Source organism: Heliconius melpomene, chromosome 19 (assembly GCF_056956725.1).
Source record: "Heliconius melpomene rosina isolate 202511_hmr_F chromosome 19, ASM5695672v1, whole genome shotgun sequence".
Classification (NCBI taxonomy): domain Eukaryota; kingdom Metazoa; phylum Arthropoda; class Insecta; order Lepidoptera; family Nymphalidae; genus Heliconius; species Heliconius melpomene.
Window position 1 is genome coordinate 1,118,911 of NC_140407.1, and position 115,321 is coordinate 1,234,231.

Here is a 115,321-nt window from a genome sequence, read left to right on the forward strand (position 1 = left end):
GTTTTTAGCTAAAACTTTTTTCTCTTTCTGAATACTGTTGCACACTGTCTTATTCTGATAAGAGTGAAAGTAACATGAAAGCAGATGGGACCTACTGTTAAACAATTTTCGAGACAATAAACGACTAGACGATTAGCAGAACTGAACGCAGAGCTATGTCTTGTTACCAGAACAAGGAAATGAAAATAATTCACTTCTTCGAGTGAGAATGGAACCCACAAGTATTGCCTTACAAGAGACAGCGAGGTATCGATTTCCATGACACTAAGTAATGTCCCAAAAGTTAGGCCATGCGTGGGGAACGGAGTGTCTGCACATTTGACACTAGGTTCTCTCTGCTTACCCTGCTATATGCGAAATACATGGTGAATCTAGATAAAAATTACCTTAATATTATTCTTCTTTTTATATGAATGTGCACAGGTAAGAATTCTAGGACCTTTTACATTAAAGCATTAGTTTTAATAATCCAACAAGCAAATATTATCCTTATTTTATGCTCTATTAAAACTAAAATCGTTTGCTTGTCAATAGTAAATGCAAAATCTCGCCATTATATTTTTCACTCTATTTACACATCTATACGGTTTATATTAGATTGCATTTCTTAAATTGTATGTAATACACGCGTAAACTATATTGTTGCCCACTTAAGACAACATTAACTTTTATAGTGAAGTCGTGCCGAAGTTATTTCTTATTTTTAATGAGCAAGGGATGGTTCTAATAATGTGTTTTTGCTATAGTTTAATATAATATTGTTTTTTTATAATTTCTTTATATGGGTGCGAAAGCGCTCTGTTCCCATTAAGACACTTCTCTTACCCCTTTCCGATGAATTCTGAAGGCACTGCATATTATATGGGGAAACACAACGCCGCATTTTGCCTCGTTACCAGAGCGAAAAAATGAAAATATTAAATATTTGATTTCCTCGAGTGGATATCGCACTCACAATCTGTCACTTTTACAGTTGCACACCTCGGGCCCCTGTGTCATAACAGGCGTCAAATATAGTTGTCCATATATATTTAACTAGCGGCTCGCTCGCGGTATCACCCGCGTGAACTATGTTATTATTAATTTCTGTCTCCATGGCTACGTCCTAGTGACGTCTATGCAAAATTTGACACTCCTAGCATTTAGTAACGAATGACAAAGACAAATGTCATTAGTAACGAAGTGTCATACAAACTTTCAACCCCAAAAACAACCCCTTGGAAGTCGAATATTACAAATTCCCGTCTTAGCGAGCACCTACGTCCTATAAGTAACTCCTATGCAAAATTTCAGATTCCTAGCACATGTAGTTTCTGAGATTTTGTGATGAGTGAGTGACCTTTCGATTTTATATATATACTAGCGGACGCGCGCAGCTTCGCTTGCGTAATTAGGGGCGAATTCTAATAAACCACGAAACATGTGTTCAATGAAATATTTTTAAGAGTCTAAATTAAAAATTTTATAATAATCGGTGGCGTTTTAAAGATTTTTCCATTCAAACTTTCAACCCCGTATTTGCACCCTTAGGGGAAGAATTCTAGAAAACGATGAAACACGTGTTCAATTAAATACTTTTAAAAATCTAAATTTCAAATTTTATAAAAATCGGTGCAGATTTAATTTTTTTTCCATACAAACTTTGAACCCCTATTTCACCCCTTTAGGGTAAAAATTTTTCAAAATCCCTTCTTAGTGGATGTCCAGATTACTAAAGGAAACATCTGTCCAAATTTGACGTTTCTACCATCAGCGGTTACAGCTGTGCGTGCGTCTTACCTCAGTCAGTGAGGACAAGTCCTTTTTTATATATATAGATAGATTAACACATTTTATCGCGAAAATAAAAGAACGAACTATTTACAAGTAGTTTAGGAGTCCCGAAACCGTTTTACCTTTATTGTATTAACGAAATCTTTGCTAACTTAGTTTGCTCTTCGCATTATGGAACTTGACGTGAGCCTATAAATAAGTACCACAAGCATTCATATGCTTCTTAGTTTTTGATATTTTTTCTGTAATATTTTTTTTTAAATGTAGGTACTAAACGTCGCCATAAAGTTGTTAGGACTTATTACGCAAAATAAATCAACTTCAACTTCTGTCCAATTTTACATGAGTACAGGAAAAAAAAAATTCCAATTATAAGTCATAAAGCAAACGAAGTTGCGGGCGACTACAAGTATTTCACTATGTTTTCAGAATTCAATATGAACATATTATAATATATAACAGGTTCAAGGTATCAGGTTGAGAGGTGTAGCGACGACCCCCGAAGGCATATTTACTAACTTCATTTGTCAAAATCATAATAGAACATGCAAACTACCAAAACTGGAAGCTGGAGGAACTACAATTTACATGAAATATTACCGGTGCCTATTTTAGTACCTACCTAAGTATTTTTACTTTCCAATTTGTAAAATTTAATAAGGCCGGTGTGGCCTAAGTTAATTTAATTTTGTAAGAACAATACTCGGCGTTCAGCTCCGCCAACCACACGCCATATCTCAAATTCCGGCGGAAAATGAAGGTCGACGTATCATTAGAGTCCTGTCTGCCTAATTTCCTACAAACGAAATTAAATCTGAAGCTAAAAAAACATATTAACCTACGAAAATATACAGGTATAGAGCTAACATATCGCACGTCAGAGGAGTGAGGGAAATTAATTTATCATTTACCTGGAGTCACCGGGGAACGTGTCACCTGGACGTGAATCGTATTGTATTTGTAATCTTCTTTTTGCTATCTTTTTATTCAATTACTAGAAAAATGGTGTCAAAGATTACCTGATTTAATATACATATATTGTAAAATTCTAAAATAATGATTTGCCTTTTTAAACATTACAAAGCGCGAGTTCTGGTACGCAACACGCAATGCCTCTAGAATTTGGCAGAGAATGGAGAACGGAGTGCCTTACCACTAGGTTCCCTCTACCCTGCTGTGTGCGGGACAGAGTGTGAAGCTTTTTGAACATTGTTTCATCGAATCATTTATTAGTTTTTTTTGTGTAAAAAAGCAGAAGCAGTTTCTCATTTTTATTTTCATAAAGCACCGTATAAACTAGCTTAGCAGGACCGTTCTGATCAAATCAAAATATAATATTTATTTCCAATGTTTCGGGAGTTCCCCTCCGCCCTTTGTTCAGTTGATTGCTTTGTTTCTTTTTACTTGTTTTTTTGTGTTTTGTTCGTAGTACGTGTTTTATCGTTAAGCCTAATATTATATTTACTTTCAAACTCCTGGAATATTTGCATACAATATTAGCTTCTTTTTTTTTAGCTGTATCGATATTTTGCCTACATATTATGTATATACGGTATATCATAAACCGACTGAGGCTGTCATGACAGAGCAGTGCAAAATCAGAAAGTAATCACAGCGGTTCAAGACAAAGTGCGGCGTAGAGTTTCACCACTCAACACGTGCTGTCTCGAAAATTAGGAAACGCAGCGTAGGTACCGGGTTGGTAGATCGAACCTAATTACATGCTTAATGGGAAATATAGCATGATGCAAAAAAGTATTTTATAAAATTACCCACATTAACGAAAACATTTTGTAATATATAAAAAAATTACAGAGTAGATTCGAACCTGCGCTCCTTGGATACCGTCCAAGCACTTTAAATAGTATGTAAATAGCATATGTTTATGTTTTTTTTTATTGGGCTAGGTCGAAACTTTTATACGTTTATTATAACTTATGTTGTTAGGTCTTTAGGGAGAATTTTTACTAATTTACTAGAGCACGGCTAGGTGGTAGACGGTCGGGTTCTGCTACGCTCTAATTTTTATACCTTTCTAAATATATTTATTTCTTTAAGATGATTTTTATTTGTATCCAAATTTTTCTAAGGATAAAATAGAAATCCTTGTAATAAATTGACACCGTATTCAACCAGATCCAATGTCAAGCTCACTCATCTATTAAAGGATTTGTTTATTCAATGTAGTCTCCTGTCCTTGACTTGAAATCACTCGTGAATTTGACAGTTTTATTGTTTCTTTTAAAATTAAGATCTTAATATGTAAAATGAAAAGTCAAATTTTGAATAATTCCCTGTTTTTTTATTTTTTTTTCTCTTGGTGCGGGATACAGCGTGAAAGTAAAAAAAAACATCTGCAATATGTGTATGTGACACATATTGCAGATGTATGAATGTACGGTATGGACGTAGGTGACAGCCAACAGGTGAGCCAATCATGAATATCAATTAACTCAGCTTAACTATAATTGTCTCACTGATTGTTAATATGCAGGTAATGAATTGTTAATTTAAACTTGTAATTAAGCCTTCGTGGCGCAGGGGCACAAGAGTACGACTTCAAATGCGACGGTTGTTGGTTCAATCCCCACTCGGGAGAAACTAGGCAAAAGTGCGGCGTTGAGTTCCGCCATTCAACACTGGTAAAGCAAACGGTAAAATTACAAAAGATTGATTAATTATTTAGAGGCCAGTCATGGCGCCAGGGCGCGAAACGCGTGTAACTGTAAACGCGTAGGTTGTAGATTCGAATCCCACTTGAGTGAATGAAATATTTATATGCGGGATACTACGTGAAGCTGAAAAAAAAATTAGTTATTTCCATTTCACCACAAGGGGAAGCCTCGGGAAAATAATACTTTAGATCCGTAACGCTTAAACGTAAACTCATACATTTAAATTTAATTCTCATTTCACACAAGCAACAACGTATAAGTAAGTATAAACAAACATCTCTAATTACTCTTACGGTTATCTTTGACGTCGTTTAGCTTGTTTATATTAAATCTTCTAAGGAGGATAAGGGTTTATACTGAATTTGGGTGAAAACTATAAGACGATGAAGAGACCTTCCACTGATAATTTTGTTATATCTATGTGTTGCTAAGGAAATATAAAAAGGATATAAGCATTTTTGGAAAAATTGTGAAGGGCGTGCTGAGTAATAGAAGTATGTGATGTTTTTTTCAGCATCACACTTTCGTCGTGGCGTTGAACTCCGTTACTCAACATGCAATGCCTCGAGAATTCGGAGGAAAGTGTGATATGGAAGTGTCTTAATGAGCGTAACTCAACTCAACGCCGCACTTTGCTTCATTACTAGTGTCCACCAGTGTGTGCCAGTAGGAGGACACTACCTCCAGTGGAAATCGAACCCACAACCTATCGTGCTTACAGTTATATAGTACAGTTAGTGCGTTATTTTCTCAGTATATGAGAAAATTTAGAGAGGAATTATTTTTTTCATATGTGTCTCATATAAAATTGATAGGATAAATATAATGTAAACAATGATAAAAAAATATAAAATGTTATTAAAATTATACAAAGAAACTCGACGAGACGATAATATTAAACTCTTGACCTTGGAGTTTTATTGGATTTTATTTTTATTGTATTAGAATTGATAATTGTTAATTTGCCTTATTTATTTCTTTGTAGCTTCACGCTGTATTTCGCACATAGCAGAGTAAGTAGAGGGAACCTGAGAACCTAGGTCTCCGTTCCCATTAAGACACTTCTGTTCTACATTTTCTGGCAAATTTTGAAGGCATTGCGTATTGAGTGGCCGAAATGGTACGCCTCTCCATAAAAATGACGGTTGCGAATTCCATTACGTGAGAAATGTAGTGTCTTAGCACTGAATTGTTACCTACAATGCTATATTCAGAATAAAGTGCGTAACTATAAAAAAAAATATTTATAAATGTTTAACTGTGAAAATGAAAAATAACGAAATGGTCAAAATTTCGCAGGCAATTCGGACTAGGCAGAGAGTCGAGAGCAAAACACTAGTATTAAATATAGTTTGGCCACCAAAGTGCTATGAAACGTTGCCAGCTAATAGCTTGGTTCGTAAGTTAAATCAAATAGACCTTACATAACTGACGATATAATTCACTTTGCCTTCGTTTGAAAACGTAATACGTATTGCTATGAAAGGTTAATGGACATTGATGTGGTTTAATAGTAACTTGGGCACGGTAGTTGGGGATTGAAATCACGTTAAGGGGAATTGATGGGATTAATTAATGATAAAAATCACCATCAACGGCTCAGAATGCCGTTTTGCTGAGGAGACCTAGGCAAAACTCAACAGGTACTCTTTTCAACGTTGTTATCACAATTTAATTGCTATATAGGTATATACTGACAGCTATTACTGCATGAAATTTTGTTGAAATTAAATTCAGCGCATACAGCAGGATATGCAGAGGGAGCCTGGTGTCAAGGCACTCTGCTCCTCACTTTCCTCCGAATTCTTATGGCTTTGCGTGTTGAGTAGTGGAGCTCAAACTCACGCTTTGTTTCGACACGGAGTGAAGAAATTAAAGTACTAAATGTTGAAATCGCTTGTTTCTCTACGCCATGCCTTAGCAAGTCATACGAGTATATGTGTGTATGCGTGAAGTATCAAAACAGAATTATCTCTAAGATTATATTGGAAAAGAGAAACCATTTATAGAGAGGATTATACGGGTATCGGTCATTAGAAGGTATTTATTTATTAATACTCCCAGCAAAGTAGGCTTTGTCTTTGTTTTCACTTTTCACAGATCTATTAAACTTTTGGTTGACATTGACAGTCCAGCTAAAGGTACCGAGTTCAATTTCCATGGTAGATTGATCCCTTTTTTAGAAAAGTCTATTATACATAAAAATGGGCAATTGTAACTGCTAAGACGCTAAAAATATTTTTAATCATTACTTAACTAAATTTTCGATAGAACTAAATCTACATTATACTATTAGCATAGATATACTCGTAAATCATAGATATACTCGTAAATACGACGACGATATTTTGTTTCAATTCTTCTAGAATATTAATAACCTTAACAGAAAATAATACATAAAAAACAGCCTCAAGCTTTTTCCCCTACAATGGGACAGAGGGAACCTAGTGTTAAGATACTCGGTTCCCCTCTCTCCGTTTTCGGTGCTTTTCGTGTTTATTCATTGATTGGTGGAACTTAATTTTGTTTACCAGAGCGAGGTAATTAAAATATATAAATCTGTATATATCCCGCACACAGTAGAGTAGGCAACCGGAACCTGGGAACCTAGGAAGTGAAGACACTCCTTTCGCATTTCCGTTCCGAATGTCTTCCGAACTTTATAAATATAATTAATTCCCTCAATTCGTGATCGAACCGACAACCATCATAACTATAGATGGTGTCCCATTGCGCTACAACGACCTCAAAAAATTAAATTAATATATTTTTCCATAAACTCTGAAAGAATTTTACTACTTATATATTACAGTTAGTGATTGCTTTGTAATTGTAATACAGCATTAACGGGCTCGCCATTATTACTAAGAACTGGTCGAGGCTGAAGTTATTGTGTGAAGGCTAAATTCCCTATGCCTACCCCGCTATATGCGGGATACGGCGTGAAATTAAAAAAATACAAAATTATGAAATATATTTTGGATATTATAGTACTTATATTCCAATTTTAGAAGAAAATTAATCCAACCGCAAACCCCTATTGACCTTGTATTTAGCGTTTGACATTTAGAATTTGAGCGTGCGGTCACTAATACACATCACACACCTAGATTTAAAGGAAGTTCACTCAAAAATCCATTTTTTTTATTTTATTATATGCACCAAAAATATTTATTAGCTTTTAAAATATACATGTTATTAGACTGATTTATAACAAAAAACTTCATTTTAATTGCATCTAAGTTGGTGGTACAGCGAAAAAGTTTGAGTCCCACACGAGGAAATGATTAAGAGTGATTTCTTCACTTTCTAGTAACAGGATCAAATATTAGAGGCCATCGTGGCACAGAGGCAAGACAAGCATGCGTTGAGTTTCGCCACTCAACATGCTATGACATGAAAATTCGGCAGAAAAGTCCTATCCTGCTATATTTCACATATATAGCGAAAATCTAAAAAAATACATATAATATTTATTTCACTGTATAAATAAGAATCATAAACCGTTTAGCCCTAAGTAATGTCCGGAATCATTAAAGATAGGTAAATGCTTGGACCTTTTCCTATATGCCTACATAAAAGCTATCTGAAATGACCTTTCGGTTGGCCACGAATGTATAATATGTAGTGAAGTAAACTAAATTAACATTAGTTAAGCTTTTATTGTCTCGTAGGATTACCTTGTTACATTTTTATTGACTTTTCTTCTTTGTAACTACTGGACGAGAATAAATAAAAGCCTTAGTATTTTTTTACGGAATTCTTGGAAAGGCAGGACACCTGGTGGACTTACCACCAGGTGATCACCGCCGCCCACGACTCTGAGCATCATCAGAGGAGCTACAGGTGCTTTGCCGGCCGCCAAGGTGGAGGTAGGTTTAAAGGTACCCATGTAGTATCAACCTGGACTCTATTTCGCAGATCGCCACAGTTGCGTGGTGCGTAGGAGGAAGTGGTGGGATCTGGACTAGACTTAATTGATGTTGAAGGCTAGCAGTGACGCTAAACGCAATGGTTATAGGTTCAGTTCTCCCTCGGTGTAATAAATTACTGTGAAGCTGCATATAAGGGCATTTAGGATAAAAATAAACTAACAATACGACATTTTATAATATTTTATTTCATCACCATTTATTTATTTACATTTACAAAATAAAGTAAAAATTTTGCACGTTACTAAACTAAATAAATAGTTTTTATATACAAAATATGTATGAGCTACGTATTTCTCTATAATATAATTTGTTCTATACTAACTTTTATTATAATTATACTAATTTGTATTATATTTAAAATCAGAGTGACTGTACTCTATTTCTTTTTCTTTACATTTATTTCTGCCGTTCAATATGCATTGCCTCACGAATTCGGTGGAAAGTGCTGAACGGAAGGTCAGAATGGGGAACGTAGTGCCTTAACACTAGGTTTCCTCTGTTTACTCTGCTCAGTGTGGGAAACAGCGTGGTTAAAAAACTAGAGAAATAATTAATATACTATTAATAACAAGCGTACCTATGCTTCCTCATTTACATACATGAATAAAAATTACACTAATAATATTTTTATTTTATACATACATACGTTGTACCTACTATAAACTATAATTACATTTTACTATTGACATTTATAGTATGAAATACGAGTAAATATAGAAAAATATGTAGGTATATAATATATAGGTACTATATCGGCCCGCCGTTTCACTACGGTTGAAGATTCGATTTCCATTCGGGGAACTGAATTACTTCTGTTTCCTTGCTCTGGTAACAAGACAAAGCGATGCGTTGAGTTACGCCATTCAACACGAAATTTTCATATTACATTACATAGACAAAATTTATATTACAGTAAGATATCGTTTAGGTATACCAGTATATAAACGTCATATTTAAAAAATACGTAAAACTAGGATTAAATAACTGCCATACAACTAACTATAATAGGTATAAAATGTACAATGATATACATTCTCGAGCAAAGTTTATAGTCTTCCATAAAATATTATACCTCGTTACCAGAGAGAAAATTAAATTAATAAATATTCTATTTCCTCGAGTGGGAATCGAACGCACGACCTGTCGTTTACAGTCACACGCTTGTGCCCTTATGCTACGATTGGCCTCTAAATAATTAATAAATCTTTTATAATTTTACCCTTTACTTTATCATTCTAAAAGATTAAAAAGTTTTACAGATTTCCATTTAAGACACAAGTGCATTTCGCTATATTCGTATGAGAATTACTGGAAAATAACTTCACAAATATTCAGAGGAAAACAGTTGAGAAAGGAAACGTGTGCATGTAGGAAAATGTGCACCCCATTTTGATATTTCAAAGCAGATTTTAGATTCTGTAAAATATTTCAATACAAACGTTCATATGATTGGAATTGTTTCTTGATGCCAGTCGTGGCAGGGACACAAGCATGCGACTGTAAGCGTGACACGTTGTGAGTTCGATTTCCACTCGAGAAAATTAAATATTCAATATCCCTCGCTATCGTAACGAAGCAAAGCGCGGCGTTGAGTTCCTCCACTAAACATACAATGCAGTGCGAAAGTAGGGAACGGAGAACAACACAAAAACACTCAAATAATGTAATGTAATGAATAATAATTCATTTCCCCGAGTAGGAATTGAACCCACAACTTAAATATAACGCGCGTTACAGGCAAACGTTTGTGCCCTTGTTCCGACGGCCCCAATGTTCGTTTCATATTAATTCCATACCTTTTTTTTGGCTTTATATTAAACGGATGTAAAACTTTAAAAATGTCCTCTGCACGGGTGAAATATTTTATTTAAGACAAAAATTTAATCATTCCGTTTTCTAAAATATTGCTTACAGAGTTTAACATTGCACTTTGTCCAATTCTTATAATATGCTTAATATAACACTTTATTTTCTATATTAATTATAAATATATGGCACGTCTTCCAATGATATATTTACACTGAGTTCATTGTACTTTTAGTAACATTTAGATATGTGAAACCTAACCTAATCTAATTAAGACATGTTTTTTAATTTACATCGTAACTTAAATACTAAGGAAAATAATAGATTGAGAAAATTATGGAATTTAAAAGAGGGATTTGAACCCGCACCTCTTGTAATCCATCCAAGCGCTCTAACCAATTTAGCCTCGATAGGCATGTATTAAATTAAAAAATTGTAACCTTAACTATGTATGTAACCTACCTCCTTAACCTTAACTATTTTCAATTTTTCTTTTAGCAAAGTGACTCCCCAATTCTTATTTACACAAAAATATATATACATAACTTAAAGTCTCCAAAATTTGTTTGTGTCTTAAAACATCAACAAATATCTATTGAAAAATCAGTATAAAAATACCAAATAACATTAAAGATTTCGATATCGATTTCTATATTTATTAAAATTTTTACTCTAAATAGTATTAGAATTATTTTTTTTTTTTCTATAAAACTACAAATTATCAAGTAGTTAGCTAAAACCTTACGATAACGAGTATTACAAGAAATATATTTTACATATCGCAACGTTTGTGGGTTTGATTATCACTCGGGAATGGATTATTTTCATTTACTCGCCCTGATAACAAGAAAAAGTGCGATGTTGAGTTACGCGTCTCAACACGCTATGTCCAAAATGCGACAAGAAATATATAAATAAAAAAAGTATATACTTATTTACAGGATTCCTGTATTTGTAGGTGGCAAATACTTGACATCTGTACTCTATTAAAATACACAAAAGTTATTTATAATTAGTTCATATTAATTTATATATTATTTATGTACAAGGGATTTTCGCTTCGCTCGTCAACTTCTGTCTGCTTCGCTGGCTGTAACGAAAAAATATTTGTATTTTTTTAGTATTATAATAATTCTCCGATATTCTTAATTTCCCACTTGAAGCTATTTTATTTAAAAATAAAGGATATAATACAAATTTAAGGCTTGGGACAACGAGTGTAAAAGCGAGGGTGAGGGGTTCGATTCCCACTCAGGGGAACGAAATATTTAATTAGATTTCTTCGTTCTGGTAACGAAGCAAAGTGTGGCGTTGAGCTCCGTCACTCGACACACATTGTCTCGGGAATTCGGCGGACAGTGGGAAATGGAAAAGTCTTAATGGGAACGGAAGTGTTTTATTGCTAGGTTCCCAGGTTTCCTCCACACAGCGTAAAGCTATAAAAACATAAATAAACCTATTCAAATATTTTCATAGTGTAATAACTAAAATATTTAGACAACCTCAAGTTGTTTGAACAGCGAAATTAATTTCTTACGAAGACTGCCTCTAATATTGACTTGTCTCTTTAACATTGAAGAACTTCCATTTCATAATAGCAAGCAAAAACAAAGAGTTTTTTTATAATATCCTGGTGATTATTTTATTTTTATAGAAGCTACATTCCGTTTCCCATTTCTCAACTCATTTCAAGATACTAAGTGACGGAACCAAATCAATCCTATTATAAGAAAACCTATAAATGTATGGGTCAAAACCCTTCAGCGGTTTTCAAGAGACGCGGGATCGAAACCGTCCGAGTGTTTATTCAATTTTTTATACGTTCTGTAAAACATTTTTCTCCCTCGAGTATAAAATAACATTTTAAAACATATTTAAAATAATCGAATTCCTCTCCTCGTTGTGGTAAGGAGGCATAGCGCAGAGTTCCGCTACTCAACGTTCCAAGAATCGTAATGACTCCAGAATTCGGAATTTCGGAATTCGGCTGAAAGTGAGGGGCAGAATCGTCAGTATAGTAATGGGAACAGAGCGTCGTAACACTAGGAACCTATGTTCAATTTGCCATATTGGTGACGTGACACTAAATAAACTATACTAACATTACTCCGAATGGCAATTAAACTCACAACCCTCGTGCTCACAGTCAGGTGCCGTCCCGGTACTGCCTCAAATAAATGAATTTGAATAAGCGAATTTCAATATAAATAAAGGCCAGGTATATTAGATAACCACACCGCGTCGCTATTTCCGTAAATACGATAGGAATCTTCATAATGCCGTTCCATCCGCTAAATATTTATTCAGCTATTTTCAAATAATAGCTGGAAATATTTCCTTAGTTTCGATCATTTAATAGGTATACAATTTCTTTATTTAGCTTCACGCTGTATCCCGCATACAGCAGGGTAGGCAGAGGGAAGCTACTATTGTCTGTCAGACTGTCCATTCCCCACTTTCTCTTGAAATTTCAAACATCACGGATTGCGTGATAGAACCAAACGTCGTGTTTTGTGAAATGAACTGAAGCAATGGAAATAAAAACATTAAATAATTCTTTCCCCTCAGTGGGCTTCGAACCGACAACATTGCGCTTACAGTCTCCAGCTCGTTTACTTAGATTGTCTAGATAATTAATATAAATGCAATAATGTCAGTACTACACTATTGATCCGCCTCGAAGGGCCGTTTCAAGGACTTCTTGTATCAATCAGCAGGGGTTGTTTTATTATGCATCTTAAGAAGCATCAATAGGGCCATTCGAGAAATTATATATTTTTTCATTTATTTTCATTTCTTCGCTTTGTTCACGAGATAAATCACGGCGTTAAGTTTCGCCATTCAACATGCGATGCCTCCAGAATTCAGCGGACTGTGGGTATCGATAGTATCTTAATGGAAATAGAGTGTTTTAACACTAGGCTCCCAGATTCAATTTGGCACCCTGATTTGTCCCCACAAATGCACACACAAGGTACAGCGTGAAGCAAAAAATCTAAGCTTATTTTCATACAAAAGTACAACTTTTGCTTGTATTGTATATTAAGTGTGTTCTTTGTTTAGGCACGCGTGACAACGTTACATAAACACGGATGGTAATGGCGTTACATAAAAGTTGATTGAAATATAAATTTTCAATGTGGTTCTTTATATTTAGTTTTTGTGTATATTTTAATATTTTTATTCCTATTTTCCATGTTCGTAGTTATATTGGAAAGAGCTAGTTTTTGTTTAAGAAAGTGCTAGATAGATGTAGCCTAGTGTTAAAACAATCAGCTCCCAACTTTCCGGTGAATTCTGGAGATATTGCGTGTTGAGTGGCGGAACTAAACGCTGCGCCTTGCTTTGTTACTAGAGCGAATAAATGAAACTAATAATTTATAATAATTCATATTCCTGAGTAGGAAATGTTAAAGTGTGAAAAAATATAAAATTATAAAGGCCACACTCGTTCATAATAATTATAGATTATATAAAATTTATTTCATGATTTTACAATGCATGCAGTATATGAGTAACGTGTAGTTTACGCCACGCTCCATTCGTTAAATATAAGCAGTTTAATTATGGCTAAAATATTTCCTTGAAAAATGTAACAATAGTATGTCCTCCGAGTGGGAATTGAACCCACAATCGTTGTGCCCTTGCTCCACGATGCACACAAACAACAATTAACCCATAATCTTAATTAAAATACAATTAGTAACTGAGCAACAAGGACTTTAGTAAATTAAACTGAACCTAATATTTTAAGTCAGTACTTAAAGAGTATTCAGTATTATCTTTCATCTACGCTCCAGCTCTGTTGCCTTTAGAAAAAATGTAAGCGCTACGTGAGATAACACTGTCGAGTGAAATATTTAATTTAGAATTTATTTCGTGTAAAAAATTACTTAATTAATGTCAGTTGGGTGATAAAAAAAACACTTAATTAATGTCCGTGACGCGAAGATACAGGTGTCTGATTGTAAACGCGACGGTTGTGAATTCGACTCCTAATCGGGGGAATGAAGTATTTAATATTTTCACTTCTTCTTTCTGGTAATAACTCATATTGAGTTCCGCCACTATTCATGCCTCTAGCGGTGGAAAGTCGGAAACGGAGTGTCTTAACACTAGATTCCCAGGATACCCTACCCTCTGCCTACCCTATAATACAGCGAGAAACAGAAAAAGAAAAAAAATATATATTATATTTACATATATTCAAAGAAATCACAACTCTCAAACTTTTAATATTTAATATCATATAATTTTCGGTGACACGCGAGAAGCTGTTTAACACGCGACTTATAAATTTCTCTAACGGTTAAATCGATACGGTAGGTATATATGTACATATAATATTATGAAAGTCTATGTTTCGAAATAATAGTTACTTAATTACAATTTAATTGTTCTTTAGTGTTTTTTTTATTTTTAAAAGAAATTTGAATAGTGATAATATCAATACAATTATTTGAAGATTAGTAGATTTTCCTGCGTAAACTAATATTATATATGCAATGGAAGGGCCAGTCGTGGCGCTGGACTACAAGTACTGTAAATACGAGAAGTTTCAGGTTGGATTCCCACTCGGGTAAATGGAATATGGATATGTAACTAAACGAATGGTAACGAGGCAAAGGGTGGCGTTAAGTTCCACCACTCAACACGCAACACGAACAGAAGTGTTACACTTAATACCAGGTTCCCAGGTTCCCTGCGCCTACCCTGTTAAGTGCGAGAAACACTCCATGCGAACATAGTTGCGAACGATGACTAGTTATCTATAAATCACTATAGAATTTCTTTTCTATATTTATATTTTGTCATTAATTGCATTTTTTCTAAAAGGAATGTTATTCGGCAGTTGAATATTCAATTGAGAAATCGATTACCTCAAACCTTAATGAGAAGATGGTGCGAAAGGAAAAGTAACTTTAGTGACTTGAATTACAGTTTATTATTTTATGGCAACGAACTAAAAGACTTTGATACTCGTTAAAATTCCGTGGTAAAGGTAATCTTCCATAGGTTCTTTTTTATGTATCTGAAGAAATAATGACGTAATTTAGCTGCCAGTGAGGATTAGTTAGGAGTCTCTACTAATCAAAAATATCAATTAGGTATTCTTGTATTTATAATTGACGCACGTTTAGTGGCAAAAGACAATCCAATGAAAAAAAAAATCCCTCACACGGGAATTGAACTAGTTAAACAGAATTCCACTGCATTACTAAAATCTTTATATACTCGTATTCTTATCAACATTTCATGGACAACAAGAAATCAAGTTGCATTGTCAGTGATAAGAACAAAAGATCCAATAGATAGAGCCGACTGGGGGTAAAATCAATCTATTCTTACCAACGTTTTCTTAGAGTGTCCACTTCAGAGGCATTTTGCGGGAACTTTAGTCTTGTATGGCCGATATTTATTTTTACTTATTTCTTTATTTAGTAGTCTACGTTGTTTATTAAGTATACGATTTTGTGTTAGTTTTGTCTGTTAGAGACATTATGTGTTATAGTATTTATGCTGGATTTGTCAGTCTGTATATTTGTTAAGTTTAAGTATTCGTATGTTTGTAGGTAAATACAAGCAACACTTTTATATTAAAAATAACTACAGAAACTACAGAGAATTATAATTTAAATAAACAAGTGAATAACTGCGTTAAATTCTACGTAGATATTCGTATAATATTAAGTAAAAAGTTAAATATTGGTAGCAAGTTAAATTAAAATTTTTATTAGTTACTTTATACAAATTATGAATCACGAGCATGAGCAGCAGGATAGGCAAAGGGAGCCCGGGAACCTAGTCATAAGATTCTGCATTCCCATTAAGATAATTAATATAATGGATGAATTTAGAATTTATAAGTTCTCTAAAAACTTGAATAAAATATGTCACCCTAGTAAAGCACTCAGCTACGTAATTCTAAGGTTTATATTCAATAAATAATCCATCAAACTGTTTCTTTAGTTTAAGCGAGCAATAAATATTTTTATTAAACTAAATAAGTGCTTGAGGCCGTAATTAGATTAGCTTTACGCCATATCCTGCATATGGCAGAGAAGGCAGAGGGAACCTAATGTTAAGGCACTCCGTTTTCCACACACCGCCCAATTTTCAAGACGCACTTTGTCTTGTAACAGAGCAGGAAAGAATAAAATTTTATTTCTCCGAGAGGAAATCGAATCTATAACTGTCATTTTAACACCAAGCCACGACGGCTATATTGAAAAATAAATGTTTTCAATTATATCTAATATGCTCGTAAAATATAATAAGATCTTTATTCTTATAAAATTAGAAGCATATTATTTAAATATTTTAGTAACTAAACACTTAAGGTTGCTTCGAAATCTTAAAATTTAAGAAATAAAATGTATCTTTAATTTTTTTTTGTTCTGTGTCTGTGTATTGAGACTCTCCGTTCCTCGCTTTTCAATAAACGTGCAATATTGCGAAAAGTAGACTTTCGAGACATTGTGTTTTTAGAGGTGGGACTCAACCTCGCAACCAACTGACAGGAAAATTGAAATTTCCAAAATGGCACCTATTAATTTTATATTCCACAAATAATTTTGGTTATAATATTAGAATACGACAAACTTTTGATGAGTTCTACTAACGTTAATAGGTTTCATTTAAAGTAATTTTCAAAGTTAAATTATAAGTCGCGTTTGTATTTAATTAATTAGTTTATAATTACATTTTCATCTCAACTCGAGTGGCAAATTTGATTGCGGGGGCTCTGTGGCTAACAACGTAAGGTATAGGTCACCGGTGCACATCAAATGCCACACAGAAAACCGAAATAAATGGTATTTTTTTGATTTTTTGTCAAAAAAATTCACCGAAACGGCTTAACCAATTTAAATACAGTTTTATAAATATTGTCTTTAGAGGGACAATGTCATTGTCATTATCAAGAACGTGGAAGTACTTTAGATAAGTAAATCAATAATTGTTGTTCAAGCGGGCGAAGCCGTGAGTGGTTGCTAGTATTAAATATTTTCGTATAAAAAAATACATTACAATAATATATGTAAGTAAGTATTTGCTGTGAACTCGCAATCAGTCGTGCGGAAGATATAATCATATGAAAAATTTCCAACCACTGAGTACAGAGTACAAACACAAACAGTAATTGGTACAAATGTAATGAATATTAAACTAAATATACGAGTTTTACATGTATATGCTACTTAATAAATGGAATTAATCCAGAGGATGTCCTGACTAATATCTGTCCGATATTTGTTTGTGGGCATACGGGTACGCGACCCCGGATCCTCGAGCCGCCACTCTTACATCCTCATCCAGTCCGTAAGAATGGTGTCCTAACTCCCCCCCTCCTTCCCTTAGCTCCCTCCTTCTACCTATCCTACCCCTCTATTTTCCTCTCCCTTCCTCGGTTTTTCCCCACAAAGGGGTTTTGGAGGTCAGACGGCAGTCGCTCCATTTAAAAACCGCCAACCGCCACTTATATGGACCGACAAAACAACAGACTGGGTACGGCTAGGGCGTCGCCGCAAAACGACGCGCAGGCACATCGCCCTACACCTGCGACAAGTGGGCAAGGGCTACCGTGTCATGTACGGGCACGGCTAAAGACGCTAGTACCCAGAAGGAAACTCCGCTTTGCAACGTGGAATATTGGCTCTCTGACCGGACGATGCAGGGAACTCGCAGATGTACTCATGAGACGTCGGGTCCAGTGTGCCTTCCTCCAGGAAACACGCTGGAAGGGCAATAAGTCCCGTAACATCGGACAGGGTTACCGGCTTATATACACTGGGTCACCTTCGGGTAGAAACGGTGTAGCGGTAGTGCTTTCTGAAGAGCTTCAGAATGGGCTCCTTGAAGTTGACCGTCGCTCCGACCGCTTGATGCGAGTGAGGGTACTGATTGAGGGCGTCATCACAAACTTAATCAGTGCCTATGCTCCCCAGGCGGGATGTAGCGCGGCCGAAAAGGAGACATTCTGGGAGCAGTATGAAGGGGTGCTACTTGCTGTGCCGTGTACCGAAGTGGTCTTAGTTGGGGGGGACTTGAACGGGCACGTCGGTAGGGCTGCTGAACCGTATGAGCGTGTTCACGGGGGTTTTGGGCATGGTCTTCGCAATGCAGAGGGAGAAAACATTCTAAGAACCTGTATTGCGTCTGATCTGGCCGTCGTGAATACGTTCTTCCAAAAGAATTCTCAGCACCTTATCACGTATAAGTGCGGGTCCCACTCAACTCAAATAGACTACTTATTGACCAGACGGTGTCATATGGGCAGGGTAACTAACTGTAAGGTCATTCCAGGCGAAAGCCTAACAGCCCAACATCGTCTTCTTGTCATGGACTTTAACGTCACTCCGAAGAAGAAAGTAGCCGAGAAACGTAGGCCTCGGATCAAGTGGTGGTTGCTGAATGGACCGATGCAGACCGACTTCCTGGCAGAGGTGAAAAGTCATAATCTTTCGACTAACACCGAGACTGCTCAGGACGCTTGGGATCGGGCTCAGTCGGCAATCATTGCGGCAGGCAGGCGAGTTCTTGGTGTTTCTAGGGGAGGACGTGTCATCGACAAGGAGACATGGTGGTGGAATGACGAGGTCCAGGAGGCGACTCGTGAAAAGAAGGCTGCCTTTAAGAAGTGGCAGGAATCCAACTCTCCTGAAGACAGACTGGAGTACACAGTAGCTAAACGTGCCAGTAAAAGAGCTGTAGCCAGAGCCCGCAGTGAGAGTTTGTCACCATTGTATGATAAACTTGAAACTGTGGAGGGGCAGAAGCTCATTTACAAACTGGCACGTTCCCGGGATAAAGTGACGCAAGATATTGCAAAATGTCTTTGCGTCAGAGATTCCCAGGGCACGCTGCTCTGTAATCATGACTCTGTGAAGGAGAGATGGAGAAGCTACTTCCAGGAGTTGCTGAATACTCAGCACCCATGCAGTCTTCATCACGACCCACCGCCCAACCTCGGACTTATTGCCCCAATAACCCTTGACGAAACACGTAATTGCCTTCGACGCATGAAGAACGGAAAAGCGGTGGGACCTGACGACATCCCGATCGAAGCGTGGAAATCGTTGGGCTCTCTTGGTGTGCTCATGCTTACTGACCTTTTTAACCATATCTTGAACACTGGTAAGATGCCGCATCAGTGGCGGCTTAGCTTTATTACCCCTATTTACAAGGGAAGGGGCAGTGTTCAAGATTGTGGTAGTTATAGGGGCATTAAGCTTATGAGTCATACCATGAAGCTCTTCGAGCGCATGATCGACCTCAGGCTCCGCCGAGAGTGTACTGTCTCTGAGTCTCAATATGGATTTCAGCCAGGATCGGGCACCATGGACGCCATTTTCGCCCTCAGAACTTTGATGGAGGCATACAGGGAAAAAAGGAGAGCTCTGCACGTGGCTTTTTTAGATCTGCAGAAGGCCTTTGACTGTGTGCCTCGTCAGTGTATCTGGTGGGCATTGCGATCCAAAGGGATCCCTGAGGCCTATATTGAGATTATCAGAGGCATGTACCACGATTCCGCTTCTATGGTTAGGACTGCTGTTGGCGACACTAGACCCTTCCCGATTACAGTGGGGGTTCACCAGGGCTCGGCTCTTAGTCCGTTCTTGTTCAATGTAGTGCTTGATACTGTCTCGGCTCACATCCAGGACCAGCCTCCATGGCTGATGATGTATGCCGACGACATAGCACTCATTGCCGAGAACCGACTGACGCTGGAGCGTAAAGTGAACCTCTGGAAGGGTACGCTTGAGAACGGCGGTCTTAAACTAAATGTGTCGAAGACAGAGTACATGGCCTGCGGGAGCCGGGACTCGAGCACCATCCTTATAGGTCCTGAGCCAGCCGTTAAGTCGGAGAAGTTCAGGTACCTTGGATCCGTTATGCACGAGTCTGGAGGCATCGACCACGATGTCCATGGCCGGATAAGCGCTGCCTGGGCCAAATGGCGGGAGGTCACTGGTGTGGTCTGCGACCGCAGAATACCGCCCAAGCTCAAGGGGCTGATATACAAGAGCGTCGTCCGACCGGTTCTTTTATACGGCAGCGAATGTTGGCCAGCACTATCTCGGCACACTCTGGAGCTTCACGTCACGGAAATGAAGATGCTGAGGTGGATGTGTGGCGTAACGCGGTCTGACCGCATACGCAACACATTCATTCGAGGTAGTCTTGGGGTCCGTGACGTAGCGGATAAGCTCCAAGAGCGTCGCTTGAGATGGTTTGGCCACGTTACGCGCCGGCCTAAGAACTATGTCGGACGCAAGTGCCTTGCTATACTAGTTCCTGGGGCGCGACCTCCCGGACGCCCAAGGAAGCGCTGGTTGGATGTCGTGATGCAGGACATGAGAGCCAATGGTCTAACCACCGAGGATGCAAAAGATTGTGCAAAGTGGAGTAGGGTAAGTAGGAAGGCAGACCCTGGTAATAGCCGGGATTAATGCCAGGAAGAAGAAGCTACTTAATAAATGGAAAAGCGCGGCGTTGAGTTTCGCAATGCCTATGAATCCGGCAGAACTAAAGTTTGGGCCAACGACTTGTGTGAAACTCTAGAAAACTGTAGAACATAACTTTTTTGTTTATAGATATGCATTTTTTAACTTTATGCTTAAAATTATACACGACAAATCCTTGAAATTCTGTTTTATTTATATGAAAACAAAAAAAAACGTAAAGAAAAAATATACATATAGATATAAGCTTAAAAAAAACTTACAACAATTCTTCAATAAAATAAATGGGCCATATTGAAAAAAAAAACTTGTAACACAAAAATTCTGAAACACATCGACATCTATAGAAAAAATCCGCGGAGTATTATAAAATCAACGGTAACGAACGCGACCTGACCTCAATACGAGCAGTGACACGATTTGTTTATATATACTCCTATTATAGACAAGCGACCAGCTCGCGGCTTCGCCCGCTTGCACATAATATTTATTTGCTAATCTAAATTTCTTAAGTCTCCTAATAACACCATAACTTAAGAAGCAATATTGGAACACTGGAAATTAAAATTTTAGTTGATTCAAAAAAAATATATACTCGTATGTATACTTTTGTCCAATAAAATACGTTAAATTGATATGTTTTTATTTATGAACTAATTGAAATCAAAACAATTGAAATATTAAGGGAAGTTTGTCAAAATAATAGTAAAGACTGCATTTAAATCGGTTAAGTTGTTTCTGAGATAAGCGTGCACAAACGCGCAGACAAACAGATAATCATTTCTAAAATCATAGTTTTTCGCGTATTATAATATATTTTATATACAGACATCGATCGGTTATTTTATACGTATGGATGTTCGACATACGTACGAAGTGTTATCATCGAGATCAATTAAAATTCGATAGCTTTGTATTTCTGTAGTTATTTTAATAAAGGCCTGTACGTTTTAAGTGATTTTTTAATTAAAATTTATATGAATATAGGCTCAGTGGTACAGTGTTTAAATGTACAGGTGTTTCTTAGTTTGATGGCTATTCGTGGAAATGATATGTTTCTCTTTAGGTTCACGCTCTATCCCGCATGGTACAGGATAGGTAGAGGGAAACTTTGTGTCTCATTTACTGCCCAATTTTCGAGACATTGTATTTTGAGTGGAAAAACTTAACGCCGCGCTTGGTCTACCAAAGCGGGGAAATAAAAATATTCCTTTGTATTATCGAGGATCGAATCCACAGTTTGTCACTTTTACAGTTAATCTCAAAAACGGCTCAACCGATTTAAATGCAGTTTTCACTACGGTATTTTAGTAAACTACAACATTTTGTGCTTTTTATTAATATTTTTTAAAAATTCTTACTTAAGCCCGCACAGTAATGTCCTCAGGCTTAGATGACGATGCCTGGTTCCTCAGTAAGTCAGCTGACGTTGATTTGATGCAGTTGTTCATGTGGATCTCAGATGACGCGTTTGAATGGTGTTCCCGTCGGTGTTGGTGGCAATAACGACGGCCGATGTTGCCACAGAGAGACCTGAAAGGAATATTGCTTTAATATTTATTTTTGCGGTTGTAGGTTCAATTGTCGAAGAAATGAATTATTTCCATTTTATGCGCGGCGTTGAGTTACACACGATACGCATTGTCTCGAAAATTGGGCGGTAAGTGGGAGTGTCTTTACCACAAGGTACACAACAGCGTAAAACTGATCGAAGGAATTCGAACCTAGGACCGTCGCATTTGCAGTCAAACTTTAACATTATATGTAAAATTAAATACATACAATAAGTATATATAGTCACCTGCAACAAGAATCCAAAGTTTTTCTAAACGCAGCTCTAAAATCCCTATTGAAATAGGCATAGATGAGGGGATTTAGAGCTGAATTGAAGTATCCCACCCAGAACACAGCCGCGACCACCGGCGGGGGCGACGGGCACGCTTCACCACAGAGAGCCGTTATGATGTACCTGTAGAGATGCAGAGATATGAATGTTAGACGATTGTGTTTTAAGTTTACTCTACTATTATTGTAAAATTTGTGAGTATGCATGGATGTTTGTTACACTTTCACGCAAGAACTACTGAACGGATTTAAATGAAACCTTACTGTAATATATTATTTATTATATACTGAAGTGAGGACCGAACAAATAACCATTTTGTATACAATTAAATAAAAAGAAATTGTATATATCATTATTATTATAAATTTTTGGTTTCTGGTTGAGTAGTTGTTTACTTTAGATAGCCAAAAAAAGTATAATTATAGTCTAATTTTACATACCACAAGAAGAAAGGCAACCAGCAAGCCAAGAATGCACTCATTATGATTCCAAGAGTCCTCGCCGCCTTCCTCTCTCTCTTCATCTTGCTGCTGGCCATCGGTTGCATCTGGATACTCTGACGTTCACGCATGACTTCTCCGACGGATATGCCGTTGATTTGCAGGTGTTTGTCCAAGAGGAGGGCTGCTACTTTGCTTCTGGTGAAGAAAAGATTATATATATATTTTTTAAGTATTTAAGTCATCAATACATCTTAATTTCATAATTTCACTGGTCTAGTGACTGAAAGCGTGGTGTTGAATTCCACCAATCACCACACAATGTCTCTAAAATTGGGCGGAAACTGAGGAACAAAGTGTCTTAGCACTAGGTTAAAGATAACCTAGTGCAAGACACTCCGCTTGTTTAGGAATACATAATAAAAAGACAAATTAAATTCGTGGCAAATTACCATTAAAACACCGTTTACAAGAATTTTCTTTAAAGAACTTAATATATCGAAGGAAAGCTTTATTACAAGAACTCGCGCACTTTTCATACTAACAACCAATCCGATAAGAAGTCTTCTCGAAAAAATAAAATGAAATATATCGTAGAAACACGCCAATATTCCGCTGTAGACTTTTAGAACTAATCGAATCACACCTAGTACTTAGTTACATGCTACGAACACGTGAAGGAAAAACTTTAGGCCGTCGTGGCGCAGTGGCACAAGCGTGTGACTCTAAATGCGACGGTTGTAGGTTCGATTCCCACTCGGGAAAATGATTTATTGAGTATTATTCTTTTCATTTTTCGTTCTGGTACAAGACAAGGCGTGGCGTTGAATTCCGGTACTGAACATGCAAGACCACGAAAGTTCGGTGGAAAGTGGGTAACGGGGTCTCTTAACACCAGGTTCCCTTTGTATCCTGTGCTGTATGCGGCATATAGAGTGAAATTAAAAAAAAAGATAAAGAAGTTAACAGAGAAGTTTTATACGAGTATATTATACAGATTATCATAGTTAAAGATGCAAGATGAAATACAAACACAAAATTATAGCGAGCAAATAAAAGCTTTAATAAGTTGCACTTGAATTAAATATTTGATAAAAAAAACTCATATTCTCATCCAATCGAAGCAGGACGTGCCGCCAGTAAATAAGCAAATTAAATAAGGAACCCTTTTCGGACCCCATGGCCGTTTTTACGAAATGAGGGTAAATGTATAAACATTCATTTGAAATATATATACGTGTGTTATTCTATCATATGATTAAATAAAATATGGTCAAACAAGTAACGTAAGGTAATAAACTAAATTAGTTTTCATAATACTTAAGTACCTACCATTAATGCAAAGCTAAAGAATTGAGAATTTATTTTTGTTTTGAATAATCCTTTTATGGAGGAAAGCTATGGTTATATTACTTCACGTTAATCGTTTCGTAGTAACTACTTGCGGTCAGAGTGAACTCAAGCATTTAAAATGAATGATGACGTCATATGTCATACACAACTCTTTCTAATTTCCATACATCATGCAACCAGTGAGGCCTGTCGTGGCGCCTGCTCCAAGAATGTGACTGTAAACACGACTAGTTGTGGGTTCGATCTCCACACGAGGAAATGAAACATTTATTTAAATTTAAATTTTCATTTGTTCGCACTGGTGTCGAAGCAAAGCGCGGTGAGGAGTTCCGCCACGCAACACGCACACACACATAAATTAACGCACACGCAATTAACGTAATATAATATACTCCCTCCTCGATAAATCTAGCTAACACTAAAAGATTTTTCAATTCTAACCAGTAGTTCTGGAGATTCACCGAATACGCGTCCAACCTAAAAAAACTCTTCAGCTTCAGCTTTAGTAGTATCAATAAAATTATTAACGTTCCATCTCTCTCTCATAGACTTATAGCATTTCAGCCGTAATAGATTGACGCGTGACATTTTCATCCCCCTAGCAATCTCGTAAGTGACTGCTGATACAATTAATTTTCTTGTAATTTTTAATTTCGGTATTGAAAGTCGAAATGTCATTGTCGTTTTAATGAATTATTTTCATTTTTCCGCTCTGTTAAGAGGAAGTGAGGATTTAAACACCAGGTTTTTATGTTGTTTCCCACAAGAATTAACACTCTCTATAAATATTGTTTATATTATTTTATTGAATCTCAATATCTCTATAAAATATATGTGATACATACTTTGTTTGAGCTATTGTTCCTCAAACATCAAAGGCCGGCCGCAACGTGTCGGTTGCGTTTGACCCTTTGTAATTAGTGAAATATACGTTACTAGAAATTTGACGGTATCTTTGATCAATTACCTGGGCTCTTCCTTCGTTCTTACATAAATATGTATATACATACATACATACATATATAAATATATAGGTAGTTCAAACATGTGCCTTCAGGACAAACCGCGGCGTTGAGTCCGCCAAGACACAATATCTCAAAAAATGGACGATGCGATTGGAACGAAGTGTCTTAACAGAGTTTGCAGAGAGAAACCTTTCTCTCTGCAAACTCTACAATACACGAGATGGTAGGTAAAGCTAAGAAAAAATATTAAAGAAACAAAAGAAAAGTTATATATAATATATTGAGACATAAATATCAGATTTAAACATAAAAGCTTTGGAGCCTCAAGCCATTGAATAAATAACGTAAAGTAACAAAATCCCCTCTAAGTAGATTTTTATTAGAAAGTACAGTGTTCGAGATGTAAAGTTTGGGAAACGTGGGTTTAATGATGGATGATATACAGATACTTCGAGAATAATATATTTACAATATAAATAATATGTATTAGTGTGAGAGACTTTTGTATATATTTATATAACTCTTTATATAGCATTACGCCGTATCGAACACATAGCAGGGTAGGCAAGGGAACCTAAGAAGAACCTAGTGTTAAGATACTTCGTTCCTCACTTTCCGCCTAATTCTCGAGGCATTGCGTGCTATGCCTTGTTACTAGAGAGAAATGAATATTAAATATTTAATTTCCTCGAATAGGAATTGAACCCACAACTTGTCGCATTTAGAGTCACACGCTTGTGTCCCAACGACACGACGGGCCTCTATATTAATTTAGTACTCTAACTCAATGCGTAAATCAATCGGTCCTATAATGATGTTCCCCATCATAAAATTTCCCGTCTCCTTCATATTCAATGTTTATTATACATTAGATATAACTACATTAAACTACAAGAGGCAAACTTTGTAAAATATGGCTTATTACTATAGTTATGGGTCCTTACTTTGTGAGAATAAATTATTATTTTACCCCATTTTGCACGTCTTCCAATTTGCAGTGAACGGAGTGTATTGATTTAGTTACCTTGTTGACCTTGCAATATTTTTGAACCAGTTGAAAACTAAAAAAAATGGTCCAATAAACTTGTCAATAATCAAGAAAACTTACTAAAAGCCCATCAAATGTACCTACAGTCCAAATACAAGAAACAATACCAACTTAAATTATAAATTCCAAAACTGATCCTAAAACTAAAACTGTCAACTAACGAACTCAAAGTTGCTGATGAAAACATGGTAATTGATTGTGATTCTAACAACGGCTCTTTGAACATTTACTACCCGAGCGTATACTTTAGATGTTGATACTTCTATTTATTCTGCGAAATTTCAATTGTAAATGTTGCTTTCGATTCGAAAATAGTTTATTGAATGAGTTGCTTAGTAAGTACTTAACTTATCTCAATATCTCGTAGTATATACTATGAAAATGACAAGGTAAAACGAGAATTGCGTAGTCAGTTAAGCTGCTTAGTCTTTCGTTCAAGAGGATGATATCCCAAGAACATGGATTAAATTGAACGCTCTACTGTTATAAGAATTTTTTTTTTTCAGATAATATCTACAATTAATGCAATAATTATATCTCACAGAATAAATTCACAGAATAAATTATATCCTTCTCTTTGATAATATTTGTCAAAAGATCCGAACTGAATTTAGTTTGTAAGTTTTTTATTTGATATACTAAATATTAATTGCTACTATAAATAATAATATTAATAACAATATTTTAAAAAATGTTTAATATTTACTTAAAGCCTGAGGGCAATAACTTTGCATTTTATTTAGAAAAAATTATCGAGGCATTTCTATTCAATTTACTTTATAATCACCATAAATAAGTAATGATATACAGAGTAGGTCTAGAGTATTTTTATCTTAATCCCAAACTAAAAATATTATAATATTTTTTCATTTGTAATTTAAAAGAAATTGTCTTTTACTTTTTAAATATATGTACGCAGAAATATAATGTATGATGTGGATAAAAATTGCCATATCAATAAGACAACTCTTATTAAAACAAAAAATATGACTACTGACCTGTATAGCATCCTCTCTTGCCGGTCTGCCTCCACATATATCCGATAATACATGAACAGCATTATAACCCCGGGAATCCAAAAACTGACACTGCTGGATATCACTGCATACACTCTGTTCACTGTGAAACTGCACACTTTTGGGTGTCTTTTCCTAAAGTCCAGATGCTCATGCGTGGTATACCATCCCATAAAGATTGGAAGGAAGGATACCAGAGCTGGACTGCACCAGACCACAGCTAGCATGATCCCAAGCTTGCTCGTTGTCATAATCAATGGATAATCCAAAGGCTGGACGATAGCGTAGTATCTGTCAACACTTATGCAACACAAGTGTAATATCGATGCTGATGAGAAATATACGTCCAAGGAGTTCCAAACATCGCACATGAAGTATCCGAAAAGCCACTGTCCATTTGTAATCTCGACGCTGAAGTTGAAACACATCGCCCATATTGCCACCAACATATCAGCCAAGGCGAGGGAAACCACAAAGTAATTTGTGATGACTCGCAATTTCCTGTGTCTCATCACGGATACTATAACGAGTAGGTTTCCAAATATAGCTGCCAAAATAATAAACAGCATGATGAGACATTTTAGGATGACGAAGAAGACGATGATGGGGTCGTCCTCAAACTGGTTGAAATACACCAAGTCGTTGATAGTCTCGTTAAGTTCGAGACTTCTGTTCACGTAGGAGTCCGTCAGATACATGGATGTGGATAGATCTCTAAAATCAAGGGTAAGATTTTGGGTATCGCTGAGTACGATATCGATATCAACTCTCATGTTTTCACATTTTGTTTATTTTATATTCTTTAAGTTATGTTTATTTCTTTTGTTAAGGTGAAAGGGGCGACAGTGTCCGGACCCGCCCTGTTTCTCCCTGCCATTGTGCCGCGCTCGTTACCTGCAAAAGGAAAAGTTGTTTGAAAAGTGATTTCTTTTATGCTCAATTTAGAGTTGTTGACGGCTCATTGGCAGAAGTTTTACTTTTACGTTTCACGATAAGCTGATGAACGAAAGATAACCGTATTGTCACCAACTTTATCTTTTTTTGATATTTTTGGTTATTGTTACAAATGTTATTTATAAAAAAATATAATATATTATTATAGTACTTGGATATTTTAGATCATACGGATAAATATAAATATAGCAGGCTAATAGTATAAAGAAGCAATAAATATTTTTTAATTAATACACATGTGCTATTTTAATCAATATATATATAAATAGTGCTTAGTGGTAAATGAGTTATCGATCTACTGCTTATAGACTGCCACTCAACAGTGCCAAGATTAAATATTTAGTATTCCGTAAAACACGCTTCGCTTTGAAGAAGGAATAAATGATAAAGGAAATCAAATGGAAAAATAATACAAATAAATAATATACATAACCTATTGTGGAGCAGCGGGAAAACGTCTGTCCGTAAAGGCGACAGTTGTGGATTCGATTCTGAGAGTGGTTTAATTCGGGGATTCCCCCGAGTGCGGATCATAACCACGACCATCACGTTTACTATCAGGTCTATCCTACTATACGCCATGACCTCGCAACGTAGTTCACTTAATTTTAGCATCACGAAGCAGGTATTCCACACATAGCTGGGTAGTAAAAGGTAACCTCCCAAGTTACTCCGTTACCCATTTTTCGCCGAACTATACATTCCGTGTTGAGTGGCGGAGCTCAACACTGTAATATGCTTCGTAACCAGAATGAGGAAGGGAAAATATTAAATATTCATTCCCCCAAGTGGAAATCGAACCCACAAACGTCGCATCTACAGACGTGCAAACGTTTTAATAACAAATTTTAATAAAAAGTATTTATATATTTTATTTTCTGGTATATACAAAACTTCCATAAGATTGGACGTTATTGGAGCGGCTTAATACCTTACAGATAAAAGGAACGATCGTCTTAAATTCTATTTCGATCCCCCGATTCATTACTCCGGCGGACATCCCTTCCGGTTTCCCCCTGATATCTGAAAAATCTTGTCTCTAACGGTATTTAAGTAAAAAATATTTTTGCTTATATCTTTTAAAGGTAGATAAGATACTTTTTAATTTAAATATTGGCGCAATGGCACGGCGTCTGGCTGAAAGCGCCATGACGGCCTCGAAATTATTATGTCCTTTTGCTTGTATCGATTATAACATATTTAAAATATCATTAATAATAAACATATAGGGCCTGTTTCTTTTTTGTTTTTATGCATTCAGATAGATATTCAGCACAAAAAGTTTGACGGAACGCTGCGGCGTTGAACGCTGAAATAAAGTTCCTTAATGAATAGTAGAGTGCTAAGAAATATATTAAAATTCCTATGAAAATTGAAGATCGAAAGTTAGAAAAGTGACTATAAATAAAAGAAACGGTTACATACGTGTACGTATGTACATTTTACTTCATACAAAGAAAATTTCAAGTAAAGTCTTTCTTGAGACTAAAAGAAGGTAAACCTCAGAGTGGACAACAAACAGCGGGATTACGCTTTGTAAAGCCACTTTAAAGCAAGCTTATGTTCTTGACAGTATACGATACTTGCGAATAAAAGAAAGTATTTTTGTTTCAGTTTCAATTGAAATGTTATAACTAAAATTTCTATAAGAATTATGAATATCTTATGGTTGTGGGTTCGATGCTCGCTAGGGGGATCTAGTATCTTCTTTTCCCTGTTATACTATAGGAAGATAAAGTGCTAGGTTAGTTTCGCCACTCATCACGGAATTTCTGGACTTATAGAAGAAATATTGTAAAAATAAGCTCTAGATTTATAGCAATTGGAAGAAGATTGGGAATGGAGTCAATTAGCACTATCTTCTACTCATGCATTATAAAACAAATAACTGAAATTTTAGTTTCAAAAATTCATTATTTACACACATTACTAAGTAATCTACGAAGCATATCAACTTTGAAAACAATTGAGAATAATTTAAGTGATTTCGTTTCGACATTATATTGAGAAGGGTCGAATTCATAAATAATACTGGAGATAAAGCCTGAATAAAAATATGAAACATATATAACGTGGCCAGCTGTGGCTCAGCGGAACAACTATGTGGCTAAAACGCTACGGTTGTGAGTTCAATTCCCACTTAAGGAAATGAAAAGTATAATTTTATTTCCTGACTCTGATAACGCGCTAAAAGCGTGGTATTGAGTTCTGCCATTCAACACGCAATACCTCCAGAATTCGGCGGAATGTAGGAAACGGAAGTGTCTCAATCGGAACGGAATGTCTTAACAATAGGTTCTCAGGTTCCCTTTGGCTACCCTGCTATCTGCTGGATGTAGCATGAAGCTAAAAAATAAAAAAAAATCAATTGGCATCAGCAGCAGTCCCCGAGCAAACCGCGTTCAACTCAACAAATATAGTTACAGTCTTGAGTTCCGTCATGTAATCAGACGAATCAGTCGATTCAATAGTTTCCGTTTATTTACGGTATGTAGCATATTTCTACTTAAAATAACTTTCTAATAAATAACTCTTTAATATTTTTAAATTATTATTCCACTCGTAGGATAAACAATATGTTTTTCAAAAACTATAATAATTAGAAAGAAAAGGACTTTAAACGGTTCCCAAGAGGAATGAGTTGAAATCCCGCTATGTAATACTTTTCTTTAAAAGTAAATTTCGCACTATCTCTCACAGCACTGTCTCGCAACGTGCGTGATGCGGGTGTCGGACTAAAACTATTATTGTTTCATACTTTTTTCATTTAAAATAATATCCCTAAGGTGTTTTAAGTAAAAAGAAAGACAAGGAGATGAATTATGTCATAATTTCTTTTTTTATCTCTATTTCTATATATTTTAAATGAAACTCTTTAACATAATAAATTAAGTATATTTGAGTGCGTAGGGAACGAAGTTTCTTAGTTCTCTTTGTGTACCCTATTATATGTGAGATGCTATAAGCGTGAAGCTTAAAGGAAAACATAAAAGTATTTAGCAGTATAAAAAACGAAAAAAAATACAATTAAAATATAAATAAAACCAATTTCCTCTGGTAAGAGTAACTGTGTTTAGATCCTCTATTTAACACATAATATCTCCCATTTGGACAAAACTTGGATTAGTAAAAATTTTAAAACAGACTGCAAATTTTATAAATATCCACAAGGACTAATATTAGATTAGCTGCTCTGTCCATATCGCCGGTGGCTGTAAGCAAAGTAATTACGTAAATCAATAAAGGTGCAGGTGCTTGGATAAGCTTGGGGTTACTATACGATTTGGCGGTCGAGGATAGATCCCTTACCTTTTGTTTTTTTATTATTTCTGTTAAGAAGTACACCTTAAATTTTTTCTTCGAATGATTAGAAACGATTAAATACAATGTATATTTTACTTAGTATCCATTATAAATTAAAATAAAAATATTTTTTTATTTTTATATATCTAGATAAAATATAAACAAATAACGTAGCGGAATATAGCGTACTGTCACAAGCGCCTAAGAATTGCTTTTTGGAAAAATAAAAATAAAAAACATATATGGTATGCTATATTATTATATGGTTTATATTTTTATGTATTTTATTTATTTCTTTTATTTAGAATATCCGTAATATTTTATTATAGTTATATATTATATGTATAACTATTTATTATATGTATATTTATATATTTATTGGATGTATATGTATGTATATGTATGTATATTTTACTTCTGCACACCTGCATACTTATTATCCCATATGACAAGGTTGGCTCGGAGAGAATGCTTTTAGCGTTAAGCCGTTCAAGTGTTTTGTACATTGTTTTTTTGTAATTTTGTGCAATAAAGTATATATAAATAAATAAATAAATAAAATTTACTTCTAAATGTTTTAAGCTATACTTATCAGGCCACTATGGACATAACAATTTTATTAAATTACAATTTTGAAAATGTCAATATAAAATCAAGTTTATTCATCCTAAACTAGCTGCAGCGTGGTACCCTTACATACTGCCGCTATTTGTCTAAGTCGGTCGACATCTGCGGTTAAGATTGCCCAAAATTTATGCCTCAGCAAAATGTCATATTCTATGGATCTTCTTTGCTTGTAATATAATAGCTTTCCTTGTTTCTATTTTTATAATAGATTTTTATATTTTCAAAGGATTAGTTTAGGTTCTATATATTAATATTAAACCTTATTTTGGGTTCGATTTCCATACCGATAGTGAAATTTGGAAAAAACTCGTGAAATAATTTCATGAAGTAGCCTTACATTGTTTACGTATCTTCTGAGAATAAATAGATTGTATCTTCGACTCCAACTCTCATTCTGGGAATGAATTCTTTCAGGACATAAAATTATTCAAACCCCGAGTGGGAAGCGAACACACAGCCATCCCATTTATCTTATGTATACATCTCGAAAGTACAGAAGGTAACAAAAATATATTTCAGTGAAAAAGTTTTCCGCGATGTTGATCATTCCAAGACTGATAAATCCTCCTAAGGAGCTTCTTCACAAAGTTATTTCACGAGATTTGGGCACTCAATTCGTTAATATTTATTTAGAAATGAAAACTTAAACACCGATATTAATATTCCTTATTTAAAACGCGCGGCCGCGCGTAGCCAAGTTTTTTTACAAACAAAACTGGCGAGCAGCACCGTGTGTTATTTTACACGAACCATTTGAAGCCACTTTTTACCTATTCGTAACTCAAAAACTATTCCATCTAAAGCTGTCATATTTGGCTCAAATATTTAGACCCCCTACCTGTATACGTGCATAAAATTTCATAAACACAGCTCAAACAGTTATTTAGATAATGACGTCCAAAAATCGTTAATTTTTAGGGGGGTGACTGACCTATAGACCTTAATGTTAACCAAGTTCCAGATGACCTGGAATGGTGAAATTTAGCATCCGGTTAAGTAATTGGGTGTATGTAAAGGAAAAAATCCGAAACTAGTATTTTTTTAACATTTTCTTATAATTTTTCAATAAATAGATTCAATTAGGAACATTTACTTATAGTGTAGCGCCTGCCAACAAAATAAGAGCAATGCATTATTTATATATATTTGCTTTTATTTATGTCACACGTTAGTAAATATTTTATTTGTTTTGTAGACTAACTTCACTATTACTTACGTAAGCCATCTAAAACAACACGATGCTTTCAAGTATATTTTAAGATAAGATATGTCTCCATTTGTAGCTGAAAATGCCTCTAATTTATGTCCTGACAAAACCTGCCATCATGTGGACTTCAAGGGCTTCACGTAAAAATATAAAAATATAATAAATGGATTAACATCCTTCATTATTATTTATTATAATTTAAGCATATGTTTTAGTACTTATTACACTAAGAGTATTTGCATAGTCGATTAACGTATTTGATATTAAATTATTATTACAATATTTAAGTACTAAGTCCTATATAAGATCCTATAAGGGTTCTGTTTTATTGCTTTCGAGATACAGAACCCTAAAACAGAAAAAAAATACACTAAAAAATAAATATAAAAAAAATAATTATATTGATAGAAATATATATAAAATTTAAGAATAATATACTATCTGTAAGGTCAGTCGTGGCACAGGGGCACAAAGTGTGACTGTTAAACCGACTGGTAGTGAGTTCGATTCCCACTCGAGGAAATGAAATATTTATTTAAACTTATATTTCCATTTCTTCGCTCTGGTGTCGAGGCAAGGCGCGGCGGAGAGTTCCGCGACTCAACACGCAATGCCTCCAGAATTCGATGGAAAGTGGGGTTACTGAGTGTATTAACACTAGGTTCCCTCTGTCTACTCTGCTGTGTGCGGGATACAGCGTGAAGCTGATTTTATTTTTAATTTGATATATTGTCAGCCTACCAGCTATCTTAACAGAAGTAATTATCAAGTAATTATTAACAGTAAAAATTTAAGTAATTGTTAATAAAAAAAATAAGAGAAAAAAAGAGAAAATTAAAAATTACTTAAACAAAATAATAAAAAATAAATAAATCCGCTTTACGATGTATCCCACACATAGCGGGGTAGAGAGAGGGAACCTACTGTTAAGACACTCAGTTCCCCTCTTTCCATCGAACTCTGGAGGCATTGCGTGTTGAGTTATTCCAACAAAATAATAAAATTAGAAAAAAATATTAATTAATATATCAGATTTCTAAACGCAGCATACATTCATTACTTTCAAATCTGACAACTGTCATTTAATCAACAAAATAAAAACTATAGTCGAGATTCATAGATAAATATAATCTATTTTCATATATAATTAAATATCGTCTTAAGAGTAATAAAACATAATATTATTGACCATAATAAAAAAGTAAATATCGAATTATATTAGATATATTTTATTGTACGAAGCCGCTCATATTTTAATGGTTTTTTTGGCCTGAGTTTCATGATTTTACTGGTTTTAGGAACACTTGTGAAAACGGCAGAGAACGGAGTCGACCTTGGGATCATATCAATTCAGATTGGTACCGTCAGCACTTAATAAACTTATTGTTTATATTTTTTCCAAGACATGTTGAACAGTGAGTCGTTCAATAGAATTGCTTGTGGTTGAAACAAGAACTTACACCGAATTGTTCCAATGCCTCCCGATGGGAGCTGTCTCTTCCATGCTATTGCATATTCTTCGTTTGAGCGTATTGATATACAACAAACTAATAAATTGCGCGAGACTATAGTAGAGTACGTATGTCGTAACTGGAATGATTTAAGTATCTACACTAGCGCTCGAAACGGGAATCCTTACTCTTCTAAAGAAGACATGCTTTGCTTAACTACGTACGGAGCTACTTCCGAAATAAAGGCTGCAGTAGATTTGTACAGTACTAGCGGACGCGCGCAGCTTCGCTTGCTTATTGCTTAGGGGTGAATTCTAATAAACTTTGAAACACGTGTTCAATAAAATATTTTTGAGAGTCTCAATTTCAAATTTTATAAAAATCAGTGGCGATTTAAAGATTTTTCTATATAAAATTTTAACCCCTTATTTACACCCCTAGGGGATGAATTAAAATAAACCACGAAACTTATGTTCAATGAAATATTTTTAAGAGTCTAAATTTCAAATTTTATAAAAATCGGTGGCGATTTAAAGATTTTTCCATACAAACTTTCAACCCCTTATTTGCACCCTTAGGGGGTGAATTCTAGAAAACCATGAAACACATGTTCAATTAAATATTTTTAAGAGTATAAATTAAAAAATTTATAATAATCGGTGGCGTTTAAAAGATTTTTCCATACAAACTTTCAACCCCTTATTGGCACCCTTAGGGGAAGAATTCTAGAAAACCATGAAACATGTGTTCAATTAAATACTTTTAAGAGTCTGAATTTCAAATTTTATAAAAATTGGTGCCGATTAAAAAAAAATCTATACAAACTTTCAACCCCTTATTTGCACCCTTAGAGGGAGAATTCTGGAAAACGATGAAACACGTGTTCAATTTAATACTTTTAAAAATCTAAATTTCAAATTTCATAAAAATCGGTGCCGATTTAATTTTTTTTCCATACAAACTTTGAACCCCTATTTCACCCCTTTAGGGTAAAAATTTTTCAAAATCCCTTCTTAATGGATATCCAGATTACGAAAGTAAATATCTGTCCAAATTTCACGTTCCTACGCACAGCGGCTCTGCATGCATATAATGGCCAAATTGAATAAAGAATATTTTGATTTTGATTACATTATAAACCTTTCTACTTATGATTTCTGTACAAAAAGTAATGATATCCCATCAAAAACATAAATGTAAAATGAAAGCCAAGTTCAGTAATAAAACATATGCTTTCAGCGATAAAAGAAGTGAGATGTAAATGTATGCCAAGTTCAATGGTCAGTCCTGAAATTAATTTTAACAATATAAAATATTTTATAACAACTGAAAATGTCCATTCTTCTTACAACTTGGAGACTTTATTTATGTGTAATATCTGACTTGGCCAGTTTTCAAATTAATTTACATCGATATAAATAAATGTATTCAAATTCTATTCTATTCAGATTCTATTGTAAATTTATATGAAAACTGGCCAAGTCAGATATTACACATAAATAAAGTCTCCAAGTTGTAAGAAGAATGGACATTTTCAGTTGTTATAAAATATTTTATATTGTTAAAATTAATTTCAGGACTGACCATTGAACTTGGCATACATTTACATCTCACTTCTTTTATCGCTGAAAGCATATGTTTTATTACTGAACTTGGCTTTCATTTTACATTTATGTTTTTGATGGGATATACTTTTACTTATAGTCGTACCATAAATAATGTTAAAATAAGTTTATTTCTATTATTTTGATTCATTTTGATTGCATATTGAATTACTAATAATATTGAAATTACTTTCATGATATCTACATAACAATATTTAGTTATTTGAATCTGCTCAAGCGTCATTGGATGATTCCAAGAGGCCAATCACGTCCCGTTCGATATTTATTTTTATAGGTTGTTTTTAAAAAACATAGGAAATCTAGTATTTATTAGAAAAAGAATAGAAAGCCTAATACAAATATTATTCATTTTATACGTTAAATTATTATCCTAAACGAATTCCAGAAAAAAGAAATTAGTACATATATTTAACTTTCATTAGCATTTGGCTGGGTAAGTATTGTTTACTTGTAATTTAAGTGAATTGGGGCGTCACGCACGATCAAGCACTATTTTCATTCCAATCGATCCTTTTTGTACAGCTTTAGTCGGTATTCAGCATATAGCAGGATGGGTTGAGAGAAACTAGAGTTGACACATTTCTTTCCCTATTCATCCTCCAACTCGGAACTTAACGTCGTGATTTCTCTTCTTACTTAGAGCAAGGAAGTGAAAATAATTCAATTCTCGCTCAATTTGAATCGATCTAATCTAACAACAGAAAACATTGACTTTTTCACTTTCCTATAGACAATATAATATGGGGGCCGGTGCGGTGGTGGAACTCAAAACCGTTCTTTTATAAGCCGAGATGATAATAATTTAAGCAATAGCATTTCCACGAGTAAGAATTGATCCCACAACAATCGCATTCACAGTCAGATGCTGTCCTTTACCGAGATGTGCTTTCTATCCTCAATTTCACCTTATAAAAAGATGTAGGCTACATTTTAAATAAATTTTATAAGAAAACAGGTGTCCTAGATTTTAAAAAACTTACACAATTTATGCTTTAAAGCTCTCTTATAAATTTTCTAGGGCGTTGATATTTTTATATCGCTTATACTTGTGCTACGTTGTATAAAGGAAATATTTTATGGATAATCTTACTAGATTTTTTTAGTTTCTTATTGATTACGCACTTTTATAGAAGAGGAGACTTTTTATATACCACATATAGCAGCGTAGACAGGGGGAAACTAGTGTTAGCAACAGTCTATGCTATACGCAATTTTCAAGACATTTAGGATTTATTTTTAGAAAACATATAAAAATTTTAACGTAGCGGGATATGAACCCGCGCTTCTTAGTAACCGTCCAAGCAATCTGACAAACGAAACCATACGTTCTCATCGGGCTACGTCGAAATTTTTCAACTTATTTTTGTTGCTAGCATCTTTGTTTTTTACAAATTTCCACCACCCAAAGATAATTGCCTAGAATCTGTTGAGAGGCGGAACCTAACGCCTCGCTTTATTCTGTTAGTGGGAGTTGAACCTACAACCATCCCGTTGACAGTCGCAGGCTTTGCCCCTGCTCTATTATGACCTCACATTTTAAATTATAACTTTTAATATATTTTAATTTTGCTTTTAAAATAACAGATATTCATTACAACAAACAAATTCAATCTGTATCCCATCAAAAACATAAATGTAAAATGAAAGCCAAGTTCAGTAATAAAACATATGCTTTCAGCGATAAAAGAAGTGAGATGTAAATGTATGCCAAGTTCAATGGTCAGTCCTGAAATTAATTTTAACAATATAAAATATTTTATAACAACTGAAAATGTCCATTCTTCTTACAACTTGGAGACTTTATTTATGTGTAATATCTGACTTGGCCAGTTTTCATATAAATTTACAATAGAATCTGAATAGAATAGAATTTGAATACATTTATTTATATCGATGTAAATTAATTTGAAAACTGGCCAAGTCAGATATTACACATAAATAAAGTCTCCAAGTTGTAAGAAGAATGGACATTTTCAGTTGTTATAAAATATTTTATATTGTTAAAATTAATTTCAGGACTGACCATTGAACTTGGCATACATTTACATCTCACTTCTTTTATCGCTGAAAGCATATGTTTTATTACTGAACTTGGCTTTCATTTTACATTTATGTTTTTGATGGGATATCATTACTTTTTGTACAGAAATCATAAGTAGAAAGGTTTATAATGTAATCAAAATCAAAATATTCTTTATTCAATTTGGCCATTATATGCATGCAGAGCCGCTGTGCGTAGGAACGTGAAATTTGGACAGATATTTACTTTCGTAATCTGGATATCCATTAAGAAGGGATTTTGAAAAATTTTTACCCTAAAGGGGTGAAATAGGGGTTCAAAGTTTGTATGGAAAAAAAATTAAATCGGCACCGATTTTTATGAAATTTGAAATTTAGATTTTTAAAAGTATTAAATTGAACACGTGTTTCATCGTTTTCCAGAATTCTCCCTCTAAGGGTGCAAATAAGGGGTTGAAAGTTTGTATAGATTTTTTTTTAATCGGCACCAATTTTTATAAAATTTGAAATTCAGACTCTTAAAAGTATTTAATTGAACACATGTTTCATGGTTTTCTAGAATTCTTCCCCTAAGGGTGCCAATAAGGGGTTGAAAGTTTGTATGGAAAAATCTTTTAAACGCCACCGATTATTATAAATTTTTTAATTTATACTCTTAAAAATATTTAATTGAACATGTGTTTCATGGTTTTCTAGAATTCACCCCCTAAGGGTGCAAATAAGGGGTTGAAAGTTTGTATGGAAAAATCTTTAAATCGCCACCGATTTTTATAAAATTTGAAATTTAGACTCTTAAAAATATTTCATTGAACATAAGTTTCGTGGTTTATTTTAATTCATCCCCTAGGGGTGTAAATAAGGGGTTAAAATTTTATATAGAAAAATCTTTAAATCGCCACTGATTTTTATAAAATTTGAAATTGAGACTCTCAAAAATATTTTATTGAACACGTGTTTCAAAGTTTATTAGAATTCACCCCTAAGCAATAAGCAAGCGAAGCTGCGCGCGTCCGCTAGTACTGTACAAATCTACTGCAGCCTTTATTTCGGAAGTAGCTCCGTACGTAGTTAAGCAAAGCATGTCTTCTTTAGAAGAGTAAGGATTCCCGTTTCGAGCGCTAGTGTAGATACTTAAATCATTCCAGTTACGACATACGTACTCTACTATAGTCTCGCGCAATTTATTAGTTTGTTGTATATCAATACGCTCAAACGAAGAATATGCAATAGCATGGAAGAGACAGCTCCCATCGGGAGGCATTGGAACAATTCGGTGTAAGTTCTTGTTTCAACCACAAGCAATTCTATTGAACGACTCACTGTTCAACATGTCTTGGAAAAAATATAAACAATAAGTTTATTAAGTGCTGACGGTACCAATCTGAATTGATATGATCCCAAGGTCGACTCCGTTCTCTGCCGTTTTCACAAGTGTTCCTAAAACCAGTAAAATCATGAAACTCAGGCCAAAAAAACCATTAAAATATGAGCGGCTTCGTACAATAAAATATATCTAATATAATTCGATATTTACTTTTTTATTATGGTCAATAATATTATGTTTTATTACTCTTAAGACGATATTTAATTATATATGAAAATAGATTATATTTATCTATGAATCTCGACTATAGTTTTTATTTTGTTGATTAAATGACAGTTGTCAGATTTGAAAGTAATGAATGTATGCTGCGTTTAGAAATCTGATATATTAATTAATATTTTTTTCTAATTTTATTATTTTGTTGGAATAACTCAACACGCAATGCCTCCAGAGTTCGATGGAAAGAGGGGAACTGAGTGTCTTAACAGTAGGTTCCCTCTCTCTACCCCGCTATGTGTGGGATACATCGTAAAGCGGATTTATTTATTTTTTATTATTTTGTTTAAGTAATTTTTAATTTTCTCTTTTTTTCTCTTATTTTTTTTATTAACAATTACTTAAATTTTTACTGTTAATAATTACTTGATAATTACTTCTGTTAAGATAGCTGGTAGGCTGACAATATATCAAATTAAAAATAAAATCAGCTTCACGCTGTATCCCGCACACAGCAGAGTAGACAGAGGGAACCTAGTGTTAATACACTCAGTAACCCCACTTTCCATCGAATTCTGGAGGCATTGCGTGTTGAGTCGCGGAACTCTCCGCCGCGCCTTGCCTCGACACCAGAGCGAAGAAATGGAAATATAAGTTTAAATAAATATTTCATTTCCTCGAGTGGGAATCGAACTCACTACCAGTCGGTTTAACAGTCACACTTTGTGCCCCTGTGCCACGACTGACCTTACAGATAGTATATTATTCTTAAATTTTATATATATTTCTATCAATATAATTATTTTTTTTATATTTATTTTTTAGTGTATTTTTTTTCTGTTTTAGGGTTCTGTATCTCGAAAGCAATAAAACAGAACCCTTATAGGATCTTATATAGGACTTAGTACTTAAATATTGTAATAATAATTTAATATCAAATACGTTAATCGACTATGCAAATACTCTTAGTGTAATAAGTACTAAAACATATGCTTAAATTATAATAAATAATAATGAAGGATGTTAATCCATTTATTATATTTTTATATTTTTACGTGAAGCCCTTGAAGTCCACATGATGGCAGGTTTTGTCAGGACATAAATTAGAGGCATTTTCAGCTACAAATGGAGACATATCTTATCTTAAAATATACTTGAAAGCATCGTGTTGTTTTAGATGGCTTACGTAAGTAATAGTGAAGTTAGTCTACAAAACAAATAAAATATTTACTAACGTGTGACATAAATAAAAGCAAATATATATAAATAATGCATTGCTCTTATTTTGTTGGCAGGCGCTACACTATAAGTAAATGTTCCTAATTGAATCTATTTATTGAAAAATTATAAGAAAATGTTAAAAAAATACTAGTTTCGGATTTTTTCCTTTACATACACCCAATTACTTAACCGGATGCTAAATTTCACCATTCCAGGTCATCTGGAACTTGGTTAACATTAAGGTCTATAGGTCAGTCACCCCCCTAAAAATTAACGATTTTTGGACGTCATTATCTAAATAACTGTTTGAGCTGTGTTTATGAAATTTTATGCACGTATACAGGTAGGGGGTCTAAATATTTGAGCCAAATATGACAGCTTTAGATGGAATAGTTTTTGAGTTACGAATAGGTAAAAAGTGGCTTCAAATGGTTCGTGTAAAATAACACACGGTGCTGCTCGCCAGTTTTGTTTGTAAAAAAACTTGGCTACGCGCGGCCGCGCGTTTTAAATTAGTCAAATTTATACTCTATCTTCAAAGAATATACAGAGAGCCCGAAATTACAAAGACAAGTTATGAATTTTTATGATATTATCATTTTCTGTAGTAAATTTGTGGACGAGCTCTTCTAAATTAATGTTGTTTCAGGGTACGTTTAATAAAAAAGAAGTATGACAATATTATTTCTTAAGATATACTAAATTATTTGTTATCTTTGTGTATTAGTTATCTTGTAAAATCACATTTTAATTATACGATACAAGTTGTATCTCGCAATTTCGTTTACTATAAAACAAAAAAAAAACGAATTTTCCTGTTGTCGTAGGATTTTCGAGAAAGCCCCTAATGCTTTTTTACTATTACCAAAGATCCAACACGCCAAGTTACTTCTTCCTGCATAGTTTATAGTTTGTGCGTTGTTTTGCCAATATGGAAAAAACGAAAAGAATTCAAATCGAACCACCTACCATTGATTATATTTACAAATATACTTTGGACTACTGCACCTCGAATGTATTAATTATGTCTTAATTTTGAACATATCATTTTAATTTATTTACATACATGTTTCTACGCCTTCTGGTCAGAATAAGCATTTGGTTTTATCACTCAATACAAAATTCCTCTAAGATAATTTGGAATAGGAGGAGTTAATATTTCTACAACGATTGCTTTACAGGCAGCTTGATTGATCTGGGCTGACAAGACCTGGAGCAGGCTGTCACACAAAATTGTGAGCAGTGCACATTTTAATTTCCTTGTTCTGGTAACGAAGAAAAGCGCGAACACTAAGCTCCCAGGTTTCCCGCCACCCTGCTATGACGGGATAGAGCGTGAATCTACAAAAAATCATCATCATCATGGCCTACATTAAATTGCTTATTTTTCAAGAGCTCGTATCCTAAAAAAACTGTTAAATCTCAGTATTTCCTGAGAGAAAAAGTCAAGTAATATCCAGTACGAAGCAGCTCGTATAAACAACACCACGTGTCGCCACCATTACTTTTAATACATCTTTTTTGAAATTTGAACTTTGTAACTTTAACAATAAAGAATGATTTTGTTTAAATTGTGAAAGAGTAAAAATTTGTTGCTTTAAAGTTAGCTGAGAGTATTTAAGTTTTTATTATAAAACTCGTATAGGAGCTTTTGAGTTTATGATCATTTAGTCATATACAAAAGTATAGAATTTATTAAAATTGATAAAGATATTAAAAAAGCAGCTTAAGCGCTGCGTTGACTTCCTCTATTTAATGCCTCTAGAATCTACCGAAAATCCTCTAAATATTGAACCTAGTAGGTACCCTTCTTAATTAATTGACATCTTTACATATAATAATAACTCAACAATAATAGACCCATTTGTTGACCCTTAGCTATCACTAATTAAGACGAACGTGTGCTATCTGCATCTAGTTAACACTCGATGGGAGCTTTCAGCCGTATTTATTCGAGCTTTTTGATAACTTCTATGATATGAATAATATAATATATAAAATTTATACTAATATAATTGAGGCCAGTCGTCATTCAGGGGCACAGGATGTAGACTCGATTCCCACTCCAGAAAATAAAATATTTTTCATTTCATCTCTCTGGTAAGCGAAGTTTGAATTTCAGCAATCTCTTAATGAAAATGTGGTGTCTAAACACTAGGTTCCCATATTCGCTCTGCGTACCGTGCTATGTCCAGGGTACAGAGTGTAGCTAAAAAAAAAACGTTTACATTGAGCCAGATAAAGGTTAAACGTTAATGTAATAAATAATGACCTCCAAATTGAATGACAGCTAGGTAAAGTTGCATTTTGTCGTAATAAGACCAACCGTAGAATTGAAGTGACTTGCTATATCAATTACCGTCTCCGAGTGGAATAGTCACAATATCTTAAGGAAGGCTTTTGACGTCAAATTTTAATAATTTGAGGTTATTTTTTTCATAAATTCATTCAGAAAAGACAGGCTTGTGTTTGACTATTGTCAACTCAACGCCACTCTTGTCTACCAGAGAGAATAAATATTTTAAATTAACAGTTCCACAGCTTCATGAGTCATGAAACTAAATAAAACACTTACAGCACTACTTAGGTTACAAATTTGTGCACAAATGGGCACAAAGCGTGCCCCATCCCCACTCGAATAAATGAAACATTTATAAAAATTTATATTTTCGTTCCGCTACTGAACTCGCAATGCCTCCAGAATTCGACGGAAAGTGGAGAACGGAGTGTTTTAGCACTAGGTTACATCTGCCTACCTTGCTGTATGCAGGATACAGCGTGAAGCTAGATTTTATTTTTCTGAATATAAGTATAATATTTATTTTCCAACTTTTCTACATATTTCGGGTCATATCCAAAAGATCTTCATACTATACTAAACACACTAAGCGACACGTGCGCTTTTACGTTTGACGTGACATCGCAAACAGAATATATTTTATATGTAAATGTGAAATAGAACTACAGTTTTTTAAGTTGGTACATAATATATGTTAGTTACTTTATATGATACGTAGATGCCTGTCGAGGCGCAGGGGCGCAAACGTACGTAAACGCGACAGATTGTGGGTTCGATTCCTACACAAGGAAATAAAATAATTAAAAAAAATCGCTTCACGCTGTAACCTGCATACAGCAATCAGGGGAACCTAGTGTTAAGACATGGTGGCAAGGTGTTTTTTCACTCCTAAGTATTGAGAATAACACTTTAAAAATGTAAAAATGACATAATAAATATCTTGTAATGTTCTTTTAACGACAATCTTAATTAGCATAATTTAAAATAATTCTCAAAAAAAGTTGACGAATAAATAATTCAATTCGCAAAATAAAAACTCTAGAGACATTATAAACGGGTGAAAGTTACGGTAATTTTTTTTAGCGGACACATTTTTCGCAATAAAATTTTAATAAACTTTTTTTATATAGAAAAAAACAAGAGAGTTGGGTTTATATTGCGGTCCTTTTTGCTTAATAGGGAGGGAATTTTGGTTTATTTTTAATGTCTAATATTCTGTTGAGCGCAATCGTTCAACTGTTGTGAGTTTGAACACTACTCGGGGGAATATATCATTTAGTATTTTGATTTCCTCGCTTTGGTAAAAGTGTCTTAACATTAGGTTCCCAGGTTGTTTCTGCCGACCCTGCTCATTTTAATATAAGCTGCATGGGAGACGAACTCGCAATTATCACCTGTAAAAAATATTGACATTTAAGCTATTTTTAATGAAAATTAAACACAAATATTAAAATAAAGATTTCAATATAGATTTGATAAAATATTAATTAAGAACCTTTTGATTTAAAATACTGATATAAACGATTGCTTACAAAATTTTTCTTTCATCTTTAAAATTAAAAAATATATGTTTAGCATATTTTTTATTAATTTAGTAGTGAGTTTATTTTTCAATTTTTTTTTTATTTAATTTGGAATGTAAGTTCCCTACTTTTCCCTGGTTTTCCAGTTGCATGTTGCGTGACAGACAACGCAGGGCTTTGCCTTGATGCCAGAGGAATGAAATAATTCTTTTTTCCAAGTGCAAATTGAACTCACTATCGCCGCGTACAGAGTCAGACGCTGTTCCACTGTGCCACTATGGCTTCAGATACATAACCCCGTACTGCCATAGTATCATAAAAATTGAAATGGAAAAATATTTAGAACAATACGAACAATATATCTTCAATAGAACACATACAGTCAACTCCATTCAAATATTCACGATTGAAAATTCCCAATATGGAAGCTTTATTTTACCTTTTTTTTTCTGATATTCACCTTTTTGATGGCCGCCGTCTGGCTGTAAACGAGAGGGTTGTTGGTTCGATTCTCACTCTAGGGAAATATTTTCATACTCTCGTAAATCGTAATTCTCTCTCGTAATCGTCGTAATTAATGTATCTTGTATGTAAATGGTTGATAAAAAATGTATGTATATATCGCAATACAATAGAGGAAGGGGCGGTCATTTACATAGAAATACCAAATTTAAACTTGAATAACTAACAAAATTACGAAACTTCGCTATCAGTTTAACGTTCCGCCTTTTAAATTTATGCTAAAATTGTAAAGTTAATGGTTCCATAAGATTTCAATTGAATTGAATTTAAAATCTGGCGGTTGATCAAAACCAACCATCTAGAAATATCTATATATATAATTTTATTATACTAAAGAAATTGAGTGAGCCGATGAATAAATAATATAATATTTTAATAACGGACGAAAACCGTAAAATTGAATAACTAGAAGTAGATTTTTTCTGTCTATTATGTGTGCCTTCTTGCGTAGAAAAGCCCAAGGCAAAAATAACATTTTTAATGAATAGAGCTTAACTCTGCAATCACAGCATATACCTACAGTCTAACCCACTGAGCCACGTTAGTATAAAATATATAAATATATATTTCGCACATTGGCAAAGAGGACCTGGGGACTACTTCTGTTCTTCTGGGAGCTACACTTCTGTTTCCTATTACAGCCGAAATCTGCAGGCATTGCCTAAATAATGCCTTGTTACCAGAGCGAGGAAATGTCCCTGAAGTGGGGATCGAACCCGCAAACCGTCGAGTTTACAGTCGCACCCTTATGTCTTTGCGCCAAGATATCCTCAATGAATAATATAATATACTTTATTGTAATAAAATATATAAAAAATACTTATTATCTCTCTACACAGTCATCTTAAATCATCACAACCTCATTACGTAGCGGAAATGAGATCTTTTAATATAATACAAAAATATTTTGTATAATAATGAGGCGAGCCTTGATTAAAATAAAGGTTTTGCGGCGAATGAGCTTTACCCTTATGAAGTCGGTCTAAGTTATGAGAGTAAATTAGTTTATCAAAATTAAAATTTAAAAAGCAGAAGTTTCACGCGTTTTCCCGCGTTTCACGCTTGTGAGCACAAGCGACTGTAAACGCGACACGTTGTGAGTTCCCCACTGAAAGAAATGAAATATTTAATATTTTCATTTCCTCATTCTGGTAAAGAGACAAAGGGCGTTAAGTTCCGCTATTCAACACGCAATGCCTCCAGAGTTCGGTAGAAAGTCAGGAACTTTCCCTTCCCTGCAATATGCGGGATACAGTGTAAAGCAAAAAAAAGGATTCCACAGTTTTTTTTAATTTATAAATTAGTAGCTTCACGTTTTTTCCCTTATTGCAGGGTATTCATAGGTAACCTAGTACACACTCTGTTTCCCACTCTCCGCCAAATTTTCGATATATTGAGTGTTGAAACGTATAAGTTTTTTAATTAAACTTCATATTATAAGTTGTTCTTATTCAAACTGATACACGCCTTTAAATTAGTTGTACATTTCAACCAAAAACTTGTTTGAATTTAATCTACGTATATTTCATGTAAAGTAAGATAGCTCGGTTTTCAAAGTTTTACCAACTATATATATGTAACAAACTAAGACAATGAGATCCTACCAACAAAACAAAATTATACATTTCTAACTTAGAAAAGAAAAATATTTGGAAAACATACAGTAAACGTCGCGGGGTTTGAACCTGCTCGAACATCGAAACCAAAATATATACCTAAATTAACATGACATGTGCATAATCACTACAAGTTATCTTTTACCATTAAAACTACATGACATATGAGTATACATGAAGGTTAATACATATGTATATGTTTATATAAACATATATGTATTAAAGTACACATGCAAACATACATTTATATATTTACACTTCTACAAAAGTCTGAATATAGAAGCTAATATTATAATGGTTTATTTCATGTATTCAGCTGAAAAATATTCAAAAATGTACCTTCAATTTAGAATTTCATTTTCAATGACTAGATATATTTTATTTAGAGATGTTCTTTTGAAAGGATTTATCTAATATGTTACTATCGTATTTCTAGAATTTCAGTTATAGAATATTCTTTGACTTCATCATGGCTCAGTGGCATTCCGGCTGAAAGTAATAGTTACAAGTTCAAAACTAAAAAAGCACATTAATGTTTTTTCTCGCATAGCAGGGCAGGCAGATTTTATAATACTCCGTTCTACACTTTCAACCCAATATTTGAGATGTTTGTACTAACGCCGCGCTTCGGCTCACTACCAGAGTAAGAAAAAAAAACTATATATTTCATCCTGTGGTAATCGAACCCACAACTGTCGCGTTTGAGACTACTACTGTACCAATACACGTGGCATCCTACATACAAGCAAACAAATTAAATAAAACATTATTTTTATAATATTTAATTAACTTATACCACACGCAAAACATAATCCCTGGATAAAGAGTGCTGACATTTCATTGTTAACGTGCAAAGTACCGCGTTTTTATGACTCATGACCGATATTAGGCCGACGACGTACATTTTTAAATAGAATTTTACAAAATAAGTGAGAGCTTAGCAAAAGATAAATTTCTCTTGAAATATTAAATATTTCTTTTTCTCAAATGGGATTCGAACTCACTACCTGTCACGTTTACAGTCACATGCTTGTGCGCCACGATTGGCTTCTTTCTGCCCCATTCGAGGAAGGGAGTTATTTTCGTTCTGCCATCAAGAAAAAGTTCGGCTTACCTACCACCAATCCACTCAACACAATGATTCGAAAATTTGTCATCATCCCTTCCCATCTTAACACTGGAGGATCCTTCTCTCTACCTACCCTGCTATACGCAGGATACAGAGTGAAGCTATATGTGACAAAAAGAAAAAAAAAGGAAATATATTTAAAAGATGTAAAATTGAAGCTACTTGCAATAAAACACACCCATATATTCTTACACCGTCAAACCCGCTTTGGTTAATGTTTGTGTATATATCACCGTCTAACTAACGGTTAAAATGGACTTAAAATTTTAGTTTATAGCACTTTCCGTATTTACATACTTTCTTACCTCTAACATTCGGTTTGACCTAGTGTCAAGACACTCCGTTCGGTTCCGTTTTAACTAGCTGAACTCAACACCGCGATTTACCTGGTAGAGCGAGTTCAGAATATATTTTCTTCTATTTTCCATTTCCCCCCCTATTTACCCTGTCATCAGAAGAAGGTTATAAAAACAAATCATTCTCACGAAAGGGGATCGAACTTAGAACCGTCACAAACCCACCAGAGTTTTACTCTGTGCTACGAAGTCCTCTAAAATGACTACTATATATTTTTATTGCTTCAATAGTAAGCTTTTATAAAAATATTATTCCACGCCAACAAAATTGTATTGTAATATAACAATATAAAGAGAACAGAAAGCTACCCCCAAACCACCAAATAAATAAACTGAAGACGAGACGAGTCTCTATTGAAATATTTATTGTACCGCTTTATATTTCAAGTAAACTATTGTTCTCGATTTTAGACGTTTGAGTAAATCTTATGTTGTAAATTTACATCTTAATTCTATTTTCTATCAATTTTTATTTCTATCGCGGTAGTTTTGTGGTTTAAAAAACTAAAGTAAAATCTTTTAATCTTTAAATGCAACGGTTGTAGGTTCAATTCCCATTGGAGAGTATGAATTATTTTCACTACCTCGTTCTGGTAAAAAGAAAAAAAAATAAAGATAAAAAAAAAATCTATCAATTTTATCAAAAACTATGAAATTTTCATAAGGTAAATCCCTTCCGGTCTCTGCGACCCAGTGGCCTGAAGCTATAAACTAGTCGAGCGAAAATATAGGAAGTGAGCTTACATGGAATTTTTTCGCCATTTATTATTTTAGTAGATGAGCTTAATTCTGGGATGGGATGTATAGGTTATCAATGACTATTATTGAGTAGATGACAGGTAGATCGCAAAACAATTAGAACGTTTATATCAGGACGCGGAGACTTGACTCGAACCCTACTTAATATTATTATTTGAAACTAGTTTTACCCTGCGATTTCAAAGCGCGGAGTTGAGCTCCGCTACTCAACTCGCAATGCCTCAAAAAATGGTGGAAGCTTTTTTAACGGAACGGAGTGCCTTAACACTGCGCTCACAGACTCCCTGCACCTACCCTGCTATATCCCGCTTATATACAGCGTGAAGCAAAAAATATAAAGTGGATACCTAAGTGACATTCAGATAAATACTACAGTTTAATTTAAAGAAGGAATTAAGGACGGAAGGAAGTACTAGGGTCTCTGCCTATCAGTTGTTGACATAGACATTTTTGGTCAAAAGATAGAGTTTTAAAAAAAGTTTTTTATTCTTTTTTTGCTTTATGCTTTTTTATGAGTAGATGAAATCATTTAAATATATTCCAGAATTGAACCTATAACGATAGCGTCTAAGCCCAGATTTCAATAATCAAATATTATATAAGTCAATATTTAACTAGTCATAAGTATATTAAAAAGACATTTTGTTTTTTCATCATTAACGAATATATTCTGAACGCGAAACCAATTCGTAGACAGACAATAAATAAAAAAAACTTCCAGCCCCAAAGTAAGGGGCGCGTGAAATGGGCCTCGCGAGACACTTAGAGAAAATACGCAGGGTGAATAATCCTTAAACACCTTTATAGTGAAAGTTTTAGTTATAAATCTTAGGTGAGAGTAGACGAATTGCTCATACATAATAAAATAAGTTGGTTAAGTTGTAAAAATATGTTTTTTTGCTCTGAATTTGTAATTTTTAAGTTTTTAGTATATCACAGTTGAGTCTATCGTGACGCAGTGCGGTGGATTAGTGCTGCTTTTGTCTCCAAGCCACTAACATAGGTTCATGCAAAATTACAGCGTTCTACGCCGCGTAGCTCCTTCCTACCTAACCTACTTTCTTAATATCGACCTCAATTACGTAGGTACGATAACAGAGAGTTTTATATTTATAAATAGATTTACGTCCTCTTGAATCAAAATTCCGCATACTAAGTGGTATCGAATAACGTTATTTAACAGGGCTCTCTATAATAAACAACAATTAATTAGTTAGAGCAAAATTATTTGCTTCAAATAATATTAGCTCATCTTCATACCAAAATAATTTCGTACTTATATTTGTGGAAAATTCAAAACAAAATATAGTTAATTTTTTTGTTTAATACTAATAAATAAGATAATTCATTCTCCTATTGGGAATCTAACGCACAACCATCGCGATAACTGCCAATTGCTGCCGCTGCGCTACAACAGACTTGATTCTAGTTATTATATAATATATATTGTATTTATTATATATATCTGTATGTATTTTCAAAATTGATATTTTATTTTTAATTCTTTTTTTTTTTGCACGCCTACACTTTTTGTTCCTCCACATGACAGGTTGGCTGGTAGAAAATGCTTGTTAGCGTTAAGCCCGCCTATTGTACATTTTTTTTTATCTTTTTTGTGCAATAAAGAATATAAATATTTGTTATATATAGAGCAGAGAGTGGTAACACTAATATCTCTTAGCCTACTTTATAATATACAAAAAATAATAGAGACTAAAAATCTTATACAACGTACAAACTAACAATGACCTAAAACAAGTTAATATATAATTCAATACTTAACAAGATTACTCAAGTATATCTCAACCCCAAGGAGTATAAGCTGACACCTACACTAAACAACTTGAATGTAGTTTACATATAAATTGCTTCAATATTAATGATGTTAGAATGGCTTCTAAGTAATATTAGATTATGAATCAATGTTCTATTATGAATCTTAACTTGTATAATTTTAAGCTTAGAAAATCGAGAAAATATTTCTATATAATATTTTTTAGCTTCACGCTGTATACAAGCATCGTAGCACGGGGCTACGATAGATAGGCACAGGGAACCTGGGATCCGGTTGTTTAAATTTTTCGCCAAATACTTGATGAATTTCATTTTAAGTGAGGGAACTCTTATTTTATTTTATTTATTTTATTTATTAAGATCCACCAGTGGTAATAACATTAAATTAATCATACAGTAAGTTTCTTATATTTAAATTATTACAGCTAAATGCATTACCTTTTAAGGTGAATACCACATGCATTAATGTAACTATATAGCCATGTACCTAATTATTCTACACAATAATATACACAAAAAATACTCTTCGGGGTCTTTTGCCTTTTTACTTATAGTATAAATATATAAAAGGAAACTTTAAAGAGAACATATATATAACTCCGTTCCTCTATCCGTTTATCACATTTTCAAGGCATCGTGTATTGGGTGGTAGAACTGTAGTAAAACACCAGCACTATACCTCTTAAAAAAAATTTACAGATTTGAACCCACTACATTGAATTCTAACATCAGATCCCTGACAAACAATTTTCACCTGCGCCACATTAGAGTAAAACCTTTTTATCCTTATGAAGAAATTAAAAAAAAATTAAAATCCGTAATATACTTGTGTACAAATATATTACAGCAAAAAACACACTCGACGTTTAATTAAAACGTACACGTATATGTTCTAAGCTGTACATTTTTAATTTTAAGTATCTCTTTAAAGTGAGGCCGCGTTGCGAAGTAGCACGGTGTCTGATAGATGTGGGTGCAATTCCCAATCAAGGGAAAGAATCACTTTTATTACTTTCTTTTAGTTTCGTCGTTAAACACGAAATGTCTCGAGAATTCGGCAGAAAATACGAATCGAAGTGTAGTAGTATACTAGTTTCGCTTCACGCTACCGAAGCATAGGCAAAAGGAACCTGGGAACCTAGGTTTAAAACACTCCATTATCTGTTAAGACATTTCCATCCTCAACTTTAGCTGCGTGCGTGTTGAGTGACGGAACACAACGCCACATTTTGCCTCGTTACCAGACCGAGGAAATGAAAATAGTAAATAATTTATATATATTTACTTATATACAAAACATACTAAGTCTTAAAAAAACCTCTCGACCATCTGATTAAGGCATACACTTACATACCTACAAATGTAGGTACATATATCGTCTAAACCTCATGAACCCTTTTACGTAAGATTTATTTAGGAGGGTATCTGGAGAAAAAATTACTTTGCCCAGCCGTTGGTCAAATGAATTGTCTTAAGGCTGTTGTTGAAAGGTTAAATGTCCCTAGTTTCTTGTTAAACGAAAATGAAGATTAGATAAATTTAGAAATAAAAGATAAGATAATAATATATAAAACACTTTTGATATTTTTACAGAGCACGGCGTTAAATTCCGCTACTAGCTAAATATTAAATGCTAAAGAAAATTTCGTAGCACAACATAAATATTAGCGCGTCCCCTAATTAATTAGTATGAGCGGTAATTGAGTACAGGTAATGGACTCGCCTCCTTGAAAAATAACATTCATTACCATAAACGTCCTTTGTTACACTCGACGCGTAACATACTCTGGTACACTGATTTTTTTTGTATAGTGTGCTAAATGGCGGAACTTAACGCTGCGCTCTGCCCCGTTACCAAAACGAAGAACGGAAATTTTAAATAATTCATTTCCCCCTAGTGGGAATCGAACCTCTCAGTCGCACACTTATTCCCCTGCGCCTTGACGGCAGTATATTCTATATGATATCTACAGAAATAGAAGATTTATTAGACGTTCAATCGCTCGCTCCAGTAATTACACAGCAGGTGCTTTAGCGGGTGATACGTATACTGTATATCTAAAGCTGTCACTTAGGAAACGTCTTGATTGAACATGGTTGCCCCAAACTTGAGAGATTGTCTGTTGAAAAGCGGAACTCAACGCCGCAACTTGCGTTCCCAGGCTGGGCAAAAAAAATATCAATAAAAATTCGATATAATGGAGGTATCATGAAGATTTAAAATCATAGTGCCTAACTTATCCCAGCTATAACAAGAAAGTATTATTTGTTTTTCGGCAGAAATTGGGAAGAGTATCTTAACACTAGGCTCTCTGCCGCCTACCATGATACATGCGGGATACAGCGTGAAGCTGAAAAAAAATCACCACATATATTATTTATACACTAAAATCCCTTATAAAACCGCTACAGCAATTCAACATTTATTTGACATTCAATCGCCCGCTTGTAATTACATAGCAGGTGCCTCGTGTCGTGCTTGATAATAAATATATGTATGGGGCGTACGTGGAGCTGTCACCTTAGAGACGTCTTGGGTATATTAATTGTAGACGATATATAGAGAATTTGTATGTCTATCCTTATTAATATTATTAGCCTGAAGAGATTGTCTGGTTAAACCCGCTAATCTCAGGGACTACTGTTTCTGACAGGAAATTTCTATCTGTATTTTTTTTGTAGCTTCACATTGTACTTTGTACTTAGCAATGTAGGCTGTCGGAACCTGGGAACTTACTGTTAAGACACTCCGCAATCCTTCAATTATGATACTTTCGATCCTCACTTTCCACCGAATTCTGAAAGCATTGAGTGTTGAGTGCCGAAACTCAACGCCCCGCTTTTGACTCGTTACCAGGGCGAGGAAATGAAAACATGAAATATTTGATTTTCTCGAGTGGGATTCAAACCTATAACCTGTCGCGTTTACAGTGGCATTCTTGTGCCCCTGCCACAACTGGCCTCTTATTTTTGATACCTATTAAAAATATATAAACAGCTTCACGCTGCATTCCGCACACAGCAGGGTAAGCAGAGGAAACATAGTGTTAAGACACTCCGTTCCCCAATTTCTGCCGCAATTTGGAGGCATTGCGTGTGGAGTGGCAGAAAAGAACGCCGCGCTTTGCCTCGACACCAGAGCGAAGAACTGGAAATATAAACGTAAATAAATATTTCACTTCCTCGAGTGGGGATCGAACCGTCGTATACCCGTTGCGTCTCGTCGCGTCTCTATAAATTATAATTATTTTTTAATCCACATATATAAAAACAAAAACATATATAAAATAAAGCGAATATTTTCAATAAATTTCAGTCAAAGTATACAAAATTAATTGCCCCTCGTTCGCGTTCTGAAAAATCCGCTATAACAAGCCGGTTCCTCATTCCTCATTTATGACGGCAAATACGTATGAATCTCATTAAATCACTAGGATACTCTGTAACCATCGACAGGTGCTCGAATGACCACCTCGTTATATCGGCCTTTAAAATTAATTATCGTTTTAAGGTCAGGTTAAGATTGTATGAAATGGGTCACAGGTTTGACCTTGTGTTGAATCTTTATTATTTTTTTAGCGCGGAGATAGCAGGACAGGTAGAGTTAACGTAGTGTTGAGACACTCTGTTCTCTACTTTCTGTACAATTGTGAAGTACTTGTATGTGTGTGTGCGGAGTTCAATGTGGCACTTGGTCTTGTTACCAGAGTGAATGGGAGTCAAAACCACAACCGTCGCGTTTACAGTTAAATACTATACACATAATATCTTTAAATTAGGTTTAATAAATATACTTTTGACATTTTTTTTCTAGGAGACATAATGCGGCGTTGATTTCTGCCTCTCTGGAAAAAATGTGAATTCAATTTTTAACTATGTTTACTTAAAATTTCATTTATGAAACAGAGTGCCTCCTGTCCAATTTCTTAAATAATAAAGCAACAGAGAAAACATCTTGAAATATTTAATACTGCGTAGGTACGGCAAATTGGGCATAGTTTGAGTTTCTTACTTATTCAAGATGAAATTTACTTTATCCGCAGCATCTTCTGACGTTACCTCCTTAATACTTTAGTGAACTTGTTTCATATATTTTTGTATTAGATTTTATATTTGTTTTTGCAAAGTATGCATATTTTTTAATAATTAATATTTTTCTACCAATTACATATTTTATTTTTTAGGCTCACGCTTTATCCCGTAGATATATAACAGAGTGAGCAGGAAGAACCTAGTGTTACGGAAATGAGAATAATTTAAAAATAATAATCATGGCCTCAGTTGATAACTGAACTCCTAATTCCAATATTAAATATTTCATTACCCCGAATAAATTACAATCGTCATATTTACAATTGCACGCTTGTTCCCTTGCGCCATGAAGGCCTAATATTTAATTAGACATTCAAATCAACAAAAATATTCAAACAATAATACTCTATATTCTCTTTACATACGTCTATCAACTTTAGCTGGATTATATACGTAATGTCCAAAATGACTATTCAGGTTCATTTTGCACCCAAAACCTGTATTTCAGAGACCCATTTCCTGAAACACTGTGTCCAGTAATAATCTGTTATTGTGAGTAAATGTATGCAAATGGTGGTTTACTGTGGGGGCGTTTGTGTTTTGTTATATGAGCAATTTATATAATGGTTATATATATTTTAGAATTGAGAAAATGATTACTAATTTACTTGATTGTGCATATGATAGTTGTGGGTTCAATTTTATTTTATTTGCGTGTTTTAAAATTAGGCGAAAAGTGAAGAAACGATTGTCTTAATTGTCACAGAATATTGGTTTTATTGAATTGAATTATAAATAAAACGAAAATAATTTTGCTTAGTAAACAAATATTATATAAAGTATAATAAGGTTCCTATTAAAAACTACATACTCTTATTACACATTTACATTCATTTACTAGAATTTTACAATTGTTCAAGCAAAATTTTCCACAAAGTTTTCAACTTGCAGTCGTAATTTCAAAAGTTCGTTCACAGACTTTCCAAAACTAGCGAAATTCTCGTAGTATACAGAATTTAAATAAGCTAATGATATTTATATAACCAGCTCAAGCACGTTAATAGATGAAAATCATATTTATTCTATACTAAGCGCTCTACATTCATATATATATTTTTTTAGAGAACGTATAAAAAATTTAACATAGCTGACCTGATCTTACTGCTTAGACAGTGTCTAGACAAAGTGCCTCTAGAGGCGCGAGTTCGAGTACGGGTGCGTTAAAATTTTTGTAAGTTTTCTAAATATATGTTTTCTATCCTTATTTTAGGAATCTAATCCACTACCATGCATGTTAGACGCTGTCTATCCAACATTATTTTTTTAAGAAATTCTTAAACTAAATATAAGAATATAAAAATAATAAGAAGAATATAAAAACTAAATATAACAAAACTATAAAACCAAGGAATGTAAATCTAAAAGAAATATCCACTAAAGATATTTATATACCAAAGTATTATAAGACAATATCATCATTTGTTAAAATTTTATTTCAACTGAAGGTAACAGAGTAACAAGACACTCCACTCTTGAATGGCGTAACTCAACTCCGAGAATTGATTATAATATTAATAAAAACAATATATCTAGAGAATGAAGTCTTAAATATAAGACATGATAGAACCCTTTCGCTTCATCAACTCTCATCAATCACTTCATACAAGTGTTGCGGTACTTCCGGGAGCACGTACAGTGCATATAAACTACGTTCAGTAACTCTGTATTTTTAAACTTCGATCGAGTTTCCTTCATAGAAGGTCCTTGTGAGAAATTTTTTGTTTATTTCTTTCATCAAGCGCTGGGTACGTTGAGGGAACCTGAGCACCTATTGCTAAGACTCTCCGTTCCCAATCAGACATTTCCGTTCCCCACTCTGGGGTATATGCGGGCGACAGAACGCGACAGACTGTGGATTCGATTCCCACTCGAGAATCGTTTCCATAATCCTGCTGAAAGTGGAGAATAGAGTGTCTAACACTAGATTAGAAGAACATCGTTAATCAGCGGCATGGCATTTAAACGTTAACGCGACAGTTGCGGGTTCGATTTCCAATCGGAGGAATGAAGTGTTTTCATTTCATGGCTGTGTTCTCGCAAAAAAACGTGGGCTTAAGTTACGCCACTCACCATGTAATTCTGAAAAATTCTGTGGAATGTGGAGAACTTAACACTAGGATTGCTCCGCTTGCCTAGTTCCATGTATGCGGGATACCACGTAAAGTCATAAAATTATATAATTATCAATTCTAATTACTCTAAGACTCAAAGTGACAATCAAACCCACGACCCATATAATTCAAATATATCCATCTAAAGCTTGTATTAAGCATTGTTGTTCTTGTACTAAGTATTAATTAGTGCGGTGCTCTTCTAAAGTATACATCAAGTAATTTTAATTAAGCGTACCTACCGATAAAAATTTAATTATGAAGTTGGTTAGCGCTAACTCCTCCAATTTACACCTAATGTTCCGAGTTCATATAAAATAGACGACACCTGCACGGTAGATTTATGACATTCCAAGTAGTTTTTCTTCCACCCTGTATCCCGCACACAACAGCCTTAAGCTTCGAAAGGGAACATGGAAATCTACCTCCGTTCCCTTCTTTCCGCCAATATCTGCGTGTTGAGTGGCATAACTCAAAGCCGCCCTTTACCTCGTCACCAGAGCAAGTAATTGAAAATATTAAATATTTCATTACCGCTAGTGAGAATTAAACCTACAATTTGTCGCATCTTTTTGTTTGGCGTATACATTACTACACTAACAATAACATTATATAAAGACACTCCATTCTCCACTTCACTTTTTATCAAATCCTTATAAAATACTCGTATATATGTATCATGTTTTTGTTATTTATTTTTTAATTCAGTCGTTAAAAGTTAAATAAGAAATTCACCAAAAGATCTACAAAAACATGAGTGGGCCCAAAACAATTCGTACACAATACCCACTTGACTTATTACCTTTCGAGTAAGACCTTAGAAAATGCTGTCTTGAAAATGTCAATCTTATAATGGGACGCCTTATATTTTCGTTTTACAAATACTGTATTAGATTTGTATATTTTTTTCTTTGAAGTATTAAATTGAGGTAAGAATTATTAATAGTCAAAGCAAGTTATTAGGATTCAAATTGTATTTGTATATATTTTTTTTTTCATATACTTCAAATTAATAATTATTGGCGTCTTTTTTTGTTATCCCTAATTAAAGCTTTTATCAGAAAACACTAAATTATGATTAGATTTTTTTCCCTCTGAGGATTTTTTCATCTCTATAATTTCCCCTGCATCGACACTAAGCTCCCCACTTTATTAATTTGCCATGCAATTTGAAAATAGCAAATATTTATTTCCCCCGAATACGAATCGAACCCAAAACCACGCACATTTCGCCAGGAGTACCTACAAATAAATTGTTAAAATATTTAACTCAGTACATATAATGAAATCTAGCTGTATGCATGAAAATACACCTTGAATTACCACATAATCACACGAGAGCAATACTCGTTAATCCATTTATCATCATTACTATTGTTTTATTATTGCCTAAATATTTGCTCGCCATTGTCTTTTACACTGTTTATTAAGGCATGTGTGATATAATAAAACCATATGATATAAGTTACTTCCTGTGATTTTGTCTGCTCAGATTTCAAAAGAAAATTAAATATTTAATATTTTTTTATATTCGCTCTGGTAAGGAGGCAATTCGCGGCGTTGAGTTCTGCCATTCGATACACAATGTCTTCAGAATTCTGAGAAAAGTAAGCACTAGTACTGCACTTACGGGATAACGCGTGAAATTAAAAAGATAAACTGTCTTTAAACTCATTTACTAAGCTAAAAAGAAGTAGACGATATTTGAAATAACCTTACTTACAGGAAGCAATAATTATTAATTAGCCTTTTCTACTACGTTGCTAGATATAGAAACTTTATGGCCAAAAGCACTTTTGACTAAAACTAGCTAAAACTCCTTTGACTATTTACGAAGTTGGACCGCAACATATATAATTATTCGTATGTACGAGTATACTGTTAACTAGAATTACGCCTGTTTACTTAAGAAATGCTTAGCTCTGGTGATACGTGACTATAGACGCGTTATCTTAATCAAATATTAAGGATGTAAAATATTATTATACTATGTAGAGACTTACTACCTTAACATAGTTCTAATACTGAAAACATTTTACAGATCTATAATTATTATGATTTAAGAAACTCTTTATTTGTAACATATTTCATAACTGTAAGTTCATAGAAAGTACATATATTGTATATATATATATATATTATATAGTACATATATATTGCGTTGACTTAGAAACTTGACTCTTGCTGTGCTCCAAAGTATGCTATTAACTTCAGCGTCATTAAAATACGCGATTTCAAGTTAAATAGTCGGACAGACGGACAACAAAGTTAGACCTATAAAGTTTTCCCTTATGAGATATATAACTTAAAAATAATAAATATTTTTTTAAATTTCTAAACATATTATTTATTTGGAAGAATAGATAACATAGAAATAATATTAAACGATGTACGGAAAATATAAAATATAGTAGTATAATATAAAATTTCCAGGAAAAATTCGTATTTCCTCAGTATAATATCTTGGTAAGCCTTACGTTATAATCACTCTAGTATTATGAGTATAAGCTGGGCATTATTGCTCTTTGTAGCTAACGTTGCTGTGCGTTTCAAGCGTTAAATTTCTGTTATAAATTTTATACTGAAAAATCTGATACTTTACTTTATAAAAATGCTTGCCTTATTTTAATTCTGCTCTAGTGACAAGACAATATATTTTTTCTTTTTTTCTATTACTTTTAATTCAAATTTTAAAAAAACTATATTTTTGTGATATATTTTATTTGATTTTATTATCTTCTAACAACTCTCATTGCTTACTATTCAGATAAAGTCTAGTAATAATATACTTCGTACTTCACCAACCCCGATACCCAAATTTGAATATAGCGTATTAATTGGAGGAACTCAACGCCGCACGATTGCCCATAATAAATGTCTAAAATACTTGCATTATTCTTAAATCGATCACACGACCTTTAAGTCATATGTTATCATTGTCTCAACTGAAAGTATTTATAAGCTCTGACATATCTAGAAGTTATAAAAATAATCTAAAATACTTTTACTGCGAGAAATCACGTAGCTATAATGGACATTCGTTGTAGTTCGTAATTATCAAAAATGAGGGCGATAATGACTATAAATATTAACAAATATATCATTTTTATGTTTTTCTTTGAGTTTTTACCAAAATAACAAACATATTCCTATTTTGCGATAATATAAATTTTTAAATAATGCATAAAAAACATACTAAATTAATACATTAAACGAATAATTGTGGAACGGAAGTGTTTTAATGGGAACGGAGTGTCTTAACTCCAGGTTATGTCCGGAATACAGTGTAAAAAGCTAAAAAAAAATTAATAGCACGAACATTATCACATGTATGAGAATATACACTTTCGTGTATATCAACATGTTGCTATGGCAACGCGTATCAATTAGTGCTCTAGTATAAACAATTACTTCTACAAATAGAAATAAATTAAGAATCATATATTTTGACATTATTTATATAGAAACAGAGATTTTAATCAAAAACGTGAGGAAGTGGGTAGAACAGAGATGAATAGTTGATTCACAAAGCTCGGTGCCGTCTATTAGCTCATTGCTGCCGGATATTGCTCTATTGTGATGCATAGAAAATGTCATCGCCATTTTGCCTTAGTGCTAATTTGCTGGTGGACTTTAAGAACTAAAATATGTATTATTAATTTCAATTTTATTGTAGGTTTTTTCTGGATGTAATGTCAATCCATCGTTCGAATGTATATTTAATGTTTGGAGGCATTATTGGTTTATTTTTTGACTTTGACTTTGAACTAAGTATTTAAATTTTCTTTCTCTGGTAATGCACGGCACGGGTTCTGCCTCTCAAATCGCAATTCCGTCAAAAGTGGGAAAGGGGAGCGTCATTAAGAATGCAGTACCTTAACACTAGGTTCCCAAATATCCTCTGCCCACTCTGCTACGCGCGTCAAGCTGAGAAGATATTCTTTCATACGTAATAACATTACTCTACAATATCCAAATATAACAATATCATCAGTAAATATATTGTATTATGAGAGAAGTTTTCTCAAGCGAGCTCATAATTCACGCGTTACCAATGATTGATGGACGATGGCAGCTGACCGGTAATCGATCTGTGTGAACACTCGCTAGCTTACCTTGGAGCCTGGCTTTATGAATTATAAGTTTTAATGTGAATTTGGTAAGTTGTACTTGAAAATTGACTGTAAACCTCGAAGTTAATGGTGAAAAAAAATGTTTTTCCTAGATTATTTATTTGCTTAATATCTTGGCTCATCTAGAACTATGATTAATTCATTCCTCTGGTAAGAAAACAAAGCGCCGCGCGGCGTTGAATTCCGCCACTCAACATGCAATGCCTCCAGAATTTGACGAAGAGTGGGGAACGGAAATGTCTTAATCGGAACGAATTGTCTTAACGATAAATATAAATCCTCAGGTTTCCTCTGCCTACCATGCTATGTGAGGGATACAAGATGAAGCTAAAAAAAACGCAATGTATCAATACTGGAAGTGAAACTAATTTATTCCCCAACGGGAATTGAACCTGCAACCGTTGTGCTTGCACACGCCGTAAACATGCGCTACGACAGCTGTAAAATTATACTACCTTTTATAATTCAAGTGTTCTCCGAGCCCATAGCATGAGCGTACAGTTACTACTGATTCAATAACATATAATTACAAAATATAAAATTATTAGGCAGAAGTTGGTTTGGTTGATCGCGCTAATGTCAGGAAGTACTGATTCAAATTCGGAAAATATTTTTGTTTTAAATGCTTCATTTATCGAGGGAGGCTATATTACTTTCAATCATAGAGACGAAGCCGCAGATATTAACTAGTTTTTTTGTAAAAACTAATGACGTTATATATTTTTTTCTATTGTTCTGATCTTTTGACCTTTTCAAAAGAAAATTACACGCAACCAACTAGTATGCAAAGGGACGGGAATAGAAGAATTAACGTCCGGCTTTTAGAATGAAATGTTTGCCTTTTATCCCAAGTTCCTGTTTCAGAGAGGTTAAAGAAAAGATCGAGGTAAAGTATCTATAATTTGTGTTAAGATTATATCTATATATATAAAATCGAAAGGTCACTCACTCATCACGAAATCTCAGAAACTACATGTGCTAGGAATCTCAAATTTTGCATAGGAGTTACTTATAGGAGGTAGGTGCTCGCTAAGACGGGAATTTGCAATATTCGACTTCTAAGGGGTTGTTTTTGGGGTCGAAAGTTTGTATGAAACTTCGTTACTACAAATGCTACGAGTCTCAAATTTTGCATAACGTCACTAAGACGCAGTCATGGAGACAGAAATTAATAATAACATAGTTCACGCGGGTGAAACCGCGAGCGGGCCGCTAGTACATAATATATGCTTTATGTATACTTGAAAATGCCATTAAAGCTATTAGGGCGCAGTGGGTCTGTCAACGCGGTAGTTGCAGAATCGATTACATGCTTTGGATTGTAACAGAATAAGCCGTGAAAATAAATATAATAAATATTAATAAGCTTGTTTTTTTTTATAGTGCAAAGTAGAGAACCATTTTTCTTCTTCTTTTTCGTTGCCAGGGTGTGCCTTCCAACTCACTCTACTCCATTTTTCGATATTCATCATAATACGAGTGAATGAATTATTGTTGTTTAACCGCTGTAGTAAGAGTAAGTTCGACGTTAAATTAACACTAAGTTTAATACAACGTAAAGCTAAAAAAAATTGAATTCAGATATATTTATTTGCCTCAATTAGTACAAGTACAAGCAATATAAACACATCCACTCTATAGTTTCATGTTTAAGTCCAATTTTACAGTGTATTTCGATTTCGTGTGGAGCACCTCACCTTGTCAATCAGCTTGATAAACCTCAGCTAATACACCTACTTTAGATGGACATATTCGAAATCGACAAATGAAAAACATTTACTCAGGGAATTTGACAATTTGATTTGAAATTTCTATAAAAAAACTATTATAAAAAATATAGCGTCTGACTGTAAACTCGACGGTCGTGGGTTCGATTCTTGGGGAAAAAGTCGCAGCGTTAAGTTCTTCCACTCAACACGCAAAATCTCAAAAGAAGGAGAATGGGAGAACGGATTGTCTTCAGAGGTTTCCTATATTTACTCTGCTATATGCGGGATACATAAACTAAACAAGAAAGAAAAAGACAGACTTTTTACAAATTTTCATAATTTTTACTTTCATTATTGTCTCAGTAATATATAGGTTTAGAATTACATTGCAAAAACATGGTGCTGAGAACATTTGTATTCAGTTTTTGCTTTATTCTAGCGTAACTTGATTAATAGCTTTCTTGCATCACCTCTTATTTGATAGATGTACCTATTAAGACTACTAGTTTTGTTCTCTGATTTTGTTTAAACATTAATTGTAAAAAAGCATAGCATATACATATGTAGATAGCTCTAATAGTAACGTAGGTAAGAAGAAAATTTAAGTCATTACATCCGATTTTTTTTTCTTTACTCTGAATTCCGCATACTGCAATGTGGAGAAAGGGAACCTAGTTTTAAGACACCCCGTTCCTCATTTTCCAATTTGTCACAAATCGAACCCACAAAGTCACGTTTTTAGTCAATTGCTGTACCGCTGTGCCACGATGTCCTACATAGTGCATGCATTCAAAACTACTCAACAACAACAAAACAACAAAAATAAAATATTTGAACGACAATAAAAAAAACTACAAATCAACTAACATAAACAAAAATCAAACTTAAAACTACCGTCATAATAAATAGTGAGCACCAGTCGTTGACAACATGAATGTAGCGTCTGCTTAATGGATCTCCTGGGGATGCTATTCATTTAAAAGTCAAGTCACAAGAGTGACACCGAAATAAATAGTTTTGTGGAGTCGCTTTTGTACTGGAAATGATCTATGACGACTCATTTAGGACGACGACTCCGACAATAAGTATTACTTGTATACTAAATATTGGTAGAAAAAGGTCTACTTAGAAAACATTACATTTTAAATTTTTATTAGGATTATATACGATAAAAAATCGAAATCTTTATTCGTCAGATTAATGTTTTAATTGCTATAATTTAAAAAAAAACGGTTTAGATATATTCAATACGAAACAATAACTAAATTAGAAAATTAAAAATTTGATAATATTTTTTTATTAATTATGTAATAGCATCAAAATTATATTGAAACGATGTATGTGAATTACGCTCATATATAATGGATGCTTAATTACGCCCATTCAACATTTTATGCATAAAATATATCGAATTAGACTGCAAATTGAGTTGTATATTTTCACGTTTTAAATATTAAAAATGAATTTTATAGGGTTCCGTACCTCAAAAGCACAAAACGGAACCCTTATAAGTTCACTTTGTTGTCCACCTGTCCGTCTGTCAAGATCACTTATTTCGAAATTACGTAGAAGTATCAAGCTGAAATTAATATCAATTATTCAAATATTCGGTTCCTTAGAGCACAACAAAAAAAAAAATTCCATTTCCGTGTCCGTGTCCACCTAAGCAAGGAAATGTAAAGTAAATTAATAAACTAAAAAAAATGAACAATTAGAACTCTACAATCTTTTACCATCTCCAAAAAAAATCTCACTCAACTTTGAATCCTTTAAAAAGATTGCATAATTAAATTCTAATCCCAATGTTTAATCAAAAATTCAAATAAACTCTACTTTTACCAGAACCTTCATCAGAATTGTTATTTTTATGACTCCTTTAACTAACGTAACGAGGGTTTATTTCTTATAAGACTTTTTATTTAATTTAAGCTTTGAGGATCAGTGATATAAAAAGTCTAGACAGGATTTGCAATTTCTGTCCAATTTTAAGGATATCATAAATTGAAGACAATCGTGGCGACTGTAAACGTGACGTTTGTGGGTTCGATTCCCACTCGGGAGAATGAAATTTTTCCCTAAAAACTTTTGCCCTAATAACGAGGACAAGCGCGGCGTTAAATTCCGACTCTCAACACGCAATATCTCCAGACTTCCACAGAAAGTGGGGAACGGAAATGTCTTATAAAGATATTGGAATGTTTTAACATTAATTTTTCTCTGCCTAATCTGCTCTGTGTGCGGGATACAGCGTGAAGCAGTGAAACAACGTTTGACTGTAAAAACGATGGTTGTGAGATCGATGTTCCCTCATTGCCTTATGCAATCATTATTGCACGCACAAACACAACTTGTCTCATACTATCTTTATAAAAACAAGTAATAACAAGTGTTTAACACCAACGAGGCTACCGCGTAAATCTCAATGAATGTTTTATGAAGACACACAGCCCGCCGCGCCGGTGCACGGTGTTGCAAAGAAACGAGGTCCATTATGTGTTATTAGTTTATGAAAGCATACTTGCCTCTTGTAACTTTTATAAGAGTTACTATACATGTACCCAAGGCACAGTGCTGTTGTATAATAACATTGTTTATAATATCGTAAGTTCAAATTTAGAGGAAAAAAATGATATTTCCGCTTGGAAGAGGTTAATTTTATAGAACCATAGTTGAATTTGTATCAAAAATAATATTTAAGGTTCTGTTTATCCCTATTTTAAAAACACAACTAGTTTTTACATTTTGTTAAACACCAACGAGTGTTTTCTTCCTATTATCTAATGTAGATAATTATCTTTTTTAAAAACTTTAAAATTGTTATCTGCTTTGACAGATCATATTTCCGTAAGCCTGTCATCAAATTTTACTGAGTCAGGTTTTGTCATCAGTTTTTTTTACTAACAAATAACTAAAAAATAAATATTTTTTTACGAAATATATCTGAAAATTTATCTGAAGTTATTTATTTATGGTAAGAAAAACTTTATAAAAGTAAATTATACTCTATAGGTAACTTTGATAATATCTCGACTGTGTCGATATTTTAGTCCCAAGAAATTGAAAAAGTTAATTAACGTAGCTAACACACAATTAAATACAAAAAATTCTAACATAAAAATATTTCATTTTCTATTTCTGAATTAAAAAACAGTATACCATATTTTAGAAAACATAAAAATGTTAATAAGAGGTCCGGGTTCGAGTCCGATTATGTTAAAAATATTATATATATTTTTGATAATATTCTTTCGTATTGAATAAAATATTAAATATGTTAAACATACAGAATACAATCCCAAACATCTTTATATAGAATGTAATTTCTACGCATATACCTATCATAAAAGGGTCAACTCCTTTTTCTAATTATAAACTTAACGATAATAACAAGTGGATCACGTGCCTACAATAAATACAAAAATAGTTAAAATGCAATCCATCTTCAGGCTGTATCCCGCACCTAGCAGGGTAGGCAGAGGGAGCCTAAGAAAGGGAGGAATGTTAAAACACTCCGCTTCTACTGTCCGCCGAATTCTGGAGGATTTGCGTGTTGAGTGGCGGAATTCAAGGCGACGCTTTGCATCAACCCTAGAGCGACGAAATGAAAATATTAAATATTCTATTTCCTCGAGTGGGAACCAAACCTAAAACTTGTCGCGTTTACGGTAGTCACGCGCTTGTGCTTTCACGCTTTATGAAACTGCGACTGATGTTATGGGATGTTTAATTAAAAATAAGCATATTTTATTCATTAATTTATGATGAAGTTATATTTTAACAAATATTTTTTATTATAAATAAATTGCGTGATATGCGTGTTTAAAAGCATTTTTATATATCCTATATTTTTAATTTCATAACAAAACGAAATTCAAAAATTATCAAGTATATACAATTATTTATATTGTAATTTTATTAACAGGTAAATATAATTCAAAATTTTACGTCTTATACATAAATAATAAAAAAAAACAAAAACATCTTACCGTAAAAAACTTATAATCCAATACCTCAGTCAACAAATTTAGTTTTTAAAATTAAAAAAGAAACACCAACTGTCACTGTCACAATACATTCGTTCGCGGCAAAGCACTTTGTTTTCCAAATAAGCACGTGTGAGCTCCAAAGATGGTGGAAAGCGACTGGCTGTCTGCCGCAACTTGCGCAGGTTCACTAGATTTAATGCAGTAAGGTTAAAATATTTTAAATTATTACATGTTAATAATTAAATATTAATAATATAGTTTAATTTAAATTATTCATTGACAAAATAAAATGTGTAAATTATTCCTTTAAAAATAAATTGCAATTGCGTAATGGATTATCTTCAAATCTTATTAATATGAAGAATAACATGTAGAAATCAAACGCAATTTTTTATTTTCACGCAGCTACTACGTCATAGCATGGTTGGCAGTAGGGTCTAGAAACCTAGTGTTAGACACTCCGTTCCCCACGCATCGATCAATTTTCGAGATGTTGCTTGTACAGTAGCGATAGTTAAGTAATTTATTATCTCTCCTTTTATATAAAAACATAAATTTTAGTTAGTGCTAAAATATGGTCCATACTGAGGCCTGTAAACGCGAAATTCCCATTCGATAAGATAAAAAACTAAATATTTTAATTTCCTCGCTCTGGTAACGAGGTAAAGCGCGGCGTTGAATTTCTACTTCCGCCACTCAACACGCAATACCTCCAGAATTGCTCAAAAAGTGGAGAACGGTAGTTTCTTAACATAACGTTTCCAAGTTCCCTATGCTATGTTCGGGATACAGAGTGAAACTCAAAAAATAAGAATGATATAATGTTTTGTTAAGCCGTACGTAAACACAGCGCTCTCTTATCTCTCAAAGTAGATTAGAGGAAAAATAAACATTGAATCATAAGGTTTAAACGTATATTCTATGCTGCATACATGTAACAAAAATTAATTGTATTTGATTCTATACAAAGGGTTGAGTTTTGTAAAAAATATCATTATTATATATTTTTTTTAAGTTCCTTTCTCTGGTATGGAAGCAAAGCGTAGCATTGAGTTTCGCCTCTTAAAACGCAATTACTCAAAAATTCTGCGGAAAGTGGGGAATGGAAGTGTCTTAACACTAGGTACCCAGGTTCCCAGGTTCCACAGCGTGAACTTACAAAAATATATTGTTCGTATTTTATAAATGCGATTATTATCGCTAAGAAAATTTAAATATAAAAATCGCTGTGTAATGGGAAAGTGAAAAATGTGACACTAATGGTATGAGAGATAATAAATTAAGCACATAAAGATCTTCTTATATTGATATTACACAAATATATTGCGTTGAATTTTACGCTTACTACGGAATATACGAGTATTTATTTATTTTTAACATGTTAAAGTAATATTCAGGATAGATATATATTTTTTGGGGAGCGTATAACTTTTTAGGCTTAGTGGAATCGAACCCGCGCTAGCCATATCGGACTAAACGGTTTCCAGGAGGCGCGGGTTTGAGTCCCGATACGTTGGAATTAAAAAAAAACACGGCCGCTCTTCGTGTAACACCAGAGCAGCTATAAGTGCGTTGCCGATCTCTAAGATAAGAGTAATCGTAATAACAGTATCTCTAAGGTGGAGATGGATGGACGCGCTTTTTGAAGGTACCCAGGTTGTATCGACCTGGAAAGAATGCCTCCAGAATTCGGCGGAAAGTGGGGAGAGGAGTGTCTTAATACTAGACTCCTTTTGCCTAGCTGAAAAAAAAAATGTTTTTAGGGAGAGAAATCCATTATAGAATAAGAATTTAATAGTAGCCTTTATAAAATAGCTACTTTGCAAGACTGCAAATGCAAGCAACGTTCTTTACTATGAACAAAAGACGCATTTTAATATTATTAAAATAGTCTTGATAAGAATAAATAGTTTGCTTATGAAAAAATTTCTAAAAAAGTATCTTGTATTTATTTATATTTTAGATTATATTTTTGAGATCGGCCTAGCGTAGTGTAATAGAGCATGACTGTAAATTGTTTGTTGTGGATTCAATCCCCAACCAGGGCAAAAAACTATATTTATTTCTCCCTTGTGGTAAGACATAGTGACATCCACCATTCAAAATGCAATGTCTCAAATTCTTGAGGAACTTGCGGAAACGGAAGTGTATTAAAGGGAAGAGAGTGTTTTAATACTAAGTTTCTAGATTCCTTCTACTTACCTTACTATATCTGGGATGGAGCGTAATGCTTATTTTTTTTAATATTAATAATAATTTGTACACTTGTTACTTCGTTTATTCAGTTCTACATGGTTTAAATGTCGACGACATTTTGCTACGACTTGCTACGAATGCCTACGCGAAGTTATAACTTTATCCCTTCTAGGTTAGTTGTTTTTCTAAGTTGACGCTTACCACATAAAGCAGGATAGGCCTCTGCCTATCCTGCCTATAGGTTCCCTCTGGAACCTAGTGTTAAGATACTCTGTTTCCACCCAAGGTTCGAGTAAATGCTTACACAGTGGCGGAACTCAACGCCGCGCTTTGTCTATTAAATGAGGGAAAAGGAAATAATTTAAATTTAATTTTTACATATATACGAGCATAGACAAATAACATTGTATTTAAAGTACGAATCTCTTAAAGCAAGCAATTTGTTTTTTTAGTGAATTCTTCATTCCCCATTTCCTGCAATTCCATACAAAATTCCAATAATTTCCTTGCAACACAACTACACTTTACTTAAGTAAGATTTATTAGCAAAGAGACTAATTATCTAATAACTACAACCGCATAGTGGTGCAGCGTGCTGCCAAGAAAGAGCCAACTTATGTAACCACCGATATTGAGAGTGCTTCGCCGTTCTGCTTCACTACAATCGATGTGGATGATTAGATCTAACTCGTGTATGTTTGTTTTGTTAACTTTATGTTCGGCTTAGAGTCTAAACTTGCAAACAGCGTATTAGACAAATTATTAAGAGAGACAAAAAACATTTTTACCATAGTAATTTAGAACATATATGTAATATCAGAAGGTTTTTACAATTTCAAAATTTGGTAACTATTATTAGCCTTTAGCTAATAACTTTTAAATGTTATAATTAAACTTAACTCGATGCTCAAGTATTTATTTAAATTTCCTCGCTCTGCTTTGAAGACAAAGCATGTCGTTGAATTAAGACATTTAACATCCAATATCTCGAAATTTGGTCGAAAAGTGCGAATTCGATCCCAGAACCACAATCACAAATAGCCACTGCACTACATACATTACATATATGGGTCATAATCAGAAAAGTGGACATTTTCGTATTCGTAACGTAACTGATAAGTAACAACACTGATAATGTTTGTTACGAAACTGATGTCATAAGGCATTATACACAACAAAATAAGAATATTATATAAATAAAATTCGAGACACAGATTAAAATTTTAAAGATTCAATCGTTGAATTAACAGATTATAAATGTAAGAAAACATAACAAATTGACAATATTAACGATATAATAATGCTAGTTCGTAACGTTATAAACTTATATTTCTAGTTAGAGATCACAAAGTTAATGATAAAATTAAATCCACTTTAAAATATACCAAAATTTGAGTCGTTATCACGGGAATTAAGTGTAATTCTTTGTAGGTGTTTATTCCGCATATCTTCATATTTAATAGGATTGGTCTGTTTAAAACGTTCTCTATATCTTTATTGTCTTTCAGCAGCAGATATAGGAGCCATGACGCTTACTGAAAATAAAAAAATATGTATCAATAGGTATTTAATAACATTTTATGTTCATTGTTTAGATCACTTTAACTTTAACTTTAACAACGCTAGTACAGAACGTATTTTTTTTTAAATTAAAGCCTCACCCGCTTGAGCTACATATTTATTAATTGACTATCTCCAGAGAAAAAAAATAGTAAGTACAAAATCACAACTAATTTCAGGAAGAATAAAAATATGTTTTTAACTAAATCGGTTAAGCCGTTTCTGAGATAAGCGTGCACAAATACATTAGACAAACAAGCAAACAGGCAAAAAACTTAAAAATCATTATTTTTGGTTACTTTACGTTATCAAAAGTCACCAATTGTTTTTTTTCATATTCCAGCAATTTTTTTTTATATTAATATCTTCCGATGGTAACGTAATTATGAACTAGGCTTCATTTTTTCTCAGTTTCGTTACGTAACGAAATATAACAAAATTGAGAATGAAGTCTGAGAAATTCTAACATTTTTAAATATTTGATCATAAGCCACGTGTTGCATGTGCAAGCACTGAAGTTCTTTTTTGAGATTTTGTAAAAAGAAGCAAATAACATAAACAAGAAAACGAAATTATATAATACTTACCAAAATAAAAGCCGTTTATAACCCTGAGATGTAATTTCACGCATTCCCTCTAAAACATTTGAACCCCTCAACTGCTGCGAGAACATTACTGGTTATAGCTACGACAGCATTGACTTTTAGAATTATGGTGCCAACACAAAAAATAATATTAAACACCATCCAAAATAATTGCATTCATATTTTAATTGTACGTTACTAGCCCTGAGTAACAAAAAGACAATATTTTGGGACAAATTTACTTAATTCATATTTATTATTTATTAAATAATGTATCAATAAAAGTAGTTCTATTTAATATTATGCATAAAGTAAAGTAATATAAACATATCTGAAATCAAATAAAACCATAAATATTCGTAACAAATCAATTTTTAAAAAGTAAAGTGGTGAATGGGACACGAAAAATTGTATGGAAGCATTTTGAAAAGTTTTTTGCAACTAACAAAAAATACTATTATTAGCCATAATACATTTAAAATATTACAAAAATCTTTAAGTTAATAAGTAAATTTATCTTAAATGGCAAAATATTTAAATTATCTTTAAAATTGTATTTTTAAAACGCATTCAAAGTAGCGGGACAAGAAAAGACACAAAATGTACACTTTTTCTGATTATGACCCATATATGTGTTAAACATGTAAAATGACATAACATATAATAGTAGTAAGTGAACGAGAACGCGCTCTCCGTACTGCACCTGCTCGTATAATTCAAGAGCGTAATCTGAATTTCAAAGTGGTAAGTGCTAGCTCAATCAAACTGCGTCGCAGGGACATACCGTACTATTATTAATATAATTGAATATGGTATAAATTAATAATAATACGTCGTTTTTTGGGCGAATATGAACATGCACACTTTTCGTGTGAAATAAATGTCTGTAATATAAATATAAATTTCCTTTCTACAGTTTTTTTTTGCCAAATTTCATATGTATAAGACTACACAAAATACCCTATAGATTTTGATTACGTGGTTTGCATACACCCGTACAAATACATACAAATATACGTTTGTAGTTCATTTCATACAAAATGAGTGCATACTCACAACTTATAAACAACGGTACAATTTCAAAATAACCTCGGGCGAAACATCAGCAAAAATAAACAACTTGTTATATTTTTTTATATTTCAGTTTATTTTATACAAAAAAAAGATGCGAGATAAATGATTTTTTTTTAAAACAAAATAATTGAAACGTTACGTAGGTCACGCAATGTTTATCTTCCATTTCGTCGACAACACCTCTTTGATGAATTATAAACAAGAATTCTTAGAAATATTCCCATCTTTATTTCGTTTTAAAAATCTTTATTAATTTTATATAAAAAAAGTATATTAAATTTAAAAGCTTTTGGTAATATTTCAAATATTAAATGTTATTTTCAAACGTTGTATTTACTTTTTATTTAGATTTAATTGGTGTTGAAGTAAATATTGACCAACTTTTCTCAATCAATTTTCCGTCTAATTTCTAGATATAACTAATATTTCTGTTTGTTTCCCTAATAAAATATAAATAAATAAATAACGTTGAATGGTAGAGCTTAACTCCGTGGAAATGCAAAAAAATCAAAGATAATAATATCCCTAATGAAATCGAACCCACAACCATCGCATTTACAGTTAGAAGCTAACCCACTGCCCCACTCCGTTTATTGGATGAATTCAATTGATGTTGAATTAAATATATTTTAAAATTAATTATATTTTTGTTATTATTATTTCCTCGGACACTACAGATATTCGGTCCATACGTTTTATTATCTAAAGCACGCTGTCGTGGTGCAGCGGCACAGTGTTTTTTTTTAAACGGTACGCTGTGGGTTTAATTCCAGATCGGGGGAATAATTTATTTTCAATTCCTATCTGTAGTAACAAGATACATCGCGGGGTTGAACTCCGCCAAGAATTACACGGAGAATGGGGGACGGAATGTCTTATCACTAGGTTCCCTCTTTGAAATACTCCCACTCATCCATTTCTTACCACGTCACTTAACCATTTAAAACATATTCTAACGACTTAACTTACACGTAGGCAGAAGCACTAGTTATAAGCCGCTACATAAAGTTTAAGTAAATAATTAAGTTAATTTAAGTTGAGACGTTCCAGCCTTTACCCCTTGTCACCGGCATAATGTAATAAATACACCGGAGGGAACTCCTGAACTGAACTTGTCGAGAACTTAATGTTTTTCTAAATATTTACTTATACAATAAAGTAACAAATGCTGTTCTGTGTTATATTTTCGCACAAATACGACATTAGAAGAGGATATTTATGTGAAGCGAAGTTAAGGCTTAGGGGGATTGAAAAATTGATAGAAAACATGGTCTAACTTGGCCAGCATAATTTGAGATTATACCCGGGGCTCGACGTCATTGTCCCACAATGTACTAATCTTCAATCACCGAGTCCCACAAGAGATGATCTTGGGAGCCAAAACGTAAACAATGGCCGTTGATCTAGTCCATAAATTAAAAGTAGCTTACTCTTTTTTTTCAAGTGGTTCACCACACAACCAAAGTCCGACAGTACCAGCCACGTCCATAGACTCCAGGCACACCGACGCGACGCGACGGTCGAAAGAGTCAATGGGTGTTAGAGTTAAGACTGCGCTCAGGTTTATAGGACTCCAACACGACGGGCAGACAATTTAAAGAAGGTAACTATCAGTGGATGAATGCGAGCAGTGCAAGACCGGAATAGTTTTCGGTTGGATATGAGGTAAAAGGTAAACTACATTCAGCAGAAATCCTTGCTTGCCACCCAATTTTCGAAACATTGTGTATTGTATAGCTAAACTCACGGTCGCGCCTTGTTTATTAGGGAAAAGAAAATAATTAAAATATAATCATTTACCTGAGTGAAGATTGAACTCACACCCATCATATTCACAGTCATATGCTGTTTCGTTGCGCCATAAAGGCCTTTCCAATGCCAGATTAATTTTAAATTGAACATTTCCCCCTATCTTTAACAAGCTTAAAACAAGCTGAAACTATGATATATTAGAATATAACCCTATAAAGATACTGTCCAATCTATTGAAGCGAGTCTAACGGGGGCATAATAAGAGAAGCTCTCTGAATATTTTATCGTGCGCTCGAATTTGTTGAGTGTGCTCTACTATCGACTATCGATACTTGGCTGCGGTATGGTTTTTTATTTTTATGTTATTTTTATACTTATTTTGTAAATATGTATGGGAAATATTTAGAAATATACTTTATAGGCTTTGAGAGTTAAACAGGCCGTCGCGTCGTGGCGTGAGGTAGCCTCTGGCTAAAAACGCAACGCTTGTGGGTTCGATATCCACTCTGTGGATTGTACTGAAATTATTTTCATTTACGACGGGTAAATGAAAATAATTTCAGGCTGTCAGATAAAGCACGGTATTCCGTTTCGCCAGTCAATATGCAATGTATTAAAAGTTCGGCAGTGCGTGGCGAAGAGAATGCTTAAACACTAGGTTCCCTTGCATCCGCTGCTATGAAGGAAGTAGCTGGTTTTTTTAAGAGATCCTAATTTTATTCATAATAGTTGTAGGATTAACTATTAATCAAAGAAATTATTACATTTTACTTATAAGGCGACACGGGACTTGTGTCCGGATTGCAATCAATATGTAATATTGCAAAAGTAGGCGGATGGCTAAGCTGTATATGCAGATAGATATGAGATACCTGCAAGTAAAAAAATATTTAAAAACACACACTCAGAAGAATGGAATAATAAATATTTTCATTTTCTCGCTTTGGTAAAGCACGGTGTTGAGTTCCGCAACTCGCAATGCCTCGAAAATTCGGCGGAATGTGGAGAACGGAAATGTCTTAATAAAGAATGGAGTGTCTTAACGTTAGATTCCCAGGTTCCCTCTGCCTACCCTGCTATAAGCATCTTATTCTTAAATATTTGACTATTTACAAAAAAATGTCGTCCGTTTGAAATATTGTAAAAAGTAATTGACAAATGGAATGCAAGTAATGAGCACAACTTACATACGTACTATACATAGGTATACTCGTAGTATGCGAAGTTTAAAGGTCAAATTCTTCGTAGAATATCTCCCGTTAATTGAAAACTAACGGCCTGCTCTGGCTTCTGTGCTTGTAAATAAAAATATTTTTTTATTTAGTTATTTCTCTCATATAGCTCGGTAGGCAGAGGAATCCCCACGCACTACGGCGGAACGTATCGCCGTGTATTATTTTCTTATTACAGCGAAGAATTGAAAATAATTCAATCCCCCGAAAGGGAATCAAACCGACGACTACTTATAGTTTTAGAGTGTTGTTGACTGAACCGCAGATTTTTATTCGCTTTCGTGCTTGCTTGCTTTAAATAGAAAAACTATATACTATAAGTACAAAACAAAAAATATATACATAAAAGAATCACTTAAAACCACCTTGACCTAGTACAATAGATAGAGTAATTTCAACGAATATTTTATAATGCCGCAAACGGTAAATACTATTTCCGTGTAAGAAATCGATATGTGATCTATTTTAAGGGTTGATAGACTAAAGGAGGTAATGGTGGTTGTTTCAAATAATTTATGAGAAAATTCATTGTTCTTTTTTTAGCTTCTAAAGTTAAGACACTCTTTTCCGCTTTTACAGTTTTTGTGCACGCTTCCCCCATGCACCCCGACGACCTGATATTAAATTACCATTACTCCATCCTTATAAATATAAATAAAAATAATTAATTTTCCTTTTTTAACAAAAACAAATAATTTATGTCCTCGATGTATCCTATAAAACATTTTTTCCTCATAATTATATTATAAAAGGAATAAACAAAAAGTAATAATGTAATAAATTGAACTTAACGCCAGCTAACAAGTGTTGGCCGCTATCCAGCTCCATAAAGGAACATTTAGGTATTTCAGCGTCTAAAATTGTGATACTAGATATAATGCTACAGAGAGTTGTGGCTTTCGATATATTTATTTTAAAATATTTATGGACTTATATTTCAGGCTAGTCATGGCGTCCGGGCACAAGCGTGCAACTAAAAACGATACAGGTTATTATATATATATTTAATTGCCTCGGATGAGAATCGAACCCACAACCTATCGCGCTTACAGTAACACGCCTATACCCCTGAGCCACGACTGGCCTCTGGCCTCTGAAGGTCATTTAAAGAGGTATAGATACCCATCACATGAGTGACGTACGGTGGCCACTTATTACGAGAGACCTCTTGACCTGCATATGGGAGGGATGTCACTTAACAGATTCATAAATTTTTCACATTATAATATTACTATAGAATCACCATTGTGGCACAGTTGTTACTTGTTTTATTTAAATAGATGATTGTAGATTTAAATCCAAATATTTAGTTCGCCCGCGTAATCAAATGGCATATTCTAACTTCGAATATGTAAATAAATAAATCAGTTTCATACTGTATTCCGCACACAGCAGGGTAGGCAGAGGGAACCTAGTGTTAAGACACTCCGTTCCCTACTTTCCGCCGAATTCTGAAGGCATTGCGTGTTGAGTGGCGGAACTCATCGCTGCGCTACCTCGACACCAGGGCGAAGAAATGGAAATATCTATCTATCTATATATATAAAATCGAAAGGTCACTCACTCATCACGAAATCTCAGAAACTACAAGTGCTAGGAATCTCAAATTTTGCCTAGGAGTTACTTATAGGACGTAGGTGCTCGCTAAGACGGGAATTTGCAATATTCGACTTCTAAGGGGTTGTTTTTGGGGTCGAAAGTTTGTATGCAACTTCGTTACTACAAATGCGAGTCTCAAATTTTGCATAGACGTCACTAGGACGTAGTCATGGAAACAGAAATTAATAATAACATAGTTCACGCGGTTGAAACCGCGAGCGGGCCGCTAGTATATATATAAAATCGAAAGGTCACTCACTCATCACGAAATCTCAGAAACTACAAGTGCTAGGAATCTCAAATTTTGCATAGGAGTTACTTATAGGACGTAGGTGCTCGCTAAGACGGGAATTTGCAATATTCGACTTCTAAGGGGTTGTTTTTGGGCTCGCAAGTTTGTATGAAACTTCGTTATTACAAATGCTATAAGTCACAAATTTTGCAAAGACGTCACTAGGTCGTAGCCATGGAGACAGAAATTAATAATAATATAGTTCACGCGGGTGAAACCGCGAGCGGGCCGCTAGTACATTTAAATAAATACAATATTACATCTCCTCGAATGTCAACGGTCTCAGTTTTTATTTTTATGTTTTTCTTTTTTTCAATCATCGAAATGAAACCTTATTTTATAATTAGAGATGTCTATTAAGACATAAATGTGTATATATTGTGACTGTCAAAATTACTAGTATAACATAACCATATAAGATATTGTAAAATTAAATAATATCTATTAAATATTTTTATTTTCTTTGGTTTTCAGTTATATTTCTTAACACAATACCATGGAAAGAACTCAAACGCAAGCCAGAACAGGCATTCGTGCATGAAAAGAAATGTGCTTTATAAAATCGTTGGTACCATTTTATATTTTTATGAAAGTTCAACCGCGTGTATTAATTATTATAGTGGCATTAGTGTAGTTCTGAATGTACCTAAAATGTGGACACGTAATAATATATTTAATATTATCATTTCTAAGCTGTAGAACGTAGTGTCTTCTCTTCGCCGTCTTAGGTTTCCAGGATCCTTGTGCTGATACAGCGTGAAGTTAATAAAAAACTATAAATTCACATGCTCGGGATGAATATAATTAAATTCAGTTTAAGAATTGGATATAGAGGCTGGGGAAATCCTTGCCTCAAGAATATATATATAGTATCAGAATAATTTCTAAGTGTCCCTGACTTACGTAAATGTAACATCTTACAAAATATATTATAACTTTCTTAGATATTTGACTTTCAAAATATAATTTTAACATAGACACATATAATATGAAGTTGGATGAAGTAATTTCATGAGGTTCGTCGTTGTGTGAAATACGTACCGTTAGTATATATGAATAGTTATTTCTTAAAGTTTGACAATTAAAGTGTTGCCAATCAAAATTATGAAGTTTACGCCCACCATTATGGCGCAGTGTATCATCTGCTATAGAGGTAGTTCAGTATTGAAATATAGTAACATAATTTTTTCAGCTTTACTCTGTATCCCGCACATAGTAGACTAGGCAGAGGGAAGGAAAAGAGAGGCTAGGAAAGTACATAGTATTAAGATATTCCGTTTCTTCCGTATTAAGATATTTTATTTATTATTTGAGCCCGTTCGTGACCCAGCGGCGCAACGTAACAAAACAAAGCGCGGAGTTGAAATCCGCCACTTAATATACAATCGAAAACTGGATAATGCTTAGAACATATAGCTTACTAACTATAGGTTAACATAAGTAATCATTTCAATGTACCCATTATTATATATTCACTGTACGTCAGAGTTACCTCCAGTGCGTATCATGTGTCATACACAACAAGTAGATATGTCAACACGGGCGAAGCCGCAGATAAATGCTAGTATTATTTATTCAGGTGGAAATTCTGTCATTGTCCTCCACCTGTGCCTTCAATAGAATACAAGGTGTCGTCGATAAGGCGGTCGCCCGTAGACAGCATTGGCTATAAGACGAAATGCTGCGTGTGTGTACCGTTGAAACTCGCCGTGATAGCCATCGGTGTACTTACTATGGTGAGTTTGATTGTATCCTATCCTATATCTTATAAAACAAAGTCGCTTTTCGTGTCTGTCTGTTGTTTCTAACTCTTCTTCTTCTAAACCACCCAACGGATTTTGATGCGGTTTTCACCATTAGGTCGAGTATTTTTCGTAGAAGGTTTATATATAGTTTGTTATTTGTACATTCTTATATAAATTTACATAAATACGATAAATATGTATAAAGTCCTACCCGTTGAGACACTTTCGCGCATGCGCTGCTTTAATGGTAAGTACTACATGAAAATAATGTACTGGAGTACATTATTTTTTTCCGTTCCGTTCCTCTTAATAAGATGTACAAAAAAGTCCGCGACGGCATATTCGTATCTTTTAAGAATAACGTGTAGTGATCATTTTTCTGTCTAAAAATAATAATTTCAATATATTTTTTCTTTATTGTGAGTCATATTTTTCCATAATGGTATTAATATTAATATTTATTAATTTTCTACGTTAAACGAAGATAAAATTTGCTTTTTACGCTATTTCGAAATTGCGAATAGTTTTACAGAAAAACGCATTTAATTGTTGACACATCCCGCCGTTGACACATCAGCTGTATGTTACTCAAGTTTCACTTATCCCTTACTCTCAGTATATAAATAAGTATATTAGTTACGTTGGCCATTTAATGTAGATCAAAACTGTCTTTTACTGTTTTTCATTTTAATAAGTACTTTAGAAGTTGTTACAATATCAAAAAATCCTTGATGCGAAACGGCTCGCCACTCGCCATGCGTCCGCCGCACCCGTCTGCCTTACACGGATCGGTGGTTCAGTGGTAGAATGCTCGCCTGCCACGCGGGCGGCCCGGGTTCGATTCCCGGCCGATGCATTCTATTTAATTTTCCTCACAGGCAGACACGTAGTGCTTGCTTTTCATCAGGGACAGAATACCCTCTTCAGCATTAACCACAAGCTCGAAAAAAAAACCCGCCTGCCTTTATAGCAACGAAGATCTAGATGCGTTTGCACGTATTGGATAATTGGAGTTGAATGTATTATTTCAGCGCGATATATTTGGTTTCATATTTTTTGTAGTAGTTATTAGTAGGTAGGTTTTTGTTTATAATTTCTTCCATTTAAAAATAGTCATTTAACTATCTAAAAATAGTCATTTAAATATATTTTAATAAGTACTTGAAAAGATTAGTAGCACAGATTTAAAATTACGGTACCTACTAAAAAATCCTAGCTGTGTAAAACAATTGGAAAATCCTTATTAAAACTACGAAAATGCGGGTTGCATTAGGGTTTAATTAATTTTCACATTATCTTAAGTTCTTTGCAAACATACATTATATGAATAATCCAGTAGTAAAAGCGGGCGAAGCCGCAAGAGGGTCGCTAGTTTTAATATAAATGTATAAATTTTACGTATTTATTTTTCGTATTTATTGATATATCCAGAATAGATTAAACACTATAATTGTATTTAATCTATTCTGGATTTGATTAATATTAGAAATGTTATAAAGACAATAATAAATCCGACTGTAAAAAAGATTTTTAACGAAATACTAAATATATGTGAACACAAAGACACTTAATACGCAACGTCTTGAAATTCGTCAGTGCGAAGGAAACGGAGTGTTTGAACATATATTTGTATTTTATTACATATTTAATATTTATATATATTTCTGTATATATAGCGTAATATACTTGCATAGATATAAGAATTTCTCATCCATTTTAACCGACTATCACTCCCTAGACGCTACTTAGGTTCTGTAACGACAAAATCTGGAGCTTCACAATGAACTTGTCATAAGTTAATTTGAGCTTACTTTGTCGTATGTAAAAACTGTTTATAATTCCAAATAAAGCTGTCCCAGGACAACCATTTTGGAAATTCTCATTATTTGTTGTGATAATGGTTATAAAATTTTACTTTTTTTGTAATTTTCTTGTTCTATATACGTTAAAAATATAATAATATAATTCCTTTGAATTTTAAATAGTAAAATTTTCAGATGTGGTCAATGCTTCTGATACAGTCGGCAGATAAAGTTGTATCAGATTTCTTTTCGGACAAGGATGATGTTTTTTATCAAACTAGCAAAATAATTTATATATTTACAGCTACAGTGCTTATGTTTTCTTGTGGGATACTTTTTTTTGGAGTAGCAATGGTGATTATTCATTATTATAATAGTTTCTTTAAGACAATGGAAAAATTAAACCTGGTATGTAGACTTTAAATTCCGTTCAAAACGATATGTGGGGGAGTGCGTGCCACTATTATACATGTTGATTGTTTGATTCCCACTCGAGGAAGAAAATATATTTTATTGTCATTTCCTCACTCAAGTAACGAAGCAAATTCTGGAGGTACAAAATTATTTGATGATGCTGAATACCGCCACTTAACACGCAATGCCTCCAGACATTGGAGGAAAGTGGGGAACGGAAGTGACTTAATGGGAACGAAATATCTTAACACTAGGTTCTCAGGTTCCCTTTGACTTTGCCCCTGTAATGTGCGGTATACAAAAGCCTGAAGCTAAAGCAAAAAAACATTTGAACTACTTCAGCATAATGTGTCTTCTTTTAGTCAAGTTATCTCATGATCCACGTGTTCGTCTGGTACGCGTTTCTCTACAACTGTATGTCTGTCACATGTAACATTACCAGTTTTATTTGGAAAATGTTGAAAGAGGAGGAGAAGATTATGAAGCACGTCGTTAGAGTTATGTTGTCTTTGTCCTGGAACTGTTGTAAGTAAAATATTTTTGCATTTTGCTTTGCTAGCTTGCGTTGATGTACTTATATGACTGTCGATAATCAATGTTGTTAGAATATTACAATTTGATATATATGTTTTTTCAAAATTATGTAGTTTCTTTTATTATCAAAAAAAATATGATGTTTAATTGACTATAAGAGGCACAAGCGTGCAACTGTTAACACGACGACTGTGGGTTCAATTCTCGTTCGGAAGTGAGATCCGTCATTCAACACCCAATGACCCAAGAATTTGGCGAAAAGTAGGCAAAAAAGTATAGCGTTTTTATATTTTTATATTTTTGTATCTCTCTCTTTCTCTCCTACACATTAATAAATCCATGTAATTGTTGAATCTGTTATCTGCGTTTTTTCCACCAACAAAAAATAAAATACCTAAATTTTCCCATCCTGAAAATCATTAATTTTATTTTTTCAGTGTTTCTTTATTTCTTGGTGATCATAAACAGTTTTAAAGTAACAACGCTGTGGTCTTGAAGGTCCTTTCAATGAATGCTGTGAAGTGGAAGACAAAGCAATGAAACTAATTATTTAAATATAATGGGTAAAAGTATAAAACCTAAAATTAACGCGTTTTAAAAGAAAAAGATCAACTCATTTCAGAATAATGAGCATGAATGTACAATGTAAATTTCTGAAAGCCAATCTTTTTAGAGTTTTACACTTCACTAACAACTGAAGGAAATATTTTTTTATTATAAACTTAAACTTTTCATATATATATTTTTAAATACATAATATTGGTTGTGAAATTTAATCTCTTATAAAAAACAAAATTCATGCTGTAGACCGCAAATAGCAGGTTAGGCAAAGGGAACCTACTTGTAAAAATTCTACTCCATCCGCTTAACTTTCGAGACATTGCTTGATCCCCTGAGTGGGAATCGAACCCACCATCGTTACGTTTACTGTAAAGGCTTCTTTTTAAAAAAAATATTGTTAAAAATCTATCGGGTAACCAATGAAATATTTATTAAAATACAGATATATTATTTATATATATTATTTGTGAAGTAATTTCTACATTTTGTAATTAGAAATGTTTGTGTAGTAACTCGTTACGTTATATAAAACAGTAAGTAATATAAAGTAACTTTAGTCTTATCGTCTCACCTCCTGCCAAGCTCCTGTGACATGTGTTAACTTTGTACTCTTTATCAAATAGATGGATATGGTAAATGAATATTTAGTATATTAGCCGTCGTGGCTCAGCGATAATGGTTGCAGGTTCGATTCTAACACAGAGAATGTAATATTTTTATTTCTTCGTAATACTACCACTCAATACGCAATGTTTCCAAAGCAGAAAAAGATAATAAGTTTGGGGGAATTGTGTGTCTTTATTTTTGCCGCATGGCAGGATAGGTACAGGGAACCTAATTTTAATATTCTGTTCCTCACTTTCTGTCCAATTTTGAAGACATTGCGTGTTAGATAATGGATCTCATCGCCGCACTTTGCCTTGTTGTCAGGGCGAGAAAATGATAATAATTCTTGGCACCGAGTGAGAATCGAACTCCCAACCGCAGGCAGCCAGATTAAATATATAATACCTACCACATCAAATTTAAAACGAACTTCCAAGTAAGCAAAGTATCCGAAAGTTGCGCGCGGCAGTCAATTAATACTGTTAATTATACTGAGAACAAGTTCAATTGCTTATCTTTGCTTTGACTTCTAACCGATGTAAAATAATATAAGTATTTTGACATATCAAAACAAATGTTGTTTAAATTCTGATGAATGTTTCTAATTAATTATCATAAAAGTATAGCAATGTTATGCTGATGACAATTTTAATAATTAATTAAATATCTTATCAGAAATAACAAGACGGAGGTTGTGGCTTCAAATCCTAATTGTAATTTTTTTCTCGAAATCGACGGAAGGTATTGCGTGTTAAATGGAGGTACTCAACGCCGCAGTTTTAGGCCGTTTTAGTCCGGGTGGAAGGTATTGCGTGTTAAATGGAGGTACTCAACGCCGCAGTTTTAGGCCGTTTTAGTCCGGGTGGGGCTCGAATCTCACACGTGTCCAAAGTATTTAGGGGAAACCTAAACAAAAAAATTAAACCTTTAAGTTAGGTTAAAAAATATGAAATTATTGAGCTTTTAAAGCCAAGTTTTTATAAGCTAGGCTTAAAAGTGCAAAACAGTAACTTTGTATTTCAAATTGTAAGCCACAAGTGGTCCTTCGAGCCCGATAACAGCGGGTCAAGTGACTCGAGCCTGCACAATCGTGGCGCGATAAAACAAGAAATGCTTTATTCACTATGAAATATAGATTTTTTTACTACATATTTAATATTTTATTGAAAATTTATAGATATTTGCTTAATTGTTATTTATTTCTATCTATATATACTTAGCTGTGCCGTTAGGGGGTGCAGGGGAGCAACGAAAAGCAATAAAGTAAAAGAGAATTTCTTGAAATTCCTTTTATATACATTAAATATTTCATCCTCAAATGGAAATCGCCTGTGCCCCTGCTCCACAACTAGCTTCAATACTCTTAACACTATTCTAAGAAAATTTATCATAATATCCTCAAGTCTCTCTAGGTTAGATACATAAAAGTTGTGATTGATTAAATATTGATTAGTATTAGAAGTAGCTTTCGTAAGTTCACTTCCACGAACATCTTAGAAGTCCCTGTTTGGAAAGCTCTGCTTAGGTCATAGGTAAATACTAAGATAACGTTCGTTAGTACTTAGTGGCTAGTTTGTTATTTCAGATGTGTAAAGGTTTTATGGGAAGTTTACTTAGGTGGAGTGGTTGTGGAGGTGGTGTGCGGGTTCAGATACCGCTTGGAAAATTTATCAAAAATATATATTATGTAATTTGTGACAATTGCATAGAGAAGAAACCGTGGTCTAATGAAAATAATTTAACTCTAGTAATATTTCTTTTTAATTTTAAATTCACGCTGTTTCCCATACATAACAAGATAGGCAGGGGAAACGGGAAAAGCTTCTTTTTACAAAAGACAAAGCGCGGCGTTGAAATCCGCCACTCAACATAGTCTTCATATTAGATTCCCTCAACCTACACTGATATATGCAGGATATAGCGAAAAAAAGAAAATAATTACTAACTAGTTGTTTAAAAACAACAATGATTCAAATAGTTAAATCTAAACTATGTCCAGATTTTAGATTTCAGAATCTATTTCTAGATATCAAAGGCAAAGGTAACAGTAGAGGTAGAGCAAGCAAATTGTGGCTCTTGACCCGAGCCGGTAACGAGAGGTGGGAGAGGCAACCATTACCGAAAGATGACGTGAATATAAATATTATGTGTACCTACTGGGTATAATGGTATGATAATGATATATTTTTGTTATAGAAGCCAGTCGTGGCGCAGGGACGAGTGTGTGACTGTAGACGCGGCTGGTTGTGTGTTCGATTCCCACTTGAGGAAATTAAATATTTATTTAAATTTATGTTTTAATTTCCTTTTCGTACTCTGGTGTCGAGGCTTCTGGAGTCGCACTTAACACGCAATGTTAAATGCGACTCCAGAAGCCTTCATAAGCCGCAATGACTTCAGAATTCGGTGAACAATGGAGAACGAGGAGTTAGCTTAACGATAGGTTCCCTCTGCCTATACTTTAATGTGCGGGATAAATGTGAAGCAGTTTTTTTTGTAATAGTAATGTTCATTTTTAATGGAGATTATGAAAAAATATTATAACAGTTCTTGTTGTAGTTATTTATTGTTCATATCGTGTATAAAGTATGAAACTAAAAAATAAGTAAATAAATAAAATTATTGATCTTAGATACTCAATCAAAATCAAAATGTTTTTGAAAAATTATATTATGAAAAACTTTTAAAAAGAATACATCGACACCCGAATAAGAAGCATTAATACGCAAAGCAAAAAATAATAAATATAAATATATTTAAATTTTGTTCAATAAATAAAACAAGTGCTTGACAAAAAAGAAAATTTGAATAATTTCAAAGTTGTATGTTTCTACATCAGCTTTGGTTCGAGTAATCCTGTTTTATATACAAAAGTTACTAATCACATGTATTCTCGTTTTTCTGTATTTCGAAGTCGCATCAGGTTGTACATTTTATTTATTGTTGTTCTTACTTATGTAAGCTGTAACAGGTATTTACATATTATGTCAGTTTTTACCTATTTAGAAGAATAGGCAGGGGAACCTAACTTTGAGACAATCAGGACAATTAAAATTTTCACTTCCTCGGAGCTCAACGCCGCGATTTGCCTCTACACCAGAGCGAAGCAAATAAATTATCTTAGGGTTAGTAATATGTTTAAGAGTTAGTACCGAATATTGTCGGTCGTGAGATATTATTATATTAAGCATGTAAACCCTTGTATATGTAAATTTTGAGGCCGTTTTCGATGTTTACAATTTAAACCAGCCTCTATATTCTTAAATTAAGTTATTTATGAAATATATACATACTAACGCAACTAAGGTAATAGGTGAATATATATTGAGGCCGTCGTGACGCAGGCCTAGCTTCTAATTGTACACGCAACGGTTATCGGCTGTTTGGGGAATTTATACTACTGTTTATACTGTTTTCATTTCGTCGCTATGGTAGCGAGGCAAGACGTGGCGTTGTGTTCCAGCACTCGACATGCAATTTTGATGTGCTTGGGGAACATTTTATTATAATATAAAGTTCCCTGTTTCTCATGCATTAAAACAAAAAAAAAAATTAACTCAATTTCATAAAAATACACCAAAATGTTTCTCCTTCATGCAAATTCATAATATAATTTGTTTTCTCACCGACGTCGGTTCTTCTAAATAAGTATATTGTGTACAGCTCGCGGCGAGATATTGCCTTGCGATAATTCTGTTACTATACGAAGCGTGGCCCGCACCTCCACTCGCAATGTATTTAAACTCGTGGGTTTATTTTTATTATGGTAAAATGTTCATCTGAGAAAACTAGTAATTTTTTATGAATTTTCTTGGCAATTGTGTATTATATAAATAAGATTTTTATAGAATATTTGTGTTCATGCCATTATAGCCCAGTGATTGGGAGAACTGGACAGTTGTGAGAGTGAAATATTTATCATTTTCATTACTTAGCTCTGGTAACGAACCAAAACCACGGCGTTGTGATCCGCCACTCAACGCCTCAAAAATTCAAAGGAAAGTGTGGAATAGAAGTGTTTAATTAGAAACGGAGTGTCTTATCGGTTCCCATTTCGGTATTAAAGCGGACAGTATCTTGACTCTAGGTTCTCTGTCAACACTGTTGAACTATATACGAGTGTAGCGTAAAGCTAAAAAAACTAAACTACTACTTTATAAAACAACGTGATTGATGTTTTTTAATTTGAACCAGTGCTTTCTGGGGTTAGTGGTTTCACGCTTTTTACGGTATAATAGGTATGGTAAGGGAATGTAAATTTCATGTAAAAATTTTGTATAATTTGACTTCACTCTAAAAATACTTAAATGACGAAGCTGCGTTTGCGTCCCAAATATTAATAAATTTCAATTACTAATTTTGACCCAAACAAATATACAAATAAATAAATATACAAATAAATAAACAAATAAACAAACGGGGTGAGCTAAATAAAACCGTTTATTTGTCTATTCGGGGACACAGTGCGGCTGTAAACGCGCCAGGTTGTGTGTTCGATTCCCACTCGAAATAAAAAATTTAATATTTTCATTTCTTCATTGTGGTGTCGTTCAGTTCTGCCCCTCAACGCAAATACTCCAGAATTCGGCGGAAATTGGAGAACTGGGTGCCTTAACACTAGTTTCCCTCTGTCTACCCTGCTGTCTGCCGCATACAGAATGAAGTTGTATAGTATATTTAAATTAAAACAAAAAATCATAAAACGTGTTTATTAGCAGCTGATATGTAAAGCATATATACAAGTAAATAAATCTATTATTTATACATTCCACTTCATAAAATCCCGACATTATATGATTATATCTGATTCACATTTTGATTCATGGTCACGATTCATAACAAAATCTCGCCATATTTCTTAAAGAATCATGATTATTTATGATTAATCGTGATTCATCATGACTGAATCCGATTCATTGTTTCATTCGAACTCCATCTTAATTCTTTTCGGGGATATATCATCGAATATCTTTTTTCTTTTGAGACTCCTATTATCTTTAGTGCTATCTAAGCTACTAAGACGTCCACTACATTCTGAATCGCTTGATAACGAAGTAGCATTTTTTATTATTAATAAATCTTTTTCAATGTCGGTTAGTTCCCTAGGTTTGTACGGTCGGCCGATTCGATTTTTTGGCCTTTGACTTGATGACGGTGAATCTTCTATTTTTGGCCTTTTCTTGTACACACGTTTTTGTAGTTTGTTTTTCTTTGGTTGATCATCCTGTGACAATATTTTTGAGAATTAATATAACATTTTATGAATTTACTTTTTTTATTTTAAGAAGTACAGTTTTGAATATATAATTATTTATAGAATGACAAATATTTTAAACAGCTTTAATCAATATTTATGTAAAAAAGTACTAAGTAACATATACAATAATAAAACCGTTGTAAATTGAAATCTTTCTGCCTATTATGCTATTTCCTAAATGCTGAATGAAGCTAAAAAAAAGTAAAATCAATCACCTGTTTCGGCTTAGCCCCTATATATCCGGAACAGCGTTTAGCGCCGCACATACACTGTTTCTTCTCAATGCCAGCAGACTCCAAATTATAATTGAATGTTAACTCACTGTTCTGTAAATTAAATAAAAATTTAGTAAATGTAATAAATATATTTAAAAAGTAAAAAATATGTATCCAATATATATATAATTGTTATTTTTAATGCTTTTTCTTAGTTTAAATTTGAAAAAACAATTATAAATTACGAAGATATTTGTTTTCTCCTCAATATAACTATAACAAAGGCTAGTAGCAGAGGTGCGGCTGTAATCGCGGCAGATTGTGGTTTCGATTCCCACACGAAGGAATGAAAATTTAATATAAAAATTGATTATTTCCTCGCTTTCAAAACGAGGCAAAGTGCAGCGGCCAAAAGTGAGAAACGAAAGTGTTTTAATGAGGAATGGAGTATCTTAACAGTAGGTTGCCAGGTTCCCTCTGCGTATGTTCAGGATACAGCGTGATGCTATAAAAAAACAAATAAATATGAGTAAAAAAAGAAAATACAACTTACAGCAGGTATATCATATAAAGCGAACAGACCGACACGTATGTCTCCCAACACAGTCCACTTTTGCGTCTCGCAATTTGGTTCACATGAGTGATTCATAAATCTAAAACGAAAAAGAAAAAAAAACATTATATATGTACTCGTTTGTTAACTTTACATTCGCCCCCATGCTTGGATGGACCAGCGATTTTTGTGGGTTCGATTCTCGCTCAGAGAAATGAATTATTTATTTAATTCTTTCATTTCCTCGCTCTAGTAACAAGATAAAAAATCAGCGTTAACTTCCGCCACAAAACACGAAAATTTGGCACTGCGTGTTAAACAGAGTTTTAACAATAGGTTCCCTCAGTCTACCCTTCTATATTATGTGGAATACAGTGTGAAACTAATAAAATACTAACCTAGCAAAATTCCCTTTAGGCCCCGCGTCAATAACCCTCTCTTTGTCCAATGTAAGAAAATAGAAGTTCTCATCTCTCACTTCGTGTTTCCTTCTCATACGACGCTGGAATTCTTCTTCGTCTATTAATTCACCCACATATTCTATCACAAATTGGCCTGAAATAAAAAAAAATAAAATTAAGAGCTGCCCTAAAAGGGCACATACATATAACATATGTTTTCGGTGCCCAGAACTATCTTTTCACTATAATTTAAAATAAAAAAAAATTGGCCTACCCTAACATATATTCTATATATAAAATCGAAAGGTCTCTCTCATCTCACTCATCACGAAATCTCAGAAACTACATGTGCTAGGAATCTCATATTTTGCATAGGAGTATTTATAGGACGTAGGTGCTCGATAAGACGGAAATTTGCAATATTCGACTTCTAAGAGGATGTTTTTGGGGTCGAAAGTTTGTATGAAACTTCGTTACTACAAATGCTGGGAGTCTCAAATTTTGCATAGACGTCACTAGGACGTAGCCATGGAGACAGAAATTAATAATAACATAGTTCACACGGGTGAAACCGCGAGCGGGCCGTTAGTATTCTATATAAAAAGAATATGTCATATTCTTGAGTAGGAATCAAATCCACCACAGCATGCTTGTGCCTCTGCGCCACGACTGGCCTCAATAAGTTGTTATATAATATCTATATATGTACATTTTACCTGCTTTAACATCCTCTAAGGTTTTTAGCCCCCAACCCCTGTGCGGGGTTCTATAGGGGGTTAATTTGGGGTAGAGGCGTTTTTCAAACGCTCTATTATTGCATTTGTCGCCGGCGCGACATGTTGGACCGCATTCAGTTAAGAGCATTCTGGAAATAAAATATTACTATTAAATATATTATTTGGAAGAAGTATTAATAGTAATTTGAAAATAGTAAAACATTGTTTAAAAGTTTTTTCTTGTTCTCGTCATTCGAAAAATGTGCTTTGACTGGCTCAATTATTGATCCATCCTCGAATAATCATTGTGGGGGGCACAATATATAAGAAATAGAGAGTATGTAAAATACACTATATAGTCTGTGTGACTCCAAACATAATTTCCATGTCAATAAAACTTACATTGGGAATGTTTGTCTTGTATTATTATTTAATTAACTCCCCTCTATTCACCTTTTCAAACAGAGTCTGTACGTATTTACGTTATTGTTGTTTTCTTTTCTACTAAAAGAGTTCTCAGGGACACATCCACACTGAACAACCAAGAAATCGGCAATAACATCGATATCCCCCGACTATAGATATACGTCACCTATATCTATATAGTTATCTCACCTGTTGAGGCACTGACTGTAGGGTCCGCAGGGCATGGGCTCGCGCGGGTCGCACTCGCACTGCGTGAGCGAGCCCTCCTGCAGGTCAACGCGGCGCCCGCACAGCGCGCCCACCGCTTTGTTCACGCGCAGCTTCACGTAGTGCGGCGGCAGAAGCGACGACGCGATGTCCAGCGACTCCTCCTCGTTTGGTTGGGCTTCTGTTGATGAACATAGAAATATTTAAAAAAAACTGCTGCTGACTACTTACAAAAGAAACAAACAAATAAAAATACCCGTAAATAAAAAAAAACATAAAACAAAACAAAACTTCACACCTACACTTAGTCCTCGCAACCTGTATGTACCTATATAAGCTTCTTTTTCAATTAATAAGCATAAAGATATTACATATTGAGTTGATAATATTAACTGTTAATTTTAGCGAATCGAATATAAAAATGTAATTTAATTGTTAAAGTGACAACAAACAAACATCAGTCACCAGAATGTCACTTTTGTTATACAATAAAAAAAAATTAAAAAAGTAATCTAAAGGTATAGGCGCTGCACACTCGAAACGCCATATATCATGAATTCAATTCAAAGTATAGGCTAATAAATATAATATAATTTTGTAATAAATACATGTATAAATTGATAATTAAAGTATATACATACTTTTTAATATTTCACAGGCTCTCTGCGCGTGCTCTATTGCCATCGTGAACGCGGCGTCGATTTTAGACTTTTGACTCGAAACTTTACCCGAGTCACCTGAAAACATACATTATAAAACTATTAAATATTACACTGCATCTGAGACTATAAATGTCATTTAATAAAGCATATTGAGGTCAGTCGTGGCGCATGGACAGAAGCGGGCTACTTAGCGCAACGGTTGTGGGTTCTAACACCACTCGTGGGCGAAGCAAAGCGCGGCGGTCAGTTTAGTCTAATCAGTAATCCTGTTATTCAGCTTTCTAACATTATTATTACTAGTGTATATTGCACTTACCCTCTTGAAATGGAAACACTCTGCCTCGATTGACCCAATAGTGATCATACTGTCCAAAGAAACGCACAACAAACTCGCCCTGCGAGTGTTTCACTGATAGTATATTATATGGTATTTCTGACGGGTGGAGTATTATACCTGGCCACCATCTAAAAATCATAAAATACGGATATTATATATTAAAATAATATATTTTTAATATAAACAACATTGTAGAGACATCGTGACTCAATGGAACCTCAGGGGTGTGACTGTAATGCGACGGTTGTGGGTTTGATCCCCACTCGAGGAAATGAAATATTTAAATTTATAATTCAGTTGAATTCTGCCACTCAACACGCAATGCCTCTAGAATTCGGCAGAAAATGAGGAATGGAGTGTCTTAACACTAGGTTCCCTCTGCGTGCAGGATACAGCGTGAAGCTGATTTATTTTCATTTTTTTAATTGTTAATATATATGATTTATATAAAAATCCTACAAAATAAAAAAATATACAAATCCCTTTTTAAAACTAAATATCATAATCTAAAAATGAATATTTAGCAAAAGAACATTGAGTACACTATAACATAACTTACCTATAATGTCCCAATTTGACCCAGACCATTTCTCCATACAATGGCAAGCGACCAGTCTCACAATCTTCACACATGTAACCACCTAATAACATAAAAATAATAACTATATTTTAGGCTGTCGTGGCGCCGGAGCATAAGCGCTGAGACAGCGACGGTTGTTCGCTTGATTTCCACTCGGGAGAAATGAAAAATTGAATATTTAAATTTCCTTGCTCTAGTAACAATGCAAAGCGCGGCGTTGTGTTCCGCCACTAAATATGCAATGCCTCCTGAATTCGGCGGAAAATGGGAAACATTAGTGTCTTAACGGATAACAGTGTCTTAACACTACTATGTTCCCTCTTCCTTCCCTGCTACTTGCGGGATACAATGTGAAGCTAGAAAAGGTAAATCTTACCCTCAGGTGGTTTAATATTAAGGCATTCAGCGTGGAACGACGTGGGACAATATTCACAGCAAATAAGTGATCCACCCAATGCACAGATGAAACACCACCCTGTGTTTACATGACAGGGTACTTTACCGGGCCTGTGGAAATTATAAATGTTTAATATTATACATATTAATAAAAAGCGTATTACACCCACTACACAATGCCCCCAGAATTCGGCGGTAAGTAAGAAGCGTAGTGTGTTAATGGGAATATAGTGTCTTGACTTTGTTTCAAGACACTATATTGCCATTATCTTTGTGCATGTGAATAATTGGTATATATTCGTCTTCACGGTTCAGTAAAAGTGCGGCATTGAGTTTGAACCAAGCAACATTTAAATATTTAGAATGTGTAATTAATTACTTTTTGCTATTTCTTCCTTTGGCGCCCGAGGCCCCCCAGGCTCTAACTATCTAAATTTTACAAATTAATTTAAATATAAATATTTCTTACCTATGCTCATAATGCCGTGGACATATAATATGAGAGCCACTTAAAATTTGACTGCCGGCGGGCAGACATTTAGTGAACGTGTGATACGTCGCCGGACATCTCACGCATCTCGCCAACTTGTCTCCGCTAAATCTCGTCTTACAGCCTCTCGGATCGTCGCACACACACGTATGACAAACGTGTCGAGGACACGAAAACGCCTCGAAATATTCATTTTTCTTATTACTCTTAGATTCTCCGCCATTAAATTGCGTTTGAGGCCAATGGTCCAAGCATTCCATGTGATAATATTTATTGCAATGCGCTATTGAACACTTCTGCCTGTGCGCGGCATTATCTTTCGGTGAAATGGGGTATTTACAGACGAAACACACCGGAATGTTATACTTTTGACAGTTATTACATTTGAAATCCGAATAATCTATTTGTTCTCGTTTTTTTCTTTTAATATCGAAGATTTTACATTCGCCGTAATTGATATCCGAGAAATCGTGTTCATCGTTTGAACAGGAATCGTATTCTACACTTTCTTGATTTTCTAGTAATTCTTTCATTTGAGCAGATAGTTTACTTTCAAAGTCAACTTCGTTAGCCGTTATGTGATATTCTTCCTCATTTTCTAAAGACATGTTTTGTAATTCTTCAGAAACGTTCGCATCTTGGGATTTCTCGTCGCTTTGGCTTTCCGAATCTAAGCAACCATCTTTGGCTTTTCGACCTCTGTTTCGCTTCTTTTTCTTTCTACCTCTACTCGGTGTGGATACTTCTATCACTTCTGTTACTTTATTAATACAGTCTAAATGGAACATACCATGGCAGCCTTTACATTTGTGCAGATTGCCGAATTTTTCGCAAATTTCACAAACTTTTTCTCTTATAAGTCCTTTAAACAAATTCGGTTTAGATGCAGTTAGCTGATTAAAGTATTGTTCTACTTGATCTATTCCCTCTGACACATATTCATCTTCAATTGGAATTTCATTAACTATTTCAGTTTCTAAATCTTTACTTTCTAAATCTTCAGTTTTAACTTCTGCAGATTCAATTTTTGGTGGTTCTCTTCGTTTTGTCTTAAATATTTCATAATATTCTATATCATCATCGAAATCTGAGAAATCTTCTTTGTAATATGGCCTTATAATTCGTCTTTTAGATTTTTCCTTTGGTATTACTTCCTTTTCTATAGATATTTCCTTTTCTTTATCTTTTTCTACTTTAATCTTTTTTCTTATCTTTTTTACGGGCACAGGATCTTGGTTAACGCCTTTAACTAAATTAGATTGATCAATTTCATCAGCTTTTTTGGCTTCAGTTTTTAATCCTTCTTCATATATCCAGGTATTATATAAATAATTGGTAATATCTTCTTGCGAAAGTTCCGGATGTTCATCCATTACGGCGTCTTGCCTCATTTCCAAATACTTTATGAATTCAGGATCATCTAAAAATTGTTTCTTTTCAATCAATTTGTCTTTGCGTTTTTTTTTACCAAGTGAAACTTCACTATCTTCAGATTTGATTGACATATTGTCAAAATCTAATTCACTTAGTTTATCTATTTTATCAATATTTATTGGTATTTCTCTTCCTTCAATCTGTATAGCTTTCAATCTAACTTGATAATCTGCAACCGATTCTTCTTCTTCAATAAAATTTGTGTCAGCATCGACATTATTATCAGGACGATCATTTAAAACAGATTCGCTGCTTAAAGATGTTTTATCAGTGTTAGTATCTATTGACAAAGCATCTTTTTCGGGAAAACCATTTTGTATAGCTGTGTTTTCTGTTTCTAATTCTATTGATTTATTAGAAATTTTATCATTACCGTCAATTAATTTATTTAATGACATGTCAATTCGCTCCACAATAACTTTGGCAATTTTTTTGTCAGAACTAATATTTTCAGATTCATCAAATATTCCTCCATTTAAAGTACTGCCATTTTCTTTTACATCTAATTTGAGGTTGGATTCCATAGATTTATTTTCAAGATTGTTACTTTCTATATATATAACTGAACAAGCTACTTTATCCATCATATTAGGTTCATTTTGATCGAAATGAACATTGGCATTAGTTTGTTCTATTTCTTTAGCATCATCATTACTTTTTTCAATGGATTTATTTAGCGATAATTTAAAATTACGCGATTTTTTTGATTCATCTCTTGTCATTGGACTATCTATAGTGGATTCAATGTCACTTTTTATTTTCGCATGACTTTCTATCGTATTAAACTCAAAAAAAGTATTCTCACTATGTAAATTAGATGCTTCTACTGTTTCTTCAACCGGATTATTAGCATTTTCTATAGATATATGTCTGTCTGTTATATCGTCATTAGTTATACTCGAAGCATCTGTATTAACAATTATTTCTGCAATTTTATTATCAATACTTGTATTCAAATTATCACTTTTATCACTATTTAAAACATTTTTATTTTCTGATTCATGTAGCTCCTCAACTAAATTTGTATTATTACTTATGTCATCATTTCCTTCAGAATCTTTTTCCATTATATTATCTGTTTCACTAGATTTACTAATGAAATCATTGTTAATTGGTTCATTTTCATCAATTTCTTCTACATTATCATTATTCTCTCCACATATTTCTTTTTCATTATGAATCTCACCATTATCTTCATCTACTGACATTTTAATATCATCCATAATACAATCACTATTAATCATAATATTTTGACAATTTGTTACATTAAAGTCATTATTCTCTACTTGGTCTTCATTAGAGTTATATTCATTAACATCCATGCAATTATCACTATTACTATCATCTATAAGTTCTTCAACTTTATTATTGATAATGTTAACTTCTACATTTTGCTCTTCACTATCCACACTAACATTATTTACACTATTTGAAATATCACCATTTTGTAATTCGACAACATTGCTGCCATCAGAAATAAAACAATCTATTGATTCAATATTATCAATGTTGCAAGCATCACGTATAAATATTTCATTATCAACTACAGTTAAAATCATATCATCATTTTCATGGATTTCGTTTTTTCCACTTAAAGATTCTACTTTAGATATTATACCAAGACCTGAACTGTTAAGAGAATCTGTCTCTTCTGTATTTTCTTCATCATCTATGTATGTTACTGAGCTAGTACTGTCTATATATTTTTGACTATAGTTATGTTCATTTTGATAGGACTCCAATTTACTATCTTCTAATGATTCTTGACTGGATGAGCGAAAATTATAAGTCTTTTTTGGTTCTTTGGACTTTTTTTTTGACCCCTTAATAAGAGTTCTCCTATGAGATTTTTCTGGTGTTTTCGATTTAGCTTTCTGCAACCACCTGTCCATGTGCGATTGCCTTTGAATTTTGGTTATACCAGTCTTAGCGGCCATATTGTCTAAACACGCTGTTACAACCTCTGACACATCCAATGACCTATTTTTACTTTTACTTCTGGATCTTTCTGAGTCTTTAGTTTTAAAATCTTGTTCAGAAAACAATGTGTCATACAGACTCTCACTTAATGACACATCACTATTAGTTCTAGTAACTCTTTTACTTTTCTCTTGCTTAGAAGGTACTTTTGATGATCTTGATTTTTCGAGCATACTATTTAACATATCTATTCGAAGTCGTTTAGGTTCTTTTAGTAGCATCTCTGCTTCTTCAACTGATATTTGCCACTGTGTCAATTTTTTTTCTGATATAAAGAGGGCTCCATACCATCGCGGATCCCTTTTTTTGGCCTGCAAATTTAAAAACAAAGAATTTAATTAGTTCTAATAATTTAAACTATATAAAAGGTAATTATTATTTTTATTAATTTTCCTGAACATCATTTATTTAATGATCAGATTACATGTATAATCACAAAAACCCAACCTAAATATTGACTTTACTAATTATGTACTTACTTTAATGAACTATTCATGAAATAAAAAAAGGTATTTCAAAAACTAACCTCAGGTGTAACATTCATCCTGGCAGTTTCAAACTCCAATTGGCCAAGGAACTTCCTGAGCATATTGTCCACGATCCAGCCGCGTCGTCCATTATCACCGAAAAATGTTACATGTAGCACATCTCTTTCAATACGACCGAATACTGAAAAAAAATATTATGACTGATTTTCTTAAAAATCATGACTTAATGTTTTTATGACTGTGATTATTATTAAATCTCCATAGCATCATATTTGCAGTAAGTTCCAAGGTAGATTTACATTAGGTATGTATAATATTCCATATTACTATATTTTAACAAAAAAAAAGTATACAAAAATCATTTTAATGTTACATATGTGGACCATATGTTATCTAAAAATGATTCTGTCAGACTTGATCTCAAAGTGATTCAGTGAGTTCAGACTTGATTTGTTAATAAGTATGTGTAATAAAAAATTTACTATTTAACAAATAACGAATATTAATTATTATATATTTTATTCCATATAAGTATAAAAAAAAGAATACATAATATAACTAGGTAATTTTATATAATTATAATCTAAGCAAGAAATATAAAAAAATAATTAAAGAAATAATTATTCTTTGAGGCTGTCATGGTGCAACACAACATAACTGTAAATGCGATTTGATTCCATTCCCACTTGGGAAATGAACTTGTTGTTAAGATACTTTGTCCCCAGACTGTCTTTTTTCAGGGATGTGGCATTTTCAGTATTAGAACTCAACGAGCAAGAATATGTAAATGCATAATTCCCCTAGAGTTGGAATTAAACACACAACTGACAAGTTTACCGTCAGAACTTATCACATTGTTTTTGATAGATCTAAGAAAATAATAATAACAAAAAATGTTTCATATTAAAATATTTAAAAAATAAATAAATAAGTATATTACATATTTATTTAAATAGTTTTTATTGCCAAAGTCAAAGCCAATTTATATAAATATTAGATAATCATTTACTTACATTTCTTTCTTACATACATTCCACTCAATGGATCTCTAGTAATAATACATGGCCAAAAAGGATAAGTGCCCATTCGTGCCCATACTAAATCCCCAATTTGATATTCACATAGAGCCTCTAAGTCAAATAATTCATTCTTAGACATCTTTTTATCAATTTTCTTTTTATTCCCATCAAAATCCAATGTTTTTACTACAGATGCTGTCTTTGTATATCCATTTTGTTTGTTTGTCACATTCTTCTCAGTACAGTCGTCCAAATTATGACTTTTTTTACTATTCTTGGGTGAAAACATATTTTTTATTAAAACAATTTCCTCATCTTTCTCTTTAGTTTGTATTAAATCTTTTCGTATATACACTTTGGGGTATTTAGTTGACAGAACTTTTTTTTCGTCAGAACCAAAACGACTTAATGACATATTTTCATTATAAATAGTTTCAATTTGGTTTTCTAAAGATTTATTTGGAGTTTCAATTCTAATAGAGTTTGAAGCATGCATTTTGTATACTGGAGATTGTATTTTATTTGGAGATTGACTTAATTTTGGAGATTTAATAGGCCGCGGAGTACTTTCTGCAGATTCATATTCTGTTTTTAATCTCCGTGCTCTACCATAACGACTGGTACTCATTGCCTCTGTGTTAGTTACAGGAGATGTTACTCTTGCAGTTAAATTTGTCTCTAACTCTCGTTCAACTAGCGATCGTTTTTTTGGCTTAACTTTGACAATTGACGGACTATCATCAAATCTTATATCTTCTGAGCTCAAATTGTCCTCAGATTCCTCCATTTTATATTTTGAAGTACTCACATATGTTATTTAATGATTGACGTAACAATATCATTCAGTAAAAAATCGAAAAATTCAACAATAAAATTGCTCCAATATATCTATATTACCATGACTATGTTGGTTTAAAAAATTGATAATGCAACGTCAAAACTGTATAAACACATTTATAGCAATGAAAAAAGTCTCAGGCTGAGTTCTGAAAGAAAAAAAAACGAAATGAAGTTCTGAGTTCACTCAATTAGGTTATTCAAATAAATTCCGGAAAAAAACAATGAAATATGCATTATGATATTACTTAAAGAATAAGACACTACATAAAACTATAGTTTTAAATGTATTAACAGTTCTTTGTTGCAATGGCCATGTTTTTCAGCAAAGCGAAATAGAAGTTACGTTCTCCCTATATATACAACTCACATCAGAGAATCGAAAACTTAATTTTTATTTTTACAAAATACTATTGCAATGATAAAACCACTTTTGGACGTTTTTATAAACTTACAACTGTATAGGTTTTGGTAGTTTAGTTAGAATTCGCAACGCTTCAGTATAAATTGATCAAAGTCCTAATTTACAACGAATAGGGATCTGTTAGATCCGTCATCCACGCGCCATCACAGAATCATTAATACGGGAAAAATACTCCACTGCATTCAAAATTTATTACAAATAAAAATAAAGACGTTAATACCTAATACTTTAAATTCACAATAGTAATAAATAACTATTGTCACTTGATTTTTGATTTTAAAAAGAAAATAAGTTCAACGACGCTTGGTGCCGCGAAAACCACCATGAAAATAATGTAGTGTGAGTGTCAAACATCAATACATATTTAAATTTACGCACACATGAGTAACAGTTCAATGGCACAAGTTGAATGTCTAATTTCAAAATAAAATTATTTTAATGATATTTAAATTATTAAATATAGGAAATATTATATATTTTATATCATTTTACACATTTTTATATGATTATATTATAATTTTACTTTTTATTTGTTACTTTTGACTCATTCTATCGTTACAAAATATTGTTGAAATATAAGTACAACATGAAAGTATTCAGTCGATGCATTCACTCAATGTCTGAGTTTGGAGCTCAAATATACCGTACTTGGTGCCAATATTCACAAAAAAATGCTCATGATAATTTCTAAAATAATTAATAAACATCTATAAAATACCATAGGAAAAATTCGTTATTTAAAATCAACGGTAAATTTTTATTTATATTTCATCGATAATTAGAAATAGTACATTTCACAAGGAAGTAAACTGTCTTATAATAATCTTATTTCTTAAATACATGAAGTTAGAGTATTAATGAGTAATGTTTCTACTGGAGATCATTTGAAAATTTAAGCCATTGAAAGCTATGTACGTTTAAATCTTTTATATTTTGGTTCATAAGCAATGTGCAATATAAATGTTAACATTAAAATAACTTAAAATAATTTCTTATAATATATATCATACACACGCTACACTGCATGTGATATGAAAAAAATATAAATGTAAAATATGTATTGTATGTCTTTTAAATTAAATTTTACTTAAGATTTTTTTCCATTGCTCGATTGCTGCTCGATAGATTATTATTTATTTTATCTCTAACACTGTCAGTGTCAGCTGTCATGCGGTTGACATAAATGAAATGATAGAAATCGTTTCCTGTTGGTTAGTGGAATTGGGAATTTATTTTTTATTAAAATTTTAATCTTAATAGAAAAAATACTAAAAGAATTAAATAAAAATGTCATCCGCGAAAGCAAAAGATTCAAAACCTGAACCGGTGGCATATAGCGAGGCTGCACTACGAAATAATGCCGTCGTTGTAGAATACTGTAGGACTTCTATGGCTGCATTGTCGGGATCCACTGCTGGTAAATACATTAATCAAATAATAAAAATGTTAATGTTAATATTACGAAGATGGTTAATAAATATTTATTAATTTTTGTAACATATTATAACTTAAACTTAACTTCACACTTTATCCCTTACGGGGTAGTAAGAGAGGACAGAACGCCAAAAGCTCTCAAGAGGTCCCTACATACCTCTTTCGCCTCGTCCACTGTCATCAACCTCTTTATAGTATATATCCTATAGTCAACTGTATAGTCAACTGCTGTCCTACATTGTAGGTAATTTTTAATTTTTGTGCTTATTTTTCAGGTATACTTGGCCTTACAGGACTTCATGGCTTTGCTTTCTATGTATTTGCAGTTGTCATACTTTGGATCATGTTTATGATAAAAGCTGGACCTAATTGGCATAAATATTTTGTTTCGAGACAAAGTTTGTTAACAAATGGATTCTTCGGAGCCCTTTTCACTTATGTACTGTTCTGGACCTTTATATATGGGATGGTACATGTATATTAGCTAGCTAATCTATGTTAAGTTCTAGGATTTATTGTTATATTTTCCTTTGAATTTTCCATTTAATTTTATTGGAGATTTACAATTTAAGAATAACACTGAATTATACAGTATGGTAAGTGAGTTGTGGCCACGCCAAATTCAGATTAATGGTAGATGGCTGCGCAGAGTTGGTTTTGGAAATTTTTCTTACCTTTGACTTTTTACTTCCCAAGTGTACAATGTGCTTATGTTCAGTAAGTCTATCTTCAAGGTGCGCATGACACATTAACCATACTGTATATCATTAATTAATTTGCATTTTATTTGTGAATGTGGCTGGGGTTGAGTTTTTGTATGTGTGTAAATAGACTATAAGTTATATATTTATAAAAAATAAATAAATATTAGTTGTATTTAACTTGGTTTTTATTTTTTTACTAATAAGTCAAATGTCAAAATTACACCAACATAAAATTGAATATTTTCAATATATTTCATATAGTTCTGGTGCAGCGGCATAAGAGTTTGATTCTAACGCGACGGTTGTGGGTTCGATCCCCACTCGAGCAAGTGAAATATTTATTTACGTTTATATTTACCATTTCTTCGCTCTGGTGTCGAGGCAAAGTGCGGCGTTGAGTTCTGCCACTCAACACGCAATGCCTCCAGAATTCGGCAGAAACTGGGAAAAAGGGGTAAGGACTGTCTCAACACTACCCTCCTACCCTCTGTATGCAGGATACAGCGTGAAGCTGATTAAAAAAAATATATATATATACAATTATTTTTAGTTTCTTCAATAGCAAAGTATGCAAAAAAAAACTTAGTATCAACTACTATTCTCTGGTTTCCGAGGCATTTTATGTTGAGTGGCAGAATTTAACAAGGCTGCAAGCTGAAGTCACAGGGGTAGGCACAGGGAACATAGGTGTAAAACACTGTTCTCCATGCACCGCATACTTTTCGAGACAGCGTGTTAAGTCCCGGGGCTCAACGCCGCGATTTGTCTTGTTGCATGCAAGTGTCTTAATGGTAACGGAGCGTCTTAACACTATGTTCCAACGTTCCCTCTGCCTACCCTGCTATGTGGGGACACAGGGTAAAGCTGAAAAAAAAAGGTATTTTATACACATACATATAGACCGTCATAGCGCAAGAGCACAACTTGTGACTGTAAATGCGACGGTTGTGGGTTATTATATTTCCTCCGCCGTCATTGTCCTGACAATTGGACGGAATATTGGATACGGAGTGACCTAACTCTAGGCTCCTGCCTACTGCTATAGGTAGACGGCTATTAAATCGTATCGTACGCTATAATATAATCAAAATAAAGCTCCTCTATAGTAAAGTATGGCTTAAACAGTGTTAAAGTAAACTAGTTATCGGCTGTAGCTATTAGCGGCCGCCCTGATGGCTTAGAGATGATGCGTTTATCCGGCATCATAAGGCTGAGTGCATATTGTGCTTGTTTATGTTTTATATGTTACTAGCTGTCCACACGCAAGTTAACTTCGCCGTTTCGCGGTACTTGTGTATGGTAAACAAGACCGAAATCCGGGCCCTATCGGTATATTATATACAGTTAACGCGTAGGTAGCCTATATGTTGCTCTACAACGTGTTCTTTTTCCAATGGAAGATGAAATCGGTTCAGCTATTCCAGAGACTAGCCTGGACAAACAGAAAGACAGACAAAACGTATAAATAACTATATATATTTGAAAAGACACAGTTAAGGCTTCCGGTGTTCTAGGCTTTCTATTTGAAGCACTAACAATTAATAATATTAAGTTCAGGGCTTCAGGGATACAACCCTGCAAACCAATCATTTTCCTTTAAAAGCGTTTTCGAGCTTAAATAGACAGCAAGCGTGACTTAAGTTGTTTATTATTATACTTACACATTCCGCACTTCCGCGGGGTAGGCAGGGATAATCTAATGTTTGTTCCGCTTCGTTCTTCGGTTTCCATCGGAATTACGGATATTTAATTATCACATGTTGAGTGACGTAACTGAATGCCGTATTCTGTTTTCCAGAGCGAGGAATTAAAAATAATTAATACCCTCGAAGGGATCGAACCCACAACTATTACGCTTGCAGTACTACTATCCTATCTTATTTGTATAATATAAATAACCCTTTAAAAAATAACAAGAATAAACCAAATATTTGAAATTGTATAGCAATTCTATACAAGCCCTTACAGAAAGGGGTACGTTCCACAGATAATGAGGTTAGAACGGATCAGCACGGCCTATTTCACGACAGATGATAGAAATATTGCTCACGCTTATCTAAGTTTCCATTTAACTTGATACTGTAGCATTAGATGGGGATTTTGATTTTAATAACCCTTTTTTGTTTATATGAAAGATGTAAATAGTGTTTTACATTGATTATTGAGTGTTCTCTGTGTCTTTTACTTACATTGGCAGAGCATAGAAAAAAAACAAAATCTTGAATTAATATAATATTATTTACAAGGGGTAAAGGCATTATTTTCTTTGGGTTAGACAAAACTTGAATAAGCCATTGCGGCATAGTGGCACAGTGTCTGTGGGTTCGAAATCCGTTTGGGGAAATGAACTATTTTCATTTCCTCGCTCTAGTAACAAGACATAGCTCGGTGTTGAGTTCCACCAAGAAAATCACAAAGCTTGGCTTCATCATTCAATTCCAAAGGTTCCAAATGAATTCCACTATTATACAATACGAAAGTAATTAAAACCGTTTATTACTTTTCCATCTATATAAAGAGAAGGCTAAATAAATCTAGAACTACTGTAGAGTTACTACACTGGGTGCGAACTAGAAAGCATTCAACAGACACTAGACAATGTGTGCAGTACGGTATTTGGAGAGCTCTTCAAACATCGTTTGATTTTTGCACTTCAGGAGCTAGTAATAAAATTGTAAGCTTCAATTTCATGTACTTATGTGGGTAGTACCTAACAACCAATTTCAAAGTAACATGTTTAAGTAAGCTTAAGAAGAGGAGAGTAGGCAGAGAGAACTTAATGTTGTACGAAACATTGCATTAGTTGCGGAAGTCAGCGCAGCACTTTGTCTTGTTACCAAAGCGAGGAAACGAAAATAATTATTTATCCGAGTATCATGTTTACATTGGCTCGGACGTCCTAGCTACCCCGCCATGGCGGTCCGATTTCATTTCCTCAAGTGCGAATTGAACCTACAACCTGCGTAATCTTGCACTACGGCAAGCCTGATTAAAACGTTCATAGGTTAGAATTTTAAATCAATTATTAATATAAATACAATGCTATATATTAAATCAAAACAAGTCATCTTTCGTGATGCCATTTTCCGAGGATGTCACGAAGGAAATTAGAAAAGTTCTGCCTAGTAGATGTAGGTACCATCCACGATCGCTTTAATTTTATAATATGACAGCGCGAAACGTCGTGCGATAAAAATATTTTTTATAGCTGTTTCTTGCAATCATATTTAACTTTTTAACTTAAATGTTTTTCGGTGAGGCGTTTGCTTAAAAGGGCTTAGAAATAGTTTTACTATCTTAGAGGTTAAGGCTACAGTGAAACAAGCAATCACAATCAACCAAAAAACGGATGGTTTGAAGTTGTCATTTTTAGAACGTAATATTTCTACAAAACATAAAGAAAGAAAGAGAATAATGAAAATTGTAAAAGAATGTAATGTATTTATAGCATAAAAAAATTGTATAAAAAATTACATTATCGCTGATGAAATCAATTAGACCACAAATTTACCGTCCTATACATGGTTTTGTTTTTTATTTATATTTTTTTATAGAAAGTAAACAAAGATTATAGCCTATGGGGACTTTACGAGCAGTTTTCTTTGCCATTGAAGATTGAGTAATGCCGTTTGGTACTAGCTTTTATTTATGACACGTATTTTATAGTTCCTGTGGCTAATGGAAAAATATTTAGTGCTAAGTATATTCTTAATGTTAGTGTTTAAATTATATAAGACTGTGAACGTGACGATTGTGGGTTCGATTACATTTGGGGGAATGAATTTTTCTCTTGTAACAAGACAAAGTGCGACGTTGCGTTGAGTCAACGTAACTTCAAAATCTACACCATATAGTAGGAACAGCGTATATTAACATGAGGTATCCTCTGCAAATCTTACTATATGCAGTATACAGAGACTAGGTAAATGTAAACCTAACTGGGAATCCATAACTATTATACTATATTCTTAATGGTAATACCATCATTCTTTAATTTTTTTAATTTTTTTTTTATAAAAATATATTCTTGAAGATATATAAATTAGAAATAATAAAGAAGTCCAAGTTTCACTTCCAAAAAATACGAATCTATCAGTAAAAGGTAAGTGGAGTGTGATTAATGATCGTCTATTATAATTAGGACTTTATGACGTCACAACTATACGATGGATGACCGCTTCCGGGCCTTAATGAAAATTGAGTTGCCATTTAGTCTTTGAAATCACAAAAATACGTTTTCAATTTGATAGAATTGTGAAAAATGGAAAGTTAATAAGAAACTCCTGGGTCGAATTTAAAAATTGTTTTCGTTTCAGGTTGTATTTGTATTTGTAAGCGTATTTATTGAGGAAGGCTATACTGCATCACGTTAATGATGTAACCTACTGCACCAACGGTCAGTAACCTGCCACAGTTATAATGTGTCAAGTGTCAAAACTCTCTTATTTTTACTCGACCACAAAGACAAAGCAAAAGGCAAAGCCGCAGCTAAAAGTTTAGCTTTAGAGAAAGAATTCAAAACACTCATTAGTAAATTTATAGAAGTCCATTTACTTTTATTACTATGAGCAGCACTTTCCGATGCGGATTTAGTTTACGAGCGGAGCGATGTCCGGACGCTTCCGGCAGAGATAAGTCACAGTGTGTTACTTTTCTAACTTTCATTACTTTTTGATGGATTTTTATTAACAGTTTTTATTAAAACAATATATCTTTATATATTGTTGCCTCCGTGGCGGTAGTGGGTTTCGGGTTCGCTTTGGTGACGGCAAAAGGGCGGTGTTGAGCACCGCAAATCAACACGTAATGACTCCAGAATTCAAACGGATTATCGTAACACTAGGCTCCTAAATTCCCTCTGCCTCCTGCTACGTGCGGGATAAATCTTTTAAATAAGTACCTAATTGATTGTTTGTGTCATTTTATAAATTTGCATATTATTTTTTATTTTGGATACATGAGAACTAAAATTTGTATTTTCTAAGATATCGATAGTGAATGATTGTTTTCGCGTTTTTTCACATTTTCTTAAAGAAGCGATGAAATTTTCTACTCTCACCTTATCTATGTTATAGCTACTTTGGTAAATTCTATGCAATATTGGAACTTAAACTAAAAAATAAAAAAAAAATGGAATTTAAAAGTAAATTGGAAAAATAATTGAATAGCTTTGGATAGATTTCAGATCAAAGGCGATATTGTGAGAAAAATAAAAACTTTGTAAAAACTAGACATTGTGTATTGAAAGTTGACATCAACCATTCAATACACAATGTCTCCAGAATCAGGGAATGGAAGTGTCTTAATGGGAACAGATTCGTGTTAAGACAAAAATAGGTTCTCAGGTCCCTACCGTTTGAGGGACATAGCATAAGGCTAAATAGCATAAAAAAATTAAATCTAACTGTTTCTACCAAACAAAAAAATGAATGACTATTATAGCTCAAACCCTTTGTCCTTCCCCATAATGATTTTATATTAAGCCTAGATGTGAGTGGTTCCTTACAAAGCCGCCAATTCAGTAGATATTAGGTGTCAATAGATTTAGGGTCCCGCAAATGATTAGGGTCAGACAATTTGGGCGTTATCTTCTCATTCCACTTCACACTGTTACGCAATTTTACTATTTTGAGTCTTATTTTAAGGAAATAGAGTGTATTTTAGATTTATATTCTTATTGAAGTGAAACATGGTCATTATTTAACATGAAATCAAAGTTATTTTGATCTATAGCAAAATGGTTTTGACACTAATGTATGAATAAGTAAAATACGAGTATTGAGAAAATATAGATATAAGAGGACGTTGTGGCTAAGTGGGCTAACGTCCACTGGAAATATGATTTGTTGTGGGTTAGATCCCCATTCGGAGAATTGAAATATTTTCAACTAGGGAACGTCATCTAATAAATACCAATCTATCCCTTTTAATGGACTACACAAAACAAAATATTTATTATAAAAAAAATTGAATCAGTAGTTTATGAGATTAGCACGTTTAACTAAACAAACACTTTAACTTTATAATATCAGTATAGATTAGAAAAATATAATGTTACATATCTTTATCACCTATCTCCATTATCAATTTGAGTGTCATAACCACAAGTCCCACCTAATACTTCCCGGCTCCCAACTCAGCTAAATAGGCACTAAATAGTAGCTGCCACTTGCAAGACAACGTAAATCAAATCCACACACATGCCGCTTTAGTGTTCCGTATAGGATGATAATAGTAAAATAATAGTATAAAAAAATACAGTCGAATTGATAACCTCCTTTTCTTACAGAAGTGGGGTAAAAATATTGTTTCTTTGTGATAGAAGGAGATAACAGGTTGATATTTAGTTGACTGTTGATTAAAGGAGAAGTCCACTTCTTTCAGCATTTTCCAGAAATCCCTACTAAGTGCTCTCATATACTTTCTAAACAACCTATATGCCAATTTTCAACTTTGTAAGTTCAGTAGTTTCACATAATTAAAATTTAATGGTTAAAAGTCCAATAAATGCTGTAAAAGAGAGTTAGTTTGAAAATCCATTAGAATTCATTAGAACTTTAAGGTGAAAACTAACAATGTGGACACCTAATTACTTTGATAAAACATCTGGATAATAATAATATAGTGTACACTCGTAGGTACACGTCAGGGCTATGGGTTCAATTCCTACTCAGAGTAGTTTGCTTATAATGATTTAGGTGCATGATTTTCTGTTCAGCTTCCTCCTCCTTCCATTTTCCAACAAGTTTCAAGACAAATCCGAGCTAGGAAGTACGAGTAGATTGAATTAACGTTATAAGATTTGCTTACATATGTTGGTGTTGACAAAGGACTACTGGAGCTACATCCGGTTGAAAAGGTACCTAGCCTTTGTAATCCAATTATACTTAGTAGATTTTTCAGAAATTGACAACATCCTGGTGCAGTGGGTACGGCGCCTAATTGTAAATGCGACGGTCGTGGGTTCAGTTTCCCCTCAGGAGAATAAATTATTTTCGTTTTCTCCCTGGTAACGAAGCAAAAGGCGTAGTTTCGTCATTTAATACGCAATTTGGGCGGAAATTGGGCAACGAGTGTCTTACCATCATGTTTCTTCAGCCTACCCTACTACATAGGAAAATCTTATTGCATTGGTAGTAGGATTCAATCGTCGCTGCTTGTATTATTACCAAACGAAGAAATGAGTATAATTCATTCTCCTGGGTGAGAATCAAGAGTGGTAGAACTTAAGGCCACGTTTTGCCTCCTTAAGTAAAATGCCTCTCATAAATGGCAATATAAAAAATTTCATTGCCTTAAGAGGGAATCAAACCACAACCCGTCGCGTTTACGGTCGCAAGTTCGTACCCCTGCACCACGACTGGCCTCAGCTACTATAATATACTAAGTAATATAAAAAAATCACAAACTGCTAAAAGCAATTGAATTAAGAAAACAAATCGCTCTGTAAACAAGGCCCGTATTGAAGTGACACAAACCAAAGCGGCCCAATTACGTCGGTCCAACAATAAGCAGGATCATTTTTATCCGTCACTTACATTTCTTTAGATATTTCTCATGCTGTTTTTGTGTGTTTAAATATTTCATTGGCAGTAAAAAGAACATTTTTCGTCTTCATATTATATATTTTACGCGCTAATTAGATATTTTACAAAGTTTAAAAAAAATAGGGTAATTTTATGTAATAAATGATTGAAGCTGTTTCAGCGCAGTGGTTCAAGCGTTTCCATACTAGATGATTTTTTTTTCATAAGTCGCTTTAGTTTTTAGTTTTTTAGTTGTAATTTTCATAGCATTAACTAAAATATTAAATATTTCTTTCCCCCAACTGAGAATCGAACCCACAACCGTCACGTTTACAATCCCACGCTTACACCCCTGCGCAATGGCAGCCTCAAACGCTAGATTATTTCTTATTTTGTATATCATGTACATACAACTATAGAAATAATTAAATTGCATATTCATAAGTTTCAAAATACAACCCCGGGGTGGCTTTGTAATGGTAAACTAGAAAAGTGAATTAATTCTACTTATTACGCTTTCATTTCTCACAGTACCTAGTTTAACGCGATAAATTATATGTGTTAGTATATTATATGTTGAATTTCATTAAAAAATCCAGAAACACGATGCTTAAATCGATTTTTTGCTGTTTTCGTAGACCAGAATATTTGATAATATTAACGAAATTTCGAGATAAATAATCTTGACAGACGGACGTATGGACAATAAAGAGATCCGTTACGGGTTCCGTTTTGTGTTATTGAAAAACGGCTAAAAGAGAGATTATCTATGTTACGTCTAATAGTCCACGCAGACCGAGTCGGGGACGACTAGTACGTCCATTGTCCATATAATGCTAACAGTAAATAGCGTGTCCAAGCCTCATTCCTGCCTTTTTTCAATTACGAATAAACATTAGTAAAGTGTTTAGTGTCATTATCCCTTGTTTATATAAGACAATCGTCTTGGTTCCTCGAGCGTAGAGTTCTCTTTGTCTCGTCCATTTACTCTGTTTTTATGGCTGTCTCCTTAAAATCTACTATGATTTGTGTTTTTGTGTGTCTTTGCGAAAAGCAACGTTTGGAAATTCTGTGACGTTTTATAATATCTGTCATGAAATATCCCGAACGAATTGTTTTTTTGGACGATTTTTACAGAGCATTTACTAAGTTTCAACATGGAAATTCCAGTAATTTCCGCTTTCTTAGATTGGACTGTGGACAGGAATATTCATTATCTAAACTGTAAAAAATATGTAAAGAATATAATACCTGTATAATGTGTGATTTTAAAGGTCTTTAAAGCATATATTTTTAAATTATCTTCTTTTGTTTGTTCTAGTAACAGGACGCGCGTCTCGAAAACATACAAGAAAAGTATGGAACGAAGTGTGAAACCCCTACCACTACCAATCCGATACCAAGACCCTAATCACTTCAATGATGATAGTTAATATCTATATAGAAGTACTGGTAATCCAATAGTAAAAGAAATCAATAGAATTTCAAAATGTTGTAAGCACTAACTGTTCTTAACGTTTACGTTAACGACAGCTCACAGACTCTTTAGACAAGAAGTACTTTACATATTCCTAATTGGAGTGAACGTGGCTTTTGTTATATAAATTTGTTTATTCTATGGCAAAGCGCCGCGTTGAGTTCTGCCACTCAACACGCAATGCATTCAATATTCGGAGTAAAGTTTTTTTAATAAAAAAGCGGCGTTGAACTCCCCCATCTAATACACGGTACCCGGAATGTTAGTGGAAAGCTTAGAACGGAGTGTACTGACATTTATAACCTATATATAATTATAATTTACTTAAAATTATAAAATCGGGACAGTTGTGGGTTCGATCCCCACTCGTGGCAGTGAAATATTTATTTACGTTTATATTTCCATTTCTTCGAGGCAAAGCGCGGCGTTGAGTTCTGCCACTCAACACGCAATGCCTCCAGAATTCCGCAGAAAATGGGAAACGGAGTATCTTAACACTAGGTTCCCTCTGCCTACTCTACTGTGTGCGGGATACAGCATGAAGCTGACTTAAAAGTATAAAATCTAACTGTTTCAAACAATCATTTTCAGCTTCAAACCTCCACAATTCAATACAGATTGTACACTATCATACTTCGCTTACATTCTCGTTATATTAAAATATCTTCCGCAACACCGAGGCGGGCGGCGCGTGATGATTGATGGATGATTGATACTGACTTCAATCAAGAGCAACAGCAAGTGTTCTATACAGTAGAAGTAAATATTTATACTAATGTATGTTGTAACACGAATAATATTATGGTGTAAATATATTTTTTTAACTTCACGCTGTATTTCGGGTAGGCAGAAGAAACCTGCAAGCCTAGCGTTAATACTTCCATTCTCTACTTTTTGCCGATTATTTCCTCGAGTGGGAATCGAACCTGTCGCGCTGACAGTCGATTATTATTGTGCCCCTGCGCAAGGAAAGGCCTCTAGATTTAAAAATTTTCTTTTGTTTTTGTTTATTTGATTAAATTTTTTGTTAAAAAATTCTATTAAAATTTGTTCTCGAAATGACAACGAAAATAGTGTGGCATAATTATCGTTTGTACGAATCCTGTCGTATAAAATTGTATAGAAACTTAAATGAACATTACAATGTAAGTTTCTACCAAAAATACTTATAATATAAATTCTTTGGCAAAATAGAGCAAATAAATCCTTTATAAATTGGCAGTCCTAAGTAGCTAAATCCTATTACAGTGAAGTCGATCGCTCTCTAATTATGACTGGCATTACCGCAGTCATTTGTTTTTACTACTTTTTTTAGGTACTTTCATGAAAAACATAATATTTGTAGAATAGATTATGTCTTTATGGTTTAAATTGTTTTTATCGTGGCGCAGTGGGGCAGTTTGTGATTTTAAACGTGGTAGTTGTGGGTTGTAAGTCTATTCGTTGTTGAATTATTATCATTTACTGTCTCGAAAAGTCTAAAATAAGCTTTAGCCTATTTTACTTCGACGCCCAATTAAAAATAAACTTACTAACTTCAAATAAAAGCAAGAAAAACAACTAAAAGGAAAAAATATATAAAAAAAATTGTTTAGATAAAACACTATTAATATATTTCAGACATCTTACCATTAGCGTATTTCATCCCCCGATGATTCATTATGAGTAGACTCGAATCAATTTAACGATCCCATTTATGTTTTTTATAAGTGCCTATGGCTTTTAAGCTTGCTTTGCAAATCTATAGATATATATAATAAAATTGTAACTGATCGCCGTCTGTATATGGAAGATATATGTAAGAGGAATTCGAAACAATATTTTTTTTTGTCTGTTTTTCTCAGCGTTTGTGCGCGTTAATCTCAGAAACGGCATAACCCATTTAAATCCAGTTTTCACTATTATATTTAAAAAAAAAACCTTAACATTTAATGTTTGTATCTATTATTTCAATCGAATTATAAAGATTAATCAATGATTTATTGTATAGTAAAAGAGGGAAAAGCCGCGGGCTCCGTACTCGATAGTGAGTAATATTTTTACAGGTTTCTCTACATTTTCTTAGTTTCAAGCGGGCGCAACAGACGGACGTAGTGTTAAGACACTTCGTTTTCCACTTTTCGCCAAATTGTCTAGATATTATGTGTTAGATATTAGAACGTAGAGGTGTTACTTGTACAGAAAGACACTGTACCGCTGCGCCTTGTTGGCAAATATAATAAATAAATTTCTTTTTTCACATGTCGGTTAATAAAAGTCGTTCAAAATATCTTTATATTGTTTGTGTATAATTGCGCATGCAATACGCATAACATTGCATTTGTACGACGAAAATACACTTTTGTAAATGTTTACATTGTAAATGTCGTCGGTTATGTGACCACCAGTGATAAGGGAAAGCGATTTTTTTTGAAAAGTATATAAAATTTAATGTAGCGGAATTTGACAAACGCTGCCAAAGAAAACAAAGCTGATTTTGGTCAGCTATATCTCATAACTCTGTTCCCCATTTTCCGCCGAATTTTTCGAGGCATTGCATGTTGCGAGGCGGAACTCAACGACGGGCTTTTGCCTTGGCAGAAAACAGAGTGTCTTAACACTTTGCGCTCCTCTGCCTACCCTGCTGTGTGCAGGATACAGCGTGAAGCTGCAGCTGATGTCTCATAACTTGTACCAATCCCACTGTTTATATACTCGGCGCCTGAATTTTCCAGTGTATACCCACGTAATGTGTTACGATTATTATTTGCGTATAAAGTGCAACTAAATTTACACTGCGGGCGCGTCCATCATTTAGTTTCTCTCGCGATTTAATTAATGGTGCCATTTTCGCTATTTTACAACAATGAGTTATGTGAATTATAATAGTTTTTAGTATTACGTTGTTTTATGCAATTTATAGTGTGCTTTTTTATTGAGTGAAGAATTAAGATTTCTGGCATATCTTGTGGCCATTGTTGTTGTGGGTTCGATCCCCAAACGGGGAAACGAATTATCTCATATTTTCATTTCATCGTTCAATCGGCAACAAAACACGGCGTTGAGTTCCGCTACCCTATACGCAATGTCTCGATAATTCGGCGGAAAGTGGGGACCAGAAATGTCTTAATAAGAACAAAGTGATCTACCCCTTTGACAATACGACGCTAAATAGAAACTAACTAACATACAATATCAGTTTATGTATGTTAAACTGATAAATACTTTACGCTCCTATTCGCGACTAGTAGGGTAAAAAATAAGATAATTAATATTTTGACATTTACGTATTTATTAAAAAAGTATTTACAAAAATATTTCTTAGCTTTATTAAAGTCCAACTCCAAAGTAGTCCCGACAAAAATTCTAGTACAATCTATTAGCTCCCCAACCCTCTTAAACTTAGTCCAATATATTTTTATTGGCACGCATTTTTGCCTCTTTTCTTTACTTTTTTTTATTATTAGATAACTTTGAGTCATCGCTATTCTGCCTACGTCCGACCTCTTTGCATTAAAAAAGAAAAAATGTCGTAGATTTATGTACGAAAATAAGACATTATTTAATTTATGAAAAGTAACTTCCGAAAAACGTTTTATTGTGGTTACGAAGGCATAAATTTAAAAAAAAGTATTAAAAAAATTATTTCATTTCATTTTTATGTTATGATTTATTTAGTTGCTTGAAAATAAAAAATGTAAAATATATCTGCTTGTATCGCTGTAGTTTTGGTAATATTTGGATTTACATAAATGTATTTTAATTAATTATTCCTTAGATTAATTCTGTGTTAATAATATAATTTGGAATTTTCGTAAGGAAAATTTATTTTTATATGTATAAAGTATAAAATTATAAGGTGAGCTTATTACTAAATGAGAAGCAGTGCAATTATAAAAGAAAAAGAAAAAAATAAACAAAAAAATACTTATATCTGAAAATAATGACTTGACTATCCAATATACATGTACATACATAAACAAATAAAATATCCATCTATCATATAAATATAAAGACACACAAACAACTCCTCTAACTATTATATAATAGATATAATACATTGTTCCCACACATTATCCTATTATGGACAGACGCGTGATTTTATACGTAGCGAGCATTTTAGTACAGTCAGGTGTCCTGAATGCTTTCAGCTTAGAGATGGGCTAGTGGAGCTCTATCCTGTTTTAGTATTTTTTTTATACATATTCTGTTAATAGATTGGATTTGAGTACATCACTATGGTTCCGTTTTGCTTAGTTTAAATTAAGCAGTAACAACTGCTTCAATATTTGCTGTAATAATTTAAAAAATATATATTTTAATAAATAAATTATAAGAAGTTTCGTACTGCAAATTGATGCTTAAAACAAAAATAAATGTTATTGTTATAAGCTTAAATAATTAAAAATTGTTACCGAACCGTGCAAGCAAACCTATCGAATCGTGTAGTTTCCTTACGGACAGTTAGAGAGTGATATTAAAAGAGATTTCTTGAAATTCCCACAGGAAAGTGAAATAACGGGCTTTTACTT

The 115,321-nt window shown here is 33.6% G+C and overlaps 4 protein-coding genes across 4 annotated transcripts; 2 read left to right on the forward strand and 2 right to left on the reverse strand.

The window, feature by feature from the left end:
- Positions 1 to 8,548: 8,548 nt before the first annotated feature.
- LOC146528232 (octopamine receptor beta-1R-like) lies at positions 8,549 to 67,434 on the reverse strand. The gene is made up of 6 exons (XM_085202575.1): positions 67,297 to 67,434; positions 27,303 to 28,214; positions 22,939 to 23,136; positions 22,454 to 22,621; positions 22,014 to 22,185; positions 8,549 to 11,279 (listed from the first exon to the last, which is right to left on the reverse strand). Exons 2-5 carry the CDS (start codon positions 28,091 to 28,093, stop codon positions 22,014 to 22,016), a joined length of 1,329 nt encoding a protein of 442 aa, XP_085058701.1. The 5' UTR covers positions 28,094 to 28,214; positions 67,297 to 67,434; the 3' UTR covers positions 8,549 to 11,279.
- A 6,667-nt stretch (positions 67,435 to 74,101) lies between these two features.
- On the forward strand, positions 74,102 to 82,576 carry LOC146528233 (uncharacterized). The gene is made up of 5 exons (XM_085202781.1): positions 74,102 to 74,271; positions 79,165 to 79,321; positions 81,328 to 81,486; positions 81,909 to 82,071; positions 82,518 to 82,576. Exons 1-5 carry the CDS (start codon positions 74,102 to 74,104, stop codon positions 82,574 to 82,576), a joined length of 708 nt encoding a protein of 235 aa, XP_085058907.1.
- A 5,366-nt stretch (positions 82,577 to 87,942) lies between these two features.
- On the reverse strand, positions 87,943 to 100,006 carry LOC146528234 (uncharacterized). Its single transcript, XM_085202576.1, has 14 exons — positions 99,701 to 100,006; positions 98,403 to 99,394; positions 97,428 to 97,570; positions 93,467 to 97,212; positions 92,978 to 93,108; positions 92,581 to 92,662; positions 92,001 to 92,149; positions 91,664 to 91,759; positions 91,005 to 91,203; positions 90,390 to 90,538; positions 89,671 to 89,827; positions 89,273 to 89,372; positions 88,720 to 88,830; positions 87,943 to 88,471 (listed from the first exon to the last, which is right to left on the reverse strand). Exons 2-14 carry the CDS (start codon positions 99,193 to 99,195, stop codon positions 88,169 to 88,171), a joined length of 6,159 nt encoding a protein of 2,052 aa, XP_085058702.1. The 5' UTR covers positions 99,196 to 99,394; positions 99,701 to 100,006; the 3' UTR covers positions 87,943 to 88,168.
- Positions 100,007 to 100,831: 825 nt separating this feature from the next.
- Positions 100,832 to 101,984, forward strand: EMC6 (ER membrane protein complex subunit 6). The gene is made up of 2 exons (XM_085202577.1): positions 100,832 to 101,086; positions 101,379 to 101,984. The coding sequence occupies exons 1-2, from the start codon at positions 100,957 to 100,959 to the stop codon at positions 101,585 to 101,587; spliced, it is 339 nt and encodes a 112-aa protein (XP_085058703.1). The 5' UTR covers positions 100,832 to 100,956; the 3' UTR covers positions 101,588 to 101,984.
- Positions 101,985 to 115,321: the final 13,337 nt, after the last annotated feature.

What these genes read in the sequence shown, in the direction of transcription:
- LOC146528232 (XM_085202575.1), bottom strand. Translation starts at nt 28,093, where the DNA reads ATGAGAGTTGATATCGATATCGTACTCAGCGATACCCAAAATCTTACC. An exon ending in CAAGAGAGGATGCTATACAG is followed by an intron (nt 23,137 to 27,302) that starts GTCAGTAGTCAT and finishes TTTCTTCACCAG; the next exon opens with AAGCAAAGTAGCAGCCCTCC. An exon ending in TGGTTGCCTTTCTTCTTGTG is followed by an intron (nt 22,622 to 22,938) that starts GTATGTAAAATT and finishes GCATCTCTACAG; the next exon opens with GTACATCATAACGGCTCTCT.
- LOC146528233 (XM_085202781.1), top strand. Translation starts at nt 74,102, where the DNA reads ATGGCCGTTGATCTAGTCCATAAATTAAAAGTAGCTTACTCTTTTTTT. An exon ending in CCATCGGTGTACTTACTATG is followed by an intron (nt 79,322 to 81,327) that starts GTGAGTTTGATT and finishes TAAAATTTTCAG; the next exon opens with ATGTGGTCAATGCTTCTGAT. An exon ending in GTCTTTGTCCTGGAACTGTT is followed by an intron (nt 82,072 to 82,517) that starts GTAAGTAAAATA and finishes TTATTTTTTCAG; the next exon opens with TGTTTCTTTATTTCTTGGTG.
- EMC6 (XM_085202577.1), top strand. Translation starts at nt 100,957, where the DNA reads ATGTCATCCGCGAAAGCAAAAGATTCAAAACCTGAACCGGTGGCATAT. An exon ending in ATTGTCGGGATCCACTGCTG is followed by an intron (nt 101,087 to 101,378) that starts GTAAATACATTA and finishes CTTATTTTTCAG; the next exon opens with GTATACTTGGCCTTACAGGA.
- LOC146528234 (XM_085202576.1), bottom strand. Translation starts at nt 99,195, where the DNA reads ATGGAGGAATCTGAGGACAATTTGAGCTCAGAAGATATAAGATTTGAT. An exon ending in TAATATTAAACCACCTGAGG is followed by an intron (nt 92,663 to 92,977) that starts GTAAGATTTACC and finishes TTATGTTATTAG; the next exon opens with GTGGTTACATGTGTGAAGAT. An exon ending in TAGGGGCTAAGCCGAAACAG is followed by an intron (nt 88,472 to 88,719) that starts GTGATTGATTTT and finishes ATATTGTCACAG; the next exon opens with GATGATCAACCAAAGAAAAA.